The sequence below is a fragment of the Oncorhynchus mykiss genome, chromosome 12 (assembly GCF_013265735.2).
Source record: "Oncorhynchus mykiss isolate Arlee chromosome 12, USDA_OmykA_1.1, whole genome shotgun sequence".
Taxonomy (NCBI): domain Eukaryota; kingdom Metazoa; phylum Chordata; class Actinopteri; order Salmoniformes; family Salmonidae; genus Oncorhynchus; species Oncorhynchus mykiss.
The window spans coordinates 87,999,047-88,130,878 of NC_048576.1; the positions used below are offsets into that span (position 1 = coordinate 87,999,047).

At 41.6% G+C, this 131,832-nt stretch overlaps 2 protein-coding genes and 1 long non-coding RNA gene across 4 annotated transcripts; 1 reads left to right on the plus strand and 2 right to left on the minus strand.

The window, feature by feature from the left end:
• Nucleotides 1-3,892: 3,892 nt before the first annotated feature.
• On the minus strand, nucleotides 3,893-5,394 carry LOC110486960. Its single transcript, XR_005035188.1, has 3 exons — nucleotides 5,331-5,394; nucleotides 4,814-5,092; nucleotides 3,893-4,162 (listed from the first exon to the last, which is right to left on the minus strand). It is a non-coding gene; the product is annotated as an uncharacterized LOC110486960 (long non-coding RNA).
• A 17,267-nt stretch (nucleotides 5,395-22,661) lies between these two features.
• On the plus strand, nucleotides 22,662-59,254 carry LOC110513998 (nuclear GTPase SLIP-GC-like). The gene is made up of 23 exons (XM_036939064.1): nucleotides 22,662-22,804; nucleotides 27,468-27,505; nucleotides 27,689-27,796; nucleotides 28,043-28,148; nucleotides 28,789-29,011; nucleotides 29,545-29,766; nucleotides 29,966-30,181; nucleotides 37,382-37,560; nucleotides 37,712-37,742; nucleotides 37,872-37,973; nucleotides 38,544-38,628; nucleotides 39,209-39,342; nucleotides 39,439-39,618; nucleotides 41,065-41,222; nucleotides 41,311-41,416; nucleotides 44,965-45,073; nucleotides 45,538-45,671; nucleotides 51,031-51,109; nucleotides 51,376-51,460; nucleotides 56,774-56,816; nucleotides 57,883-57,964; nucleotides 58,089-58,337; nucleotides 58,449-59,254. Exons 2-23 carry the CDS (start codon nucleotides 27,493-27,495, stop codon nucleotides 58,469-58,471), a joined length of 2,667 nt encoding a protein of 888 aa, XP_036794959.1. The 5' UTR covers nucleotides 22,662-22,804; nucleotides 27,468-27,492; the 3' UTR covers nucleotides 58,472-59,254.
• Nucleotides 59,255-63,847: 4,593 nt separating this feature from the next.
• LOC110515917 (nuclear GTPase SLIP-GC) lies at nucleotides 63,848-101,128 on the minus strand. 2 transcript variants are annotated; one of them, XM_036939066.1, is made up of 24 exons: nucleotides 100,873-101,128; nucleotides 100,717-100,783; nucleotides 99,532-99,569; nucleotides 99,241-99,348; nucleotides 98,925-99,030; nucleotides 93,926-94,148; nucleotides 91,854-92,075; nucleotides 91,431-91,646; nucleotides 88,656-88,834; nucleotides 86,984-87,014; nucleotides 86,753-86,854; nucleotides 86,128-86,212; nucleotides 85,639-85,772; nucleotides 85,366-85,545; nucleotides 82,789-82,946; nucleotides 82,601-82,706; nucleotides 82,325-82,433; nucleotides 80,074-80,207; nucleotides 74,504-74,582; nucleotides 74,151-74,235; nucleotides 70,054-70,096; nucleotides 65,118-65,199; nucleotides 64,745-64,993; nucleotides 63,848-64,637 (listed from the first exon to the last, which is right to left on the minus strand). In XM_036939066.1, exons 3-24 carry the CDS (start codon nucleotides 99,542-99,544, stop codon nucleotides 64,627-64,629), a joined length of 2,655 nt encoding a protein of 884 aa, XP_036794961.1. In that variant the 5' UTR covers nucleotides 99,545-99,569; nucleotides 100,717-100,783; nucleotides 100,873-101,128; the 3' UTR covers nucleotides 63,848-64,626. The 2 variants fall into 2 exon arrangements, with proteins under 2 accessions (XP_036794961.1, XP_036794960.1); XM_036939065.1 differs by lacking the exon at nucleotides 100,717-100,783.
• Nucleotides 101,129-131,832: the final 30,704 nt, after the last annotated feature.

Genomic DNA, 131,832 nt, shown 5'->3' on the forward strand with positions numbered 1-131,832 from the left:
TCCATGATCATATGTAATTAGTGTATATATTCTAAATACATGGTTACTAAGACGTAATGACAGGCAGATGTGGACATTTGTGAAGAAACTTTATAAGCCACGTTCTCAAATGTAAGTTTATTTACTTTTTAGAAGGATAAAGTCCACAGATAAATAGAAAGTGTCAAACGTTGAAAATCAAGAGAAGATAGACCAGAAACAAAACACTGGACGTGAAGTTAGGAGGATGGAGAAGTGAAAGTAGTTTTTACACACACAATGTAAGAACAAACTTTTCATGACTCAACAATATCTTTTAAAGAGCACCTTTGGATCAAGAGTTTTAGTGCAGGGCTTGTTTCCATTCTTGTGAAATGGAAACAACAGTTGCAAACATACAGTACCTACTGTAAGAAATATAATAACAAAGAAACAAGGTGAAGGGTGAAAGTAAAGAGTCACATCCTAATGTATGTACTAATCAGTCACACCTCACCTTTAAACTCTGTCAAAGCAAAATACAGTAGACCAAAACACTGTTTTTACAATCATGTTGGAATAATGGAGCACCTACTGTGTGGGGAGCATCAGTTTAGGCTAGTTCTCTGTCACAACTGAATTCAACATTATTTGGTTGGGTTTATTTGTTTCAAATTGTTCTAGGCTACAGCGCATCTTAGTATCAACTTGTGATGGATAGATACTGTATCTTATGGATGAGTGAAGGTAGGACTACTTGTTATGAAATGGGTGGATGTACTTCCTATGAAAAGAACAGAACAGAAGAAACATGGATGTCGCTGAACAAGTCTAGACAGATTATAATGAGAAGATCTGCTGGCACGAAAGTAGGCCTACTTCATAAATCAAATCAAATCTTATTGGTCTATCTACTTCATAGCAATAGAACCTTGTGTGAAAGAAAAATTCAAGACTAAAGTTTAATTTGATACCACAGTGTAGAATGTGCTCTCACTATACCAATGTCACGGTTCCTTTCTCCTTCCCCTTCTCTCATTTCCTCTCTCTCCTTCCCTCTCTCCTTCCCTCTCTCCTTCCTGCTCTCTCCTTCCTGCTCTCTCCTGCCCTCTCTCTCATTCCCGCTCTCTCATTCCCTCTCTCTCCTTCCCTCTCTCTCTTTCCCTCTCTCCTTCCCTCTCTCCTTCCCTCTCTCTCCTTCCCTCTCTCCTATCCCCTCTCTATCTTTCCTTCTCTCCTTCCCTCTCTCCTTCCCGCTCTCTCATTCCCTCTCTCCTTCCCTCTCTCCTATCCCCTCTCTCTCTTTCCCTCTCTCCTTCCCTCTCTCCTTCCCTCTCTCTCCTTCACTCTCTTCTATCCCCTCTCTCTCTTTCCCTCTCTCCTTCCCTCTCTCTCCTTCCCTCTCTCCTTCCCTCTCTCTTCCCTCTCTCCTTCCCTCTCTCTTTCCCTCTCTCCTTCCCTCTCTCCTATCCCCCCTCTCTCCTTCCCTCTCTCTTTCCCTCTCTCCTATCCCCTCTCTCTCCTATCCCCTCTCTCTCTTTCCCTCTCTCCTTCCCTCTCTCCTTCCCTCTCTCTTTCCCTCTCTCCTATCCCCTCTCTCTCCTTCCCTCTCTCTCCTTCCCTCTCTCCTATCCCCTCTCTCTCTTTCCCTCTCTCACACTCAGACCTCTCATTCCAGTAAATATATTGCTCTTTATAGTTTTCCTGTAACCCCAACTGTTCTATTGGTTGATGTTTCCATGAAGTCAGAGTCCATCATACATTATTTTAACAGGGATTTGATTTGAAAAGGCTGTGTGTTGGGGTGGAATGTCACATCTCAATGTCTTTGAATTGCAAACATACAGGCTAAATGAGATACTATTGAATGTATGTATAATATTTGTTTGATAGAACACATGATAGACCTGCCCTGAACTGATCTGACTGACCAGACCTGGGGTAATCTCCTCATTCAAAAGACAGTTCAACATGATAGACCTGCCCTGAACTGATCTGACTGACCAGACCTGGGGTAATCTCCTCATTCAAAAGACAGTTCAACATGATAGACCTGCCCTGAACTGATCTGACTGACCAGACCTGGGGTAATCTCCTCATTCAAAAGACAGTTCAACATGATACACCTGCCCTGAACTGATCTGACTGACCAGACCAGGGGTAATCTCCTCATTCAAAGGAAAGATATTAAGTCACCGTACAAAGATCAAGTTCCATAAACCAGATCAGATTTACATTTCTATTTTAGTAATTTAACAGACAATCTTATCCAGAGTGACTTACAATTGTCAGATATGATAGATTTTAAGAACCTCAAGTTCACTTATGTCCTCTTCTGGCTGTGCCGGGTGGAGATCATAACAGTCATGGCCAAGATGGTCAAACGTTGATAGATGACCAGCAGGGTCAAATAATAATAATCACAGTCGTTGTAGAAGGTGCAACAGGTCAGCACCTCCGGAGTAAATATCAGGTCCGGGACAAGGTAGCATGTCCGGTGAACAGGTCAGGGTTCCATAGGTGCAGGCAGAACAGTTGAAACTGGAGCAGCAGCATGACCAGGTGGACTAGGGACAGCAAGGAGTCATTAGGCCAGGTAGTCCTGAGGCATGGTCCCAGGTCTTAATGTATAAATGTATTTTTCACTGGAGACGTGCTCCATGACAGAGACGTGCTCCATGACAGAGACGTGCTCCATGACAGAGGCGTGCTCCATGACAGAGGCGTGCTCCATGACAGAGGCGTGCTCCATGACAGAGGCGTGCTCCATGACAGAGACGTGCTCCATGACAGAGACGTGCTCCATGACAGAGACGTGCTCCATGACAGAGACGTGCTCCATGACAGAGACGTGCTCCTCAGAGACGTGCTCCTCAGAGACGTACACCTTATTAACAAACTGTAGTAGCTCAAATAATATGCCTCCATTCAAAAGCAGAAAAAACTTAGTAAACATCTGTGTAATAAAGGACTTTTGATAAGATATGAAAATTCAGACCAATTAATGAAACAGAAAATATATGACAACACTCAAAACTGCATTTATTGTTCTGACTACACCGTTTCCATAGAGGCTTGCTATTCCATATGTAGAGTAAGGCAACATTTCAGAGAAATAGAATGGAAACTGTGGTAAACAGCAACAACTGGACCATCACAAGGTTAAAGTTGGCCCTCTATGATAAGTATTTTCCTTCTATCTCTGTGGTGGCTGGACCTGTGTGGAATACAGTACCACCAGAGAACAGAGTAGCCCGTCAGAAACATACAATCTGACTATTAATAACATGACTCTGCACCCTTCTGGTTCAACACATTTGTACAAACTGAATGGTGTTAAATGTCAACATTTCAACATTAAAATAGTAATTTATAATCACTACATTAATAGAAGTAAATGAGAGAAATGAGGAAATGCACCACCCAATTACAGAGAAAGAATGTAATTACAAAGACAAAAGACATTTAAAAATTAACAGTTACAAATTACTGTAAACACTAGGACACACTACTAGCCTAAAGGAATCTGGTGTGTTTGTGGTCACATTCCACTCCTTGCCACTCCTTGGTGCATTTATCAAGAAGGCACGCCAGTGCCTGTTCTTCCTCAGGTGGCTGAAAAGACTTGCCACCAGTTTCTACAGATGTACCATTGAGCTGCATACTGACTGGCTGTATCACCGCCTGGTACGGCAGCTGAACCGCCCTCCACCACAAGACTGGGTGGTGGTGAAGTCTGCACCGTTCATCACTGGGGTTGAGCTCTGAAGCATTAAAACTGCTGAACAGCTTATCAATGACTGTCTACCTGCAATCACTGGCTGTCTACACACAGCACTCCACACATTCCCACCCACACAGACGCACGCACACCCACACTCATTAATTTACACACAGTGTATTCTGTGCGCGTGATGAATACATTTTGATTAGATTTTGATTGATTTTGTCATGCCAGACTGTTTGGCATGACAAGAAGTGTCAAGTAGTGGAATGTTAGCACAAACACAAGACCATAACATCTTTAACTTTAAATCATCATAGACTTGCTGTCAGTCTTATCTCCCAACACTCCGATGCAGATTGGGATTATAGTGACTGTAGTATTCTGACATCCTGCTCTGGAAGAGGGACCACTTGCTGCCCTTTGTCCAGCGGTCGAGGACCAACCCAGGTCATCACATTCATCAGTGGGAAGCTGCTGCTGCCATTGGTAGAAGAATGGGATTAGAAATGTTACTGTAAATGTACATACTTCCCATCAAAATACATAAGAATACACACTATGAGAATACACACTATGAGAATACACACTGAATACACACATATGAATACACGCTCTGTCCACAAAACTGCACTGGACTCTGCAAAAATACCTTACAATATTATAGCAGGAATTATCTGGAAACTGATCTTTAAATATACTGTATGATGTCTGTAAGAGGGCAGTGATTATTTATGCAACAAAATAATGGGGGGAATGCCATGCACACAATGCTGCAATATCGATAACACAATGAAATGAGTTGAATATCTGATGGACAGACGAATAGTTCATGTCTGTACAAGCCCTAAGTGAGGGCCGTCTATTTGAAATATGATGGTTGTTTTGGGAAACTTTGCAAGTTACAGGGGCCGTACTAATGTCCCTCCATGTTTCAGCTACTCATAGTGGGAGAGCAATAATAATAAATGATATGACATTCATCAGATGCTTTTATCCAAAGGGACTATATATATTTCTGCATAGATTTTTACATATGGGTGGTCATGGGAAGTGAACCCATTATCCTGGCATTGCAAGCACCATGTTCTACCAACTGAGCTACAGGGGATCAGAGGAGTTCGATCTTACCCAGGTCCTGGACAAGACGAGGTTCATGGTTAAGGAGAGCTTTGTAGAAGGCAGATTTCACTCTTGTTCCTCCTGCTTGTAAAGCATCCGACATTAGTCTCATTTGTTCCTGACTGGTCCCAGCCATAAGGAGTCTTGAGTAAAATTAATCTGGTATCATCTCCTCCACAAGCAGGTCATCTGCTACATGCAGCACCATCTTGACCCTCTGAATGAGATCAGCCATATGCTTATCCACAAACGCTTCCCCCGAGAGCTGCTTCAGTACAGCCTCAGCACCTGAGATTCATGTCAGAAAATGGTTATATTATTAGAGCCATAATTAACTAAAACCCATAAGAACAAATGTGTTCTACAAAACAAGCCACTAAATACAACAAAACATATTTAATGACCTGAATGTGTCTCTCTTAACAAGACTGATCACTTGATGATGTACATGATTTTGTGCAAGACAAGACTCAAACACATTCCACATCAGACATGTAGCCATAGACAATGAGAAACAAAACCCTACCAGGATGAGGGTTGATCGGATTGACTTGAGGTGGTTCAAAATCTGAAGTTGTGGAGAAGAAAATCAAATCACATTTATTTTAACCTGTGTGTTGAATACAGTTGAAATGTGTAGGGGGTGAGGGGTGTACAGTGTGCTGTATACAGTTTAAATAAGTAGGGGTTGAGGGTAGTACAGTGTGTTGTATACAGTTTAAATAAGTAGGGGGTGAGGGGTGTACAGTGTGTTGTATACAGTTTAAATAAGTAGGGGGTGAGGGGTGTACAGTGTGCTGTATACAGTTAAAATAAGTAGGGGGTGAGGGGTGTACAGTGTGTTGTATACAGTTTAAATAAGTAGGGGGTGAGGGGTGTACAGTGTGCTGTATACAGTTTAAATAAGTAGGGGGTGAGGGGTGTACAATGTGTTGAATACAGTTTAAATAAGTAGGGGGTGAGGGGTGTACAGTGTGTTGTATACAGTTTAAATAAGTAGTGGGTGAGGGGTGTACAGTATGTTGTATACAGTTTAAATAAGTAGGGGGTGAGGGGTGTACAGTGTGTTGTATACAGTTTAAATAAGAAGGGGGTGAGGGGTGTACAGTGTGTTGTATACAGTTTAAATAAGTAGGGGGTGAGGGGTGTACAGTGTGTTGAATACAGTTTAAATAAGTAGGGGGTGAGGGGTGTACAGTGTGTTTAATACAGTTTAAATAAGTAGGGGGTGAGGGGTGTACAGTGTGTTTAATACAGTTTAAATAAGTAGGGGGTGAGGGGTGTACAGTGTGTTTAATACAGTTTAAATAAGTAGGGGGTGAGGGGTGTACAGTGTGTTGTATACAGATTAAATAAGTAGGGGGTGAGGGGTGTACAGTGTGTTGTATACAGTTTAAATAAGTAGGGGGTGAGGGGTGTACAGTGTGTTTAATACAGTTTAAATACGTAGGGGGTGAGGGGTGTACAGTGTGTTGTATACAGTTTAAATAAGTAGGGGGTGAGGGGTGTACAGTGTGTTTAATACAGTTTAAATACGTAGGGGGTGAGGGGTGTACAGTGTGTTGTATACAGTTTAAATAAGTAGGGGGTGAGGGGTGTACAGTGTGTTTAATACAGTTTAAATACGTAGGGGGTGAGGGGTGTACAGTGTGTTGTATACAGTTTAAATACGTAGGGGGTGAGGGGTGTACAGTGTGTTGTATACAGTTTAAATAAGTAGGGGGTGAGGGGTGTACAGTGTGTTGTATACAGTTTAAATAAGTAGGGGGTGAGGGGTGTACAGTGTTTTGTATACAGTTTAAATAGGTAGGTGGTGAGGGGTGTACAGTGTGTTGTATACAGTTTAAATAAGTAGGGGGTGAGGGGTGTACAGTGTGTTGTATACAGTTTAAATAAGTAGGGGGTGAGGGGTGTACAGTGTGTTGTATACAGTTTAAATAAGTAGGGGGTGAGGGGTGTACAGTGTGTTGAATACAGTTTAAATAAGTAGGGGGTGAGGGGTGTACAGTGTGTTGTATACAGTTTAAATAAGTAGGGGGTGAGGGGTGTACAGTGTGTTAAATACAGTTTAAATAAGTAGGGGGTGAGGGGTGTACAGTGTGTTTAATACAGTTTAAATAAGTAGGGGGTGAGGGGTGTACAGTGTGTTGTATACAGTTTAAATAAGTAGGGGGTGAGGGGTGTACAGTGTTTTGTATACAGTTTAAATAGGTAGGTGGTGAGAGGTGTACAGGTTCATAACAAACTGGCATTTGATCTAACCTGTTGGAATTAGACACTCCCACACTCTTTGGTCGTTTCTTCCTCTGTCTAAAAGACTCAGTCTGATGTTCTCTACACCCGACAGGCAGTCTAAAAACACCTGAAATGTGGGGTGGAAGTTTGGGCTGTAGTCATAGTCTAACTGCCCACTCTGAAACACAAGATGAAAAATAATATTAGCCAAATGTAGACAGTAACAGAGAGATAGAATTACTGTAGCTGGACATGTAGCATGTAGAACGTTTTTTCCTGTGGGAACTTCCTGGTGTCAGGTACATGCACATAAAAACCACACATCAAACCCAACACCACAAACCAGTAGTAGCACATCACAAAGGAATACTTACACTGAGTGTACAAAACATTAAGGACACCTTCCTAATTTTGAGTCACAACCCCACTCCCCACAGTTTTGTAGTCATGGCTGGATGTATTTTGGGTGGTGGATCATTCTTGATACACACGGTAAACTGTTGAGCTTGAAAAACCCAGCAGTGTTGCAGTTCTTGACACAAGCCAACTACTGTACCATACCCTGTTCAAAGGCACATTCAATGGCCCATTCACCCTCTGAATGGCACACATACACAATCCATATCTGAATTGTCTCAAGGCTTAAAAATCCTTCTTTAACCTGTCTCCTCCCCTTCATCTATACTGATTAAAGTGGATTTAACAAGATTCATCTGCTCAGTCAATGTCATGAAAAGAGCAGGTGTCCTTAATGTTTTGTACACTCAGTGCATATAGGAATGTATGGTAGAATGTGATGACCATGCTTACTTTTGGCTGTATGCTTGAATTTGCCACCAGCTCACAGCAGAGGCCATATTTTCCTCTAGGAGTCAATGTGCAGTTGTGAGTTAACTTTTAACATTTTAACAGTCTTGATGACAATGATACATTGTGACATTTTCAGGTAACAATAATGTAAATGCCTGAGCCAAAGCCTGCCACCCTATCCTCCAACGACTACGTTTCTTTTTCAGTGACCAATTGTCCTTTAATCGACTGTGCTTTTTTCATGCATGAATGTGTACAGTTTGAGGATGTCCAATCATGTCCAATAAATTTAATTTACCATATTATTCTAACTATACTTTATAATGTGTCCAGGGCTTGTATCAGCTAACTTACTGCATTTTAACACATTTTGCCGTGGTGCAGAGAGAAAAATGTGTAGTTTTATAATGCTATTTTACACGTTGTCATGAGGCTAAGAGAAAATGTTGCCGTTTTAAAGCAAATTTCCTGCAATTCTACACATTTTGCCATGAGGCTGGGAGAAAATGTTGCAGTTTTAAAGCAAATTTCCTGATATACTACACATTTTGCTATCATATGCTATCTGACCCTGAATGTGTCAAGCCTTCAGGTTTATTAAACCACCCAGCATATCTTCCTTGGCCTTCTGGAAAATGTTGTTATTCTTCATGTGATGATATAGCAAATTTTTCATCCTTTTCAGAGAATCTTTTCCTGTATGCTCTGATGACCCTAAAACACAGTCATCATATTGTTTCTATAACCATTGTATGACTTCATCTGCCATTAATACTGCACATTCTACATATAATACATACAATGCATTTGTAAAGTATTTGTACCCCTGGACTTTTTCCACATTTTGTTACGTTACAGCCTTATTCTAAAATGGATGAAACTGTTTTTGATCCCTCATCAATCTACACACAATACCCCCTAATGACAAAGCAAAAACAGGCTTAAATAAATTAAATAATTAAATATCACATTTACATAAGTATTCAGACCCTTTACTCAGTACTTTGTTGAAGTACCTTGGCAGCGATTACAGCCTCGAGACTTCTTGGGTATGACGCTACAAGCTTGGCACACCTGTATTTGAGGAGTTTCTTCCATTATTCTCTGCAGATCCTCTCTGTCAGGTTGGATGGGGAGCGTAGCTGCACAGCTATTTTCAGGTCTCCCCAGAGATGTTCGATCGGGTTCAAATCCGGGCTTTGGCTGGGCCACTCAGGGACATTCAGCTACTTACCCCGAAACCAATCCTGCGTTGTCTTGGCTGTGTGCTTAGTGTCGTTGTCCTGTTGGAAGGTGAACCTTCACCCCCAGTCTGAGGTCCTGAGCGCACTGGAGAAGGTTTTCATCAAGGATCTCTCTGTACTTTGCTCCGTTAATCTTTCCCTCGATCCTGACTAGTCTCCCAGTCCCTGCTGCTGAAAAACATCCCCCCAGCATGATGCTGTCACCACCATGTTTCACCGTAGGGATGGTGCCAGGTTTCCTCCAGACATGATGCTGCCACCACCATGCTTCACCGTAGGGATGGTGCCAGGTTTCCTCCAGATGTGACGCTTGGCATTGAGACCAAAGAGTTCAACCTTGGTTTCATCAGACCAGAGAACCTTGTTTTTTATGGTCTGAGAGTCCTTTAGGTGCCTTTTGGCAAACTCGAAGCTGGCTGTCATGTGCCTTTTACTGAAGAGTGGCTTCAGTCTGGCCACTCTACCATAAAGGCCTGATCGGTGGAGTGCTGCAGAGATGGTTGCCCTTCTGGGAGTTTCTCCCATCTCCACAGATTAACTCTGGAGCTCTTATAGAGTGACCATCGGGTTCTCCCTGACCAAGGCTCTTCTCCCCCGATTGCTCATTTTGGCCGGGCGGCCAGCTCTAGAAAGCGTGTTGGTGGTTCCAAACTTTTTCCATTGAAGAATGATGGAGGCCACTGTGCTCTTGGGTACCATCAATGATGCAGTGGTCTCCCTGAGATCCCACGTTTGAGGGATCCCTCGTGCACGATTTCCCTATGTCGTCAGGAGCGGTCACCAAGTGAAGACTCACATCACATCCTCGTCGCCAAATGTGGTGGTTCATTTCTTTACTATGAAATGACCAGTATCTGGCCCTCCGACTTCAAACTGGAACCATCTCTCCCTGGTATGGTATAGAACAGAAACATTAACTCATGCTCTGGAATGTTCTTTAGGTTTTATCACCCAAAAGACATCGTAAATCTCCTGTCAGTGTTATCTCCCAGAGGCCCATCCTCAGTAGAACACACACACAATAGTTAACAAAATACTCTGTTATGTTGAATAAAACAACCATTTGATGTAATAAAAGTATTATAACATAATCTTGCCATTTTTCCTCTGACACTCTTCACTGTTGATGTTGAGACTGGTGTTTTGCGGGTACTATTTAATGACGCTGCCAGTTGAGGACTTGTGAGGTGTCTGTTTATCAAACTAGACACTCTAATGTACTTGTGGCAAAAGGGTTTTCTAATGATCAATTAGCATTTTAAAATGATAAACTTGGATTAGCTAACACAACGTGCCATTGGAACACAGGAGTGATGGTTGCTGATAATGGGCCTCAGTACGCCTATGCAGATATTCCAAGAAAATCAGCCGTTTCCAGCAACAATGGTCATTTACAACATTAACAATGTCTACACTGCATTTCTGATCAATTTGATGTTATTTTAATGAACAAAAACAAGGACATTTCTTAGTGACCCCAAACTGTTGAACGGTAGTGTGTGCATATATATATACAGTGCCTTGCGAAAGTATTCGGCCCCCTTGTACTTTGCGACCTTTTGCCACATTTCAGGCTTCAAACATAAAGATATAAAACTGTATTTTTTTGTGAAGAATCAACAACAAGTGGGACACAATCATGAAGTGGAACAACATTTATTGGATATTTCAAACTTTTTTAACAAATCAAAAACTGAAAAATTGGGCTTGCAAAATTATTCAGCCCCTTTACTTTCAGTGCAGCAAACTCTCTCCAGAAGTTCAGTGAGGATCTCTGAATGATCCAATGTTGACCTAAATGACTAATGAGGATAAATACAATCCACCTGTGTGTAATCAAGTCTCCGTATAAATGCACCTGCACTGTGATAGTCTCAGAGGTCCGTTAAAAGCGCAGAGAGCATCATGAAGAACAAGGAACACACCAGGCAGGTCCGAGATACTGTTGTGAAGAAGTTTAAACCCGGATTTCGATACAAAAAGGTTTCCCAAGCTTTAAACATCCCAAGGAGCACTGTGCAAGCGATAATATTGAAATGGAAGGAGTATCAGACCACTGCAAATCTACCAAGACCTGGCCGTCCCTCTAAACTTTCAGCTTATACAAGGAGAAGACTGATCAGAGATGCAGCCAAGAGGCCCATGATCACTCTGGATGAACTGCAGAGATCTACAGCTGAGGTGGGAGACTCTGTCCATAGGACAACAATCAGTCGTATATTGCACAAATCTGGCCTTTATGGAAGAGTGGCAAGAAGAAAGCCATTTCTTAAAGATATCCATAAAAAGTGTTGTTTAAAGTTTGCCACAAGCCACCTGGGAGACACACCAAACATGTGGAAAAAGGTGCTCTGGTCAGATGAAACCAAAATTGAACTTTTTGGCAACAATGCAAAACGTTATGTTTGGCGTAAAAGCAACACAGCTGAACACACCATCCCCACTGTCAAACATGGTGGTGGCAGCATCATGGTTTGGGCCTGCTTTTTTTCAGCAGGGACAGGGAAGATGGTTAAAATTGATGGGAAGATGGATGGAGCCAAATACAGGACCATTCTGGAAGAAAACCTGATGGAGTCTGCAAAAGACCTGAGACTGGGACGGAGATTTGTCTTCCAACAAGACAATGATCCAAAACATAAAGCAAAATCTACAATGGAATGGTTCAAAAATAAACATATCCAGGTGTTAGAATGGCCAAGTCAAAGTCCAGACCTGAATCCAATCGAGAATCTGTTGAAAGAACTGAAAACTGCTGTTCACAAATGCTCTCCATCCAACCTCACTGAGCTCGAGCTGTTTTGCAAGGAGGAATGGGAAAAAATGTCAGTCTCTCGATGTGCAAAACTGATAGAGACATACCCCAAGCGACTTACAGCTGTAATCGCAGCAAAAGGTGGCGCTACAAAGTATTAACTTAAGGGGGCTGAATAATTTTGCACGCCCAATTTTTCAGTTTTTGATTTGTTAAAAAAGTTTGAAATATCCAATAAATGTCGTTCCACTTCATGATTGTGTCCCACTTGTTGTTGATTCCTCACAAAAAAATACAGTTTTATATCTTTATGTTTTGAAGCCTGAAATGTGGCAAAAGGTCGCAAAGTTCAAGGGGGCCGAATACTTTCGCAAGGCACTGTATATATATATATACATATATATATATATATATATTTATTTTACACATAATTTGCCCCTTTTCTGGGCACAACAGTACCTTCATTCTTCCATTCATGATTTTAACCCGGTACCGGTTACCTATAGATGAGTCCTGTGACACTTGTGAGGGTCATGGAGCAAAACGTATTGTGAGAGTCTCCCCTTTCCATAGAGTTGTCATAATACTCTGTAGGCTAAAATGTTCTGACACTACAGAAGTTTTCAGGAAAACAGATTTTTGGGATGTCTCATGGTCTGACAAACATCTCTCTAGCTCTGACACCTTTCACCGCAGATGGGATGTCTCATGGTCTGACAAACATCTCTCTAGCTCTGACACCTTTCACCGCAGATGTGGAAGTGGTGGATTGAGACATATCTCCAGCTTAAACTGATGGATTTTGATGGGATTTAAAAAATGTTCATTAGGTTTACGCACCGGTGCGTCAATCGACCATAGACAGTTTAAGAATTCACTAACTTTCCGGTCCAACACACCTGAACAAGTTTTTCTGCCTGTATGATGATACCTATTCTGGTTAGAGCCAGAATAGGCTCTCTCTAAATGCAAAGTAAGTAAATGCAAATTTAGATAATGTCATTTTCTGAATATGTTTGCATGTAACCTTTGTGGAGAGAGCAGATTGAAATGTGAAACTACACTGACCCATTGAGAAACCAATATCCCCAAAACTTCCACCAATGCTCTTGAATGGGGAATCATTCAAAAACACCTGTGTTTCTGCATAAAGCCTTCAAAAGGGTTTAAGTCTGTGAAAAGACAAGTATTTAAATAGACAACTGTGCTTAGGTGTGGTCTCAGAATGAGGAGGTCGATTAATTCCAGTTAGATTCATTTTCTATCCACTGTGAATTTCACTTTTATGTTTTTTAATATGCTCTACGCCCAGTTAATAATGACATTTAATATTAAAACCCACCTCAGTGCCTGGACCTTAGATTCTTTAGATAAATTCACACTTTTTATGAACAAATAAACCCAACCAAATAATGTTGAATTCAGTTGTGACAGAGAACTAGCCTAAACTGGTGCTCCCCACACAGTAGGTGCTCCATTATTCCAACATGATTGTAAAAACAGTGTTTTGGTCTACTGTATTTTGCTTTGACAGAGTTTAAAGGTGAGGTGTGACTGATTAGTACATACATTAGGATGTGACTCTTTACTTGAAACCACTTGTTTCTTTGTTATTATATTTCTTACAGTAGGTACTGTATGTTTGCAACTGTTGTTAAGGGAAATGTTGTCCATGCTCAACATTTCACAAGACTGGAAATAAACACTGTATTGAAAATGTTGATCCCAAAGGTTCTCTTCTTCTTGTTAAGTTATGAAAAGTGTGTTATTATATTGTGTTTGTAAAAACGATGTTCACTTCTACATCCTCATAACTTCATGTCCAGTTCCATGTTTATCTTCTCCTGTATTTCAACATTTGTCTGTGGAATTTATCCCTCTGAATGTTAATACATAACTAACTGCATACTTAAACTTGAGAAAGTGGCCTCCAAAGTTTCTGCACTAATTTCCACATCTGCCCGTCAGAACTTCTTATTACCCGTGTATTTAGAATAGATACACTAATTACAGATACAGATTTACAGATACAGAAACATTACATTTTTTACATGATCATGTTACAGCCAAGAAATTATGTAGCTGAATAAAGCCAAAGTTATTATATGACAGGATTTTGTATTAGTTTAAATTAGTTTAAGCACAATTGTTCAATCACAGTAATATACTGAGCAAGGTCATTATATTTTATAGAGGGGAAATTAGGGTTAACTACCACACTGAGGTGTTTTTTTGTAGCTTGAATATGAAAACCAGTCAGAACAAGTCAAAGAACAGCAACACCCATCCTGCTGTACTCCTTTACCCAACACCACATACATTGTTCAGTGTGTTTGTTTGCTGTAGAGAGGTGAGTCAATAGCACAGAATACATTTGTAGAATTTTGCCTTTATGTGGTAAGTATCAGCATATTTTTGTTTACCAACATTTCACGGTAAACTCTTAGTTGATCAATGTGGGCTCATTTACAGGAAAGACAATTAATTGGTCATTTCAATTTCCTCATGAAATAGGTTTCTGAAACTGCTTAGAAATGCCTGAAATGGCTTTAAATAAGTAGCAGTATTAAAATAAATGATATTAATTGGGGGTAAATGGGTTTTATTCAGATCTTGTAAGGTGATAATTAAATGCTAACATTACTGCAAATGAGATAAGGAAAAGTAATGTAAGAGATTTGCAAGTTCGTTTTTACTTCAAATAAGTGGCAGCAGGAATTAAATTAGCTTGAATTAGTAGCAGGATGAGTAAGACAAACAAACCTTTTAAAATGGCCAAATCACCTTTAAGTAAGGTCAAACTGAATATTGAGTTGATTTCAGTGGATTTTAGTTGATTTGGCCATGAAGTATTTACATAGAATGGTGTCGCCAATCACTACCGATGATTATTAGTTAAATGACCAGTTTTCCAGTTCCATCAACTGTTTTCACGGTGAGGAATATACTAAATCAAATCAAACTTTATTTGTCATTTGTGCCGAATACAACAGGTGTTGTACAGTGAAATGTTTTATTTATTTATTTATTTATTTTATATAACCTTTATTTAACCAGGAAGGGCTCATTGAGATTTAAAATCTATTTTTCAAGAGCGTCTTGGCCAAGATAGGCAGCACCAAGTCATTACAAAAATGACAGACAAACAACATGAAAAACTACAAGTTATCTGTACATGTCGGTAGAGTTAAAGTGACTACGCATAGATAAACAGAGAGTAGCAGCAGTGTAAAATAGGGGGGGGGGGGGACAATGCAAATAGTCTAGGTAGCCATTTGATTAGCTGTTCAGGATTCTTATGGCTTGGGGGTAGAAGCTATTAAGAAGTCTTTTGGAACTAGACTTGACGCTCCGGTACCGCTTGCTGTGCGGTAACAGAGAGAACAGTCTATGACTAGTGTAGCTGGAGTCTTTGACCATTTTTAGGGCCTTCTTCTGACACTGCCTGGTATAGAGGTCCAGGAAGCTTGGACCCGGTGATGTACTGGGCTGTACGCACTACCCTCTGTAGTGCCTCTGTAGTGCCACTACCCTCTGTAGAGCCTTGCGGTTGGAGGCAGAGCAGTTGCCGTACCAAGCAGTGATGCAACCAGCTCTTGATGGTGCAGCTGTAGAACTTTTTGAGGATCTGAGGACCCATGCCAAATCTTTTAAGTCTCCTGAAGAGGAATAGGTTTTCTCGTGCCCTCTTCAAGACTGTCTTGGTGTGTTTGGACCATGATAGTTTGTTGTTGATGTGGACACCAAGGAACTTGAAGCTCTCAACCTGCTCCACTACAGCCCCATCGATGAGAATGGGGGTGTGCTCGGTCCTCAATTTTCCTGTAGTCCACAAGCATCTCCTTTGTCGTGATCATGTTGAGGGAGAAGTTGTTGTCCTGGCACCACACGGCCAGGTCTCTGACCTCGTCCCTATAGGCTGTCTCGTCTTTGTAGGTGATCAGGCCTACTGCTGTTGTGTCATCAGCAAACTTGATGCCTGGCCATGCAGTCATGAGTGAACAGGGAGTACAGGAGGGGACTGAGCAAGCACTCCTAAAGGGCCCCCGTGTTGAGGATCAGCGTGGCGGGAGTGTTGTTACCTACCCTTACCACCTGTGGTTGGCCCGTCAGGAAGTTTAGGATCCAGTTGCAGAGGGAGGTGTTTGACCACAGGACACTTCTTTGATTAGAGGTTAGTTTGTTTAATAAAGATTGCAACCTGGAGTATACACTTACAGTAATTTGCAAGCTAGACACTCAGTACAAAATATGATGTTTTCCCTTTTTATCCCCTACTGAGGATCACCCCGCCCAGGGTGATGTCCCTTAACTTGAATACCATATAAGCTCATAATTAGTAGTTGCTAATAGAAAGATGTCTCTGCTAGGCGGAGTTCAGCTTATTGTTATTTGCAGTTAGTTAGTTTCTTCCTCCTATATCTACCATGTGCTAGCAGAAGTAAGACTGAAACGTAGTATCAACAGGAACTGAAAGTATAGTTTCAACACACACACAGGGTTCAATTCTTGGGCCGACTCTCTTCTCTGTATACATCAATGTTGTCGCTCTTGCTGCTGGTGATTCTCTGATCCACCTTTACGCAGACGACACCATTCTGTATACTTCTGGCCCTTCTTTGGATACTGTGTTAACTAACCTCCCGACGAGCTTCAGTGCCATACAACTCTCATTCCGTGGCCTCCAACTGCTCTTAAATGCAAGTAAAACTAAATGCATGCTCTTCAACCGATCACTGCCAGCACCTGCCCGCCCGTCCAACATCACTACCCTGGACGGTTCTGACTTAGAATACGTGGACAACTACAAATACCTAGGTGTCTGGTTAGACTGTAAACTCTTCTTCCAGACTCACATTAAGCATCTCCAATCCAAAATTAAATCTAGAATCGGCTTCCTATTTCGCAACAAAGCATCCTTCACTCATGCTGCCAAACATACCCTCGTAAAACTGACATTCCTACCTATCCTCAACTTCGGCAATGTAATTTATAAAATAGCCTCCAACACTCTACTCAACAAATTGGATGCAGTCTATCACAGTGCCATCCATTTTGTCACCAAAGCCCCATATACTACCCACCACTGCAACCTGTACACTCTCGTTGGCTGGTCCTCGCTTCATACTCTTCGCCAAACCCACTGGCTCCAGGTCATCTACAAGTCTCTACTATGTAAAGCCCCACCTTATCTCAGCTCACTGGTCACCATAGCAGCACCCATCTGTAGCACGCGCTCCAGCAGGTATATCTCACTGATCACCCCCAAAGCCAATTCCTCCTATGGCCGCCTTTCCTTCAAGTTCTCTGCTGCCAATGACTGGAACGAACTGCAAAAATCACTGAAGCTGGAGACTCATATCTCCCTCACTAGCTTTAAGCACCAGCTGTCAGAGCAGCTCTCAGATCACTGCACCTGTACATAGCCCATCTGTAAACAGCCCATCCAACTACCTCATCCCCATACTGTATTTTTTTAAAAGCACCCCAGTATCTCTACTTGCACATTCGTCTTCTGCACATATACCATTCCAGTGTTTAATTGCTATATTGTAATTACTTTGCTACCATGGTCTATTTATTGCCTTACCTCTCTTATCCTACCTCATTTGCACATGCTGTATATAGATTTTTCTACTGTATTATTGATTGTATGTCTGTTTATTCCATGTGTAACTCTGTGTTGTTGTATGTGTCTAACTGCTTTGCTTTATCTTGGCCAGGTCGCAGTTGCAAAGGAGACTGAGACTTGTTCTCAACTGGCCTACCTGGTTAAATAAAGGTGAAATAAAATAAAAATAAAATGCTTCTTTGCAGATGTCTCTGAGGAATATGAAGAGATGAAGAAGTGCTACGAGAATTTGCCCAGCAGCACCAATGCAGCAACAACAACTGCCTGATCAAGATAAAGTATATCTAAGTGCACAGCCATTCGGTGATTTGCAGTCTAATTAGATAATCATAAAGAATGTTTTGGTTTTTTGTCTCAATGTATTTTCTCTTCTCTGTCACAGCCTATTTGATATGCACCTTTAACTAACCCAACAGTACAATGACTTCATGTTTAATATTAGTAATGTAAAGGTTATGGGTAGAAGTTACTGGATAATGATAAACACTAGGATAAATGTTTGGATCAGCATGTTATACTGTATACATACATACACTACATGACCAAAAGTATGTGGACACCTGCTCATCGAACATCTCATTCCAAAATAATAGGCATTAATATGGAGTTCGTCCCCCTTTGCTCCGATAACAGCCACCACTCTTCTGGGAAGGCTTTGTTGGAACATTGTTGGTGGGACTTGCTTCCATTCAGCCACAAGAGCATTAATGATGTCAGGGACTGATGTTGGGCGATTAGACCTGGCTCTCAGTCGGTGTTCCAATTCATCCCAAAGGTGTTCGATGGGGTTGAGGTCAGAGCTTTGTGCAGGCCAGTCAAGTTGGAAGCCACACCGATCTTGACAAACCATTTCTGAACCCCACTTGTGCACAGGGGCATTGTCATACTGAAACAGGAAAGGGCCTTCCCCAAACTTTTGCCACAAAGTTGGAAACACAGAATCATCTAGAATGTCATTGTATGCTGTAGCATTAAGATTTCCCTTCACTGGAACTAAGGGGCATGCCCGAACCATGAAAAACAGCCAGAGAGCGTTTCCACTGCTCCAGAGTCCAATGGTGTGAGCTTTACACCACCCCAGCCGACGCTTGGCATTGCGCAAAGGTGATCTTAGGCTTGTGTGCGGCTACTCTGCCATGGAAACCCATTTCATGAAGCTCCCAACGAACAGTTCTTGTGGTGACGTTGCTTCCAGCAGCAGATTGGAACTGTGTAGTGAGTGTTGCAACCGAGGACAGATTACTTTTACACGTTACGCACTTCAGCACTCGGCGGTCCAGTGCTGTGAGCTTGTGTGGCCTACCACTTCCCGGCTGAACCGTTGTTGCTCCTAGACGTTTCCACTATAACAGCACTTAAATTACGAACTGACTTGTTGGAACGGTGTCATCCTATAACAGTGCCACATTGAAAGTGACTGAGCTCTTCAGTAAGGCCATTCAACTGCCAATGTTTCTCAATGGAATTTGCATGGCTATGATTTTATGTTTTTTTCCTTTCATCTTATCTGTTTAACTACAGAATGAAGAAACGTTCTATTTAATATATACAGTGGTATAGTGCTGGATGATGGCGCCGGAGGGGAGGCAGTCTTATCGGCTCTTAAACCATGCTAATTTGTTCGTTTTTTTGCATTGTTCGTAACTTGTTTTGTACATAATGTTGCCGCTACCATCTCTTACGACAGAAAATAACTGTGATTACTCAACTCAAATTGGACGAGGAGTTCTTCTTCAATGAGTCGGACGCGAGGAATATACTACAGACACCTAACCATGCCCAGATCCCCGTGATACGCTTGAGAAGGAAAAATACATTTTGTGGAAAGAGATCTGGGTGCCTTGTGAGGATCAGGCGACGAGTGGCTAATCTGTCCTTGCCTTCCATCCTGCTAGCTGACGTTCAATCGCTGGAAAAGAAATGGGACAAACTGAAAGCACGTATATCCTACTAACGAGACATTAAAAACTGTAATATCTTATGTTCCACCAACTTGTGGCTGACCGACAACATTAAGAATATACAGCTGGCGGGTTATACACTCCATCAGCAGGACAGAACAGCGGCCTCTGGTAAGACACAGGGCGGGGGCCTATGCATACATGTAAACAGTAGCAAGATGTCTAAGGAAGTCTCAAGGTTTTGCTCCCCTGAGGTAGAGTATCTCATGATAAACTGTAGACCACACTACCTAGAGAGTTTCCATCTGTATTCTTCATAGCTATCTACATACCACCACAGACCGACGCTGGCACTAAAACCTCAATGAGCTGTATTCCGCAATAAACTAACAGGAATTACACTCATCCAGAGGCGGCGCTCCCAGTGGCCGTGAACTTAAATGCAGGGAAACTTAAATCAGTTTTACCTCATTTCTATCAGCATGTTAAACATGCAACCAGGGGGAAGCATTTTTTACACCACCTATACTCCACACACAGAGACAAGTACAAAGCTCTCCCTTGCCCTCCATTTGGCAAATCTGACCAGAACTCTATCCTCCTGATTCCTGCTTACAAGAAAAATATTAAGCAGGAAGCATTATTGACTCTGTCAATAAAAAAGTGATCAGATGAAGCAGATGCTAAGCTACAGGACTGTTTTGCTAGCACAGACTGGAATATATTCCGTGATTCCTCCGATGGCATTGAGGAGTACACTACATCAGTCATTGGCTTCATCAATAAGTGCATCGATTACGTCGTCCCCACAGTGACGAGACGTACATACCCCAACCAGAAGCCATGGATTACAGGCAACAGCCGCACTGAGCTAAAGGCTAGAAAGCTTATATGAAATCCCCCGGAAGCTTATATGAAATCCCACTATGCCCTCCGACAAACCATCAAACAGGCAAAGCATCAATAAAGGACTAAGATCGAATCGAACTACACTGGCTCCGACGCTTGTCGGATGTGGCAGGGCTTGAAAATCATTACAGACAACAAAGGGAAGCACAGCCAAGTGCTGCCCAGTGACACAAGCCTACCAGACAAGCTAAACTACTTCTATGCTCGCTAAGGCCTCGGTTGCCTGTAATCTGGGGCGGCAGGTAGCGGTTAGAGCAGGTAGTGGTTAGAGCATTGGGCCAGTAACCGAAACGTTGCTAGATCGAATCCCCAAGCAGACAATGTAAAAATCTGTAATTCTGCCCCTGAACAAGGCAGTTAACTCACTGTTCCTAGGCTGTCATTGTAAGTAAGAATATGTTCTTTACTGACTTGCCTAGTTAAATACAGGTTCAATAAAACATTAGAAGGCAAATAACACTGAAATATGCATGAGAGCACCAGGTTTTTTGGAAGACTGTGTGATCACGCTCTCCACAGCCGATGTGGGAAAGATATTTAAACAGATCAACATTCACAAGGCTGCAGAGATTACCAGATGGATTACCAGGATGTGTACTGCGAGCATGCGCTGACCAACTGGCAAGTGTCTTCACTGACATTTTCAACATCTTCATGTCCAAGTCTGTAATACCAACATGTTTTAAGCAGACCAGCATAGTCCCTGTGCCCAAGAACACTAAAATAACCTGCCTAAATGATTACTGACCAATAGCACTCACGTCTGTAGCCATGAAGTGCTTTGAAAAGCTGGTCATAGCTCACATCAACACCATTATCCCAGAAACCCTAAACCCACTCCAATTTGCATACTGCACTAACAGATCCACAGATGATGCAATCTCTATTGCACTCCACACTCCCCTTTCGCACCTGGACAAAAGGAACACCTATGTGAGAATGGTATTCATTGACTACAGCTCCGGGTTCAACACCATAGTGACCTCAAAGCTCATCAATAAGCTAAGGACACTGGGACTAAACACCTTCCGCTGCAACTGGATCCTGGACTTCCTGACGGGCCGCACCCAGATTGTAATTGTAGGTAACAACACATCTGTCTCGCTGATCCTCAACACGGGGGCCCTTCAAGGGTGCGTACTCAGTCCCCTCCTGTACTCCCCGTCCACTCATGACTGCACTATCAGGCACGACTTCAACACCATCATTAAGTTTGCCGATGACACAACAGTGGTAGGCCTGATCCCTGACAACGATGAGACAGCCTATAGGAAGGAGGTCATTATTACACCACTACATATCCACAATTCAAAATGTCTAATACCACTTTACAACAATATCACAATGTGTGCGTATGCATGTGTCTGTACGTTTGTTTGACTCTTCACAGTCCCTGCTGTTCCATGAGGTGAATTATTTACCTGTTTAGAAAAGTGACTAGGCAATCAGGATATAAAATAAAAAGAGTAGCAGCAATGTATGTGAAGAGTGTGTGTGTGTGTGTGTGTGTTTGTGTGTGTGTGTATGTGTGTGTGTGGAGTCAGTATGCATGTGTGTGTATTGTCATGATGCTGGCCTGGGGGTAGGTTTATGACAGTCATAAATACGCCCTCCCCCCTTTTCCTCTCTCTACCCTACTGACACAAACTAATACAAACTAATATAAACTGACACATGTCAAATTCGTGATGGTAAATGCCCATTGAAGCATTTTGCAAATGGACAGCCGTGCGCCTGGTGATTGAAACGGGTTACCAAGAGCACATTTTCAAAATGTTTTTTTTTTTAATGCCTATGGGGTTGCAAGGGGTCCACAGTTGGGTAGGGAGCACCCCATCCAAAAGGGGGCGCCCCTGGTCATTTTGGATGTTTTTAAAAAAATCGTCAAAAAACGACAGCGTCCCACTTATGTCTCATCATACATGACAAATAGACCTTCTAGGTTGATTCAGGGCTAAACATATGAATAACCCCTATGATGTAACTGGAATGATGAGATAGATGTTCTTCTTCTATGTTTTTGTTTTATTTTTATTATTTCACTGCCATACTGTGTTTGATCTTGTCTAGCCATCTTGTCTCAAGAGGACCACAATGGAAATAAGTCCCAGACTTCATTGTGTGTTGTCCTTGATGATTTTATTCATGTGCATGTACGGCTTTTTCAAGTTTAATGTGTGCTTGTTTTTTTTAAATGGTCAAATTAATAAACTAAACTAAAAATAATAATGCAAAAGGTAATGCAAAATACTGCAAAAAGTTGTTTCATTATCCCCCAGCCTTTGCTTCAGGGAAGGACACACTTGATTTTGCAGAATCGAGAGTGAAAGTAAAAAGTGGTCAACCCACATGTCTGTGCCTGTGTGTGAGAGTGAGTGAGAAAGTGACAGAGCGAGTGAGAGAGAGAAAAAGAGAAAGAGATAGAGAGTCTTAGTCAGTTTAGCAGGCAAAACAGCAGAACGCCATGAAGGATTGACGAAGATAGGCATCATTTCTTGAGCACCTTTTTTCAATGTAAGAATATAATCTATTTTTATTTCCATGTTCAATGTGTTATACTTTCATCTGTACTTTGACATACAAACCAACAAACCATCGGACGGTCAGACAGTACACCGCCACGCCTGAAACCACAGCTAAGATCTCTCTTGTTCTCTTTTTCTCTTTCTCTTCCCTCTATCGTTCCAGTGCTTTACCCTGCAACATACTTTCTATTTTTCAAATGCACTTCTCCTTGAAGTTCATTAGAGCTGGACTATTATTGCCCTGCCAGAAGTATTTGGGTGGACATTTGAGTTAAAAGGTTGTGTATTTTTATTTGAACTGTATTGAGGTGGGGTGAACTAATGACATGTGGCCAAGAAGATTGTGGACATTGTTAAGGCCCTTGTTGTGCTTATGAACACCCACCCACCTTGGGGCTGCGGGGTAGCCTAGTGGTTAGATCGTTGGACTAGTAACTGAAAAGGTGATATGGTGTGTATTCTCTTTTCTCTCCACTGGCTATATGGTAAACAGGCTACACTCTAGGCAGTCTCTTCTGCTGATGTGTGTGGGTCTGGTAGTGGTACCAGTGGTCTGGTAGTGGTACTCTCTATTCTACTCTTTTCCTTTCGGCATGGTTAATACCTGCCTGGCGCCCGAACAAAATCTGTATCTTTACCCCTCTCTAATAAATACCGCTACAAGCTGACATAACCTGCCATGATATGGTCATAGCACTGTCATGGCCCATATATTTACACCTGTAGGGAAATATATTGCATTATTTTATGGCTGGTTATGACACCTGCCTAAGAGTGTCAAAACCCACATTCACTCAAATTAAAAATGTTCCCTGCCAAGAAGTTTCCTTTTGTTTGAAAGTTTGTTTCTTAAATGCTTTGTTGATTGTTGTAATGAATTCTTTACAGTCATGTTTTTTTTCATCATATTTTAAAAAACTGGTAGAAAATACATTTTATGAAAAAACTGGTAGAAAATACACTATACTTTACTTGTTTGACATCAATGTGTGAGCAATTACAATTATGTTTTAATATGGTAAATAAAATAAAAAGTATAGAACATAAACATACTGTTGACACGTAGGCTATGGTGTAATGGAATGATTTGCCATGTGTGGTAGGTTTTGTGGGTTTTGACACTCTTATGTAGGAGTCATATCAAACCATAAAATAACAATATATGTCACAACAGGTCTAAATATATGTGGAATGACAGTGGTATGTCCATATTTTAACAGGTTTTGACAAGTTATGTCAGTTGTTATGACAAACTATGGCATGGTTATGACTGTGTCGTGACGTGTTATGACACTTGGTCTCAAGTACCGTAATTTCTGGACAATTAAGCGCACCTGAATATAAACCACACCCACTGAATTAAAAAAATATATGTATTTTGTACATAAATAAGCCGCACATGTCTATAACCCGCCGGTGCCTACTGGTACATTGAAACAAATGAACTTTACACAGCCTTTAAACGAAAGACGGCTTGTAACAAAAATAAATAGGCTTTTAAACAAAACACGGCTTGTTACAATGGACGCTCCGCTATCTTTACATCAGTGAATTTGCGGAAGTTTGATACTTTTTCCTCGTAGTCGGGAGGGAGCTGCTGACACAGACTCGTCCGTACCCTGATGGACAGGCCTTTACGTCTCATAAATCTTAGACACCACGATGGTCCACCTCTAAAATCCTCAAACTTCATTGCGGTGGCGATTGTTTTGTCTTTCAGTCGGATCTGCACAGTTGAAACACCTCGGCAGTCTGCTCTCTGTGTGTTGACCCAGTCTTCAAGCTCATTTTCTAGTTCGGGCCATCTGCTTTTCTTCCCTCTGAAAGCTTTTGTTGTCTTTTTGCACTGAGTCAGTTCCTCACGCTGCTGTTTCCAACGTCTTATCATCGACTCATTAAGGCCAAGCTCCAGTGCAGCAACTCTATTTCCTTTTCCAACAGCCAGATCGATCGCCTTCAACTTGAAAGCTGCATCATATGCATTTCTCTGTGTCTTTGCCATGATGAGGGTGACAAAATGACTACTGTAATCAGAATGATGGGAAGTTTGAGTGCGCTCGATTTACGTAACATTAGGTGACGGTGCTCAGTTTTTTGGCGGCATGAATCTTGTGAAAGCGGGAAAAATCCATAAATTAGCCGGGTCATTGTATAAACCGAGAGGTTCAAAGCGTGGGAAAAAAGTAGCGGCTTATAGTCCGGAAATTACGGTAAAGTGCTACCAAGCGTATTTTTTTATTACACCCCTGTTAGTGAGCGTTTCTCCTTTGCCAAGATAATCCATCCACCTGACATGTGTGGCATATCAAGAAGCTAATTAAACCCCTCAGAGTCTATTGATCCACTGGTGCATCAATCTAAGTAACATCTGTTGTGGAAAAACATTGAGTCAAATAATTGCACAGATACGGGAACTTGTAGATTCAATTAGACTTTATCACAATCATAGCAAGCCCTGCCTTTAAAGTATTATGTCTTTACTTTACATATGGAATCCCCTCCCTCTATACTAAAATAACTCCTCTTGACCTTTCTCCACCATTATCTTTACATCTCAGTTCTTGCTTGTTAACGCACATCTGACAGCTGTATAGGTTATAATGGTAGCAGGGCCTTGGTCCTATATGTTCCATTCCTTATATAGCCATTCTGTCTAGGCCGTCAAAATGGAATACATTTTAATTAACAGGTGTTCCTTGTTAAGTTAATTAGTGGAATTTCTTTCCTTAATGTATTTGAGCCAGTCGGTTGTGTTGTGACAAGGAAGGGGTGGTATACAAAATATAGCCCTATTTGGTAAAATACAAAGTCCATATTATGGCAAGAACATCTCAAATAAGCAAAGAGAAACGACAGTTCATCGTTATTTCAAGACATGAAGAGCAGTCAATATGGAACATTTCAAGAATTTTTCAAGTTTCCTCAAGTGCAGTCGCAAAAACCATCAAATGCTATGATGAAACTGGCTTTCATGAGTACCGCCACAGGAAAGGAAGCCCTAGTGTTACCTCTGCTGCAGAGTATAAGTTCAGATTGCAGCCCAAACAAATCCTTCACAGAGTTCAAGTAACCGACACATCTCAACATCAGCTGTTCAGAGGAGACTACGTGAATCAGGCCTGCATGGTCGAATTGCTTCAAAGAAACCACTACTAAAGGACACCAATAATAAGAAGAGATTTGCTTGGGCCAAGAAACACGAGCAGTGGAAATCTGTCCTTTGGTCTGATGAATGCAAATTTGAGATTTTTGGTTCCAACTGCCGTGTCTTTGTGAGACGCAGAGTAGATGAACGGATAATCTCTGCATGTTTGGTTCCCACTGTGAAGCATGGAGGAGGAGGTGTGATAGTGTCACCAGCAAAGCACTCCCACACCGTCTCTGATTTATTTTGAATTCAATGCACACTTAACCAGCATGTCTACCACAGCATTCTGCAGTGATATGCCATCCCATCTGGTTTGAGCTTTGTGGGACTATCATTTGTTTTTCAACAGGACAATGACCCAAAACACACTTCCAGGCTGTGTAAGGTCTATTTGACCAAGAAGGAGAGTGATGGAGTGCTGAATCAGATGACCTGGCCTCCACAATCACCCAACCTCAACCTAATTGAGATGGTTTGGGATGAGTTGGACCACAGAGTGAAGGAAAAGCAGCCAACAAGTGCTCAGCATATGTGGAAATTCCTTCAAGACTGTTGGAAAAGCATTCCTCACGAAGCTGGTTGAGAGAATGCCAAGAGTGTGTAAAGTTGTCATCAAAGCAAAGGGTGGCTACTTGAAGAATTTAAAATATAAAATATATTTTGATTTGTTTAACACTCCATATGTGTCATTTCATAATTTTGATTTTCTTCACTAGTATTCTACAATGTAGAAAATAGTACAAAATAAAGAAAAGCCCTTGACTGAGTCGGCATGTCCAAACTATTGACTGGTACTGTATATTCCCCGAGTTTTCTTATATCTCCTATATATAGGACAGACACTTAAAAAACCCAGATGATTGATGATTTATTTTTCGCCTGTTTTTTCCCCCGTTTATGAATGAGTTATTCAATACGTTTCTACGGGCTATAGTAGAGAAGGCCAAATTCAATATTTTATCAAAATATGTGGCAATACCCCAATACACCACACTAGGTTTGTTTTCTGATCCTAATCCTATGATTGGATGGACAACATGTCAGTTCATATTGCTAAAGCTTTGAATGGTTGGAGGACGTCCTCTGGAAGTGGTCATAATTACCTTGTGGTCTATGGAAGCGGGTAAGGCCTACGAGCATCCTAGGTTTTGTATTGAAGTTAATGTAGCCAGAGGAGGGTGGGGAATAGCTTTCCTCTGGCTACACTATTGTGCTATTCTAGAGTGTGTCATTGATACTACTGTAGACCTTCACTGCAAAACAGCGTGTTATAATCTGGTACTTGATGACGTGAATATATTTAGTATAGTTCTATCTAAAAAGGATAACTCTTTTAACATTACATTTTTTCTGAAAATCACTGAGTAGGATGGTCCTCCTCTAAGGACCCTCCACTGAAATCAGATAATGACTGTTTCCTGTGATAATACGTTTTCTGTGGGATTAGAATTTATTATCTCTGTTTTCATCACTATAATCAGTGAATTTATTTTTTATTTTTCAGTCTAAGCCCCGGACGGTGTCAAATCATGCCTACCCAAGGTACATGAAAGTCTAAGACGCACATTACTTCAGTTGAGGATTAATATGTCTATAATAACTTCTTGTTGTCCAATGTATATTATATTTACATAAATGGTATACAGCCTACCATGAAGGAAATACTGACTTCTTGGACAGATAATGGATCTGCTTGAACATTGAGTGATTGTGATTCTCTCTCAGGCCACAAAAGAGGGTCTGATGACCCCTCTACTTCAAATGATCAGGGCAGGGAAGGTAATAAACGCCTTTGTGCCATAGCAAAGGGAACTGCTGCAACACCTACCCTCGGTAAGATATATTCGTTATAATAGCTACTTTAAGAAATAAACAGTAAACCTGATGTTAAAAATTATACCACAGCGTAATACAATTATAACATTGTAAACTCATTGTTTGTCCACCTCGTGTGTGTGTGTGTGTGTGTGTGTGTGTGTGTGTGTGTGTGTGTGTGTGTGTGTGTGTGTGTGTGTGTGTGTGTGTGTGTGTGTGTGTGTGTGTGTGTGTGTGTGTGTGTGTGTGTGTGTGTGTGTGTAGAGATGGATGTCATCAAAGTGGCCAAAGAGGGCATTGGAAAAGTCCTTAGCGGGCTAGACAAGGTGTCACCTCCATATGCAAACACGGATTTCATTGGTTATTTAAGGTAAGTGTACTTGTATTCTTCAAAAGGTTGGTACATCAATTTTTGCCATTTAAATGAATTATATTGCCATTCATTCTTCAAGAAAATACATACAGTGCCTAGTGAAAGTCTACACACCTCAAAGTTTTCGCATTTTGCTACCTTAAAATGAAATCTAAAAGGTGATTGATTTGTTTTCCTACCGATCTACACAACCTACTCTTATGTTCAAAGTGAAAGGAAAAAATATAGAAAATTCCTCAAGCTCAGTAAATTCAGTTGGGAATCATTGATGGACAACAGTATTCAAATCATGTCTCTGATTTTCAAGCAAATTTAAGTCAGGACTGTTCCGGTGAAAAATTTAACTCTATCCTCAGAACCTTTATTTAGCATACATTGGAGTTAGCCTGCCCCAGAGCAGGTACTGTAAGAACTTTAGGATTCATTGTCATAGAAACATACCTGGCTAAAAGGTGAGCCACAGTGTCAACGGTTATCCCAATTTGAATTCAGAGTTGACCAAAGTTAGCTTGCTAACTCCTCTATTCCACTATGCAGTATACCTCTGCGCTTTCTACTGTTTATGTATAGATAGACCTCAAGTCAATGAATTGCATTTTTAGTGTGACATTGCTTTTCTGTGGTTCACTGTTAACAGGGAAAAAATCTCAGCTTTGGAGGCTGTTATTGACGACAAAGTTGTTGTTGGTGTATTTGGGAGGTCAGGAGCTGGTAAGAGCTCACTGATGAATGCCATTTTGGGGGTGAATACCTTGCTGCCCTCCGGGACTGTTGGTGCATGCACATCAGTCATCATCCAGGTGGAGGCCAATATGACTGACTCCAACTACGTGGCAGAGATTGACTTCATTTCTAAAGAGGTGATTTTAGCAATGTTGATAAACCTCAAGATATAATTTGTGAAATTTTGAAGACCAGTTGAAGTCACTTAGACACCATGTTTTGTCCTGACACCATGCTGATATGATCACATTAACATGTTTGTTATTTAGCTCAGAGCCCCCCCCCCCCCCCCCCCCCCCCCCGGCCTGGATGCACGTTTTGTTTGTTTCCATAGCACTACATAGCTGATTCAATTAATGATTGCTTGAGGATGTGCTGGTTATTTGATTCAGCTGTGTAGTGCTACGGCAAAAAACGAAACGTGCATGCAGGGTTGGACCCAGGACCGAGTTTGGGAAACCTGATTTAGCTGATTTTATTATACAGAGCGACTTACAATTAGTGCATTAATCTTAAGATAGTTAGGTGAGACAACAACATATCACAGTTGAATCAAGTACATTTCCCTCAACAAAGTATTTAGCATTTATTTATTATAATATGAAACATTTGATCCATCATATAAATATATAATATATTCAGTAAAATAATAATGTTTGACTTTTTTTAGGAATGGGAGAAGGAGCTGGAATCACTTTTGAAAATTAAAGAAATGGATGGTGAGGAGAAAGATAAAAGGATGGTGAATATGGCGAACAGTAAAATCCAGGCATTGTACGGAGAAGATGCAGTCGGGAAAAGCTTTGATGAACTGAAGTCACTGGAGTCAGAGACATTCAGCGACATCCCAGAGTTTCTCTCATCAACTAGGAAAATCCTGTCATTTGACACAGTAAGTCATTTTAAGCCTCTTTTATACAGTTTTTTTTTGCTGTCTGAGGTCCAATATGTTCCCATTTGAAAACCCTGAACTTCACAGACATCATGACAAACAACATGAAATGCATAATAGCCATCAATTATTTTAAATATACCAGAAAGTTGTAAAAGGGTCGAGTGTGACTTGAGAATAATATTAAATCATTTGACAGGCCACAAAGTTCTCTACAGAGATCGCCTGCTACATACGAAGCAAAAGAAAGATACATGGGAAACAATCTAAATCATCTCAGATACACTACTGGCCACTTGTGAAGTATGTGACCATCAAGATGCCAAACTCCAAGGATCTTCTGGAACACATTGTGCTGGTGGATCTTCCAGGAACTGGAGACTGCAACAAGGCCAGAGATGAGATGTGGGAATCGGTAATCTTTTACTTTTGTGATCATTTCTGAATGCATTTACAGTAGGTCTCAATTTAATTGAACCTGAAGGTACGCTGTAGTGTGTGGTATTTATTTGGTTTAATCAGAGGATGGTTTTGGTTAAGCCTTCCTTACCAAAAAGTCAATTCTATATTGTATATTGTCAGGGCATGTTTTTCAAAATAAAAGCAAAGAAATGTACCTTCAAAAAGTTTATTTAAAACTAATATTAATTTTCACCAAAAAAATGTTTTATTAACAATTTCATTGTGGATTTTGATTTGTGCTTGGGGTCATTGTCTTGCTGGGATCCACTTGCATCTAAGTTTTAACCTCCTGGCAGAGGCAAACAGGTTTTGGCTAAACTGTCCTGGTACCGGGTAAAGTTCCTGATGCCCTTGACCATAACAAGGGCCCCAGGAACAGTTGAAGTAAAATAGCACCTTAACATCAAAGATCCACCACCAGAGTTTACAGTAGGTATGGAGTTCTTTTTTGCTTATGCAGAACCCCAAAAAGCAAAAAGAAGAAACTATTTATTTTAAGAATACATTTTAGTACTTTTTGCATTCAAGCTAAATTATGCATTTAAGACATGTGTATTTTTTAACCTTAATTTAACTAGGTAAGTCAGTTATGACGGCCTACCAAAAGGCAAAAGACCTGCGGGGACGGGGCTGGGATTTTAAAAAAAAGATAACACAGAAATATAGGACAAAACACACATCTCGACAAGAGAGACAACACAACACTACATAAAGAGAGACTTAAGACGACAACACAGGATTGTAGCAACACAACATGAAAACAACATGGTAGCAACACAACATGGTAGCAGCACAAAACATGGTTCAAGCATTATTGGTCACAGACAACAGCACAAAGGGCAAGAAGGTAGAGACAACAATACATCACGCAAAGCAGCCACAACTGTCAGTAAGAGTGTCCATGATTGAGTCTTTGAATGAAGAGATTGAGATAAAACTGTCCAGTTTGAGTGTTTGTTGCAGCTCGTTCCAGTCGCTAGCTGCAGCGAACTGAAAATATGAGTGACCCAGGGATGTGTGTGCTTCAGGGACCTTTAACAGAATGTGAATGGCAGAACGGGTGTTGTATGTGGAGGATGAGGGCTGCAGTAGATATCTCAGATAGGGGGGAGTGAGGCCTAAGAGGGTTTTATAAATATGCATCAACCAGTGGGTCTTGCGATGGGTATATAGAGATGACCAGATGACAGAGGAGTATAGAGTGTAGTGATGTGTGCTACAGTGCCTTGCGAAAGTATTCGGCCCCCTTGAACTTTGCGACCTTTTGCCACATTTCAGGCTTCAAACATAAAGACATAAAACTGTATTTTTTTGTGAAGAATCAACAACAAGCGGGACACAATCATGAAGTGGAACGACATTTATTGGATATTTCAAACTTTTTTAACAAATCAAAAACTGAAAAATTGGGCGTGCAAAATTACCCTCAGTGAGGTTGGATGGAGAGCATTTGTGAACAGCAGTTTTCAGTTCTTTCCACAGATTCTCGATTGGATTCAGGTCTGGACTTTGACTTGGCCATTCTAACACCTGGATATGTTTATTTTTTAACCATTCCATTGTAGATTTTGCTTTATGTTTTGGATCATTGTCTTGTTGGAAGACAAATCTTCGTCCCAGTCTCAGGTCTTTTGCAGACTCCATCAGGTTTTCTTCCAGAATGGTCCTGTATTTGGCTCCATCCCCATCAATTTTAACCATCTTCCCTGTCCCTGCTGAAGAAAAGCAGGCCCAAACCATGATGCTGCCACCATCATGTTTGACAGTGGGGATGGTGTGTTCAGCTGTGTTGCTTTTACGCCAAACATAACGTTTTGCATTGTTGCCAAAAAGTTCAATTTTGGTTTCATCTGACCAGAGCACAATCTTCCACATGTTTGGTGTGTCTCCCAGGTGGCTTGTGGCAAACTTTAAACAACACTTTTTATGGATATCTTTAAGAAATGGCTCTCTTCTTGCCACTCTTCCATAAAGGCCAGATTTGTGCAATATACGACTGATTGTTGTCCTATGGACAGAGTCTCCCACCTCAGCTGTAGATCTCTGCAGTTCATCCAGAGTGATCATGGGCCTCTTGGCTGCATCTCTGATCAGTCTTCTCCTTGTATGAGCTGAAAGTTTAGAGGGACGGCCAGGTCTTGGTAGATTTGCAGTGGTCTGATACTCCTTCCATTTCAATATTATCGCTTGCACAGTGCTCCTTGGGATGTTTAAAGCTTGGGAAATCTTTTTGTATCCAAATCCGGCTTTAAACTTCTTCACAACAGTATCTCGGACCTGCCTGGTATGTTCCTTGTTCTTCATGATGCTCTCTGCGCTTTTAACGGACCTCTGAGACTATCACAGTGCAGGTGCATTTATACGGAGACTTGATTACACACAGGTGGATTGTATTTATCATCATTAGTCATTTAGGTCAACATTGGATCATTCAGAGATCCTCACTGAACTTCTGGAGAGAGTTTGCTGCACTGAAAGTAAAGGGGCTGAATAATTTTCACGCCCAATTTTTCAGTTTTTGATTTGTTAAAAAAGTTTGAAATATCCAATAAATGTCGTTCCACTTCATGATTGTGCTCCACTTGTTGTTGATTCTTCACAAAAAATACAGTTTTATATCTTTATGTTTGAAGCCTGAAATGTGGCAAAAGGTCGCAAAGTTCAAGGGGGCCGAATACTTTCGCAAGGCACTGTATAAGGAGCATTGGTGGCAAATCTGATGGCCGAATGGTAAAGAACATCTAGTCACTCGAGAGCACCCTTACCTGCAAATCTATAATCTAATTATGTCTCCATAATCTAGCATGGGTAGGATGGTCATCTGAATCAGGGTTAGTTTGGCAGCTGGGGTGAAAGAGGAGCGCTTACGATGTAGGAAACCGAGTCTAGATTTACCTTTAGCCTGCAGCTTTGATATGTGCTGAGAGAAGGACAGTGTACTGTCTAGCCATACCCCCAAGTACTTGTATGAGGTGATTACCTCAAACTCTAAACCCTCAGAGGTAGTAATCACACCTGTGGGGAGAAGGGCATTCTTCTTGCTGAACCACATTACCGTTGTTTTGGAGGTGTACAGAACAAGGTTAAGGGTAGAGAAAGTTTGTTGGACACTAAGAAAGCTTTGATGTAGAGCATTTAACACAAAATCCGGGGAGGGGCCAGCTGAGTATAACACTGTATAATCTGCATATAAATGGATGACAGAGGTTCCTACTGCCTGAGCTATGTTGTTGATGTAAATTGAGAAGAGCGTTGGACCTAGGATTGAGCCTTGGGGTACTCCCTTGGTGACAGGCTGTGGCTGAGACAACAGATTTTCTGACATTATACACTGCACTCTGAGAGAGTGGCCAAACCAGGCCAAAGACCCCTCAGAGACACCAATACTCCTTAGCCGGCCCACAAGAATGGAATTGTCCACTGTATCAAAAGCTTTGTCCAAGTCAATAAAAAGAGCAGCACAACATTGCTTAGAATCAAGGGCAATGGTGACATCATTGAGGACCTTTAAGGTTGCAGTGACACATGCATAACCTGAGCGGAAACCAGATTGCATACCAGAGAGAATACTATAGACATCAAGAAAGACAGTCAGTTGATTATTGACAAAATTTTCCAACACTTTTCATAAACAGGGTGAAATAGAAATAGGCCTATAACAGTTATAAATAAAGGACGAACCATGGCTGCCTTCCAAGCAATGGGAACTTACCCAGAAAGGTTAAAAACGTCAGAGATAGGCTTGGCAATGATAGGGGCAACAACCTTGAAGAAGAAAGGGTCTAAACCATCTGACCCAGATGTTTTTTTGGTGTCAAGTTTCAGGAGCTCCTCTAGCACCTCAGACTCAGTGACTGCCTGCAGGGAGAAACTTTGTAGCTTGGCAGGGTAAAAAGAGGGAGAAGCATCAGGGATAGTCGTATTAGAAGGGGTGGGAGATGAGGAAATGTTGGACGGCAAGGAGGCATGGCTGAGTCAAATAGGAATCCTGACTTAATTAATTTGTGATTAAAGAGCACAGCCATGTGCTTCTTGTCAGTAACAACCACATCATCAACATTAAGGGACATGGGCAGCTGTGAGGAGGAGGGTTTATTCTCCAGGTCTTTAACCGGTTTCCAGAACTTCTTGGGGTTAGACCCACAGAGAGAGAACTGCTTCTTAAAGTAACTAACCTTGGCCTTCCGGATAGCCCAAGTGCACTTATTTCTAATTTGCCTGAATGAGAGCCAGTCAGCGTGTGCGTGTGCTGAGCCTTTCGCCAAATGCAATTGTTGAGGTTTAGTAACTCTGCAAGATCACGGTCGAACCAGGGGCTGAACCTGTTTTTTATTCTAATTTTCTTTATGGGGGCGTGTTTGTTAACAATACCACTGAAAATATAAAAAAAGGATGTCCAAGCGTCTTCAACACAGGGGATCAACCTGATTCTATACCATTTTACAGAGGCCAGTTTATGAAGGAAGGCTTGCTCAAAGTTTTTTAGCGAGCGTCTATGACAAATCAGGACAGGTCGTTTCACTGAACAGCCATTACGAACACAGGCTGTAAAACAGTGATCACTAAGGTCATTACAGAAAACACCAGACTTATACCCATCAGGATTATTTGTGAGGATAACATCGAGGAGAGTAGCCTTGGAGCCATACCTTGTGGGATTGGTGATAATCTGAGAAAGATTTAGGGAGTCCCATTGTTTTAGGACTTGGTCAGGTGGTTTAAGCATGTCCCAGTTTAGGTCAACTAGCAGGACACATTCAGAATTGGTGTACGGGGCCAGGAGAGAGCTTTAGGGCAGGTAGGGTACAGGCCAGTGCTGATGGAGGATGATAGCACACAGCAACACTCAATAAAGAGCTATTTGAAAGTTCAATACCTAAAACCAGCAAATCAAATTGTTTGGGGACAGACTTGGTGGAGACAACCGAGCACTGAAGGTGATCCTTGGTAAAGATTGACACTCCCCCACCTTTGGAAGATCTGTCTTGCCGAAAGAGGTTATAACCAGAAAGGTTAACATCAGTATTCAAAACACTCTTCCTTAAAACCTGTTGAGGATATGGCAGACATACGCCCCCTTTGGAGAGATTGGGTACCCCTAGTAAACTGGAAAAAAAATCTTTCAAAAATTGTTAATATATGCAAATAAAAATTATTATTGGATAGAAAACACTCTAAAGATTCTAAAACCGTTGGAATTATGTCTGTAAGTATAGCAGAACTCACAGGGCAGGCATTCTTCCAAACTAGTTTCTGTGGCCATGAAAGTTGGAGCAACTTTGACGTCATGCCCCCACCCTTCCCAACCAGCTATGATTCTGGGGACACTTTCTATCTCTTCCGCTAGATGTCCTCTTTCATTAGAGCTTCAAACCGTTCAAATCGCGCGAGAATTGACCCTATGGGAGTGAAATTAGTGCGTGCCACGAGAGAATAGGCTGTGCGTATGGGCGCGAATTGGTCACAGTCATTCCTTTGTTTCCAGCACTGAAGAGAAGGGCAGACGATGGGCGATTGAATTGAAGTTTGTTTTGCACGTCTAAAACATCATAAAGCTTGCTTCTGCACTTAGTTTGACCTGTTTAGTCGACATATAATGTGTAATTTTGAAGTTTTGATGCGCAACTTATCCGGACCAGAGGACGTTTTGGGTGCATTTCAGCTGATGTTATTAGCAGTAGCTAATACAAAGACGCAAGACTTGAAACCAAACGATGTATTGGGTAAGTATGAAGCCTTCCAGAACATTCTGAACGAAGACCATCGAAGGTAAGGGAATATTTATGCTTAAATCTGTGTTTCTGTTGACTCCAACATTACGTGGAAATGTAGCTTGGAACTGAGCGCTGTCTCACAATATGGAATAGTGTGCGATTTCTGTAACGTTAAAAATAAATCTAACACAGCGGTTGCATAAAGAAGCAGTGTATCTTTCTAACTATATGTAGAACATGTATATTTAGTCAAAGTTTATGATGTCTATTTTACGTTATCTTGCCGCGCTACATAGATTTCCTGCGGGCGTTTTTGAGTAATTTCTGAAGGTGAACTCACTGTAAATGGACATTTATGGATATAAATGGCATATTATTGAAAAAAAAAAATATGTACTGTGTAATATGTCATATTACTGTCATCTGATGAAGATTTTCAAAAGGTTAGTGAGCGATTTATTTTTTAATCCTGCGTTTGTTGATTGCATGTTTTGGCTATTGAAATGAGCTGTGTCTGGTGGTGGTTTTACATATATATGTGCTATGTTTTCGCCGTAAAACATTTTAGAAATCTGACTTGCTGGCTAAATGAACAAGATGTTTATCTTTCATTTGAGCTATTGGACTTGTTAATGTGTGGAGGTTAAATATTTTTAAGAATATTTTTGCGTTCCATGCGCCACCGTTCCAGCTGCACGTGGGAGGGTTGATTCCCAATTGGGAACCAGTATCGTAGACAGGTTTTAACCACGTCTCAGTAATGACCAACACATCTGGATTGGAGCTGTGATCCCACACTTTAAATTGATCAATTTCAGGTAATAAGCTTCTAGTGTTAATGTGCAGAAACCCCAGGCTTTTACGGGAGCAGATATCAGTGAAGCAGATATCAGAGCACAAGGCAGAATTGGGGCTAGCAACAGTAGATGGGCCAGGATGTACATGCACATTTCCAGATATCATCAACATTAATACAATCAAGGCACGGCATAGGAGACGAAGAGCTCTGCAGTGTTAATTTATGACATTAATGTGCATTGTACAGCAATTTCATTGTCAAGCAATTTCATCAGATAACATGAATACAGTAGGTATTCAGTAGGTAAAATGTAGTTTATTAACTACATTTTCATTAGGGCAATAAAAACCTACTTCAAAGAAGTGTGTGTGTGTGTCTGTGAGTGCAGCCATTTTTTCTCTCCAAATAACGGCACTGTAAGCATTACTACAGCGGGTTAGATTGAATTCCAGCATTAGAACCACTGCCATTCAACTCATCATTTACAAAAAAAAAAATCAGCTTGAATGATGAGTGAAATGTTGATTATGGCTTCAAATATTTTACACTATGTCCAATGTTTTATTTTACCTCACCTGTTACAATTTTTGTTTTAACATTCTAAATAACATTTCTGAACACCATGTTTTTTTTTTTATAGTACATTACTAAGTGCTCCTCTGTGTGGGTCGTGGCTGACATTGACCGGGCCGCGGCTGACAGTGATGCATGGAATATACTGGACAACAGCATCAGTAATATGGGTCCTGGTGGACAGTGTCAGAACATCACCTTCATCTGTACTAAGACGGACGACATCAACCCAGACAATTATATGCTGTGAGACATTTTAAACTCAAATTCTGTTACTGCTTTAACAGTTTCATATATTGCGATTACTGAACAAATATTTGTTTACAATTACCTACCCAGATATATATATATTTTCACTGCTTATACATCACTAATAAAGAACAAATTCCAATTTCAGTGAAATGGACGATGAAGACCTTCACATAGAGGTACAGCTACACAAAATATAAGAAATACTTTGTTTACAGAACTATAAACAAATAGTTGGTTTATAGAGACTCAAATATGTCACTGCATGGTTATCAACCATGGTCTCCTCTTATTTCACATGCAATTAGGACTCTTCTAACTATTCAGAGGAGCAGAAACGTGCATGCATATTGCACCGAAATCAACAAGCCAAGATGGAAATTCAAGAGAATTACAGCAACCCGTATGAAGTAAGATGTTTTATTTTCTATTTTCTTAACCAAATAAGAAACTATAAAGAGTTTCTTTCCCTGCAGTGTATGGACGAGGTAAGACAGCAATCCATGCTTTTATTTTGTTTACCTAGCTACTGTCTCCACATGCAAACTTTTTAGCTTTTGTGTCCAAAAATCAATGCATTGTTTTGCGTTCTATGTCCAAAGCATCCCAAAGCGTCTCAAATTGCTTGTGTAGCTCAATAAAGTTACTTTAAGATGATTTAGACATGAAATGAGAAAAATGCTAATGAACTGATAGTTCATGGCAACATGGTCGTGTTAGAATGACATTATCTGTCAAGACAAAGCTGTTCCCTTGAATTAGAATAATATAACATCCATTAAAATGGCATTAGCGTTCTTAGACCGGAAGTTCATTGAATAGGGAAATGGAATTTTGTATTCTTCAAAAACTTGGAAATGTCCCTGAAGTAACTCCAAAACAACCAGTATAGCTACTTCAGCAATGATTGACTGATGATTGATTGATAATTCTATTGATGTATTGTTTTTCTTTTGTCATCTTTTGTCACATACATTCAGGCTATTGATGAAATGCAGGTGTTTACAGTTAGTTCTCAAGAATTCCAGAAGGATAACAACTGCATTCTGAGACAAGAAGAGACAGGTATGATCACTTGCGTTATTGTGCAACAAAACCTCCAATAGGAATAGGTGCAAACAGATTGTTAGGTACTGTATAATGAACGTGTATTAGGGTAAGTGTTAGGGTACCTCCAGTAGGAATACGTGCAAACAGATTGTTTGTTGCAAACAGCAAAAAAAAAACTGCAAATATATATATATTTTAAAACTTCACATACATTTTAGCAAAACATTGAAATACAACTTTAAAAAAAACATTTACATGCAATGTTTTTTTGGCAAACTGACTTCTAGGACACAAGAACCTTGAAAGGTTAGGTACTGTATAATGAATGTGTATTAGGGTAAGTGTCAGGGTATGGTAAAGGTAAAAAAAAGTTAAACAAGACCCGAAAGTAGAACAAGTGCCCGGCACAATTTGCAAATACCATCTCTTTGCACCTAATCTATTGGAGTTGGGGCTGTTATTATAAATTGTTCTAAAGTCATATACTAAACCTGAATATGAATCTAACAACAACTTTCTTTGCTCAAACAATGATTGTTGACCTAAAGATTACTGTACATTAACAGAAAAATGACAAAATGCATCTCATTTTCAGAGATACCTGAGCTGAGAGCTCTGCTGAAAAGCTTGAACGACCAACGGTCAGAAAAAGTGATGAGAGACTATGTGATTGGAGCCTATGGGATCCTCTCCCTGGTCCACGTGGTAAACCATGGGATCACCAAATCGGTATTGCCTTTAATGCATTAGCCTTTTTTTTAAATGATTGTACCCTTGATCCATCTCAATATGTTTACGGGTTGGTTGTTCTCTGTTGTGTTTAAGATGGAGACCGAAAAAGAAAAATTGCACAAGCTTCTAGAACAAATGCTGGAAGATGAGCTCCAAAAAATTGACCAGTTCATGTCAGACATTCACATGGAGTTTGACAAGTGCCTTTCAGCCGGAGTGCTAGAGTCAGAGAAGACATGTGTGACAAGAGCCAAAGAGGAAGTGATAGCACCAGTAAGTCAATTGTACCTTATGCTGGGCCATAAGGTTCTAGCAGGGTTCAATGGAGTTTTACTTCTTCAAACTTAATCTGAGCCAGTGGCAATTTTAGCATGTAAATCTTGGTGGGGCAAACAAAGAAAAAAAGTGGGATGCATGCCAGCAAAGCTACTACACATAAAATATATCTTACCGCCTGGTCAGGTCTCTGAGCTCCTCCCTATAGGCTGTCTCGTTGTTGTCGGTGATCTACCACTGTTATGTCGTCAGCAAACTTAATGATGGTGTTGGAGTCGTGCCTGGCCATGCAGTCGTGGGTGAACAGGGAGTACAGGAGGGGACTGAGCACGCACCCCTGGGGAGCTCCAGTGTTGAGGAACACATAGGTGTTCCTTTTGTCCAGGTGGGAAAGGGCAGTGTGGAGTGCAATAGAGATTGCATCATCTGTGGATCTGTTTGGGCGGTATGCAAATTGGAGTGGGTCTAGGGTTTCTGGGATAATGGTGTTGATGTGAGCCATTACCAGCCTTTCAAAGCACTTCATAGCTACGAACGTGAGTGCTACGGGTCTGTAGTCATTTAGGCAGAAGGCAAAAAGAGACCATGTTTGGATGCGGCTTTATTAACTCAATTTAATGTTTTTACATTGTTTGCAAACTGCGATGTGACACGTATTAATGCCAAAATAACAAACAAAAGAGGCAAGCCTCCAAAAACCTTTTTTACCTAAAAGTGTGGTGCTCAATGATGGAGTCTCCACTGATCTGAGCACTGTTTATTCAATCTTGTTCTGAGCCCAGTTGATTCAATCTTGTTCTGAGTGTAATTTTTTAAACCCTGTTATAAACACAGCTCTTTCTCAAGGTCAATAGTGTGCTAGACTGTTAGTCTGCTAAATAGTTAACCAATAGCTAGCCGGACTATCTGCACTGACCCTTTTTGCTCTAACTCTTTTGACTCATAACATACGCTGCTGTTACTGTTTATTATCTATCCTGTTGCCTAGTCACTTTATCCCAACCTATATGTACATATATACCTCAATTGCCTTGTACCCCTGCACATTGACTTTGTTCTGGTACCCTGCGTATATAGCAAAGTTATCATTAATTGTTGTGTATTTATTCCTTGTGTTATTATGTTTCTATTATTTATTTGATCTCTCTCTGTATTGAAAACATTTCACTTTTAGTCTACACCTGTTGTTTACGAAGCAAGTGCCAATTTTTTGGGGATTTGAACAAATGTGATTGGTTGGATGAAAGCTGACTTAAGGTCCCTGGTTCGTATCCAACCCCTAACTCTCTAAACTTATTTGGAATTACTTGGAATGCATTTCTTGCCAAACCTTAGCCAATCACATTTGTTTTTTCCATGGAGGAAAGAGCTGCTCTTAGAACAAGATGAAATAAGGAAAACTCCAATCTGACAAAATCATGATAATGTTTTATGTTTTTTCAGAAAGGAAAAGGAGGAGGGGGGTACCACCAGACCCTGAGAGCTGTATGCAACGGCCAGGGGTTCTGCAGGTCAACAAATGGAGTAAAAACGAACATGAACGCTTCACTGAGCAGCTCTCTGTGCGATGCCATTAAAAATATGTTTTCAAAAACATTCAAGTAAGTGATTTTCTACGTGCCTTCCAGACACATTTATTGGGACAAAGATCCACCACTTGAGTAACATGGTTATCATCATGTCTTCTAGGAAATCTCAGAAATCTATATCTGCAAAGATTGATAGTTTCAGCATCCTCTTAGAGAGCCATGATGAAGAAACCATGTTTCCTCGGCTGGCATTCCTCAAAACTGAGGTTTGTGGAAATACAACTGTATTATTTACATTTGGTTGGATGTTATCTGTGAAGCTGTATCATAGATGGTACTGTGCTATGCTCTACCTTCCGATTATGGCGGTCTAGTAAAGTGTAATGTTAAGTTGTCTAATATTCATTCACCAGGGGCGTTGACAGAATTTTGGGGCCAATTGAAGAAAAAAATAATATTGGGCCCCTAACATAGAAATCAGAATGTTTCAGATTAAAATAACATACTGAACAATATGTGATATTAAATGTACTAAATATAAGCTTCTGCTGCTCTATACTACAATTGTACAGATTCTAGTTTCCACCTTTATCCTTTAATTTCTTTCATCACATTCCCAGTGGGTCAGAAATGTACATACACTCAATTAGTATTTGGTAGCATTGCCTTTAAATTGTTTAACTTGGGTCAAACATTTCGGGTAGCCTTCCACAGGCTTCCCACAATAAGTTGGGTGAATTTTGGCCCATTCCTCCTGACAGAGCTGGTGTAACTGAGTCAGGTTTGTAGGGCTCCTTGCTCGCACACGCTTTTTCAGTTCTGCCCACACATTTTCTATAAGATTGAGGTCAGGTATTTGTGATGGCCACTCCAATACCTTGACTTTGTTCTTAAGCCATTTTGCCACAACTTTGGAAGAATGCTTGGGATCATTGTCAATTTGCAAGACCCATTTGCGACCAAGCTTTAACTTCTGACTGATGTCTAGAGATGTTGCTTCAAAATATCCAAATAATTATCATTCCTCATGGTGCTATCTATTTTGTGAAGTGCACCAGTCCCTCCTGCAGCAAAGCACCCCCACAACATGATGCTGCCACCCCCGTGCTTTACGGTTGGGATGGGGTTCTTCGGCTTGCAAGCCTCCCCCTTTTTCCTCCAAACATAACGATGGTCATCATGGCCAAACAGTTCTATTTTTGTTTCATCAGACCAGAGGACATTTCTCCAAAAAGTACAATATTTGTCCCCATGTGCAGTTGCAAACTGTAGTCTGGCTTTTTCAATGGCGGTTTTCGAGCAGTGGCTTATTCCTTTCTGAGTGGCCTTTCAGGTTATTTCGATATAGGACTCATTTTACTGTTCATTTGCTATGTCATCTTCAGTCTCATCTGGGAAACGTTTTATTTTTTTCTGGCGGCTCCTCTGTTCACTGTGAAACTGAGTAGTTACAACCATTTCATTTGCCACCATGGAGGCTTCTGCCAGAAGAGCGTCCCATTGTTTACACAGAGCCTGTATTTCTTCCTGTAGTGTCTTAATGTGAGCTGCTCCAGTGTCCAGAGAAATATTTCCTGACTGAAGAATTAGGCTTCTATTCTCAATACACTGCAAAGATTTTACCCAGAAAGTGAGCAGGAAGATTGCCTTGAAAGACATGAAGTAGCTTTTCAGACCTTTTGCCTCATATTTGGCTTTGTTTGTCAGGCTACCGGTAGCAAGAAGCATGTCTAGGGCCTTGATGATAGACGGTAAATGAGTTGCCACTGGTCGGACCACAGCATTACGCGCACTCCATGACTTGTCTGAAAGGCGGTTAAGACAGCAGCCAGTCTTCTCCTTGAGAATAGCCCATCGCTCTGGGCTGGCACTGAACAGATTGGAAAGACCATTTACTCAAAACAAGGTTGATATTTTTGGGTACAACTGAGCTGCATGTACACCCACAAGATTAAGAGTATAGGAGGAACAAGGTGAGTATGTGGCCCGTGGATTCTTTTCTTCTTTTCTTGAACTCCCTTTACTTTCCCTGTCCATTATGTACATCATCAAGATTGAGTGATTTCCCCCAGAATGGCAGATTCCTAGATGCGAAGTACAGTGTCACATCCACAATCCTTTCTAGAAGTCTCTGTTTTTATACATTTCTGACTGGATTTGTTTCTGCAGCTGACTGTCTATACCTGTATCTGTTGTAACGGTATGCTGCAGATTTTTCCATTTCCAGTAACAGTTCTTGTGAGACACACCATCCTCATGCTCTGGCAGTTTGTCATACTTTCTCTGCCATTTCACTGATGATATATTATAGCCATCCTTACTAATCAGAAAACTGGGTGAGAAAAAAGAACACATGGAATGCAATATAATGCCTTTACACTCTTACTATAAAGAAGCCAGTCTCTCTGCACCTTTTCTCTTCCGTTTGCTGACTTACTGTACTGTAAATAGTTGGGGAATGGCTTGCCTTCTGAGTCTGGGGGCATGATTTTATACAGTTCTGTCTCCTCACCACACCTGTTGGCTAGTCTGCGAACAATAGCTTCCCTTTCATGGTCTCGTACTTTCTCTGACCACAGTGCTGGATCTTCTAAAACCTCATCTTCCTCACTTTGAATCTGTCCATACTCTTCCTTTCCCTTATTACCTGCTTGTTCAATCTCTTCTGTCACTCCTTCACTGGCACTGCTGCTACTCCTTAACTCTTCTTCCTCCTCCCTGCTCTCCTCTGCATCAGAGTCTGTCTGACAGCTTTCTGCTGAGATTCTGCCTACCTGGGGCTCTCTAGGCACTAGGAAGTGAGTAAACAAAGGGAATTTTAGGTTTAATGTTCGCTCCTACAAAGGTTACCGTACAAAAAATCTACTACTGAAATATATATTTTTTAATAGTATACATATCAAATATAATACATATTTTAGTGTGTCAAAGTTATCATGTGCCTAACTGTACAATTAAAAAATGGTCTAGTTATGCTGCTGCTACAAAACAACTGCCTCACCTCCAAGGTCTGACGTTTCAATTTCATGTCGTAGACACGTTGGGATCTGTGTCTACAGCAGTAGTACTAGTAGCATCTACAGTATGGATAGGTAGGCTACAAGTTAGGTTTTAATTTTAGTCTAGCTAGCTAACAAATATCACGCTAATATTGGGGAATACAGTTATAATATCTAAATAATAGCTAATTAGCTAGCCATAGCTGGTAGTGGTAGCTCATCATCATCATGTTAATAATTACTGCTCTGACCAAGCCGACTGAGTCCACGGTAGGCAGCTACATGTAGCTAGCAAGCTATCTAGCTAGCTATATTGGCTAGCTCGGCTGCTCAGTTCGGCATGTGGTCTGCACTGACTTACCACTCAAATCCTTCTCATTTGTTTTCTGGGAAAAATCGTAGTGAGTAACTTTTCCCTGAATTTTTTCTACATGCCAGAGCAATTGTCAGATCAGCTGTATTTTTTTTCTCCTCCTAGAGAATGGACCAAACCATGTGCATTATGGGGGGCTTACAAATGGGATGGTTGGGTAGAAGAGATGCCTGATCTGATTATGGTTATACCTTTTAATTTTCAGCACAGATTTTTTTGTCTAACATTTTTAAAATGATAAGCAAATAATTCTCTAAACATTTAGGGGCCCCTACCAGGATAGGGCCCCATGAATCATTCATGTTTCCCCCCCCCCCCCCCCCCCCTGCTCTGCTTGCCACCAGTGTAATTATTTATGACCTTACAATAAATGCGGTCAAGTAAAGTGTAATGTTAAGAAGACTAATATTCATAATAGTATTTTTTTTCTGGTGTCAAAAAGGAACACAAATTGAAGGCAGATCTTAAACATGAGATCATCCAGAGGAAGAAGGAAATTTACTCTTCGCTCATCAAGTCAATCATGACCTCCATGCTCCCCTCCTATACAGGTCAGTCTAACTGTCAGTATCATTCTGTCACTATAATTACCCTTTAATATGCATGTCAATAGCAGTCATAAAACAATAGTTCCACAAATTGTAGATATTTTTTTCCTTAACCCTGAAAATAATCTGTGCACAAGGAGTGAATGCAATCCACACTTTAGTTCTTTTCAACTAGCCACTGCCAGCAAATTGTGATTTGATATTTTAAACATGCTAAATGGTTGACATTGGTTTTACGTCTAAAAAATGCTTAAATAGTTTGTTGGCCGTTGATAGTTTAACAAAACCAAAAGTGTGGATTGCAGATACAAGGTCCATAGACTGCTGTCAAAGGAAAAACCACTAAATACTGTGTGTCAATTGGCTGAACTATGCCTTTAACAATCATTGGATAGCAGTGACCCAGTGACCTCATAACCATAACTTTATATAACTTACTTTGTAAACTTTTTTTCTCTGATTTTTAGAGGCTTCAAATGTACATGGGAAAGGATCCCTAAAGAGAATGCAGGACATTCTCGAGAGTCACATTGAGTCATCAAAGAGCACCATGTTCCACGATGCTAAGGGGAAGATGCTGACGCTCCTAACCAAGCTCAGTGTAGGATACTTTATGTCACTGTTCCAATTCAATTATTGAAGTATTAATATGGGCACCATAGGTCTTATGCTTGACACACTCAGTTTACCACAAAACACCAGATAATTCCCAAAAAGAGTAGAACCAGCTCACCTGCATTTATAATTTGTTTTGACTTTTGAAAACAGGTAATGTAACAGAGTTCAGTTCACGTAAGAGTTTCATAGCGAATCATGTTACAGAACAAGCCGCGGGGGACACAAGGTGCTCGCGAATGGGTTTAGAATTGTAAAATATTGAAAAGTGGCAGTTGGTATGCAAGTGTGCATCGTTTCAATTCTAATTTTGTCCAAAACAGCGGCAGACTGGAGTGATCACTATCAAACACATCAGCAAGTGGCCTCTCCATAAAGGACTTAGGGGCCAAGAGTTCTTTCAACATAACATTGGCGATGTCTTGTCTTATGTTAACAAGTCCGAGGAGCTGCATAATGGGCAGGTCTCTCTCACGGTTTACTGCTATGATTGTATAGAGTGAATCAACGCAGCTGTTTCTTTGTAGAGATAATTATCCCTAGGCATTACAATCCTGTGTTAGAGTATCAGGTTGGCATTATTGTAATCCAAATCCAACCCTAATGTAAATTGTTGTCAAGGGGTAAAGTAATATAAACAGGCACACTTTTATTTTCGTTCTAAAAACACGAGAGCACTACATAAATCAAACACGCTCAAAACACGGAACATAACAAAAGTAAAGCGCGTAATAAAACACCACAATAACATGAAACAATTACACACAAATACATGATGGGAAACAGAGGGTTAAATACACGTAGATTGATTGGGGAAATGAAAACCAGGCGTGTAATGAACAAGACAAGACAAATGGGCATATGAAAAATGGAGCGGCAATGGCTAGAAAGCCGGTGACGTCGATCGCCGAACGCCGCCCGAACAAGGAGAGGAGCCAATTTCGGTGGAAGTCGTGACAGTACCCCCCCTTGACGCGCGGCTCCAGCTGCGCGCCGACACCGGCCTCGAGGACGAACCGGAGGATGAGGCACAGGGCGATCTGGTGATGGTGAAACTCACGCAGTAGTTCAGGATCCAGAACATCTGCAACCGAAACCCAGCACATCTCCTCCGGCCCGTACCCCTCCATGAGGTACTGAAGGCCCCCCACACGAAGCCTCGAATCCAGGATGGAACAAACGATGTACGCCGGGGCCCCCCTCGATGTCCAAAGGGGGAGGAGGGACCAGACACCACCGGCCTGAGGAGAGACACATGGAACGAGGAGTTAATACGATAATCAGAGGGAAGCTGTAATCTGTAACATACCTCGTTCACCCTCCTCAGGACTTCAAATGGCCCCACAAACCGCGGACCCAGCTTCCGGCAGGGCAGGCGGAGGGGCAGGTTATGGGTCGAGAGCCAGACCCGGTCCCCTGGTGCGAACACCGGGGTCTCACTGCTGTGACGGTCCTTGCTGGTTTTCTGGCGACCCACGGCGCGCTAGAGTTGGACACGGGCAGCCTCCCATGTCTCCTCCGTGCGCCTAAACCTGTCGTCCACCGCAGGAGTCTCGGTCTGACCCTGATGCCAGGGTGCCAGAACTGGCTGGTACCCCAATACGTACTGAAAGGGGGAGAGGTTAGTGGAGGAGTGGCGAAGCGAGTTCTGTTCCATCTCGGCCCAGGGCACGAACGCTGCCCACTCCCCTGGCCGGTCCTGGCAATAGGACCGCAGAAACCTGCCCACATCCTGGTTGACTCTCTCTACCCTCCCGTTACTCTCGGGGTGAAAACCTGAGATCGAGACCCCCAGACGTTCCATGAACGCCTTCCAAACTCTCGACATGAACTGGGGACCCCGATCTGACACTATATCCTCAGGCACCCCGTAGTGCCGGAAGACGTGAGTAAATAGGGCTTCCGCAGTCTGTAGGGCCGTAGGAAGACCAGGCAGAGGATGAGATGACAAGACTTAGAAGAACGATCCACAATGACAAGGATTGTAGTGTTTCCCTGTGAAAGAGGAAGATCTGTTAGGAAATCCACTGACAGATGTGACCACGGTCGTTGTGGAACGGGTAAGGGATGTAACTTACCTCTGGGCAGGTGTCTCGGAGCCTTACACTGGGCACACATCGAGCAGGATGAGACATAAACCCTCACGTCCATAGCCAAAGTGGGCCACCAGTACTTCCCAGTCAGACAGAGCACCGTCCGACTGATCCCCGGATGATCAGAGGAGGGAGAAGTGTGTGACCAGATCAACTGGTCATGGACAGCAGACGGAGCGTACATGTGCCCAACAGGACACTGGAGGGGAGCGGGCTCTGTACACAACGCCTGCTCAATGTCCGCATCCAGCTCCCACACGACCGGCGCTACCAGGCAGGAGGCCAGGAGTATGGGAGTCTGGTAACCTGGTCTGTAGGATAGGGTAAACAAAAAACGGGTAAGGAACATGGCCCACCTTGCCTGACGAGGATTCAGTCTTCTCGCTGCCCGGATGTACTCCAGGTTGCGGTGGTCAGTCCAGATGAGAAAAGGTTGTTTATCCCCCTCAAGCCAATGTCTCCACGCCTTCAATGCTTTAACCACAGCCAACACCTCCCGGTCCCCCACATCATAGTTGTGCTTCACTGGGCTGAGCTTCTTAGAGAAGAAAGCACAGTGGTGGAGTTTCAATGGCGTGTCCGAGCGCTGTGAGAGCACAGCCTCGGACGTGTCCACCTTCACTATAAATGCCAAAGAGGGATCCGGATGGGCCAGCACGGGAGCACAAAAGCCCTGTCCGCCTCAGCCAACCACTGCAACCTTACAGGACCCCCCTTCAGCAGTGAGGTAATGGGCGCAGCAACCTGGCCAAAACCCCAGATAAATCTCCAGTAGTAATTGGAAAACCCTAAAAATCGCTGCACATCCTTTACCGTGGTGGGAGTCGGCCAATTACGCATGGCTGCAATGTGGTCACTCTCCACCCCGATGTGGAAATGCGATACCCTAGGAGACGACCTGCTGAAAGAACAGGCATTTCTCAGCCTTGACATACAGGTCATGCTCCAATAGTCGTCCAAGTACCTTGCGCACCAAGGACACATGCTCGGTGCGTGTAGCGGAGTATATCAGAATGTCATCGATATACACCACTACACCCTGCCCATGCAGGTCCCAGAAAATCTTGTCTACAAAGGATTGGAAAACTGATGGAGCATTCATCAACCCGTACGGCATGACGAGGTACTCATAACGCCCTATGGTGGTACTGAACGCTGTCTTCCACTCGTCTCCCTCCCAGATATGCACCAGGTTATACGCATTCCTGAGATCCAGTTTTGTGAAGAAGCGCACCCCGTGCATTGACTCAATCTTCGTGGCGATAAGAGGTAGCGGGTAACTGTACCTCACCGTGATTTGATTGAGAACTCTACAGTCAATGCACGGGTGTAAACCTCCATCCTTCTTCTTCACAAAAAATGAACTCAAGGAGGCGGGTGAAGTAGAGGGCCGAATGTACCTGACGCAGGGATTCAGAGACATATGTATCCATAGCCACCGTCTCCGTGAGAGCCCTCTGTTGCCAGAAAATAGTGGGGTTATGCAGAGTCAACCAGGGAAGACCTAGTACCACAGGAAACTCAGGAGAGTCAATGAGGAAGAGACTGATTCTCTCCTCATGATCCCTCTGCATAACCATGGCCAAGGAGATGGTGGCCTCCCTGATTAGCCCGGACCCTAATGGTCGACTATCTAGAGCATGTCCCGGGAAGGGTCTAACAATAGGAAAAATGGGGATCCCTAACCTAATGGCTAATGCTCTGTCGATAAAATTCCCAGCTGCGCCTGAATCGACGGGCGCCTTATGCTGGTAATGTGGGAAAACCTCAAGGAAACAAACAGGCACAAACAGTTGATCAACAGAGGACTCTGGATGAGTGCGGTGCAAACTCACCTGGGGTGACGCCAGAGTCACCCTGTTGCCTTGACTCCCAGAGGAACCAATACGGCACCGACCGGCAGTGTGTCCTCTGCGGCCACAGATGGTGCACGTGATGGCTCCTCCTCCAGTCTCCCTATGAGCAGCCCCTCCTAACTCCATGGGCACCGGAGCAGGGGTGCTGGAAGATGGAACTGACAGAGCCCCCTCTGGACATCCACAGGTGACCAGCAGGTTATCCAACCGGATGGACAAATCCACCAGTTGGTCAAAGGAAATGGTGGCATCCCTGCCATCATCCCTGGTCTGGACAACGCGATCCATCATGGCACCAAGATGTTGTAACATGGCCGAATGTTCCTGGACGCGCTCCTCGACTCCTCTAACCGGGGTACATGCTCCTGCTGACTCCATAGAGTTGTGTAATTCTGTCAAGGGGTGTACTAGAGGAGAAGTCAGGTGCATGAGAGCAGGGTAATGTAAACAGGCACACTTTTATTTTAAGTAGATTGATTGGGGAAATGAAAACCAGGTGTGTATGGAACAAGACAAGACAAATGGACATATGAAAAATGGAGCGGCGATGGCTAGAAAGCCGGTGACGTCCATCGCCGCCCGAACAAAGAGAGGAGCCGACATCGGCAGAAGTCGTGAAAATTGTGATGACCTCAGTTACACAAATCTCACAAAACTCTGTATTGGAATGTACTGACTTTATATCCTACGTACACTTTTTAATCAATTTTGGCACTGTAATAAATGTTTCACATAGGCCGTTTTCTATAGTTTTTGCATCCAGTTTCCCTTTAAAACTGAGGGACGAATGTAAATTTGCACACTTGAAGTCTGAATCATCTATAAGTAACTTCATTAAGTTACACAATCAATTGTTAGTTACTTTAGGATGATTTGGACAGGAAGACCGAAAACGCTAATATTGGTACAATTGACTAACATCGTGCCACAAATGCAAAATACTTTAGCATTGAAACAGTGGCGAGTGGTAATTTAAACAAATGCATGGATTGCTGTCATACCTTGTCCATAGACTGCTTACAAGGTAAGGAGATCAATATGTCATTTTGTCATTTGGGTGAACCCTCCCTTAAAATCTTCCTAGATGTCAGACAAACATGACGTAGAACATGCCAAAATAGGGATTGTCTCAGAGAAAACACAATTATTTGAATGAAAACACACTACTAATGGAATTTGTTACATGGTTTGGTTTAGCAAGTGTGTAGGTGTATGTGATCAGCGGTTAAATTACATGTTTAATGAAAATGTACACACAATGTCATAAGAATATAAAAGATGTTTGTGGCAGGACCCCAGTACTGTCAAAATTATAAAATAAAAAAGGTCCTTGGAATTCTGATCTTCTTTAAAAAAACTGAAAATGTTCATTACATCTCCTTTTTACTTCCATTAGGAATACATTGTGCAGGAAATAAGGTCTAAACTAAAGGAAGCTATGAAGCAGTCACTCCACAATGAGCTACCTCTCCCAGGTAAATCAAATACACTTGTTTCCATCACATTTTGGATTGGATGCTGTCTGTATGGTTCAAATACATATATAATGTAACATTCCAGGTTATTCATGTACAATTTCCAGCTGCAAATGTAAATTACAATGCCAAATGTCAATGCCATACCAGTAGTAGTAAAGGAAGGGAAATCATGTTACTGAGTGGTTAAAGTAAGTGTTAGGGTAAGGTTAGAAAAACTAAAACAACACAAATCCCCCAAAAGTAATGTATTGTCTTTGTTGCAGATATATCTGAGCACTATGAGATAGTGAAGAGCGCCCATGAAAAAATGACGGGTAAACCTATCACAGATGTTGAAGATGAGAAATGGTAAAGACTCACTGCTCCACATAAAACCATACATTTGAAAGTTCGAAACAAAGTAGGTTCAATCCGTAGCACTGATGAGCCGCGCTTTAAAACTTCTCTAGGATGGGTGCGAAGGTAGCGTCCCACCTGACCAACATCCAGTGAAAGTGCAGGGAGCCAAATTCAAACTACAGAATTGTAAATATTTAACAATCTTGAAAATACACATGCAATATGTCAAAATAAAGCTTAACTTCTTGTTAATCCAGCCGTGGTGTCAGATTTCAAAAAGGCTTTACTGCGAAAGGAAACCATCCGATTATCTGAGGACAGCACCCAGCACACAAATTCATAGCAATCAATCAGGCAGGTGGCAACACAAAAGAAATAAAGATATAATACATGCCTTACCTTTGAAGAGCTTCTTCTGTTGGCACTCCAAATGGTCTCAGTTACATTACAAATGGTCCTTCTGTAAATGTATTCTTTATTTCCATTTAAAAAAAAGTCAATAATCCACTCGGTTCCCATCGGTCAAAATGTATACAAAATGAATCCCAAACGTTACCAATAAACTTATCCAAACAAGTCAATCAACGTTTATAATCAATCCTTAGGTACCCTAATAGCCAAATAAACAATTACATTTAAGATGGAGAATCGTTATTGTCTTTACTGGAGATAGAGCGTTCTTTTTGTTTATCTCGGCCATGCGCATGGAAACACTACAGCCAAAATGGGAGCCCTTAGAAAAACTTCTTCTCCCTCATTTTTTCAAAAACCAGCCTGAAACTCTTTCTAAAGACTGTTGACATCTAGTGGAAGCCCTAGGTACTCAATCGGGCATGATTTCGCCCTATTATAAAAGTGCCAGCCATTGAAATCAGTGGTAGGACAAACATTTTTTGGGGGGGGGTTTGTCCTCTGGGTTTTGCCTGCCATTTCAGTTCTGTTATACTCAGACATTATTTTAACAGTTTTAGAAACCTTACAGTGTTTTCTATCAAAATCTACCAATTATATGCATATCCTAGCTTCTGGGCCTGAGTAGCAGGCAGTTTACTTTGGGCACACTTTTCATCCGGACGTCAAAATACCGCCCCCTATCCCAAAGAAGTTAAAAACCCCTAAGATCTAAGGGTCCGGGGCTGGGTTTTTACTAAGCTAACATATGGAATAGTTTTAAGAAGGTCATACCAAGGATAATTTAGTTAATTGATTTGGAATGTTAGGATCCCTGTAAGTATGAAACCTTGAATTTGGACTTACATGTAATAACATATTCATACCAGTGGAGGCTGCTGGGAGGACGGCTCATGATGATGGCTGAAACGGAGAGAAAGGAATGGCATCAAATCATTCAGATAGTTTGTTTTGAAGTGTCTGTCCTATATCTGAGAGATAAGAAAGATAAAAAGAAAAAATGTTTGCCACCCCAATGAATTTGAAAAGAAACAATCAAGATGAGCTGAAAGTGCAGACTTTCAGCTTTGAGGGTATTTACATCCAAATCGGGTGAACGGTGTAGGAATTACATCACTTTTTATATGTGGTCACCACAATTTTAGGAGCTCAAAAGTAATTGGACAAACTAACATAATCATAAATTCAATTGTGAGTATTAATACTTGGTTGCAAATCCTTTGCAGTCAATGACTGCCTGAAGTCTGGAACCCATAGACATCACCAGATGCTGGGTTTCTTCCCTGGTGATGCTCTGCCAGGCCTTTACTGCAGCTGTCTTCAGTTCCTGCTTGTTCTTGGGGCATTTTGTCTTCAGCAAGTGAAATGTATGCTCAATTGGATTCCGGTCAGGTGATTGACTTGGCCATTGCAGAACACTGCATTACTTTGCCTTAAAAAGTATTGGGTTGCTTTCGCAGTATGCTTCGGGCCATTGTCCATCTGCATTGTGAAGCGCCCTCCAATGAGTTTAAGCATTTGACTAATTCTGAGCAGATAATATAGACCTAAACCCTTCAGAATTCATCCTGCTGCTTTTGTCAGCAGTCAGATCATCAATAAATACAAGGGAACCAGTTCCATTGGTAGCAATACATGCCCACGCCATAACACTACCTCCACCATGCTTCATAGATGAGGTGGTATGCTTCGGATTATGAGCAGTTCCTTCCCTTCTCCATGCTTTTCTCTTCCCATCATTCTGATACAAGTTGATCTTTGTCTCTTCTGTCCATAGGATGTTGTTCCATAACTGTACAGGCATTTTTAGATGTTTGGCAAACTCTAATCTGGTCTTCCTGTTTTTGAGGTTTACCAAAGGTTTACATCTTGTGATAACCCGTCTGTATTTACTAAGGTAAATTGTCTTGAATGTTGACTTTGACACAGATACGCCTACCTTCTGGAGGGTGTTCTTGAACTGGCCAATTGTTGTGAAGGGGTTTTTCTTCATCCACCATAGTTGTTTTCCGTGGTCTTCCGGGACTTTTGGTGTTCATGAGCTCACCAGTGCGTTCTTTCTTTTTAAGAATGTACAAAATACACTGCTCAAAAAAATAAAGGGAACACTAAAATAACACATCTCACTTGTGAAACAAGTTCACTAGTTCAAAGATCTGAATGAATGAAATATTCTTATTAAATACTTTTTTCTTTACATAGTTGAATGTGCTGACAACAAAATCACACAAAAATGATCAATGGAAATCAAATTTTTCAACCCATGGAGGTCTTGATTTGGAGTCACACTCAAAATTAAAGTGGAAAACCAAACTACAGGCTGATCCAACTTTGATGTAATATCCTTAAAACAAGTCAAAATGAGGCTCAGTAGTGTGTGTGGCCTCCACGTGCCTGTATGACCTCCCTACAACGCCTGGGCATGCTCCTGATGAGGTGGCGGATGGTCTCCTGAGGGATCTCCTCCCAGACCTGGACTAAAGCATCCGCCAACTCCTGGACAGTCTGTGGTGCAACGTGGCGTTGGTAGATGGAGCGAGACATGATGTCCAAGATGTGCTCAATTGGATACAGGTCTGTTGAACGGGCGAGCCAGTCCATAGCATCAATGCCTTCCTCTTGCAAGAACTGCTGACACACTCTAGACATGAGGTCTAGCGTTGTCTTGTATTAGGGCCAACCGCACCAGCATATGGTCTCACAAGGGGTCTGAGGATCTCATCTCGGTACCTAATGGCAGTCGGGCTACCTCTGGCGAGCACATGGAGGGCTGTGCGGCCTCCATGTTAGACACCATAAATGGCATTTCATTTTTACCTTTATTTAACCAGGCAAGTTAGTTAAGAACAAATTCTTATTTTCAATGACAGCCTAGGAACAGTGGGTTAACTGCCTGTTCAGGGGCAGAACGACAGATTTGTACCTCTTCAGCTCGGGGGTTTGAACTTGCAACCTTTCGGTTACTAGTCCAACACTGTAACCACTAGGCTACCCTGCCGCCCCAATTATCATCCAACAAGTGTTTAAAGGCTGTTGATTGTTTAAATTCCAACATTAAATTATTAAAATATGTAATACAAATCTCCAAACTTATTTTTGTTTGGTTTTGTAGCTCCAGGGCTAATTCTTTTTTCTAGATTGAGAACATAAAACAGCATTTATAAAGCAAACATTAACCCTTAGGTTTAGAACAGCAAATACTTAAATAGCTTAAATGTTGCTGAACAGTGATTACAATATGTTTTCAAAATCTACAAAAAGTCTGATCTGAAGGGGGTTAGCAATCACTGACAGAGTTCACAACATGTACCCAAAACATATTTTTTTCCTCTAAAAATAAAAGTTCAATACAAACAATTGTGAAATATGGAAAAGGATTCGTTTGAAATTTACCATTCTATCAGATCTTTCAGCACTCTGACGGTGTTAACGTTAGGCAAAAATCTGATGGAGATGATGTTTCACGGATTTGGAAAAAATTGCTTTTTTCTTTTTCATTCATGTGGTAAACATAGCAACAATTTACAGGTTGTTTTTCCTATGTTGCTTTATGACTATAAAATCGTAGTAAATGTAACATTTTCAAACCAAGATTAAAATAGAATATGAATTTATCAGGAATATGGAGTTGACAGTTTATGGATTTGACCGTGGTGATTCCAATATTGTTTGTTTAAATCTATCAAAAGTAGAGAACTTTACAGACCATGAATGGTCTTGTTGTACTACATGAAATGAGGACATGAATAAGGGGTCCTTATTGTATAGTTTACCCTGCTCATTCCAGATTAATTTAGGATTTTAGACAAATTTGACGGACACATCATTTAGGATTCAAAGTTTTGAGATAAATGTTATTTAGTCATAGAGTGCTATTGCACAAAATGCCAATCATTTTGAGCTAATATCCATTATTGACAGTTTTTTTTTTAAATAAAAAAACTTTTTTTGGAGAGTTTGAAATGGGAATACTTTGCTCTGGTAAAGGGAATTTGCAGGCATTGAGATGATACAGAAATGAATCATATTTAAAGTATTAAAAAAATTCCCAAAACAAATATTGTCTTTATAAAATGGCCCAAAACTAGATTTTTTTTAATTATTTTTTTTTGTAATTTGTAACCCCCAATTTTGATCTTGTCTCATCGCTGCAACTCCCCAAATGCTCAGAAGGCGAAGGTCGAGTCATGCGTCCTCTAAAACATGACCCGCGAATCCGCTTTACCTGGAAGCCAGCCACACCAATGTGTCGGAGGAAACACTGTTCAACTGACGACCGAGGTCAGCCTGCAGGCGCCCAGTCCACCACAAGAGTGAGATGAGCCAAGTAAAGTCCCCTAGCCAAACCCGGACTACGATGGGCCAATTGTGCGCTGCCCTATTGGACTCCCGATCACGGACGGTTGTGATACAGCCCGGGATTGAACCCGAGTCTGTAGTGACGCCACTCGGGAGGCCCCACCAAAACGTATTGTCCCGACTTTGAAGAATCCCTGAACTAATTCCCTGCTATTCTACAAAGTTTGCCCTGAGGATGAGAGAAAATGTTGCAGTTTTAAAGCTAGTTTTGTGAAATTGTCTTTACTTTTAAATCGCGCTATAACACGGATCTTCCGAAATACAGACTGCATTTTGCCCTAAGCTGTCAAAGGTCCAAGTAAACTATAATGTTTTGGTTTTTCAGTGATGATGTGAAGTGACTAGACAGTGGCATTTATACCATTCTGATTATGTCTTTTTTTGTTTGTCTGTTTTGTCCTCTATGTCCTCTATAAAGAGTCTGAATGATTTGCCTTCACAATTAGCTTCCAGACACATATCAACAAATGCTATTGTTTGTGCTGGTCTTATATTTTGTATTTATTCTGAGTGAAATGACTTATATAACTTTTTTTATTTTTATCATTGTAGTGTTCCAGAACACAGCTCGGGAAAGGAAACAACATCTGAGCAGGTAACTGCCAAAATAAAGTCAACACCAACATAAAGTGTTTTAATAGGGCGTTGGGCCACCACGAGCCAGAACAGCTTGGCATAGATTCTACAAGTGTCTGGAACTCTATTGGTGGAATCCAACACCATTTTCACACAAGTAATTCCATTTTGTTGATGGTGGTAGAAAACGGTGACTCAGGCGCTGCTCCAGAATTTCCCATAAGTGTTCAATTGTGTTGAGATCTGGTGACTGAAACGGCCGTGGCATTAGGTTAACATCGTTTTCATGCTCATCAAACCATTCAGTGACCACTAGCGCGCTATGTATGGGTGCATCGTCATCCTAGCTGTCATGCCTGCTCCCACTCTCCCTCTCTGGCGTTCGAGGGTGCCAGACTGCCTTCATTACGCACACCTGTCACCATCGTTACGCGCACATGCGCTTCATCACCAGTCACCATCACGCGCAGCAGCACATCATTGGACTCACCTAGACTCCTTTCATTTGTTGATTGACTTCCCTATTTCTGTCTGCTTCCTGGTGTGTTCCCTTTATCAGCATTGCTGTAGTTTCCCCTGTCCAGATGCCCTCCGTATTCTGTTCCTGTTCTGTTTCATGTCCGTTATTCATTAAATGTTCCCTCCCTGTACCTGCTTCTTGTCCCTGGCGTCTGTCCTTACACATAGCTATGGTAGCCAAAAATAATGGCCAAAATAATGGCCTGCCCAGAATTTTATACATGACCCTAAGCATGATGGGATGTTCATTGCTTCATTAACTCAGGAACCACGCCTGTGTGGAAGCTCCTGCTTTTAATATACTTTGTGTTTCCATTATTTTGGCAGTTACCTGTACATTAATTGAAGAAAAGTTTCAAATCAAATGACACTGTGAGATTAAAATGAGGTTGATGGTCATTTCTGCAATTTTCACAATTCTTTGGCATTTTCTCCAGAGTGTATATAAAAGGATGTTAGTGATATATCTTGTTTCTGTTTCACCTCCTAAATGGTTGTAGAATCCCCTAGCAGAACTACACAGGTCTCAATTTGTTGATGGAAGGCTGTGTGATTCCCACCAACAGGTTCCATTTCGAAACAACAGGAATGATGAGAAGATAAAGAAGAAGAAGAAACAAAAGAAAAGGGCGAAGGATGTTCTTGCAGGTAAAAGCCATCCTTGCTATAGGCTGTGTTTGTTCTAATGAATTTTTTTCTGCAACCATTACTATACGAGTTTTTGCTTTCTTCTGTACAATGTACTAAGTGTCTCTTTCACCTGAAATCCCAGAGGCTGAGTTTGTGGATAAGCACATGAGTGCACTAATCAAGAGGGTCACAATGGTGATGGCTATAGCAGATGACCTACTGGGAAAGAAAATGATCCAAGATGAAACGTATTTGAATATCTATGCAGCCAAGACCAGTGTGAAAAAAATGAGGAAGCTGTTTCAGGTTGTACGCTCAGGAGGGCTACTAATTAAATCAGCCTTCTACACAGCTCTCCAAACTAATGAACCTAGTCTTGTCAAGGACTTGGGTAAGAACAATAGATACTATTTTCACCATGTGATTACCCTAAAACATAGTGTGTCTTCTTGTGCATTTTGATATGATGTACAGTACATATATTTTCCCATTCCTCTCCCAGAGGCAACAGAACATTTCCCCTGATGACAGAACTGGCTTGGGCTTCAAGTGCTGGACAAAGGGCAGCAAGCAGTCTCACCGGCTGTGGAACTGCAGCGGAGTTACTATCCTCCTAATGCCCCTATGGGTGTTGGGGGATATAACCAACTAGCTCTATCATCCTCTTTTGTTGTTGTGGCTTTATGTTTGTGGCAAACTGAAATCTGTGCTCTTGCAATCTGCTATAGCTTAGTACTTTGTTTTCCTTAGAATGTTTTGTGTGTTTTTGTTTTTATCAAACCCATCTTCAGTGTTCTTACTGTATGTGTGAGGGGAAAGGGACAACACAATTTTTTTATTTATCTGATGCAAGTTAAAACATGTAAATGCATAATACCTGAGGACAACAGAGGGACAAACAGGTTGAGTGGTATGTATGCTTGTTAATTGATTTATGCATTATTTGAAATATTTGGTACATAATACAATCATGTTATGTGGAAATGTTTGTCACAATTTATTTGACCAGAGGACAATACCAGTGGAAACAGTGCCATGAAGTAATGTGCAACCCAAGATAAAATATTGGTCATGTATGTAACATTTTATTTTAGATGTGAACTTGATTATACCAATGAATTGTGTTTATCTCTGTTGTAGCTTAACTTCTGATTGTATTATGACGCCTGGTTTATTTCATCATTCATTCTGTTTGTTCAAAGTAATCTCTAAATCATCATTATATCTTCAACTAATTTTACATTTCATGTTTCTGAGTTGAATGTCATATTGCCTAAATCTTTCCTCAATAAAACATTTTTAAAAGTACCATAGAAATAATATATTCAAGACTGATTTCTCTCACTGATAGGTTCTAATTATCACAGTAAGAACTCAACGGACACTATGAAAGCTTAAACCAAGTTTATTCATCCCAGAGGGTCCAACAGCTGAACCGACCAAGACACATTCCAATAGAGGTGGTGATTGTACAACAATTTGGGGTGGAATCTCTTCCTTCTCTCCAAACACTACATCTCTGTTGCTAGGCAGGAAATTGAGTGGTGTGGGCAATAAACTGTTCCTTCTCCCTTAACGTGACCTGAGCTGAACTCGGCCCCCTTCCTCTCCACCCATATCAGTGCCTTCCAAGATGTGATCGTCTTTCCTTCACTCAGTACATTCAAAGTTTAATTGCCTCTACCATAAACATTCCTCATACAGATAACCATTAACTTCTGGTGTAGACCTTCTCTAGACCATACTACTCAATATGATACCTGATAATTAACCCTATTTCAAGTTTTAGGAGTTAGATCCCAGAATCCATCAGTCCCCCGTTTTGAACATTTAACTTAATACTGTTCAACATTACATACACTTGGAAATTACTTATTAATGGACAAACAATGATAATAAAACATGCGCAAAAAAAATAAAAAAATAAACATGACTAACATTCACTGAGGTTTACAAACTCAGAGACTTATGGCCTCTGTTCTACGATCACACCATACACAATCATATTTCCATTTCTCATAGATGATAATAACGTGTCCACTGGAGCTGTCGACTTCTTCCATTTCAACTTTCTCCTTCTGGTTCCTAAGCGAGTGATAGCACAAGACTTGAAAAGCAGCAAGAAACACGAAACATAACAGCATTAACAATGTGGTAAGCGATGCATAATTATATATGCATGAAAACCCAAAGTCTGATAACATGACAATTCCCTCTCTCTCTTCGCCTGCCTCTATGCCTCCAGGATACTTTTCTTCTGGATTCCAGTCTTCCCTTTTCCAGCCACAGGCACCTAGAGGTGTTCCCAAGCCATGTCATTTTCACTCTGTTCCCCATCTCCTTCTTCCTCCATTGCCACCTGATAGGCACGTCACCTGATAGGCAAGTGCATAGCCCTAATCAACGCTACATCCTCTTGAGGTAACTCAGCACTGTATATGCTTTCACACCAATGCCTTCAGAATGTTGTCCAGTGTACAATTACCCCAACATATATCATTTTATTCGATGCATTAACCAATAAAGCAACTAACCCAACCCAACAACAGAGGTTAAAGTAGCTCCCATACCCAACCCATCTGCATGTCTATAATGGAATATACTCTCTCTCTCTCTTTAGCTCCGCTTCCTCTGTCATGGCGTCTTCAAGCTCAACTATTATGCAGCTGGACCTCACTTCACGTGAGAACTATGAACCCACTGAGGAGAGACATGCCGATCTTTCCCGCTGCAGGTGCTGTGTGGACCAGACCAACGCTGTCCCACCACCGCCGCCTGGTGTATCTTGATGTACACTCAATCTCCAGAATTCAGCCCGTGTCCTCGGTTATCTTCTGCTCCTCATGTGCCGCTTCCACACGAGAATATACACACTGCAATGCATTGTTAATTTCCTGACGACAGGACAACAATTCCTAGGCCGTCATTCTAAATAAGAAATTGTTCTTAACTGACTTGCCTAGTAAAATAAAGGATAAATATATATATATGTTTAAATAGACTCTCCCCTTATGGCAAGATCACTAATTTATGACATGTGAATAACAGTCCCCGGTTTTCACATTGGTCTCCCAGTTACCAGCTACCAAGCCATGTGGCATGAATCCTCATAAAATTATATTCCAACAATACATCTAAAGTAACCCCTGCTACTATTGACACTGCCCATGACGCTTACCTCAAAATCCCACATTTGCGGCATAGTCCAGTTCCATGCTGTTACTATAGCCTCCTTCAATTACTCCTTCAGGGACCTACGGCGACTGTCGTGAGAACAACTACTGCATGGAATCTGTCAAGTGTTCGCTGGCTGTTAAAATGGGAAAGAGATTAACCTCTCTGGAATATTCGGGACGGTAGCGTCCCACCCCACCAACAGCCAGTGAAAGAGCAGGGCGCCAAATTCAAAACAACAAATATCTCATAATTAAAATTCCTCAAGCATACAAGTATTTTACATCATTTTAAAGATAAACTTCTCCTTAATCCAGCCACAGTGTTTGATTTCAAAAAGGCTTGACAGTGAAAGCACCACAAACGATTATGTTAGATCACCACCAAGTCACAGAAAAACAAAGCCATTTTTCCAGCCAAAGAGAGGAGTCACAAAAAGCAGAAATATAGATCAAATGAATCACTAACCTTTGATGATCTTCATCAGATGACACTCATAGGACTTCATGTTACACAATACATGTATGTTTTGTTCGATAAAGTGCATATTTATATCCAAAAATCAAATTTTACATTGCCGTGTTATGTTCAGTAGTTCCAAAACATGCAGTGATTTTGCAGAGAGCCACATCAATTTACAGAAATACTCATAATAAACATTGATAAGAGATACAACTATTATACATGGAACTTTAGATAAACTTCTCCTTAATGTCTATGATGAAATAAAATGGTGCCATGAGAATTCACTATGAGATTGCTTCATCAGCTTAGAGATATCTGATTGATTGATTAATTGATTGGCTTTATTAGATAATTAAAAGTAGGAGGCTGCGCCCGCCAGAGACAACATTATGTCACTAAACACTATCAAGCATAAAAACACACAAAAACAAAAACAAGCCCTAATGGCTTCTTTCCATTGTGGTCCTCTTAGAATGTGAGATGGCAAGTTGGCAAGATTGACCCATCATACTCAATGCAATTATCATCAATCACAAAGCTATACAACAAGTTACATCAATATCAAGAGTTTGTTATACAATGCAAAGAGGGATTATGTTTTAAAGTTCTGCCTCCATCCAGTGGTTGATGATTGATACAGGAGACAGGGTTCGTTCGAGCCAGGGTTGGGGTTGATTCTGAATTCCTGAATTTAATTAAATTCAACCCATGAATGAAAATTTGAATTAGACACACCCCACAGAAAGTAGAATTTAATTAAAAGCAATTCAAATGAATTCAACTGAGACAAGAACGATAAGTCTCATTCCTTTTCTTTTGTATGTGAATACACAGAATCCTACTTGATACTCCACATGCGGAGTAGGCAACCTCTCACTAACACACCCAAACCATTACCTCTGTAGATGTGATTGGGTTGAAGCATGGGGAAATGTTACTATTTTTTCTACTATTTGAAATAGGGAGGTGCTTTACAAAACCCTTAGGGTGTTTGTTTTTTACCTCTCCTCCACTTGTACATTTATTTTGTCTTTTAATTCTCATCTTCGTATTGTCTTTTTTATGTCCAAATTAATCAATAAAATACAGACCTAACTGTTGACACAATAAATTAATATACTACAACAATGGTTCCTCTGTATGTCTCAGAAATGTAAAGCCATCTTGGCAGGGTAAGTTGTTTATTGCTCATTTACCTGTTTCTGTGTGAATGTAATGTGTAAAAGGTCTCTCTCTCTCTCCAGGTTTCTCCTCTCCACTGAGCTCCAGTGCTCCATCTCCCTCCATGCAGCCTGTCTAAGGGCTTAGAGGACTCTCTCCCTCTGGCTCATGGTGCTGAACTTTTCAAGGCTTTGCTCAATCTCTGTTCTGTGTGAAGTCTGTAACATTTCAAAGTGGTTTGTGTGTGGTGTGTGCTGTTTTTAATACATCAATGTGTTTTGTTGAGAAACGTCAATGCCAAATGACAGAACATTTACTATTGAAAGCACTATTTTCATGTTTATTTTACACTGTACCAATAGAACCATGCTTTGGTTTCAGATGGTCTGTTAACCTGCATGTTGGAGCTGTCGCTGACAGACAAGCCTATGTCCTTTAGATTAGAATATGCCACACACAGAAATGTAGCTGCCTTTCACATATAAACATGACTGAGATATCTGAAAGCTGCCAGTGTATATGAGAGGATTTACAGAGAAAACATTAACAATGAAAACCAATGTAACTCTCCAGTGTGCAGTAACTATAACATCCTTGTCTCAAAGCAGTCTTCTTGTAGCCTGACTGACACACAGGCCCACGTGGTACACAGTGAGAGGAGAGCTTGTGGTAGGAGCGTGTTAGCCAGGCAAATCTTCTTGCAATTCTGGGGCTTTTCATGAACCAGTGCAGCCAAAACGAACATGTAATTAACGTGTCATTCTGGGAGAGACTTTGATACTGACCCAGAGTCATTTTCTAGGGGGATTTGTATATTAATAACTGACTCATTGATCTGCTTAAGCAGCACTACGTCACCATACATAGCCTTATGTAGCAGTGAAGGATTTCTGGTGTTGTTGTTGTTGTTGTATATAGATCGTCATTGCTGACTTTTTGTTGTAATTTGTTTGTTTAATACAATACATTTTGTAAATGTTTCCTGTTTATAGGCCTATGCATGATGTATTTATTGCAGAATCACCATATTAAATGTTGATATTTAAATTGCTGTTTAGTATTCATGTGAGATATATATTATTTCTATGGTACTTTTAACATTTATTTTTATTGAGGAAAAAAATGAAACAATGAGACATTCAACACAGAAACATAAAATGTAAAATTAGTTGAAGATATAATGATGATTTAGAGATTACTTTGAACAAACAGAATGAATGATGATATAAACCAGGTACCATAATACAATCAGAATATAAGCTACAACAGAAATAAACAGAATTCATCGGTATAATCAAGCACACATCTAAAATAAAATGTTACATACATGACCAATATTTTATCTTGGGTTGCACATTACTTCATGGCACTGTTTCCACTGGTATTGTCCTCTGGTCAAATAAATTGTGACAAACATTTCCACATAACATGATTGTATTATGTACCAAATAAAATAATGCATAAATCAATTAACAAGCATACATCCCACTCAACCTGTTTGTCCCTCTGTTGTCCTCAAGTATTTATGCATGCACAATTTTTTTAAACTAACATCATATTTAACCAGTTTTGTGTTGTCCCTTTCCCCTCACACATACAGTAAGAACACTAAAGATGGGTTTGATAAAAACAAAACACACAAAACATTCTGAGGAAAACAAAGTACCAGGCTATAGCAGATTGCAAGAGCACAGATTTCAGTTTGCCACAAACATAAAGCCACAACAACTACAAAAAGGATGATAGAGCTAGTTGGTTATATCCCCCAACACCTATCGGGGCATTAGGAGGATAGTAACTCCGCTGCTGTCCCACAGCCGGTGAGACTGCTTGCTGCCCTTTGTCCAGCACTTGAGGACCAACCCAAGCCAGGTCTGTCTTCAGGGGGAAGCTTAAAATGGAAGAGGAATGTGAAAATATATGATGTGTACTGTACATCACAATGCACACTATGTGTTAGGGTAATCACAGGGTGTAAATAGTATATATTGTTCTTACCCAAGTCGTTGACAAGATTAGGTTCATTAGTTTGGAGAGCTGTGTAGAAGGCTGATTTAATCAGTGGTCCTCCTGAGCGTAGAGCCTTGTACATAACTCTCATTTTTTTCTCACTGGTCTCGGCTACATCAATAATCGAATACGTTTCATCTTGGATCATTTTCTTTCCCAGTAGGTCATCTGCTATAGCCATCACCATTGTGACCCTCTTGATTAGTGCACTCATGTGCTTATCCACAAACGCAGCACCTGGGATTTCAGGTGAAAGAGCCCCTTAGTACAGTGTACAGAAGAAAGCAAAAACTCGTATAGTAATGGTTGCGTAAAAAAATGTATTTGAACAAACACAGCCTATAGCAAGGATGGCTTTTACCTGCAAGAACATCCTTCGCCCTTTTCTTTTGTTTCTTCTTCTTCTTTATCTTCTCATCATTCCTGTTGTTTCGAAGTGGAACCTGTTGGTGGGAATCACACAGCCTTCCATCAACAAATTGAGACCTGTGTAGTTCTGCTAGGGGATTCTACAACCATTTAGGAGGTGAAACAGAAACAAGATATATCACTAACATCCTTTTATATACACTCTGGAGAAAATGCCGAAGAATTGTGAAAAGTGCAGAAATGACCATCAACCTCATTTTAATCTCACGGTGTCATTTGATTTGAAACTTTTCTTCAACTAATGTACAGGTAACTGTCAAAATAATGGAAACAAATTATTTTGAAAGCAGGAGCTTCCACACAGGTGTGATTCCTGAGTTAATTAAGTAATGAATATCCCATCATGCTTAGGGGCATGTATAAAATGCTGGGCAGGCCATTATATTTTTCTTCGCACACATTTTTTTAGATTTTTCTTAACCTCAACCTCAACTTCAACATACAATCTGCAATCTGCCTCACTCAATGTGGAATGATTCTGCAATTTTCTTTACTTTTGAACCGGAACCCCCAACAGAAGCTAGCCAACTTACTAGCTAGTAGCTAGTAGACAGCTAGCCACTGCTAGCGGTCATCAGCTACCTTTAGCCCGGACAACTCTCGCCAGTCTGCACAGCGTAACTCAAACCAGAGCAAATTGGACTTAATTCTCTCCATATCTCCGGATTCCTACCGCAAGCTCTGAACCTTTTCATCTGGATCATCACAGCTAGCTAGCTGCTATCTGATTGGCTTCTCCTGGCTAACGCCTCTGTCCCGAAGCAACCACCAATTAGCCTGGAACTAGCCTATGCTAGGCCCATCTCCCGGCTAGCTGAAGAGGTCCATCAGCTACTCCTTGGGCTACAATACCTATTTTACCAATTGGCCTGGACCACTTTTATTGCCGATACGGAGCCCCGTCGATCCTTCACGAATGGACTACAGACATAATCCGCCTGAGAGGGATTTCAACTGGCTCCCCCATTGCGACGTCCCCATCTGCTAGCCTGTGAATGCCCATCTGCTAGCCGCGGCCCGCTATCTGTCTAGAGCTCACCGGACTGTTAGCTGAAGAATTCCATCAGCCAATTATTTTCCTTTTTTATATTTATTTATTTTTTATAAAAAAAATAATAATTGGGCCACAATACCTATTTTGCCAATTGGCCTGGACCCTTTTACTACACGGAGCCCTGCTGATCCATCAAGACTGATCTGCCGACGTAACCGCACGAAGGGGCTACAACTGAGTAATTCCATCGCAACGTCCCTCTAAGGCCCTTCTGTTTGCCTGCTAGCCCCGGTCTGCTAGCTGTCTGAATCGCAGTATCTCCAGCTCGCCCAGCTACTCACTGGACCCAATGATCACTCGGCCACGCATGCCTCTCCCTAATGTCAATATGCCTTGTCCATTGCTGTTTCGGTTTGTAATTATTGCCTTATTTCATTGTAGAGCCTCTACAAAAATGAAATAAATTCATAAAAAATCCTACAATGTGATTTTCTGGATTTTTTTTCTCATTTTGTCTTTCATAGTTGAAGTGTACCTATGATGAAAATTACAGGCCTCTCTCATCTTTTTAAGTTGTAGAACCTGCACAATTGGTGGCTGACTAAATACTTTTTTGCCCCACTGTATGTATATCTATCCTACCCTGCCTTTCTAAGGTCTTCAAATGCCAAGTTAACAAACAGATCACTGACCATTTCGAATCCCACCGTACCTTCTCCACTACGCAATCTGGTTTCTGAGCTGGTCATGGGTGCACCTCAGCCACTCTCAAGGTCCTAAACGGCATAATAACCTCCATCGATAAGAGGCAATACTGTGCAGCTGTTTTCCTCGACCTGGCCAAGGCTTTCGACTCTGTCAGTCACCACATTCTTATCGGCAGACTCAACAGCCTTGGTTTCTCAAATGACTGCCTTGCCTGGTTCACCAACTACTTCTCAGACACAGTTCAGTGTGTCAAATCGGAGGGCCTGTTGTCCGGACCTCTGGCAGTCTCTATGGGTGTGCCACAGGGTTCAATTCTCAGGCTGACTCTTTTCTCTGTATACATCAATGTTGTCGCTCTTGCTTCTGGGGATTCTCGGATCCACTTCTACGCAGACGACACTATTTTGTATACTTCTGGCCCTTCTTTGGACACTGTGTTAACTAACCTCCAGACAAGCTTCAATGCCATACAACACTCCTTCCGTGGCCTCCATCTGCTCTTAAATGCAAGTAAAACTAAATGCATGCTCTTCAACCGATCGCTGCCCACACCTGCCCGCCTGTCCAGCATCACTACTCTGGACGGTTCTGGTTTAGAATATGTGGACTACAAATACTGGTTAGACTGTAAACTCTCCTTCCAGACTCACGTTAAGCATCTCCAATCCAAAATTAAATCTAGATTCGGCATCCTATTTCACAAACAAAGCATCCTTCACTCATGCTGCCAAACATACCCTTGTAAAACTGACTATCTTACCGATCCATGACTTCAGCGATGCCATTTATAAAATAGCCTCCAACACTTCTCAGCAAATTGGATCTAGTCTATCACAGTGCCATCCATTTTGTCACCAAGCCCCATATACTACCCACCACTGCGACCTGTATGATCTTGTTGGCTAGCCCTCGCTTCATATTCGTCGCCAAAGCCACTGGCTCCAGGTCATCTATAAGTCTTTGATAGCTTTGTTAGCTCACAGCTCACTGGTTACCATAGCAGCACCCACCCGTAGCACGTGCTCCAGCTGTTATATCTCACTGGTCACCCCCAAAGCCAATTCCTCATTTGGCTGCCTTTCCTTCCAGTTCTCTGCTGCCAATGACTGGAACAAACTGCAAAAATCACTGAAGCTGGAGACTCATATCTCCCTCACTAACTTTAAGCCCCAGCTGTCAACGCAGCTCACAGATCACTGCACCTGTACATAGCCCATTTGTAAATAGCCCATCCAACTACCTTCTCCCCCATTCTGTTATTTATTTTGCTCATTTGCACCACAGTATCTCTACTTGCACCTCAGCTTCAATGCCATACAACACTCCTTCCGTGGCCTCCAACTGCTCTTAAACGCTAGTAAAACTGCCTGCACCCGCACGCCCGACTAGCATCACCACCCTGGATGGTTCCGACCTAGAATACGTGGACATCTATAAGTACCTAGGTGTCTGGCTAGACTGTAAACTCTCCTTCCAGACTCATATCAAACATCTCCAATCTAAAATCAAATCTAGAGTCAGCTTTCTATTTCGCAACCAAGCTTCCTTCACTCATGCCGCCACACTTACCCTGATAAAACTGACTATCCTACCGATCCTCGACTTCGGCGATGTCATCTACAAAATAGCTTCCAATACTCTACTCAGCAAACTGGATGCAGTTTATCACAGTGCCATCCGTTTTGTTACTAAAGCACCTTATACCACCCACCACTGCGACCTGTATGCTCTAGTCGGCTGGTCCTCGCTACATATTCGTCGCCAGACCCACTGGCTCCAGGTCATCTACAAGTCCATGCTAGGTAAAGCTCCGCCTTATCTCAGTTCACTGGTCACGATGGCGACACCCACCCGTAGCACGCGCTCCAGCAGGTGTATCTCACTGATCATCCCTAAAGTCAACACCTCATTTGGCCGCCTTTCCTTCCAGTTCTCTGCTGCCTGTGACTGGAACGAATTGCAAAAATCACTGAAGTTGGAGACTTTTATCTCCCTCACCAACTTTAAACATCTGCTATCTGAGCAGCTAACCGATCGCTGCAGCTGTACATAGTCCATCGGGAAATAGCCCATCCAATCTACCTACCTCATCCCCATACTGTTTTTATTTATTTACTTTTCTGATCTTTTGCACACCAGTATCTCTACCTGCACATGACCATCTGATCATTTATCACTCCAGTGTTAATCTGCTAAATTGTAATTATTTGCCTACCTCATGCCTTTTGCACACAATGTATATAGACTCTTTCTTTTTTCTACTGTGTTATTGACTTGTTTATTGTTTACTCCATGTGTAACTCTGTGTTGGTATCTGTTCACACTGCTATGCTTTATCTTGGCCAGGTCGCAGTTGTAAATGAGAACATGTTCTCAATTAGCCTACCTGGTTTAATAAAGGTGTTCTCAACTAGCCTACCTGGTTACATAAAGGTGTTCTCAATTAGCCTACCTGGTTTAATAAAGGTGAAAAAAACAACAAACAAAAAAAACATTCTGCACATCCATCACTCCAGTGTTTAATTGCTATATTGTAATTATTTTACAACTATGGCCTATTTATTGCCTTACCGCCCTTATCCTACCTCATTTGCACACACTGTCTATAGACGTTTCCTATTGTATTATTGACTGCATGACTGCGTGTTTGTTTATTCCATGTAACTCTGTGTTGTTTTTTGTGTCGCACTGCTTTTCTTTATCTTGGCCAGGTCGCAGTTGTAAATGAGAACTTGTTTTCAACTAGCCTACCTGGTTAAATAAAGGTGAAATAAAATAAAGATATTACAAATTATTTTCACCATTATTTTCGGCTACCTTAGCTATGCTAAGGATGACAATGCTCCCATCCATAGGACATGAGTGGTTACTGAATGGTTTGATGAGCATGAAAACAATGTGAGCCATAAGCCACGGCTGTTTCTGTCACCAGATCTCAACCCAATTGAACACTTCTGGGAGACTTTGGAGGCGTGCCTGAGTCTACGTTTTCTACCACCATCAACAAAACACAATTTTATGGAATTTTTTGTGTGAAAATGGTGTTGGATTCCACCAATAGAGTTCCAGACACTTGTAGAATCTATGCCAAGCTGTTCTGGCTCGTGGTGGCCCAACGCCCTATTAAAACACTTTATGTTGGTGTTGACTTTATTTTGGCAGTTACCTGCTCAGATGTCGTTTCCTTCCCCGAGCTGTGTTCTGGAACACTACAATGATAAAAACAAGAAGTTCTGTAAGTAATTGAATTCATATTAAATACTAAATAAAAGACCAGCACAAACAAAAGTATTTGTTGATATGTGTCTGTAAGCTAATTATAAAGTCAAATCATTCAGACTCTTTATAGAGGACATGGAGGACAACACAGACATACTTAAGAATACATAATCAGAATGGTAGAAATGCCACTGTCTAGTCACTTTCCATCAACTCTGAAAAACAACAACAACATCATAGTTTACTTGGTCCTTTGACAGCTTAGGGCAAAATTCAATCTGTATTTCCAAAGATCCGTGTTATAGCGTGATTGAAAATTAAAAACAATTTCAGAAAATTTGCTTTAAAACTGCAACATTTTCTCTCATCCTCATGGCAAACTTTGTAGAATAGCAGGGAATCAGTACAGGGATTCTTCAAAGTCGGGACAATACTTGTCCGGCAGGGAAGCTGTATTTTTATAGTAAAAAAAATAAATAAAAAAAATAATCCTTGCAGTATTTGAGTTATAAATTTACGTTTTGGTGGGGCCTACCAAATGGCGTCACTACAGACCCGGGTTCGATCCTGTATCACAAATGGCTGTGATCGGGAGTCCCATAGGGCGGCGCACAATCGGCCCAGCACCGTGGGGGCTTTACTTGGCTCATCTCGCTCGTGGCGGGCCTGGTGCCTGCAGGCTGACCTCGGTCGTCAGTTGAACGATGTTTCCTCCGACACGTTGGTGTGGCTGGCTTCCGGGTTAAGCGGGCCGGTGTTAAGAAGCGCGGTTTGGCGGGTCATGTTTCGGGGGACACATGACTTGACCTTCGCCTCCCGAGCCCTTTGGGGAGCTGCAGCGATGAGACAAGATCGAAATTGTGGGTCAAATAAAATACAATACAAAATAATTTTTTGTAATAAGTTTTGGGTCTTCGTTTATTTTAGAAAATATTTGCTTTTGAGCGAAGGACCAAAAGCAAAAAAGGGTTTCAAGTTTTAAAAACTGCCAATAGTGGGTATTAACTGAAAAATGATAGTATGTCATTTTGTGCAATAACCCTCTGACTTTTGAGAATATTTATCTCAACACTTTGATTCCTAAAAGATGTGTCCATCAGATTTGTCTAAAATCCTAAATGAATCAGGAATGAGCAGGGTCAGCTATACCATAAGGACCCCTTATTCTTGTCCTCATTACATGTACCACAACAAGACCACTCATGGTCTGTAAAGTTCTCTACTTTTGATAGATTTAAACAAACAATATTGAAATCACCATGGTCACAACCATAAACTGTCAACTCCATATTCCTGATAGATAAAATGAATTTTGGTTAAACATTTTACATTTAATTAGGTTTTACAGTCATAAAGCAACTGAGGAAAAACTACATGCAAATTGTTGCTGTGTTTACCACATGAGTGAAGAAGAACATTAGAATTTTTGCCAAGTCCGTGAAACATCAACTCCACCAGATTTTTGTCTAACGTTAACACCGTCAGAGTGCTGAAAGATCTGATAGAATGGTTGTGCTTTTATTGTGGATTTTCAAATGAATCCTTTTCCTTATATATATTTTTTTTGTATTGAACTTTTATTTTTAGAGGCAAAAATATCTGTTTTGGGTACATGTTGTGAACACCGTCAGTGATGGCTAACTCCCCTAAGATCACATTTTTTATAGATTCTGAAAAAAAGTGGGGGGAGGCATGTAATTAATAAATAGCGGCCTACTCTCAGCCTCATGGCAAAATGTGTATAATAGCCTGTAAAACTGGAAATTGTTATTTTTGCCCCATGGCAACCCCAAAAATATCCCCCCAAAATGTCATACATAATTGTTTTGGGGGGGTTGAGGAGGCTTGCTCTGACCTTGCTGGGGGCCCCGCGAAATTGTGCTACGCCACTGCCCCAGTGTCGATGTCCGCAACCACGCGTAAATCTAATTTTCATTTAAAAAATCCCCATAAAAATCTGTGTTAATGCTAAAGATATCTGTTTGATTTTGCATGGGCTGCATCTCAATCCATCGTGGCATTCTTCATCTGCAGTGGAAGGTGGCAGAGCGACAGTGGTGGATGTCAGACCAGGAGCTATACAGTAAATCAGTCTTCTCACAAACGTCTGTACTTTATGGTGTTCCATAAAGTAGTTGGCTGCTCAGCTGTTCCATGGTGTTCCATAAAGTAGTTGGCTGCTCAGCTGTTCCATGGTGTTCCATAAAGTAGTTGGCTGCTCAGCTGTTCCATGGTGTTCCATAAAGTAGTTGGCTGCTCAGCTGTTCTATGGTGTTCCATAAAGTAGTTGTAATTAGTTGGCTGCTCAGCTGTTCCATGGTGTTCCATAAAGTCGTTGGCTGCTCAGCTGTTCCATGGTGTTCCATAAAGTAGTTGGCTGCTCAGCTGTTCTATGGTGTTCCATAAAGTAGTTGTAATTAGTTGGCTGCTCAGCTGTTCCATGGTGTTCCATAAAGTAGTTGACTGCTCAGCTGTTCCATGGTGTTCCATAAAGTAGTTGGCTGCTCAGCTGTTCCATGGTGTTCCATAAAGTAGTTGGCTGCTCAGCTGTTCTATGGTGTTCCATAAAGTAGTTGTAATTAGTTGGCTGCTCAGCTGTTCCATGGTGTTCCATAAAGTCGTTGGCTGCTCAGCTGTTCCATGGTGTTCCATAAAGTAGTTGGCTGCTCAGCTGTTCTATGGTGTTCCATAAAGTAGTTGTAATTAGTTGGCTGCTCAGCTGTTCCATGGTGTTCCATAAAGTAGTTGACTGCTCAGCTGTTCCATGGTGTTCCATAAAGTAGTTGACTGCTCAGCTGTTCCATGGTGTTCCATAAAGTAGTTGACTGCTCAGCTGTTCCATGGTGTTCCATAAAGTAGTTGACTGCTCAGCTGTTCCATGGTGTTCCATAAAGTAGTTGGCTGCTCAGCTGTTCCATGGTGTTCCATGAAGTAGTTGACTGCTCAGCTGTTCCATGGTGTTCCATAAAGTAGTTGGCTGCTCAGCTGTTCCATGGTGTTCCATAAAGTAGTTGGCTGCTCAGCTGTTCAATGGTGTTCCATAAAGTAGTTGGCTGCTCAGCTGTTCCATGGTGTTCCATAAAGTAGTTGACTGCTCAGCTGTTCCATGGCCAGGTGTGTGTTATTCCCTCATTAGTTGATTTCAACTGCTTGGCCTCCGACCGCAAGGCACTACAGAGGTACGGCCCAGTACATCACTTGGGCCAAGCTTCCTGCCATCCAGGACCTCTATACCAGGCGGTGTCAGATGAAGGCCCTAAAAATTGTCAAAGACTCCAGCCACCATATTCATAGAGTGTTCTCTCTGCTACCACACAGCAAGCGGTACCGGAGACCCAAGTCTAGGTCCAAGAGGCTTCTAAACAGCTTCTACCCCCAAGCCGTAAGACTCCTGAACATCTAATCAAATGGCTACCCAGACTATTTGCATGCCCCCCCCCCCCTTTTACACTGCTGCTACTGTCTGCTATCATCTATGCATAGTCACTTTAATAATAACTCTACCTACATGTACATATTACCTCACCATTGTGGTGGCGTACATGGTTTCTTCTTATATCTCTCAGATATAGGACAGACATTTCAAAACAAACTATATTTTTTTACCATGAGTCACAGGAGGTTGGTGGAACCTTAATTGGGGAAGACAGGCTTGTTGTAATGGCTGGAGCGGAATCAGTGGAATGGTATCAAATACATCAACCATGGTTTGATGCCATTCCTTTCTCTTCGTTCCAGCCATCATCAAGAGCCGTCCTCCCAGCAGCCTCCACTGGTATGAATATGTTATTCAATGTAAGGCCAAATTCAAGGTTTCATAAAACATTGGATACTTACAGGGATCCTAACATTCCAAATCAATTAGCTAAATGATCCTTGGTAGGACCTTCTTAAAACTATTCCATGTGTTAGCTTAGTAGAAACCCAGCCCTGGGCCCTTAGATCTTAGGGGGTTTAAAGCGCGGCTCATCAGTGCTACGGATTGAACCTACTTTGTTTCAGACTTTCAAATGTATGGTTTTATGTGGAGCAGTGAGTCTTTACCATTTCTCATCTTCAACATCTGTCATAGGTTTACCCGTCATTTTTTCATGGACGCTCTTCACTATCTCATAGTGCTCAGATATATCTGCAACAAAGACAATACATTACTTTTGGGGGATTTGTGTTGTTTTAGTTTTTCTAACCTTACCCTAACACTTACTTTAACCACTCAGTAACATGATTTCCCTTCCTTTACTACTACTGGTATGGCATTGACATTTGGCATTGTAATTTACATTTGCAGCTGGAAATTGTACATGTATAACCTGGAATATTGCAGTACATATGTATTTGAACCATACATGTGAGATGGAAACATCAGCAACTATACTTTCATAGTTTCTTTGATTTACCTGGGAGAGGTAGCTCATTGTGGAGTGACTGCTTCACAGCTTCTTTTAGTTTAGACCTTAGCTCCTGCACAATGTGTTCCTAACGGAAGTAAAAAGGAGACATAATAAACATTTTATAAACATTTTCTAATTTTGTATTTGATCATTTTGACAGTACAGTGGTTGTGGCTGTCACGCCCTGACCATAGTTTACTTTGTATTTTCTATGTTTTGATTGGTCAGGGTGTGATCTGAGTGGGTATTCTATGTTTCATGTCTTGTTTGTCTATTTCTATGTTCAGCCTGATATGGTTCTCAGTCAGAGGCAGGTGTTTGTCATTGTCTCTGATTGGGAACCATATTTAGGTAGCCTGGGTTTCACTGTGTGTTTGTGGGTGATTGTTCCTGTCCTTAGTGTTAGTTTGCACCAGTTTAGGCTGTTTCGGTTTTCATTACGTTTATTATTTTGCACTGTTTGTATTTAGATTCGTGTTGCTATAGTCAATAAACATGGATCGTAATCTACACGCCGCATTTTGGTCCGACTCTCCTTCACATACAGAAAACCGTGACAGAATCACCCACCACAAAAGGACCAAGCAGCGTGTCAACAGGCAGGAGCAGCGCGAGGAGATGCGCAATAAGGATTTCTGGACATGGGAGGAAATCCTTGACGGGAGAGGACCCTGGGCTAAACCAGGGGAGTGTAGCCGCCCAAAGGTGCAGCGGGAGAAGAAACAACAGGAGCAGCCCAAAGAGGAGTGCAGTATGGAGTATACGACTTGGGAGGAGATCGACAGGTGGGCGGCCGACCCAGGGAGAGTGCCGGAGCCCGCCTGGGATTCGATGGAGCAGTGCGCGGAAGGATATAGGAGAATGGAGTTTGCGAAGCAAGCAAGGCGGCGCGGACGGAGGCCCCATAGTCAGCCCCAAAAATTTCTTGGGGGGGGGCTCAGGGAGAGTGTGGCAGAGTCAGGAGCCAGACCTGAGCCAACTCTCCCTGTTTATCGTGAGGAGCCAAGGAGGAGACCAGAGCCGGTGTTGGAGGTGAGTGAAACAGAGACTGTGAAGGAGTTAATGGGGAAATTGGAGGAGAGAGAAATGAGGGAGTTGCTGTGTTGGTGCATTTTGCATAGAATTCGCCTGACGGAACGTGTCAGGGATTTGATGGCACCTGGGTTAGCGCTCCATACTCGCCCTGAGGTCCGTTTTAGTCGGCTGGTGAAGTTGGTTCCAGTCTCACGCATCAGGCCTCCTGTGCCCATCCCTAGCCTTGCACGTCCTGTGCCAGCACTATGCATCAGGCCTACAGTGCGCCTCGCCTGTTCAGCGCAGCCAGAGCCTCTCTCATCTCATGCGCTATCGGAGTCTTCTGCCTGTTCAGCGCAGCCAGAGCTTTTCTCCTCTCCTGCGCTGCCGGAGTCTCCCGCCTGTTCAGCGCAGCCAGAGCCTCTCTTCTCTACTGCGCTATCGGAGTCTCCCGACTGTTCAGCGCAGCCAGAGCCTTTCTACTCTCCTGCGCTGCCGGAGTCTCCCGCCTGTTCAGCGCAGCCAGAGCCTTTCTGCTCTCCTGCGCTGCCGGAATCTCCCGCCTGTTCAGCGCAGCCGGAGCCTCTCTCCTCTCCTGCGCTGTCGGAGTCTCCCGCCTGTTCAGCGCAGCCAGAACTGTCAGTCTACATGAAGCAGCCAGAGCTGCCAGTCTGCAAGGAGCTGCCAGTCTGCAAGGAGCTGCCTGTCTGCAGGATGCCGCTAAAGCTGCCAGCCTGCAAGGAGCTGCCAGCCTGCAAGGAGCTGCCAGCCTGCAAGGAGCTGCCAGCCTGCAAGGAGCTGCCAGCCTGCAAGGAGCTGCCAGCCTGCAAGGAGCGGCCAGTCTGCAAGGAGCTGCCAGCCTGCAAGGAGCTGTCAGTCTGCATGGAGCAGCCTGAGCTGTCAGTCTGCATGGAGCAGCCTGAGCTGTCCGTCTGCATGAAGCAGCCCGAGCTGTCAGTTTGCAAGGAGCAGCCAGAGCTGTCAGTCTACATGAAGCAGCCAGAGCTGTCAGTCTACATGAAGCAGCCAGAGCTGCCAGTCTGCAAGGAGCTGCCAGTCTGCAAGGAGCTGCCAGTCTGCAAGGAGCTGCCAGTCTGCAAGGAGCTGCCAGTCTGCAAGGAGCTGCCAGCCTGCAAGGAGCTGCCAGCCTGCAAGGAGCTGCCAGCCTGCAAGGAGCTGCCAGCCTGCAAGGAGCTGTCAGTCTGCATGGAGCTGCCAGTCTGCAAGGAGCCGCCAGAGCTGCCTGTCGGCATGGAGCTGCCAGTCGGCATGGAGCTGCCAGTCAGTATGGAGCAGCCAGAGCCGCCAGTCAGCATGGAGCAGCCAGTCAGCATGGAGCAGCCAGAGCTGCCAGTCGGCATGGAGCTGCCAGTCAGCATGGAGCAGCCAGAGCTGCCAGTCTGCAAGGAGCTGCCAGTCTGCAAGGAGCTGCAAGTCTGCAAGGAGCTGCCAGTCTGCAAGGAGCTGCCAGTCTGCAAGGAGCTGCCAGTCTGCAAGGAGCTGCCAGTCTGCAAGGAGCTGCCAGCCTGCATGGAGCTGTCAGTCTGCAAGGAGCCGCCAGTGCTGCCTGTCTGCAAGGAGCCGCCAGAGCTGCCAGTCTGCAAGGAGCCGCCAGAGCTGCCAGTTAGCATGGAGCAGCCAGGGCCGCCAGTCAGCATGGAGCAGCCAGTCAGCATGGAGCAGCCAGAGCTGCCAGTCGGCATGGAGCTGCCAGTCGGCATGGAGCTGCCAGTCGGCATGGAGCTGCCAGTCAGTATGGAGCAGCCAGAGCCGCCAGTCAGCATGGAGCAGCCAGTCAGCATGGAGCAGCCAGATCTGCCGGTCGACCAGACTCTCCCAGATCTGCCAGTCGTCCAGACTCTTCCAGATCTGCCAGTCGACCAGACTCTTCCAGATCTGCCAGTCGTCCAGACTCTTCCAGATCTGCCAGTCGTCCAGACTCTTCCAGATCTGCCAGTCGTCCAGACTCTTCCAGATCTGCCAGTCGTCCAGACTCTTCCAGATCTGCCAGTCGTCCAGACTCTTCCAGATCTGCCAGTCGACCAGACTCTTTCAGATCTGCCAGTCGACCAGACTTTTCCAGATCTGCCAGTCGTCCAGACTCTCTCAGATCTGCCAGTCGTCCAGACTCTCCCAGATCCGCCAGTCGACCAGATTCTCCCAGATCCGCCAGTCGACCAGATTCTACCAGATCCGCCAGTCGACCAGATTCTCCCAGATCCGCCAGTCGACCAGATTCTCCCAGATCCGCCAGTCGACCAGATTCTCCCAGATCCGCCAGTCGACCAGATTCTCCCAGATCCGCCAGTCGACCAGACTCTTCCAGATCTGCCAGTCGTCCAGACTCTTCCAGATCTGCCAGTCGACCAGACTCTTCCAGATCTGCCCGTCGTCCAGACTCTCCCAGATCCGCCAGTCGACCAGATTCTCCCAGATCCGCCAGTCGACCAGATTCTAACAGATCCGCCAGTCGACCAGATTCTCCCAGATCCGCCAGTCGACCAGATTCTCCCAGATCCGCCAGTCGACCAGATTCTCCCAGATCCGCCAGTCGACCAGATTCTCCCAGATCCGCCAGTCGACCAGATTCTCCCAGATCTGCTAGTCGACCAGGATCTGCTGAAACCGCCAGCCAGCCAGGTTCTGGTAGTTTCTACTACCTGCCTGGGCTTCCTCTCAGTGCTGAGCTTCTTCTCAGTGCTGAGCTTCCTCTCAGTGCTGAGCTACCCATCTGTCCCGAGTTACCTCTGTCCCGAGCTGTCCCTCTGTCCCATGTTATCATTGTGGTGGGTAACCTATTTAGGGACGTTTAGGAGGGGGATTAAAACTGTCATTGAGTGGGGTCCACTTCCAGCGCCAGAGCCGCCACCGCGGACAGATGCCCACCCAGACCCTCCCCTATAGGTTCAGGTTTTGCGGCCGGAGTCCGCACCTTGGGGGGGGGGTACTGTCACGCCCTGACCATAGTTTACTTTGTATTTTCTATGTTTTGATTGGTCAGGGTGTGATCTGAGTGGGTATTCTATGTTTCATGTCTTGTTTGTCTATTTCTATGTTCAGCCTGATATGGTTCTCAGTCAGAGGCAGGTGTTTGTCATTGTCTCTGATTGGGAACCATATTTAGGTAGCCTGGGTTTCACTGTGTGTTTGTGGGTGATTGTTCCTGTCCTTAGTGTTAGTTTGCACCAGTTTAGGCTGTTTCGGTTTTCATTACGTTTATTATTTTGCACTGTTTGTATTTAGATTCGTGTTGCTATAGTCAATAAACATGGATCGTAATCTACACGCCGCATTTTGGTCCGACTCTCCTTCACATACAGAAAACCGTGACAGTGGCATGAATATATAACCTTTAATGTCCTTGTGTACTTTGTGTCACAAATGTTAAAAGGTTAACATTAGAAACTGTGGCCAGGTAAGCAAAACAAAAGCATGGATTGCTGTCGTACCTTGTCCATAGACTGCTTACAGGGTAACCAATATGTCATGTTGTAGTTTGGGTGAGATATCCGTTTTCACCATCATTGTAAAGCCCTATTTATTTGGTTGATTTGAGGAAGTAATTTCTGAAGAGAATAATTTCTTTCATGTGATTAGGGATTCATTTACATTTGTGCCTCATGTTTAAGGCACTGCATGTGCCTGTCACTGCAGTACCTGGTTCAAATCCAGGCTGTGTCACATGATTGGGAGTCCCATAGGGCAGTGCACAATTGGCCCAGAGTCATCTGTGGCAGGCTGTCATTGTAAATAAGAATTTGTTCTTAACTGACATGCCTAGTTAAATAAAAATTATGTTAAAGGGAAACTGCATGCAAGAACCAACTTTTCTGGTTGAAATTGGCCTATTTGGCATTGATATTAGTCATAAACATTTATTCCAGTGCCATCATTTATTAAAAAGTATGATTATTTTGGTAATAAAGTCAGTATATTCAAAAACTGAGTTTTGTGAGGTCCTCATTACATACATGAGGGTTGGGTTTGGATTACAATCACGCCCACTTGCCCAGTAACACAGGATTGTAAAGCCTACGAAGAATTGTCTGTACGAAGAAACAGCTGCGTTGATTCACTCTATCCAATCATAGCAGCAAACCGTAAGAGAGACCTGCCCATTATGCAGCACCTCAGACTTGTTAACATAAGAAAAGACATTGCCAAGGTTATGTTGAAAGAACACGCATCCCCTAAGTCCTTTATGGAGAGGCCACTCGCTGATGTGTTTGATACTGATCACTCCAGTCTGCTACTGTTTTGGGCAAAATGAGAATTGAGACGATGCACACTTGCATCCCTATTGCCACTTGTAACACGATTCGCTATGAAACTGTTACATGAACTGAAACCTTGTTTAATACTGTAAGAAATATATTTTTTTTTAAACATTGAAAATTTGATAGTCAAATAATATTCTAAAGGAAGGTGAGCTGGTTTCACTATTTTTGGCAATTTTCTGGTGTTTTGTGGTGGAAAACTGAGTGCGTCGCGCATAACACCAATTGTGATAATATTAACGCTTCAATAATTGAATTGAAACAGTGACATAAAAAGTATCCTACCCTGAGCTTGGCTAGGAGTGTCAGCATCTTCCCCTTAGCATCGTGGAACATGGTGCTCTTTGATGACTCAATGTGACTCTCGAGTATGTCCTGCATTCTCTTTAGGGATCCTTTCCCATGTACATCTGAAGCCTCTAAAAATCAGAGAGAAAAAGTTGACGAAGTAAGTTATTAAAAAGTCATTGTTAAGAGGTCACTTCTATCCAGTGATTGTTAAAGGGACAGTTCAGCGGATTGACATATTTAGATATTATATATTTTTTTTACTTACCTTGAAAACAGTCTATGAACCTTGTAACTGAAATCCACACTTTGGTTTTGTTAAACTTGTTTCTTTATTTCTTTATTTTAGTTTAGTTTTGTTAAGCATTTTTCAGACTAAAAACCAATCTCACCCGTTTAGCATGATTTAAATATTATGCCCAAATCATTATTTGCTGGCAATGGCTAACAAAACGAAAGTGTGGATTGTAGTCATTCCTTGTTTTCAGGGTTAAGGAAATGAATATCTAAATATCAAATTTTGCAGAACTATTATTTTACGATTGCTATTGACATGTATACTAAAGGGAATTACAGTGGCTTGCGAAAGTATTCAACCCCCTTGGCATTTTTCCTATTTTGCTGCCTTACAACCTGGAAATAAATTGGGTGTTTGTATCATCTGATTTACACAACATGCCTACCACTTTGAAGATGCAAAATACTTTTTATTGTGAAACAAACAAGAAATAAGACAAAAAAAAACAGGAAACTTGAGCGTGCATAACTATTCACTCCCCCAAAGTCAATACTTTGTAGCGCCACCTTTTGCAGCTACCAGTCTCTTGTATTGCCAGTCTCTTGGGGTATGTCTCTATAAGCTTGGCACATCCAGCCACTGGGAGTTTTACCCATTCTTCAAGGCAAAACTGCTCCAGCTCCTTCAAGTTGGATGGGTTCTGCTCGTGTACAGCAATCTTTAAGTCATACCACAGATTCTCAATTGGATTGAGGTCTGGGCTTTGACTAGGCAATTCCAAGACATTCCGTTTCCCCTTAAACCACTAGAGTGTTGCTTTAGCAGTATGCTTATGGTCATTGTCCTGCTGGAAGGTGAACCCCCATCCCAGTCTCAAATCTGTGGAAGACTGAAACAGGTTTCCCTCAGAATTTCCCTGTATTTAGCGCCATCCATCATTCTTTCAATTCTGACCAGTTTCCCAGTCCCTGCCGATGAAAAACATTCCCACAGCATGATGCTGCCACCACCATGCTTCACTGTGGGGATCGTATTCTCGGGGTGATGAGAGGAGTTGGGTTTGCGCCAGACATAGCATTTTCCTTGATGGCCAAAAAGCTACAATTTAGTCTCATCTGACAAGAGTACCTTTTCTTTCATATGTTTGGGGATTCTTCCACATGCCTTTTGGTGTACACCAAATGTGTTAGCTTTTTAAGAAATGGCTTTGTTCTTGCCACTCTTCCATAAAGCCCACCTCTGTGGAGTGTACGGCTTAAAGTGGTCCTATGGACAGATACTCACATCTCCGTTGTGGAGCTTTGCAGCTCTTTCAGGGTTATCTTTGGTCTCTTTGTTGTCTCTCGGATGAATGCCCTCCTTGCCTGGTCCGTGAGTTTTGTTGGGTGGCCGCCTCTTGGCAGGTTTGTTGTGGTGCCATGTTCTGTCCATTGTTTAATAATGGATTTAATGGTGCTCCGTGGGATGTTCAAAGTTTTTGATATTTTTTTATAACCCAACCCTGATCTGCACTTCTCCACAACGTTGTCCCTGACCTGTTTGGAGAGCTCCTTGGCCTTCATGGTGCCGCTTGCTTGGTGGTGCCCCTTGCTTAGTGGTGTTGTAGACTCTGGGGCCTTTCAGAACAGGTGTAGATATACTGAGATCATGTGACAGATCATGAGACACTTAAATAAAGTCTACCTGTATGCAATCTAATTATGTGACTTCTGAAAGTAATTGGTTGTACCAGATCTTATTTAGGGGCTTCATAGCGAAGGGGATAAATACATATGCACACAACACTTATCCGTTTTTAATTTTGTATAATTTTTTGAAATATATATATATTTTCATTTGACTTCACCATTTTGGCCTAATTTGTGAATGAATGTCCATTGCATGAAATCCAAATAAAATCCATTTAAATTACAGGTTGTAATACAACAAAATAGAGAAAAAATGCTAAGGGGATGAACACTTTTGCAAGGCACTGTATAGTGACAGATTAATGCTGACAGTTAGACTGACCTATATAGGAGGGGAGCATGGAGGTCATGATTGACTTGGTGAGTGAAGAGTAGATTGTCTTCTTCCTCTGGACGATCTCATTTTTAAGATCTGCTTTCAATTTGTGTTCCTTTTTGACACCAGACAAAATACTATTATGAATATTAGTCTTCTTAACATTACACTTTACTAGACCGCCATAATTGGAAGGTAGAGCATAGCACAGTACCATATATTAAACAGCTTCACAGATAACATCCAACCAAATGTACATAACACAGTTGTATTTCCACAAACCTCAGTTTTGAGGAATGCCAGCCGAGGAAACATGGTTTCTTCATCATAGCTCTCTAAGAGGATGCTGAAACTATCAATCTTTGCAGATATAGATTTCTGAGATTTCCTAGAAGACATGATGATAACCATGTTACTCAAGTGGTGTGTCCCAATAAATGTGTCTGGAAGGCACGTAGAACATAACTTACTTGAATGTTTTTGAAAATATATTTCTAATGGAATCGCACAGAGAGTTGCTCAGAGAAGCGTTCATGTTTGTTTTTACTCCATTTGTTGACCTGCAGAACCCCTGGCCATTGCATACAGCTCTCAGGGTCTGGTGGTACCCTCCTCCTCCTTTTCCTTTCTGAAAAAAACATAAAATATGATCATCCTATTGTCAGATTGGAGAAAAGATTAGAGTTTTCCTAATTGTATCTTGTTCTTAGAGCAGCTCTGCCTCCATTGAAGAAACAATTGTGATTGTTGAAGTTTTGGCAAGAAATGCTTTCCAAGTAATTCCAATTAAGTTTAGAGTTAGGGGTTTGGGGTGGCATATACGAACCAGGGACCATATGTGAGCTTTCATCCAACCAATCACATTTGTTCAAATCAAATTGAATTTGGCACATGCTTTGTAAACAACAGGTGTAAACTTACAGTGAAATGTTTACTTCTGGGCCAAACAATGCAGAGAGAGGAATAAATAGAAAAATAATAACACAAGGAATATATACACAATCAGTAATGATAACTTCACTATATACAGCTGAAGTCAGAAGTTTAAATACACTTAGGTTGGAGTCATTAAAACTCGTTTTTCAACCACTCCACTTCAACCACTCTTGTTAACAAACTATAGTTTTGGCAAGTCGGTTAGGACATCTACTTTGTGCATGACACAAGGAATTTTTCCAACAATTGTTTACAGACAGATTATTTCGCTTATAATTCACTGTACCACAATTCCAGTGGGTCAGCAGTTTACATGCACTAAGTTGACTGTGCCTTTAAAAAGCTTGGAAAATTCCTGAAAATGATGTCATGGCTTTAGAAGCTTCTGATAGACTAATTGACAACATTTGAGTCAATTGGAGGTGTACCTGTGGATGTATTTCAAGGCCTACCTTCAAACTCTGTGCCTCTTTGCTTGACATCATGGGAAAATCAAAAGAAATCAGCCAAGACCTCAGAAAAAAATGGTAGACCTCCACAAGTCTGGTTCATTGGGAGCAATTTCCTGAAGGTACCACATTCATCTGTACAAACAATAGTATGCAAGTATAAACACCATGGGACCACGCAGCCGTCAAACCGCTCAGTAAGGAAACGTGTTCTGTCTCCTAGAGATGATCGTACTTTGGTGCGAAAGTGCAAATCAATCCCAGAACAACAGCAAAGGACCTTGTGAAGATGCTGGAGGAAACAGGTACAAAAGTATCTATATCCACAGTAAAACGAGTCCTATATCGACATAACCTGAAAGGCTGCTCAGCAAGGAAGAAGCCACTGCTCCAAAACCGCAATAAAAAAGCCAGACTATGGTTTGCAACTGCACAAGGGGACAAAGATCGTACTTTTTGTAGAAATGTCCTCTGGTCTGATGAAACAAAAATAGAACTGTTTGGCCATAATGACCAAGCCGGAGAACACAATCCCAACTGTGAAGCACGGGGGTAGCAGAATCATGTTGTGGGGGTGCTTTGCTGCAGGAGGGACTGGTGCACTTCACAAAATAGATGGCATAATGAGGGAGGAAAATTATGTGAATATATTGAAGCAACATCTCAAGACATCAGTCAGGAAGTTAAAGCTTGGTCGCAAATGGGACAATGACCCCAAGCATACTTCCAAAGTTGTGGCAAAATGGCTTAAGGACAACAAAGTCAAGGTATTGGAGTTGCCATCACAAAGTCCTGACCTCAATTCTATAGAAAATCTGTTGGCAGAACTGAAAAAGCGTGTGTGAGCAAGGAGGCCTACAAACCTGACTCAGTTACACCAGCTCTGTCAGGAGGAATGGGCCAAAATTCACCCAACTTATTGTGGGAAGCTTGTGGAAGGCTACCCAAAACATTTGACCCAAGTTAAACAATTTAAAGGCAATGCTACCAAATGCTAATTGAGTGTATGTGAACTTCTGACCCACTGGGAATGTGATGAAAGAAATAAAAGCTGAAATAAATCATTCGCTCTACTATTATTCTGACATTTCACATTCTTAAAATAAAGTGGTCACCCTAACTGACCTAAGACAGGGAATTTTTACTTGGATTAAATGTCAGGAATTGTGAAAAACTGAGTTTAAATGTATTTGGCTAAGGTGTATGTAAACTTCCGACTTCAACTGTACATGGGGTACCAGTACCATGTCAATGTGCAGGGGTACGAGGTAATTGAGGTAGATATATACATATAGGTAAGGATAAAGTGACTAGGTAACATGATAGATAATAAACAGTAACAGCAGTGCATGCTATGAGTCAAAAGAGACAGTGCAAAAACGGTCAATGTAGATCGTTTGGGTAGGTATTGGTTAACTATTTAACTATTTAGCATACTAACAGATTAACAGACCATTGATCTTGAGAAAGAGCTGCATTTAGAACAAGGTTGAATAAATTACGCTCAGAACAAGATTGAATAATCTGGGCTCAGAACAAGATTGAATAATCTGGGCTCAGAACAAGATTTAATAAACTGCGCTCAGATCAAGTTTGAAGAAGTAAAACTCCATTGAACCCTGCTAGAACCTTATGGCCCAGCATAAGGTACCATTGACTTACTGGTGCTATCACTTCCTCCTTGGCTCTTGTCACACATGTCTTCTCTGACTCTAGCACTCCGGCTGAAAGGCACTTGTCAAACTCCATGTGAATGTCTGACATGAACTGGTCAATGTTCTGGAGCTCATCTTCCAGCCTTTGTTCTAGAAGTTTGTGCAATGTTTCTTTTTCGGTCTCCATCTTAAACACAACAGAGAAAAACCAATCCGTAAATTCAGTGAGTTGGTGCAAGGGTAAATTCATCACAAAAGGCTAATGTATTAAAGGCAATACCGATTTGGTGATCTCATGGTTTACCACGTGGACCAGGGAGAGAATCCCATACGCTCCATTCACATAGTCTCTCATCACTTTTTCTGACCTTTGGTCGTTCAGGCTTTTCAGCAGAGCTCTCAGCTCAGGTATCTCTGAAGACAAGATGTCTTTATTAATCTTTCTGTTTATGTAAAATGATCTTTAGGTAAACAATAATTGTATGAGCAGAGACAGTTGTTGTTAGATTCACATTCAGGGTGAGAATATGACTTTAGAATAATGGATATTATATAATAACAGCTCCAACTCCAATGTATTAGGTGCAAAGAGGTATTTGCAAAGGGTATTTGCAAATTGTGCCGGGCACTTGTATTACGTTTGGTTATGTTTAACCTCTGCCATACCCTAACACTTACCCTAATACACGTTCATTATACAGTACCTAACAATCTGTTTGCACCTATTCCTATTGGAGGTTTTGTTGCACAATAACGCAAGTGATCATACCTGTCTCTTCTTGTCTCAGAATGCAGTTGTTATCCTTCTGGAATTCTTGAGAACTAACTGTAAACACCTGCATTTCATCAATAGCCTGAATGTATTTCATAGATGAAGTGACAAAAAAAAAACAATACATCAATATAATTATCAATCACTCATCAGTCAATCATTGCTGAAGCAGCTAAACTGGTTCGTTTGGAGTTACTTCAGGGACATTTCCAAGTTTTTGAAGAATACCAAATCGCATTTCCCTATTCAATGAACTTCCGGTCTAAGAACGCTAATGCCATTTTAATGGATGTTATATTCTTCTAATTCAAGAGAACACCATTTTCTTCTGACAGATTGCATTTCATGTCCAAATTATCTTAAAGTAACTTTATTGAGCTACACAATCAATTTGAGACACTTTCGGAGGATTTGGACATAAACCACAAAAAACTGCATTGTTTTTTTGACACAAAGCTAAAACATTTGGATTGCTGTCTAACCTCATCCATACACTACAAGGCAAGGAAACTATCCATTTAAGTTAAAACTGGACCTTTTTCTAGTTTCAATCAATCTATATATCTGAAGTTCCTTTATAGTTTCTTATTCGGTAAAGAAAATAAAAAATAAAACATCTTACTTCATACGGGTTGCTGTAATTCTCTTGAATTTCCATCTTGGCTTGTTGATTTCGGTGCAATATGCATGCACGTTTCTGCTCCTCTGAATAGTTAGAAGAGTCCTAATTGCATGTGAAATAAGAGGAGACCATGGTTGATATCCATACAGTGACATATTCAATTATCTATAAACCAACTATTTGTTTATAGTTCTGTAAACAAAGTATTTGTTATATTTTGTGTAGCTGTACCTCTATGTGAAGGTCTTCATCGTCCAATTCACTGAAATTAGTTTTTTTCTTAATTAGTGATGTATAAGCAGTGAAAATATGTCTATATCTTTGTATTTACAGTGCCTTCAGAAAGTATTCAGACCCTTTGATCTTTTCCACATTTAGTTAATTTACAGCCTTTAATAAATAAAAATCAAAAGCAATCTACACACAATACCCCATAATGACAAAGCGAAAACAGGTTTTTAGACATTTTTGCAAATGTTTTAAAATACCTGTATAAAATAGAATACCTTATTTACATAAATATTCCAACCCTTAGCTATGAGACTCAAAATTGGGCTCAGCTGCATCCTGTTTCCATTGATCATCATTGAGATGTTTCAACAACTTGATTGGAGTCCACCTTTGGTAAATACATTAAAATGATTGGACATGATTTGGAAAGGCACTCACCTGTCTATATTAGGTCCCACAGTTGACAGTGCATGTCAGAGCAAAAACCAAGCCATGAAGTCGAAGGAAATGTCAGAAGAGCTCCGAAACAGGATTGTGCCGAGGCACAGATCTGGTGAAGTGTACGAAAAAATGTATGCAGCATTGAAGGCTCCCAAGAACACAGTGGCCTCCATCATTCTTAAATGGAAGAAGATTTGAACCACCAAGACTCTTCCTAGAGCTGGACACCCGGCCAAACTGAGCAAGGGAGGTGACCAAGAACCCGATGGTCACTCTGACAGAGCTCTATAGTTCCTCTGTGGAGATGGAAGAACCTTCCAGAAGGACAACCATCTCTGGAGCACTCCACCAATCAGGCCTTTATGGTAGGGTGGCCAGACGGAAGCCACTCCTTAGTAAAAGGCACATGACAGCCCACTTGGAGTTTACCAAAAGGCACCTAAAGACTCTCCGACCATGAGAAACAAGATTCTCTGGTCTGATGAAACAAAGATTTAACTCTTTGGCCTGAATGTCAAGCGTCACGTCTGGTGGAAACCTGGCACAATCCCTACGGTGAAGCATGGGGGTGGAAGCATCAGGACGAGGCAAAGATGAACGGAGCAAAGTACAGAGAGATCCTTAATGAAAACCTGATCCAGAGCGCTCCGGACCTCAGACTGGGGCGAAGGTTCAACTTCTGACAGTAAAATGACCCTAAGCACACAGCCAATACAATGCAGGAGAGGCTTCAGGACAAGTCTCTGAATGTCCTTGAGAGGCCAGCCAGAGCCCGGACTTGAACCCAATCGAACATCTCTGGAGAGACCTGAAAATAGCTGTGCAGCAATGCGAGGGGATCTTCAGAGAAGAATTGGGGATATTCCCTAAATACAGGTGTGCCAAGCCTGTAGCGTCAAACTCAAGAAGACTTGAGGCTGTAATCACTGTCAAAGGTGCTTCAACAAAGTACTGAGTAAAGGGTCTGAAAACATATATAAATGTGATATTTCAGTTCTATACATTTTTTGGGATAAAAAAAATGTCATTATGAGGTATTGAGTGTAGATTGATGAAGATATATTTTTTTATTAGACATTTTTGAATATGTCTGTAACCTAACACAATGTGGAAAAAGTCAAGGGGTCTGAATAATTTCCCAAAGGCATTGTTATTGTATACCATTTTTTTTCAATAATCGCAATATGAAACTGTTAAAGCAGTAGCAAAATATAGGATGAAAATGTCTCACCCCATATAATTGTCTGGGTTGATGATGTCTGTCTTAGTACAGATGAAGGTGATGTTCTGACACTGTCCACCAGGACCCATATTACTGATGCTGTTGTCCAGTATATTCCATGCATCACTGTCCGCCGCGGCCCGGTCAATGTCAGCCACGACCCACACAGAGGAGCACTTAGTAATGTACTATAAAAAAAAACATGGTGTTCAGAAATGTTGTTTAGAATGTTAAAACAAATGTAACAGTTGAAATAAAATAAAACATTGGATATAGTCATCATTCAAGCTGAAACGTTTTAGGTGTACATGATGAGTTCATTGCCAGTGGTTCTAATGCTGGAATTCAATCTAACACGCTGTAGTAATGTTTACAGTGACGTTATTTAAAAAGAAAAATCCTGCACACATACACACTACACTTCTTTGAAGTAGGTTTTTATAGCTCTTATGAAAACGTTGTTAATAAACAGTACACACGTTTTGTGTACTGTGGAAGGACCACCAGAGGGCAGGCTGGGCTCACGGATAGTAGCCCAACAAGGCATGGGAGACAAGGTAACCAGAGGCAATTAAGCACAGCTGACGGTACTAATGACATATTCTCCTTCCCCTATAAGAGAGAGAATGTAACCAGTAGAGAGGGGAGGAAAACTATCTCTGGAACATGGCCACCGAGACAGAGGAGCTATCCAGGAAGAACCACTAAAATGGTGACAATCCTGTGACTTTTGTTGTAGTTTACAGATAATCCTATTGTGTTCCTGTTTCATCTGGAGAAGAAGATGTATGTTTTTCCTTGGGAGATTTTCATTGATTATGTTGGAGTGTTTGTGTTGACCAAATGCCCTCAATAGAGAACTGTGTTCAATCAAGAAAACTTACTCCTGACTCGTTTATTCCACCTTCCCGCTTTAGAGTGACGCCCAATTACTTGGTCCGCTCTCAGTACGTTAAATGCATAATTTAGCTTGAATACAGGAAGTGCTAGAATGTATTCTTAAAATAAATAGTTTGTTCTTTTTGCTTTTTGAGGTTCAGATTTTTAGGGTTCTGCATAAGCAGAAAAGAATCCCATACCTACTGTAAAATGTTTTGTTGGACCTTTGATGTTATCCTCTATGGCAGTGGTTCCCAAACCTTTTATAGTCCCGTGCCCCTCAAACATTCAACCTCCAGCTGCATCCCCCCTCAAGCACCAGAGTCAGCATACCCTCAAATGTTGTTTTTTGCCATGATTGTAATCCTGCCCCCCCCACACACACACACACACACACACACTATAAGATACACTCATTCTTATGTTTAATAAATGTGAGTTGTGACAACTCACACTCATTCATATGTTTAATAAATGTATCTTATAGTGTGTGTGTGGCAGGGTTACAAAGTCTCAGTCTTAAATCATTTTCCAAACACAGTTTTTGCCTGTATTTAGTTTTTAGGACCGAGAATCCACTCTCACATAGATACGTGGTTGCAAAGGGCATCAGTATCTTAACGGCGAGATGCAAATTAATTACTTAAAAATCATACAATGTGATTTTCTGGATTTTTGTTTTAGATTCCGTCTCTCACAGTTGAAGTGCACCTATGATAAAAATTACAGACCACTACATGCTTTGTAAGTTGGAAAACCTGCAAAATCAGCAGTGTATCAAATACTTGTTCTCCCCACTGTATGTCTATGTCCTGGGAAATGTACTTGTTACTTACAACCTCATGCTAATCCCATTAGCGCACGTTAGCTCAACCGTCCCGTGTGGGGTCACCAATCCCATAGAGCAGGTATTCCCAAACTGCGGTAATCCAAATAAAATGTGAGTCACATTTAAGGTGCTATTTTGCTTTAACTGTTCCTGAGGCCCTTGTTAAGGTCAACGGCATCATGAACTTTAGCCAGTACCAGGACATTTTATACAAAAACCTGGTTGCCTCTGCCAGGAGGCTAAAACTTAGATGCAAGTGGATCCCAGCAAGACAATAACCCAAAGCAGAAATCAAAAACCACAAAGAAATGGTTCATTGATGACAAAATAAAAAAAAATGAAATGGCCATCTCAGTCTCCGGACTTTAACCTCATTGAAAACCTGTGGTTTGAAATGAAGAGGGCAGTCCATAAGCGCAGGTGAAGGATATCAAGGATCTGAAAATATTTTTTATGGAGAAATGGTCTGAGACCTATCGCAATGTGTTCTCCAATTTCAATTTTTTGGGGAAAAAGACTCAATTATCCTCGCATGGTGAGGTATTGAAAGGTATTGAAAACAGAGGCGCCAATACATTTTTGCCCTGACCTTTTTCTGCACATGAGAAGAAGCTTTGGGATCTGTAATCCGGAGATAAAAAGGTCTGAGAAAAGTCTGATCAATAGCCACCTGTAAACAACATCTCTTTCTCTGGGCAATTGTATTGAATAGTATAAAATAATAGAATTTGCAACTTTTTTTGAGCATACAATATAGCTCAGTATTTGTATTATTTATTTTAAACAATGTTTTTTACTCATCTTTATCAAGGCTGCCAATAATTTGAGTTTGGACCTCTATATAAACTGATGCATGTTTACTATTTGAAAGTGATATAATCATAAAATACAAGTACATTTCTTTGCTTTTAGTTTGAAAACCGTGAACTGACAATATAAAATGTACTTCATTTTGGTAAGGGAGGCCTAACCAAAAACATTCTCTGATTAAACCACAGATACCACATATGACATTGCACCTGAATTGAGACCTACTGTAAATGCATTCAGAAATGATCACAAAAGTAAATGATTACCGATTCCCACATCTCATCTCTGGCCTTGTTGCAGTCTCCAGTTCCTGGAAGATCCACCAGCACAATGTGTTCCAGAAGATCCTTGGAGTTTGGCATCTTGATGGTCACATACTTCACAAGTGGCCAGTAGTGTATCTGAGATGAGTTAAATTGATTCCCATATATCTTTCTTTTGCTTCGTATGTAGCAGGCGATCTCTGTAGAGAACTTTGTGGCCTGTCAAATAATGTAATATTATTCTTTAGTCACACTCTGCCCCTTTACAACTTTCTGGTATATTTAAACATTGATGGCTATTATGCATTTAATGTTGTATGTCATGATGTCCGTGAAGTTCAGGAGATAAAATGGGAATAATTTGGACTCAAATTGGATATCAGACAGCAAAAAAGACCCTTATAAAAGAGGCTTAAAATGACTTACTGTGTCAAATGACAGGATTTTCCTAGTTGATGAGAGAAACTCTGGGATGTCGCTGAATGTCTCTGACTCCAGTGACTTCAGTTCATCAAAGCTTTTCCCGACTGCATCTTCTCCGTACAATGCCTGGATTTTACTGTTCGCCATATTCACCATCCTTTTATCTTTCTCCTCACCATCCATTTCTTTGATTTTCAAAAGTGATTCCAGCTCCTTCTCCCATTCCTAAAAAAAGTCAAACATTATTATTTTACTGAATATATTATATATTTATATGATGGATCAAATGTTTCATTACCCACATATTATAATTCATAAATTATAACTACTTTGTTGAGGTAAATGTACTTGATACAACTGTGATGTGTTGTTGTCTCACCTACAGTGGGGCATAAAAGTATTTAGTCAGCCACCAAAAATCCAGAAAATCACATTGTAGGATTTTTTTAATGAATTTATTGCAAATCATGGTGGAAAATAAGCATTTGGTCAACTACAAACAAGCAAGATTTCTGTCTCTCACAGACCTTTAAGAGGCTCCTCTGTCCTCCACTCGTTACCTGTATTAATGGCACCTGTTTGAACTTGTTATCAGTGTAAAAGACACCTGTCCACAACCTCAAACAGTCACACTCCAAACTCCACTATGGCCAAGACCAAAGAGCTGTCAAAGGACACCAGAAACACAATTGTAGACCTGCACCAGGCAGGGAAGACTGAATCTGCAATAGGTAAGCAGCTTGGTTTGAAGAAATCAACTGTGGGAGCAATTATTAGGAAATGGAAGACATACAAGACCACTGATAATCTCCCTTGATCTGGGGCTCCACGCAAGATCTCACCCCGTGGGGTCAAAATGATCACAAGAACGGTGAGCAAAAATCCCAGAACCACACGGGGGGACCTAGTGAATGACCTGCAGAGAGCTGGGTCCAAAGTAACAAAGCCTACCATCAGTAACACACTACGCCGCCAGGGACTAAAATCCTGCAGTGCCAGACGTGTCCCCCTGCTTAAGTCAGTACATGTACAGGCCCGTCTGAAGTTTGCTAGAGAGCATTTGGATGATCCAGAAGAAGATTGGGAGAATGTCATATGGTCAGATGAAACCAAAATATAACTTTTGGGGAAAAACTCAACTTGTCGTGTTTGGAGGACAAAGAATGCTGAGTTGCATCCAAAGAACACCATACCTACTGTGAAGCATGGGGGTGGAAACATCATGCTTTGGGAATGTTTTTCTGCAAAGGGACCAGGACGATTGATCCGTGTAAAGGGAAGAATGAATGGGGCCATGTATCGTGTGATTTTGAGTGAAAACCTCCTTCCATCAGCAAGGGCATTGAAGATGAAACGTGGCTGGGTCTTTCAGCATGACAATGATCCCAAACACACCGCCCGGGCAACGAAGGAGTGGCTTCGTAAGAAGCATTTCAAGGTCCTGGAGTGGCCTAGCCAGTCTACTCCAGATCTCAACCCCATAGAAAATCTTTGGAGGAAATTGAAAGTCTGTGTTGCCCAGCAACAGCCCAAAACATCACTGCTCTAGAGGAGATCTGCATGGAGGAATGGGCCAAAATACCTTGTGAAGACTTACAGAAAATGTTTGACCTCTGTCATTGCCAACAAAGGGTATATAACAAAGTATTGAGATAAACTTTTGTTATTGACCAAATACTTATTTTCCAAATAAATTCATAAAAAATCCTACATTGTGATTTCTGGATTTTTTCTCTCTCATTTTGTCTGTCATAGTTGAAGTGTACCTATGATGAAGATTACAGGCCTCTCTCATCTTTTAAGTGGGAGAACTTGCACAATTGGTGGCTGACTAAATAATTTTTTGCCCCACTGTAGCTATTTTAAGATAAATGCATTAAATGTAAGTTTCTCTGTATAATATTGTTTGGGAAACCCTGTGCTAAAATACAAAAAAAGTCAATGTGATTATATTTGCATGGTGTCAGGCCAGAACGTGGTGCCTAGATGACTTACAGATTGCACCCTTAAAATGAAAAAAAATCTATATTCTAATGAAATTCACACTTGGGGTTTATCAACATTGCTAAAATCACCTCATTAGAAATGAAGTCAATCTCTGCCACGTAGTTGGAGTCAGTCATATTGGCCTCCACCTGGATGATGACTGATGTGCATGCGCCAACAGTCCCTGAGGGCAGCAAGGTCTTCACCCCCAAAATGGCATTCATCAGTGAGCTCTTACCAGCTCCTGACCTCCCAAATACACCAACAACAACTTTGTCGTCAATGATAGCCTCCAAAGCTGAGATTTTGTTCCTGTAAAGAGTGAAGCACAGAAAAGCAATGTCACACTAAAAATGCAATTAATTGACTTGAGGTCTATCTATACATAAACAGTAGAAAGCAGAGGGGTGTACTACGAAGTGAGATAGAGGAGTTAGCAAGCTAACTTTTGTCAACTCTGAATTCAAATTGGGATAACCGTTGATACTGTGGCTCACCTTTTAGCCAGGTACATTTCTATGACAATGAATCCTAAAGTTCTTACTCTACCTGCTTCAGGGCAGGCTAATTCCAATTTACGCTAAATAAAGTTTCTGAGAATAGAGTTACATTTTTCAGCGGAACAATTGCACAAAATGTGACGGGATTCAAGAAGGTGGGCGTTTGATGCTAGTTCCCACTTCACAGGAGGGGTGCTTCAAAATACATTTTTAAAATACTTGCAAGTGATCTGTAAATTTGATTAAAGGTGTTAAATTACGAGCCTAGGTTACCAAAAGAAACAACTAAGCTTCAGCTGAAGTCGGAAGTTTACGTACACTTAGGTTGGAGTCATTGGGGCGGCAGGTACCCTAGTGGTTAGAGCTTTGGACTAGTAACCGAAAGGCTGCAAGATCAACTCCCCGAGTTGACAAGGTAAAAAGCTGTCGTTCTGCCCCTGAACAAGGCATTTAACCCACTGTTTCTAGGTCATCATTGAAAACAAAAATTGGTTCTTAACTGACTAGTTAAGTGAAGGACTTTTTTTAAAACTGGTTTTTCAACCACTCCACAAATTTCTTGTTAACAAACTATAGTTTTGGCAAGTCGGGTTAGGACATCTACTTTGTGCATGACACAAGGAATTTTTTCAACAATTGTTTACAGATTTCACTTATAAATCACTGTATCTCAATTCCAGTGGGTCAGAAGTTTACATACACTAAGTTGACTGTGCCTTTAAACAGCTTAGAAAATTCCAGAAAATTATGTCATGACTTTAGAAGCTTCTGATAGGCTAATTGACATCATTTGAGTCAATTGGAGGTGTACCTGTGGATGTATTTCAAGGCCTACCTTCAAACTCAGTGCCTCTATGCTTGACATCATGGGAAAATCAAAAGAAATCAGCCAAGACCTCAGAAAAAAATGGAGATTTCCACAAGTCTGGTTCATCCAAATTTCCAAACACCTGAAGGTACCACTTTCATCTGTACAAACAATATTATGCAAGTATAAACACCATGGGACCATGCAGCCGTCATACCGCTCAGGAAGGAGACGCATTCTGTCTCCTAGAGATGATCGTACTTTGGTGCGAAAAGTGCAAATCATTCCCAGAACAACAGCAAAGGACATTATGAAGATGCTGGAGGAAACAGGTACAAAAGTATCTATATCCACAGTAAAACGAGTCCTATATCGACATAACCTGAAAGGCCACTTGGCAAGGAAGAAGCCACTGCTCCAAAACCGCCATAACAAAGCCAAACTACGTTTCGCAACTGCACATGGGGACAAAGATTGTACTTTTTGGAGAAATGTCCTCTGGTCTGATGAAACAAAAATAGAACGGTTTGGCCATAATGACCATCGTTATGTTTGGAGGGAAAAGGGGGAGGCTTGCAAGCCGAAGAACACCATCCCAACCGTGAAGCACGGGGGTGGCAGCATCATGTTGTGGGGGTGCTTTGCTGCAGGACGGACTGGTGCACTTCACAAAATAAATGGCATCGTGAGGGAGGGAAATTATGCATCAGTCAGATGTCAGGAACTTAAAGCTTGGTTACACATGGTCTTCCAAATGGACAATGACCAAGCATACTTCCAAAGTTGTGGCAAAAAGGCTTAAGGACAACAAACTCAAGGTATTGGAGTGGTCATCACAAAGCCCTGACCTCAATCCCATAGAAAATGTGTGGGCAGAACTGAAAAAGCGTGTGCGAGCAAGGAGGCCTACAAACCTGACTCAGTCACACCAGGTCTGTCAGGAGGCATGGGCCAAAATTCACCTACAGTTGGGCAAAAAAGTACTTTGTCAGCCACCAATTGTGCAAGTTCTCCCACTTAAAAAGATGAGAGAGGCCTGTAATTTTCATCATAGGTACACTTCAACTATGACAGACAAAATGAGAAAAAAAATCCAGAAATCACAATGTAGAATTTTTTATTAATTTATTTGCAAATTATGGTGGAAAATAAGTATTTGGTCAATAACAAAAGTTTATCTCAATACTTTGTTATATACCCTTTGTTGGCAATGACAGAGGTCAAACGTTTTCTGTAAGTCTTCACAAGGTTTTCACACACTGTTGCTGGTATTTTGGCCCATTCCTCCATGCAGATCTCCTCTAGAGCAGTGATGTTTTGGGGCTGTTGCTGGGCAACACAGACTTTCAACTCCCTCCAAAGATTTCCTATGGGGTTGAGATCTGGAGACTGGCTAGGCCACTCCAGGACCTTGAAATGCTTCTTACGAAGCCACTCCTTCGTTGCCCGGGCGGTGTGTTTGGGATCATTGTCATGCTGAAAGACCCAGCCACGTTTCATCTTCAATGCCCTTGTTGATGGAAGGAGGTTTTCACTCAAAATCTCACGATACATGGCCCCATTCATTCTTCCCTTTACACGGATCAGTCGTCCTGGTCCCTTTACAGAAAAACATTCCCAAAGCATGATGTTTCCACCCCCATGCTCCACAGTAGGTATGGTCTTCTTTGGATGCAACTCAGCATTCTTTGTCCTCTAAACACGACGAGTTGGGTTTTTACCAAAAAGTTATATTTTGGTTTCATCTGACCATATGACATTCTCCAAATCTTCTGGATCATCCAAATGCTCTCTAGCAAACTTCAGACGGGCCTGGACATGTACTGGCTTAAGCAGGGGGACACATCTGGCACTGCAGGATTTGTGTCCCTGGCGGTGTAGTGTGTTACTGATGGTAGGCTTTGTTACTTTGGTCCCAGCTCTCTGCAGGTCATTCACTAGGTCCCCCCGTGTGGTTCTGGGATTTTTGCTCACCGTTCTTGTGATCATTTTGAGATCTTGTGTGGAGCCCCAGATCAAGGGACATTATCAGTGGTCTTGTATGTCTGCCATTTCCTAATAATTGCTCCCACAGTTGATTTCTTCAAACCAAGCTGCTTACCTATTGCAGATTCAGTCTTCCCAGCCTGGTGCAGGTCTACAATTTTGTTTTCTGGTGTCCTTTGACAGCTCTTTGGTCTTGGCCATAGTGGAGTTTGGAGTGTGACTGTTTGAGGTTGTGGACAGGTGTCTTTTATACTGATAACAAGATCAAACAGGTGCCATTAATACAGGTAACGAGTGGAGGACAGAGGAGCCTCTTAAAGAAGGTCTGTGAGAGCCAGAAATCTTGCTTGTTTGTAGGTGACCAAATACTTATTTTCCACCATAATTTGCAAATAAATTCATTAAAAATCCTACAATGTGATTTTCAGGATTTTTTTTCTAATTTTGACTGTCATAGTTGAAGTGTACCTATGGTGAAAATTACAGGCTTTTTAAGAACTTGCACAATTGGTGGCTGACTAAATACTTTTTTGCCCCACTGTAACTTATTGTGGAAAGCTTGTGGAAGACTACCTGAAACATTTGACCCAAGTTAAACAATTTAAAGGCAATGCTACCAAATGCTAATTGAGTGTATGTGAACTTCTGACCCACTGGGAATGTGATGAAAGAAATAAAAGCTGAAATAAAGCATTCTCTCTACTACTATTCTGACATTTCACATTCTTAAAATAAAGTGGTGATCCTAACTGACGTAAGACAGGGAATTTTTACTTGGATTAAATGTCAGGAATTGTGAAGAAATGTACTTGGCTAAGGTGTATGTAAACTTCTGACTTCAACTGTAAAAAGGGAGAAAGACAGGATTCTTCCTGGGTTGCCATGATTGGCTGAGATAATGGTGCACCTAGACATGCCAAGAGATGAGTTCTATATGGTCTGACATGTCACAGGCTTCTGTCTTTAACAGAATAGGGGCTTCCCAGGTCAGTGAATAGATCAGATTTGCTACCATATTTTTTAAAAGCTATAGCTATTGACAACGGCAAAAGTGTTGCTTTAGCTCTCAACAACATTACTGCCCTAAATTTAACTGGTACTATCGACAACGTTCAGTTGGAGAAAGTTGTGAGCCACTACTTTCTGGAGAACAATGCCAGACTGACTCTCTTTGACTCTGAAAATACTGTAAATGAGATGATGAGGAAATGCCTGACTTGGGCTAACATTAGACCTAGTTCGTTAGCTTTACCTGCAGATTCACACTGCATCATTTCATGCATGGTGGCTTGCTTAGTGTATGACAATCAGTTTGCATTGCTATACGCAGGGATTCAAACTCGTCACTTTTGGGAGATATTCGCCGTTGTGATCTCAATGGGAACACTTTGCCTACCCGGTACGGAGGGCAGCTGAATCAGGTGCAGGTACTGCCAACAGCACAAGACTAATTTAAAGAAAAAGGAAAGCAAGGCTTTAAAGTTGGCTTTTCTACAGACTAGGAATGCCTTGAAGATCGCAATCGACCAGTTGGTGACCACTGCTGTAAACCATAGGTTGTGATTATGGTTCGGGAACTTGTTTGGTTAGCTAGCTAAACAAAGGTGACAAAAGAGAGCCATTCACAAAGAGACCTGTTCACATGTGAATTCTTAAAGAGATGGGTGTGGCTAAGGCTAAAGAGAATGTGAACAATGCTGAATGGCTTTCCAATAGGTGTTCAGTGTTCCTGAGTAGTCCAGTGTCAGTCCTGACTTGATGTACCAACTTTTTGAAGAATATAAGTACACTTACCTTAAATAACCAATGAAATCCATGTTTGCATATGGAGGTGACACCTTGTCTAGTCTGCTAAGGACTTTTCCAAGGCCCTCTTTGGCCACTTTGATGACATCCATCTCTACACACACACACACACACACACACACACACACACACACACACACACACACACACACACACACACACACACACACACACACACACACACACACGAGGTGGACAAACAATGAGTTTACAATGTAATAATTGTATTACGCTGTGGTATACTTTTTAACATCGGGTTTAGTGCTTGTTTCTTAAAGTAGCTATTATAACGAATATATCTTACCGAGGGTAGGTGTTGCAGCAGTTCCCTTTGCTATGGCACAAAGGCGTTTATTACCTTCCCTGCCCTGATCATTTGAAGTAGAGGGGTCATCAGACCCTCTTTTGTGGCCTGAGAGAGAATCACAATCACTCAATGTTCAAGCAGATCCATTATCTGTCCAAGAAGTCAGTATTTCCTTCATGGTAGGCTGTATACCATTTATGTAAATATAATATACATTGGACAACAAGAAGTTATTATAGACATATGAATCCTCAACTGAAGTAATGTGCGTCTTAGACTTTCATGTACCTTGGGTAGGCATGATTTGACACCGTCCGGGGCTTAGACTGAAAAAGAAAAAAGAAATTCACTGATTATGGTGATGAAAACAGAGATAAGAAATTCACTGATTATGGTGATGAAAACAGAGATAATAAATTCACTGATTATGGTGATGAAAACAGAGATAATAAATTCACTGATTATGGTGATGAAAACAGAGATAATAAATTCACTGATTATGGTGATGAAAACAGAGATAAGAAATTCACTGATTATGGTGATGAAAACAGAGATAATAAATTCACTGATTATGGTGATGAAAACAGAGATAAGAAATTCACTGATTATGGTGATGAAAACAGAGATAATAAATTCACTGATTATGGTGATGAAAACAGAGATAATAAATTCACTGATTATGGTGATGAAAACAGAGATAATAAATTCACTGATTATGGTGATGAAAACAGAGATAATAAATTCACTGATTATGGTGATGAAAACAGAGATAAGAAATTCACTGATTATGGTGATGAAAACAGAGATAAGAAATTCACTGATTATGGTGATGAAAACAGAGATAAGGGTCCTTAGAGGAGGACCATGCTACTCAGTGAATTTTTTTAAATTGAAGAATTTACGAACGCCCTACACTTGGTTGTTATGACAGGTGTTGGTAAACATCTACTATAAAATTGAATTAAATTGTTGCCAGTAACACAGTTACAGTCACAAGCCCTTTTCATAACATGAAAACACCCTAGCAGCTCTACAAGGGCGAGTAAAATGTTCAGAGTGCAGTGTTCTCCTATTTGTGTCTATAAGCAACTAGCAAGTTAGCCAACTTTAGACAGTTAGCTTGTGTGCTTGACTGCTGTTGTGAGGTCAGAACGCTCGGATCAACTCAGAGAGCATAATGCTCTGAATTTACAAACAGACAATCAGACAATGCTCTAAATTTACAAACACCCAGAGCACACTCCGAGCGCAATCTGACAATATAGAGTGAATTTACGAATGCAACCAAAGTTGCAATTCTTTTACATTACTCACTTTTGCTTATCTAATTTGCAGGAATTTTAGCATTTAATTATCACCTTATAAGATATGAATCCAAATCTGAATCGATTTAGCCCAAGCTTAACCCTAATCAAAAATAATTAAATTAATGTTGCTACTTACATATAAAACAAAAATATATTTTATACTCACACAACATGAAGTTGCAAATCTCTTAAAAATGACTGATTTGTTTCCTTACTCTTATAGCAGTCCTAACCTATCACATGAGGAAATTGAAGTTATTACATGTCTTTCCTTTAAATGAGTCCACACTGAAACGTTTAAACAAAATATGCTGATACTTACCACATAAAGGCAATGTTCAGCAAATATATATTCTGTGCTACTGACACGGCCCTCTAGCAAGAAAACACACTGAAAAACAAGACTATGTGGTGTTGAAAGAAGTACAGCAGTATGGGTATACTGTAGGTGTGGCTGTTCTTTGTCATGTTGTGATGCAGGTTTACATTCATTGGCATGAGTTTTGCCATGGAGGCATGACTGAGCGGTTTCTGCTAGAAGGACCAACTGCAAAGTCAAGATTGATGATAATTGTAAAAATTTATGAAAATGAAAATTAGCTTTTTGGTCTTATTTTAAGGTTAAGGTTAAGCACTAGGGTTAGCAGTGTGGTTAAGGGTAGGGTTACGGTTAGGTTTCAAATCAGATTTTATGACTTTGTGGCTGTGTCAGATAGTGACCACTCTGCAGAGCTGCCTTCAGTACATGAGTCATCTCAATAAATGCCAAGCTGCTGTTGTGACTGGTTTTCATATTCATTTGCATGCAAAATTATGCGAGGTACGAAAACACCTCAGTGTGGTAGCCATTCTTAACCCTAATTTCCCCTCTATAAAATATAATGACCTTGCTCAGTATATTACTGTGATTGCGCAATAGTGCTTGAAACAAATGAAACTCAGAAAAGATCCTGTCATACAATAACTTCAACAAAATAATGCTTATGTAGCATGTTCATGTAAGAATGTTTAATGTTTCAAGCTAATGGTTTTAGCTCCATAATACATTTTTCTTCCACCAATAATTTAAATAAATAGCTTTCTGTCTGGCATCTTTTATTGCATGTTTTTCAATCTAAGAATAACAAGTGTTGCCAAATTTGCAAGTTATTTTGCAGTTTTCTACTTGCATAGCAAAAAAAGGCAGTAGACAAAAAGTAGGAACAAATATATATTTTCTATTCTATATCCATGACCATGTATGTAATTAGTGTATATATTCTATATCCATGATATGATCATATGTCATTAGTGTATATATTCTATATATATGATCATGTATGTAATTAGTGTATATATTCTAAATACATGGTTACTAAGATGTTATGACAGGCAGATGTGGACATTTGTGAAGAAACTTTATAAGCCACGTTCTCAAATGTAAGTTTATTTACTTTTTAGAAGGATAAAGTCCACAGATAAATAGAAAGTGTCAAATGTTGAAATACAAGAGAAGATAGACCAGAAGCAAGCAAAATAATCATTTAAAGAGCACATTTGTATCAAGTTTCCATTCCTGTGAAATGTTGAGCAGGGACAACATTTGCACACTGTAAAACATATTGTGCCCCTTTTACTTTCAAAAATGTAGGAAACTATTTGCATCAACTTTTTAAAGAACCCACTATGTGTTCTTTCAGACAAGTAACTCTTAATCCACATTATAGCAGGGGGTGTAGAGCCATAACACATACACTACCGGTTAAACGTTTTAGAACACCTACTCCTTCAATGTTTTTTCTTCAATTTTACAATTTTCTACATTGTATAATAATAGTAAAAACATCACAACTATGAAATAGTAACCAAAAAAGTTATATATTTTATATTTGAGATTCTTCAAATAGCCACCCTTTGCCTTGATGATCGCTTTGCACACTCTTGAAATTCTCACAACCAGCTTCATGAGGTAGTCACCTGGAATGCATTTCTATTAACATGTGTGCCTTCTTAAAAGTACATTTGTGGGATATCGTTCCTTCTTGTGTTGTGACAAGTTAGAGGGGTATACAGAAGATAGCCCTATTTGGTAAAAGACAAAGTCCATATTATGGCAAGAACAGCTCAAATAAGAAAGAGAAACGACAGTCCATCATTACTTTAAGACATGAAGGTCAGTCAATCTGGAAAATATCAAGAACTTTGAAAGATGTTTCAAGTGCAGTTACAAAAACCATCAAGCGCTATGCTAAAACTGGCTCTCATGAGGACCGCCAAAGAAATGGAAGACCAAGAGTTACCTCTGCTTTAGGGGATAAGGTCATTATAGTTACCAGCCTCAGAAATTGCAGCCCAAATAAATGCTTCACATATTTCAAGTAACAGACACTTCTCAACATCAACTGTTCAGAGGAGACTTTGTGAATCAGGCCTTCATGGTTGAATTGCTGCAAAGAAACAACTACTAAAAGACACAATAAGAAGAAGAGACTTGCTTGGGCCAAGAAACACAAGCATTGGACATTAGAGCAGTGGAAATTTGTCTTTTGTGAATACCAAGGAACTTGAAACTCTTGACCCGCCTTTTCCTGTAGTCCACAATCAGGTCGTTTGTCTTGCTCACATTGAGGAAGAGGTTGTTGTCCTGGCAACACATTGCCACTTTTACCACTACCTACATGTAAACCCAGCAAGAAAAGAAACATCTCTTTTTGAGGACCCTGTCTTTCAAAGATAATTTGTAAAAATCCAAATAACTTCACAGATCTTCATTGTAAAGGGTTTAATAACAGCTTTTAATATTAAAATCCCCCTGAGTGCCTGGACCTTAGATTATTTAGACCATGTCATACTTTTTATTAAAAATAAACCCAACAAAATAATGTTGAATTCAGTTGTGACAGAGAACTAGCCTAAACTGGTGCTCCCCACACAGTAGGTGCTCCATTATTCCAACATGAAAAAAAACGGTGTTTTGGTCTACTGTATTTTGCTTTGACACAGTTTAAAGGTGAGGTGTGACTGATTAGTACATACATTAGGATGTGACTCTTTACTTGAAACCACTTGTTTCTTTGTTATTATATTTCTTACAGTAGGTACTGTATGTTTGTGAAGGGAAATGTTGTTCATGCTCAACATTTCACAAGACTGGAAATAAACACTGTATTGAAAATGTTGATCCCAAAGGTTCTCTTCTTCTTGTTAAGTTATGAAAAGTTATTACATTGTGTTTGTAAAAACTATGTTCACTTCTACATCCTCATAACTTCATGTCCAGTTCCATGTTTATCTTCTCCTGTATTTCAACATTTGTCTGTGGACTTTATCCCTCTGAATGTTAATACATAACTAACTGCATACTTAAACTTGAGAAAGTGGCCTCCAAAGTTTCTGCACTAATTTCCACATCTGCCCGTCAGAACTTCTTATTACCCGTGTATTTAGAATAGATACACTAATTACAGATACAGTATGACAACGGAAATTGAATAAAATATACTTAACTATTTTAATATACTATCTCTAATGGTGCCGGTGTGGTACAATTGTTTTGTATCATGTCATTTTTTCCCTACCGAAGTAGAAAACTGCAAAATAACTTCCAGTTTTGGCAACACATTATTATGATGTTTAAAAACACTCAATAAAAGATGCAAGAAAGCTATTTTCTTAAATGATCAGAAAAATACAGTTTTGCCGCTAAAGCCAATCGCTGGAAACATGACATTTTTTACATGATCATGTTACAGCCAAGAAATTATGTAGCTGAATAAAGCCAAAGTTATTATATGACAGGATTTTGAATTAGTTTAAATTAGTTTAAGCACTATTGTTCAATCACAGTAATATACTGAGCAAGGTCATTCTATTTTATAGAGGGGAAATTAGGGTTAACCACCACACTGAGGTGTTTTATTGTAGCTTGAATATGAAAACCAGTCAGAACAAGTCAAAGAACAGCAACACCCATCCTGCTGTACTCCTTTACCCAACACCACATACATTGTTCAGTGTGTTTGCTTGCTGTAGAGAGGTGTGTCAATAGCACAGAATACATTTGTAGAAGATTGCCTTTAAAGTATCAACATATTTTTGTTTGAACTTTCCAAACATTTCACGGTAAACTCTTAGTTGATCAATGTGGGCTCATTTACAAGAAAGACAATTAATTGGTCATTTAAATTTCCTTGTGAAATAGGTTTCTGAAACTGCTTAGAAATGCCTGAAATGGCTTTAAATAAGTAGCATCATTAAAATAAATGATATTAAATGAGGGTTTACCAAGGGTTTTGATTCAGATCTTGTAAGGTGATAATTGAATGCTAACATTACTGCAAATGAGATAAGGAAAAGTAATGTAAGAGATTTGCAACTTCTTTTTTCTTTCAAATCAGTGGCAGCATGAATTAAGTTAGCTTGAATTAGTAGCAGAATGAGTAAGTGATGTTTTACAGATATTACAAATCTGTTCTAAATATAAACAACCTTTTTAAAATGGCCAAATCACCTTTAAGTAAGGTCAAACTGAATATTGAGTTGATTTCAGTGGATTTTAGTTGATTTGGCCATGAAGTATTTAAGTAGAATTGTTTCGCCAATCACTACCAATGATTATTAGCTAAATGACCAGTTTTCCAGTTCCATCAACTGTTTTCACGGTGAGGAATATACTAAATCAAATCAAACTTTATTTGTCATTTGCACCAAATACAACAGGTAGACCTTACAATTAAAGGTTTTATTTATTTATTTATTTTATATGACCTTTATTTAACCAGGAAGGGCTCATTGAGATTTAAAATCTCTTTTTCAAGAGCGTCCTGGCCAAGATAGGCAGCACCAAGTCATTACAAAAATGACAGACAAACAACATGAAAAACTACAAGTAATCTGTACATGTCGGTAGAGTTAAAGTGACTACGCATAGATAAACAGAGAGTAGCAGCAGTGTAAAAAAGGGGGGGATGCAAATAGTCCGGGTAGCCATTTGATTAGCTGTTCAGGAGTCTTATGGCTTGGGGGTAGAAGCTATTAAGAAGTCTTTTGGAACTAGACTTGACGCTCCGGTACCGCTTGCTGTGCGGTAACAGAGAGAACAGTCTATGACTAGGGTAGATGGAGTCTTTGACAATTTTTAGGGCCTTCCTCTGACACCAACTGGTATAGAGGTCCTGGATGGCAGGAAGCTTGGCCCCAGTGATGTACTGGGCTGTACGCACTACCCTCTCTAGTGCCTTGCGGTTGGAGGCAGAGCAATTGCCGTACCAGGCAGTGATGCAACCAGTCAGGATGCTCTCGATGATGACGCTGTAGAACTTTTTGAGAACCTGAGGGCCCATGCCAAATATTTTCAGTCTCCTGAGGGGGAATAATCTTTGTCGTGCCCTGTTCAAGACTGTCTTGGTGTGTTTGGACCATGATAATTTGTTGGTGATGTGGACACCAAGGAACTTGAAGCTCTCAGACTGCTCCACTTCAGCCCCATCGATGAGAATGGGGGCGTGCTCGGTCCTCCTTTTCCTGTAGTCCATAATCATCTCCTTTGTCTTGAAGTTGTTGTCCTGGCACCACACGGCCAGGTCTCTGACCTCTTCCCTATTGGCTGTCTCGTCTTTGTAGGTGATCAGGCCTACCACTGTTGTGTCATCAGCAAACTTAATGATCGTGTTGGAGTCATGCCTGGCCATGCAGTCATGAGTGAACAGGGAGTACAGGAGGGGAGTGAGCAAGCACTCCTGTTGAGGATCAGTGTGGCGGATGTGTTGTTACCTACCCTTACCACCTGTGGTTGGCCCGTCAGGAAGTTTAGGATCCAGTTGCAGAGGGAGGTGTTTAGTCCCAGGGCCCTTAGCTTAGTGATGAGCTTTGAGGGCACTATGGTGTTGAACGCTGAGCTGTAGTCAATGATTAGCATTCTCACATAGGTGTTCCTTCTGTCCAGGTGGGAAAGGGCAGTGTGGAGTGCAATGGAGATTGCATCATCTGTGGATCTGTTGGGGCTGTATGCAAATTGGAGTGTATCTAGGGTTTCTGGGATAATTGGTGTTAATGTGAGCCATGGCCAGCCTTTCAAAGAACTTCATGGCTACAGAAGTGAGTGCTACAGGTCTGTAGTCATTTAGGCAGAGAATTGTAATGGAATTCTGCCCTATGTGCACACAGGTGACCACAGGACACTTCTTTGATCAGAGGTTAGTTTGTTTAATAAGGATTGCAACCTGGAGTTTACACTTACAGTAATTTGCAAGCTAGACACTCAGCACAAAATATGGTGTTTTCCCTTGTTATCCCCTACTGAGGATCACCCCGCCCAGGGTGATGTCCCTTAACTTTAATACCATATAAGCTCATAATTAATAGTTGCTATTACAAAGATGTCTCTGCTAGGTCGAGTTCAGCTTCTTGTTATTTGCAGTTAGTTTCCCAATCCTTCTTCCTCCTATTGCTACAATGTGCTAGCAGAAGTAAGACTGGAACAGTATCAACAGGAACTGAAAGTATAGTTTCAACACACACACACACACACAGGGTTCAATTCTCAGGCCGACTCTCTTCTCTGTATACATCAATGATGTCGCTTGTAAAACTGACACTCCTACCGATCCTCGACTTCGGCGATGTCATTTACAAAATAGCCACCAACACTCTATTCAACAAATTGGATGCAGTCTATCACAGTACCATCCATTTTGTCACCAAAGCCCCATATATTACCCACCACTGCGACCTGTACACTCTCGTTGGCTGGCCAAACCCACTGGCTCCAGGTCATCTACAAGTCTCTGCTAGGTAAAGCCCCGCCTTATCTCAGCTCACTGGTTACCATAGCAGCACCCATCTGTAGCACGTACTCCAGCAGGTATATCTCACTGGTCACCCCCAAAGCCAATTCCTCCTTTGGCCACCTTTCCTTCCAGTTCTCTGCTGTCAATGACTGTAATGAACTGCAAAAAATACTGAAGCTGGAGACTCATATCTCCCTCACTAGCTTTAAGCACCAGCTGTCAGAGCAGCTCACATATCACTGCACCTGTACATAGTCCATCTGTAAACAGCCCATCCAACTACCTCATCCCCATACTGTATTTATTTATTTATTTATCTTGCTCCTTTGCACCCCAGTATCTCTACTTGCACATTCATCTTCTGCACATATACCATTCCAGTGTTTAATTGCTATATTGTAATTACTTTGCCACAATTGTCTATTTATTGCCGTATCTCTCTTATCCTACCTCATTTGCACATGCTGTATATAGATTTTTCTACTGTATTATTGATTGTATGTTTGTTTATTCCATGTGTAAATCTGTGTTGTATGTGTCGAACTGGGTAGAAGTTACTGGATAATGATAAACACTAGGATAAATGTTTGGATCAGCATGTTATAAATCTAGTATATTTGCTATACTCTATGTTAAGAGATGTTATTTTGTAATTTTGTCAATTTAAACTGTAGCGTAACTGGCTGCAGGGAAGTCAGGCACAGGAGAGCAGAACTGTAGGAAACGGAGCCCTTTATTACCGCGAACAAACACACAGCACTAAGAAAACGAAACAAATACGGGTTGATATAACCCGGCGCAAACCAGCCTGACGTGCACATACACGTAACAACAAACACTTCCACACACAGACATGGGGGGAACAGAGGGTAATATACATTCAGTCAGATGAGGGAATGTGAACCAGGTGTGTGGGAAAACAAGACAAAACAAATGGAAAATGAAAGGTTGAGCGGCGATGGCTAGAAGACCGGTGACGTCGAACGCCGAACGCCACCCGAACAAGGAAGTCGTGACATAAACTTTGTTACACAGCAGTATTTATCAAACCCATCGTTCTCATGCCTGAGGGACCGCTTACCAGTCACCTGTCCACAACAACAGTCCCTGTGCTGGTCCATCAACTGGATTTGACAAATGTTTAATACAGTTCTACTGTTTTTTTTTCTTCCTTTTCATATAGTCATTGTACATTACTATGAATAGGTACTGTATCTTTGTGTGATTTGTAACAATGTATGACGTTTTATATTGTAGATGTTAACTTAATAATACATATCTTTAGTCTGTAATATATTACTGGACTCTACAACAGCATGGTGTGTTTTCTATTGATCATTCATTTCTGCTCACTCAATGTCATCTCTATCTCAGTTTGAAATGTAAATGTTTGCATGTCATGATTTTTCCAGCAATAACAATGACTGCTTACAGAATATATTCACTCATATGAATACACACAGCCATTTAAATATCAATACTTAATATCATTGGTAAATCTGAAGTACTACATCCAGCACAGGCCTGTGAACAGGAAAACAGTACAACATGTTTTGTATTCAACACACACATTACAAAGTTAACTCATCATAACCAGTGAACAACAACACCAGAAATCCGTCACTGCTACAAAAGGACATGTATGGTGGTGCAGTGCTGTTTAAGCAGATACATGAGCCAGTTATTAATATACAAATCCCCCTAGCAACTGACTCAGGGTCAGTATCCAACTCTTTCACAGAATGACATCTTAGTGTATGCTGTATCCCACCCAGGATTGCCCTAGGTCGGATACATCAGCCCCTTGGTGGGGAAAAAAGACTTGCCTGGCTAATGCGCTTGTAGGTACCACAAGCTCTCCTCTCACTGTGTACCACGTGGGCCTGCGTGTCAGTCAGGCTACAAGAAGACTGCTTTGAGATAAGGATGTTATAGTTACTGCACACTGGAGAGTTACATTGGTTTTCATTGTTAATGTTTTTTCTGTAAATCCTCTCATATACACTGGCAGCTTTCAGATATCTCAGTCATGTTTATATGTGAAAGGCAGCTACATTTCTGTGTGTGAGATATTCTAATCTAAAGGACATAGGCTTGTCTGTCAGCGACAGCTCCAACATGCAGGTTAACAGACCATCTGAAACCAAGGCATGGTTCTATTTATACAGTGTAAAATAAATATGAAAATAGTACATTCAATATTACATTATCATTAATTTGGCATTGACGTTTCTCAGCAAAACACATTCATGTATTAAAACGGCACACACCACACACAAACCTCTTTGAAATGTTACAGACTTCACACAGAGCAGAGATTGATAAAAGCCTTGTTCAGCACCATGAACCAGACGGAGAGAGCCCATCAACTGAAAAATTATATTAGAAATAAATATACCTTTTTTTACATGACAACTATCTATGTGACTACCAGCAGGGTCATTTGACATTGTAAAGGCTACAATAGCAAAGAATCCTTCACAGAAGGATTATGTAAAGAGGGAAGAATACGTTTGTGTGCATGTGTGTATGCCTGTGTGCATCCATGTGTTCATACGTCCTTGCAGTAGCGTGTGTGTGAGCGTGTGAGCATGTGGGTGTGTGTGAGCATGTGTGTGTGTGTGTGTGTGTGTGTGAGCAAGAAAGAGAAAAGGGCATGTCCATTTCTCAGGACCAGTAGAAGACTGTTCACTTCTCTTCCTTCATGGGAAACAATGACCTCTATCTCTAGATTGTCTGTATCTGGATGTCTGTATCTGGAAAAAAACACAAGTGTGTTTTGCTGCACACAAACCTCATTGTCTTACGTCAGATGGAGCGTTGACTATGTTGAGGTTATGAGTGAAGGAGTGGCACCACCTGTCAGAAGACAATCCATTCCCCTGATTAACGGTCTCAGAAGACAATCCATTCCCCTGATAAACGGTCTCAGAAGACAATCCATTCCCATGACTAACGGTCTCAGAAGACAATCCATTCCCCTGATAAACGGTCTCAGAAGACAATCCACAGCCCTGACTGACAGTGTCAGAAGACAATCCACAGCCCTGATTAACGGTCTCAGAAGACAATCCACACCCCTGAAAAAACGGTGTCAGACGACAATCCACAGCCCTGACTGACAGTGTCAGAAGACAATCCACACCCCTGTCTAACAGTGTCAGAAGACAATCCACACCCCTGACTAAATGTCTCAGAAGACAATCCACACCCCTGTCTAACAGTGTCAGAAGACAATCCACACCCCTGACTAACAGTGTCAGAAGACAATCCACACCCCTGACTAACAGTGTCAGAAGTCAATCCTCACCCCTGACTAACAGTGTCAGAAGACAATCCACACCCCTGACTTTCAATGTCAGAAGACAATCCACAGCCCTGAATGACAGTGTCAGAAGACAATCCACACCCCTGACTAAGTGTCAGAACACAATCCACACCCCTGACTAATCTTGTAAGAAGACAATCCACACCCCTGACTAACAGTGTCAGAAGACAATCCACACCCCTGTTTAAATGTCTCAGAAGACAATCCACACCCCTGACTAACAGTGTCAGAAGACTATCCACACCCCTGACTAAATGTGTCAGAACACAATCCACACCCTTGACTACACCCCTGACTAAATGTCTCAGAAGACAATCCACACCTCTGACTAAATGTCTCAGAAGACAATCTACACCCCTGACTAAATGTCTCAGAAGACAATCTACACCCCTGACTAAAAGTCTCAGAAGACAATCTACACCCCTGACTAAATGTGTCAGAAGACAATCCATGTTTCTTTAAAAGTTTTCACATTGGGTCTCTGAGTGGCACAGCTGTCTAAGGCATTGCAGTGCAGTGCTTGAGGGGTCACAGAGAAAGTGAGGGAGGAACCTGTAATCCCAGAGAGTTCTGCTTCTTAAGGCTGTCTGAGCGCCTCACTCACTCTTTCTGTCACCGATCCCGTAGAGGTTAATAAAGATTGCAACCCAGAGTATAGACTTAGAGTAATTTGCAAGTAACACACTCAGTTCTCAGTTTTCCCTTTATATCCCCTACTATGGTTCACCCCGCCCAGTGTGATGTCCCGTAACTTAATACCATATAAACTCATAATTATGAGTTGTTAATACATAGTTGTCTCTGCTGGGCAGAGTTCGGCTTATTGGCAGTTAGTTACCCAATCCTTCTTCCTCTTATTGCTATCATGTGCTAGCAGAAGTAAGACTGGAACATAGCATCAACAGGAACTGGCTTGTATCCTCAAAACTCCTAATTTTATATAGTTTTGCTTGATTTTACAAGGCAAGTCAGTGAAGAACATCGTATTTTCAATGACGGCCTAGGGACAGTGGGTTAACTGCCAAGATCAGGATCGGAATGACAGGTTTGTACCTTGTCAGCTCAGGGATTCATCTTGTAACTTTTCGGTTACTAGTCCAACGCTCTAACCACTAGGCTACCTGCCACCCTAACAAAGAAAGATAGCTCTTTACATTTGTTATTAATTACTATGTAGCAATATGTGTAAACAAAACATCACGCGATAGGGCTTTAGTAATCATCAGTACATTTAAACAGCAGTTCTGTTTCAGGTCTCTTTCTCACACTTCATAGATTGGAACTGCGCTTTATCACACAGATAGAGTAATTGTATTGACTTAACCATGGATAAACATACAGGAGTACCTATGTACTAAGAATAACATTTCCTTACAGAACCCAAAAGGGTTATCCAAAAGGGGTATCCTTTTTTCTAAGAGGGTAGTTGTATCAGTGGAGGCTGCTGAGGGGAGGATGGCTAATAATAATGGTTGGAATGGAGCAAATGGAATGGCATCAACCACATGGAAACCATGTGTTTAATGTATTTGCACAAATTGCACTCCAGCCATTTCCACTAGCCCATCCTTGTCAATTAAGGTGCCACCAACCTCCTGTGAGTTGTATCATTACATTTTTTATGAGTTAAGGAATTAAAGAAGTAGGGAAGAGAAATAAAGAGAGAGGGAGAAGTCGAGAGGTTGGCGACTGTACTCACCCCTGTTGGTTTAGCTGACCTGAGATTGAGGTGTTCTGACCCTGACTTGGCTTCGGGATCCCGAGGGGGAGAGAAAAGACAGAAAGGGGAGATAGATAGTATACCACTGTCCTGTACTGATACCTAGAACACTCTCCCCTCAACAGCCTCCACTGATCTAGAGGAGAACTGTTTCATATGTACAGCTTTATTTGAAAGTATAGGAGACGGTAAGAGATGTGAAGTATAGGAGACAGTCAGAGATGTGAAGTATAGGAGACAGTCAGAGATGTGAAGTGTAGGAGGAAGTCAGAGATGTGTAGTATAAGAGACAGTCAGAGATGTGAAGTATAGGAGACAGTCAGAGATGTGAAGTATAGGAGGCAGTCAGAGATGTAAAATACATGAGACAGTCAGAGATATGAAGTATAGGAGACAGTAAGAGATGTGAAGTATAGGAGACAGTAAAGAGATGAGAAGTATAGGAGACAGTAAAGAGATGAGAAGTATAGGAGACAGTAAAGAGATGTGAAGTAAAGGAGACAGTAAAGAGATGAGAAGTAAAGGAGACAGTAAAGAGATGTGAAGTATAGGACACAGTAAGATATTAAAGTATAGGAGACAGTCAGAGATATGAAGTATAGGAGACAGTAAGAGATGTGAAGTATAGGAGACAGTAAAGAGATGAGAAGTATAGGAGACAGTAAAGAGATGAGAAGTATAGGAGACAGTAAAGAGATGTGAAGTATAGGAGACAGTAAAGAGATGAGAAGTATAGGAGACAGTAAAGAGATGTGAAGTAAAGGAGACAGTAAAGAGATGAGAAGTAAAGGAGACAGTAAAGAGATGTGAAGTATAGGAGACAGTAAGAGATGTGCAGTATAGGAGACAGTAAGAGATGTGCAGTATAGGAGACAGTAAAGAGATGAGAAGTAAAGGAGTAGGTAAAGAGATGTGAAGTATAGGACACAGTAAGATATTAAAGTATAGGAGACAGTAAGAGATGTGAAGTATAGGAGACAGTAAGAGATGTGCAGTATAGGAGACAGTAAGAGATGTGCAGTATAGGAGACAGTAAAGAGATGTGCAGTATAGGAGACAGTAAAGAGATGAGAAGTATAGGAGACAGTAAAGAGATGCGAAGTAAAGGAGTAGGTAAAGAGATGTGAAGTATAGGACACAGTAAGATATTAAAGTATAGGAGACAGTAAGAGATGTGAAGTATAGGAGACAGTAAGAGATGTGCAGTATAGGAGACAGTAAAGAGATGCGAAGTAAAGGAGTAGGTAAAGAGATGTGAAGTATAGGACACAGTAAGATATTAAAGTATAGGAGACAGTAAGAGATGTGAAGTATAGGAGACAGTAAGAGATGTGCAGTATAGGAGACAGTAAAGAGATGTGCAGTATAGGAGACAGTAAAGAGATGCGAAGTAAAGGAGTAGGTAAAGAGATGTGAAGTATAGGACACAGTAAGATATTAAAGTATAGGAGACAGTAAGAGATGTGAAGTATAGGAGACAGTAAGAGATGTGCAGTATAGGAGACAGTAAAGAGATGTGCAGTATAGGAGACAGTAAAGAGATGAGAAGTATAGGAGACAGTAAAGAGATGCGAAGTAAAGGAGTAGGTAAAGAGATGTGAAGTATAGGACACAGTAAGATATTAAAGTATAGGAGACAGTAAAGATATGTGAAGTATAGGAGACAGTAAGAGATGTGACATATAGGAGACAGTAAGAGATGTGACATATAGGAGACAGTAAAGAGACGTGACATATAGGAGACAGTAAAGAGATGTGAAGTATAGGAGACAGTCAGAGATGTGAAGTATAGGAGACAGTAAGATATGTGAAGTATAGGAGACAGTAAAGAGATGTGAAGTAAAGGAGACAGTAAAGAGATGTGAAGTAAAGGACACACTAAGATATTAAAGTATAGGACACAGTAAGATATTAAAGTATAGGAGACAGTAAGAGATGTGAAGTATAGGAGACAGTAAGAGATGTGCAGTATAGGAGACAGTAAGAGATGTGCAGTATAGGAGACAGTAAAGAGATGTGCAGTATAGGAGACAGTAAAGAGATGAGAAGTATAGGAGACAGTAAAGAGATGCGAAGTAAAGGAGTAGGTAAAGAGATGTGAAGTATAGGACACAGTAAGATATTAAAGTATAGGAGACAGTAAGAGATGTGAAGTATAGGAGACAGTAAGAGATGTGCAGTATAGGAGACAGTAAAGAGATGCGAAGTAAAGGAGTAGGTAAAGAGATGTGAAGTATAGGACACAGTAAGATATTAAAGTATAGGAGACAGTAAGAGATGTGAAGTATAGGAGACAGTAAGAGATGTGCAGTATAGGAGACAGTAAAGAGATGTGCAGTATAGGAGACAGTAAAGAGATGCGAAGTAAAGGAGTAGGTAAAGAGATGTGAAGTATAGGACACAGTAAGATATTAAAGTATAGGAGACAGTAAGAGATGTGAAGTATAGGAGACAGTAAGAGATGTGCAGTATAGGAGACAGTAAAGAGATGTGCAGTATAGGAGACAGTAAAGAGATGAGAAGTATAGGAGACAGTAAAGAGATGCGAAGTAAAGGAGTAGGTAAAGAGATGTGAAGTATAGGACACAGTAAGATATTAAAGTATAGGAGACAGTAAAGATATGTGAAGTATAGGAGACAGTAAGAGATGTGACATATAGGAGACAGTAAGAGATGTGACATATAGGAGACAGTAAAGAGACGTGACATATAGGAGACAGTAAAGAGATGTGAAGTATAGGAGACAGTCAGAGATGTGAAGTATAGGAGACAGTAAGATATGTGAAGTATAGGAGACAGTAAAGAGATGTGAAGTAAAGGAGACAGTAAAGAGATGTGAAGTAAAGGACACACTAAGATATTAAAGTATAGGAGACAGAAAGAGATGTGAAGTGTAGGAGGAAGTCAGAGATGTGTAGTATAGGAGACAGTAAGATATGTGAAGTATAGGAGACAGTAAGAGATGTGAAGTATAGGAGACAGTAAGAGATGTGCAGTATAGGAGACAGTAAAGAGATGAGAAGTATAGGAGACAGTAAAGAGATGTGAAGTAAAGGAGACAGTAAGAGATGTGAAGTAAAGTATTTTCCTTTTGATCCTGACAAACTCTGCAGTCCCTGGCTGTGACAAGCATACCCATAACATGATGCTGCCACCACAATTCTTGAAATACAGACGGTTTCACTCTGTGTTGAGTTGTACTGGATTCAACTCAAATCTGTAATTTTTTTTTATGTAGGCCAAAAAGTGAATTTGTTTGCCATGTTGTCTTGCAGAGTTTATATCTAAATGTGTCATTTGAATCATTTAGCAGAAGCTCTTATCCAGAGCAACTTACAGTTAGTGCATTCATCTTAAAATGGCTAGGTGAGACAATAAAGTAGATATCCGCAAAGTCAGTGCTAGTAGGAACAAGTCAAGTGTGAGTGTTAGTTTAAGAAAGGAAATGTTGTTAATTATTATCATTAGGATTATTATTATTATCATAATTTACACACGTCATTAAATATGAGATTTTGTTTTTCTTCTAGGATGCATTAAATCAAACACTTCTGAATGGAAGGGAACAACCTAACATCTAATGACAAAACAATTGTCTTTGAGTTTAAATAAAGCATTTTTTAATGTATCTGGATTCTTTGCAGGAATAAGTGGCAGATGGTTTTGGTAAATGTTTTGTCAAAGGAATGAGACTTTCGTGTTTCTTGTCTCAGTTGAATTTATTTAAATTGCCTTTAATTAAATGATTCTTCCTGTGGGGTAAGTCTAATTCAAATTCAACTTTAATTAATGGGTATAATTGAATTAAATTCAGGAATTCAGAATCAACCCCAACCCTGGCTCGAACGAACCCTGTCTCCTGTCTCCTTCGTCAATCATCAACCCCTGTATGGAGGCAGAACTTTTACAGCGAATCCCCTTTGCGTTGTATAACAAACTGAGAAAGTCTGTTGGCTGCTGATCAGACTTAAGGGAGCACCTCTGTACTGTTTATGTTGTTGTAACTTGTTGTATATATTTGTAATTGATAATACTGTTGTTGTTTTTAATTGAATTGAGTATGATGGGTCTATCTTGCCCACCTGCCATCTCACTGTCTAAGAGGATTTATTGTGTTTTTATCCTTGATAATGTTTATTCATGTTTAATGTATGTAATGTTGTCTCTGGCTGGAGCAGCCTGCTACTTTTAAATATGTAATACATTAAATCAATGAATCAATGAATCAATCAGATATCTCTAAACAGATTAATCGATCATATGTAGTTTACATTACATTTAAGTATTTTAGCATTCCCAGCCATTTACAATAAATCCATTAAATTAAATAAGTATCCGTAAGATTGAGCAACCTCTGTGAGAGGGATTTTAAGTTAAAAAATATTTGTGTTTTGTCATGTTTTTTTTGTGTGTGTAAATGACAATCAAAGTGCTAGAATGAAAGAATATGAGTGAAACAGTCTGTAAAAATATAATAATAAAGTGTAGTAGGGCTATCAGTGCTAAAGTATTAGACATGTCACTTATCGTCTGTAAAAAGCAGAACAATAAAAATAAGCTCAGACTGTGTAAATAATGATGATCCTGAAGAATCAGATGGAGATAACTTTAGCTCTGTGACGTTAAACCGCAACAGCACATGGGCCCCCAGTGCTTCCTCAAGAGCAAGGTGGTCATGGGTATCGCTTGTCGTTGCGTTAACCCAGCTTCCTGTAGCCATCTGTCAGAGTTCGAAACTGCTAGCACTTCCTCTTGAGGAGGCACTGGGGGCCCATGTGCAGTTGCGGTTTAACATCTCACAGCTAAAGTTATCTCCATCTAAGTCTTCAGGATCATCATAATTTATATAATATGAGCCTCTTTCCCAGTGAGGGGGCCTCCCTATCTTCCTACTCTGAGATGAGCAAAAAAATCTAGATTTCGCTTCATTGTCCAAATAAACACTTAGGGGAGTGTTTGTGTTTACAATTGAGGTGATAATCTCTTTACTTTAATGTATAATAATGCAATGTACAATAATACATACATCATTGTAATAAAATCAATCAATAATTGTATTTTTATTACACAATGTATTATACATCACAAATATGAAATCACATTGTATTTATCACATGCACCAAATACAACAGGTGTAGACTTTACAGTGAAATGCTTACTTACTTGCTAAATAAAAAAGGAATAAAAAAGGAAATATTAACACAATAAAAACAGTAACGAGGCTATATATACCAGGAGTACCAGCACCGAGTCATTGTGCAGGGGTACAAGGGGTACAGCATGTAAACTCAGCAAAAAAAGAAAAGTCCTCTCACTGTCAACTGCATCTATTTTTAGCAAACTTAACATGTGGAAATATTTGTATGAACATAACAAGATTCAACAACTGAGACATAAACTGAACAAGTTCCACAGACATGTGACTAACAGAAATTGAATAATGTGTCCCTGAACAAAGGGGGGGGGGGGGATCAAAAGTAACAGTCAGTATCTGGTGTGGCCACCAGCTGCATTAAGTACTGCAGTGCATTTCCTCCTCATGGACTGCACCATATTTGCCAGTTCTTGCTGTGAGATGTTACCCCACTCTTCCAACAAGGCACCTGCAAGTTCCCAGACATTTCTGGGGGGAATGGCCCTCACCCTCCGATCCAACAGGTCCCAGACATGCTCAATGGGATTGAGATCCAGGCTCTTTGCTGGCCATGGCAAAACATTGACATTCCTGTCTTGCAGGAAATCACGCACAGAACGAGCAGTATGGCTGGTGGCATTGTCATGCTGGAGGGATATGTCAGGATGAGCCTGCAGGAAGGGTACCACATGAGGGAGGAGGATGTCTTCCCTGTAGTGCACAGCGTTGAGATTGCCTGCAATGACAACAAGCTCAGTCCGATGATGATGTGATACACCGCCCCAGACTATGACGGACCCTCCACCTCCAAATTGATTCCAGAGTACAAGCTTTGGTGTAATGCTCATTCCTTCAACAATAAACGCGAATCCGATCATCACCCCTGGTGAGACAAAACCGCGACTCGTCAGTGAAGAGCACTTTTTGCCAGTCCTGTCTGGTCCAGCGACAGTGGGTTTGTGCCCATAGGCCTACAAGCCCTCAGTCCAGCCTCTCTCAGCCTATTGCGGACAGTCTGAGCACTGATGGAGGGATTGTGAGTTCCTGGTGTAACTCGGGCAGTTGTTGTTGCCATCTTGTACCTGTTCCGCTGGTGTGATGTTCGAGTGTATCGATCCTGTGCAGGTGTTGTTACACGTGGTCTGCTACTGCGAGGATGATCAGCTGTCCATCCTGTCTCCCTGTAGTTCTGTCTTTGGAGTCTCACAGTATGAACATTGCAATTTATTTCCCTTTCCACATCTGCAGTCCTCATGCATCCTTGCAGCATGCCTAAGGCACGTTTACGCAGATGAGCAGGGACCCTGGTCATCTTTATTTTGGTGTTTTTCAGAGTCAGTAGAAAGGTCTCTTTAGTGTCCTACGTTTTCATAATTGTGACCTTAATTGCCTACCGTCTGTAAGCTGTTAGTGTCTTAACGATCGTTCCACAGATGCATGTTCATTAATTGTTTATGGTTCATTGAACAAGCATGGGAAACAGTGTTTAATTAGGGATAGGGGGCAGCATTTTCACTTTGGATGAATTGCGTGCCCATAGTGAACTGCATCCTACTCTGTCCTAGATGCTAATATATGCATATTAGATGTCAGCATTCAGTAGAATGTGGAATGAAACTCCTAGTGTTATATGAGACTGAATGGGAGGGGAATGAGTCACTGGCCTGGCAGAATGACATTTCCTGGTTGCGCAATTATCTGTTGATATCGTCTGCGTTCCATGACTCTTTAGACAAAAATGAATGCTCCGGTTGGAACGTTATTGGATATGTATGAAAATAACTTCCTGAAGATTGATTCTCTACTTAGTTTCGTCCGAGTTCGCCTTGACCAGCGCCAGCTTTTGGGCATGTGAGCTAAACCTGGTAGCAAATGCAGCTAATTGGACACTAGTAATGGACATTATGAAACAAAACAACGATTTATTGCGGAACTAGGATTGCTTGCACTGCATTCTGATGAAAGATCATCAATATATCATCAATGGGAATATTTATGATGTAATTTCATTTCTCCGACACCAACATGTCGGAGAAATGTTACTTCTGAGCGACATCTCAGATTATTGCATGGTAGGCTTTTTTTGTAACGTTTAAAAACAATCTGACACAGCGGTTGCATTAAGAACCAGTGTATCTTTAATTATATGTAAAACATGTATCTTTCGTCAAAGTTTATGATGAATATTTCTGTTATCTGACGCAGCTCTCTGTAATTACTCCTGATATTTTGGAGGCATTTCTGAACATGGCGTCAATGTAAACCGAGATTTGTGGATATAAATATGCATATTATCGAACAAAACATAAATGTATTGAGTAACATGATGTCCTATGAGTGTCATCTGATGGAGATTATCGAGGGTTAGTGATTAATTTTATCTCTAATTCTGTGTTTGTGACTATCTTTGGCTGGGAACAATGGCTGTGTGTCTTTTTGGATTTGGTGGTGATTTAACATAAACATATGTTGTGTTTTCGCTGTAAAACATTTTAAAAATCGGACGGGTGGGTAGATTAACAAGATGTTTATCTTTCATTTGCTGTATTGGACTTGATAATGTGTTAAAGTTACATATTTCAAAAAAATATTTTTTAATTTCGCACGCTGCCTTTTCAGGGGAATGTTGTGGGTGTTCCGCTAGCGGAACCCCTGGGCTAGAAAGGTTAACCTCTTAGAGCTCTAGGGGCGCTATTTCATTTTTGGATAAAAAACGTTCCCGTTTTAAGCGCGATATTTTGTCACGAAAAGATGCTCGACTATGCATATTCTTGACAGTTTTGGAAAGAAAACACTCTGAAGTTTCAGAATCTGCAAAGATTTTGTCTGTAAGTGCCCCAGAACTCATTCTACAGGCGAAACCAAGATGATGCATCACCCAGGAATTAGCAGAATTTCTGAAGCTCTGTTTTCCATTCTCTCCTTATATGGCTGTGATTGCGCAAGGAATGAGCCTACACTTTCTGTCGTTCGCCCAAGGTCTTAGCAGCATTGTGACGTATTTGTAGGCATATCATTGGAAGATTGGCCATAAGAGACTACATTTTCCAGAGGTCCGCCCGGTGTCCTTTGGACTAAATTTGTGCGTAATCTTCAGGTGCGGGCATTTTCTCCTGGGATTCAGGAGAGAAAGCATGTGTCCAAGAACGATGTATCAATGAAGAGATATGTGAAAAACACCTTGAGGATTGATTCTAAACAACGTTTGCCATGTTTTCAGTCGATATTATGGAGTTAATTTGGAAAAAAGTTTGCGTTTTGAGGACTGAATTTATGGATTTTTTTTGGTAGCCAAATGTGATATATAAAACGGAGCTATTTCTAATACACAAGGAATCTTTTTGGAAAAACTGAGCATCTGCTATCTAACTGAGAGTATCCTCATTGAAAACATCAGAAGTTCTTCAAAGGTAAATGATTTTATTTGAAGGCTTTTATGTTTTTGTTAATGTTGCGTGCTGGATGCTAACGCTAATGCTAACGCTAAATGCTAACGCGAAATGCTAACTCTAGCTAGCTACTTTTACACAAATGATTGTTTTCCTATGGTTGAGAAGCATATTTTGAAAATCTGAGATGACAGTGTTGTTTACAAAAGGCTAAGCTTGAGAGATGGCATATTTATTTCATTTCATTTGCGATTTTCATAAATAGTTAACGTTGTGTTATGCTAATGAGCTTGCTGATAGATTTACACAATCCTGGATACAGGGGTTTTTTCATAGCTAAACGTGACGCAGAAAACGGAGCGATTTGTCCTAAACAAATAATCTTTCAGGAAAAACTGAACATTTGCTATCTGAGAGTCTCCTCATTGAAAACATCTGAAGTTCTTCAAAGGTAAATGATTTTTTTGAATGCTTTTCTGTTTTTTTGTGTAAATGTTGCCAGCTGAATGCTAATGCTAAATGCTACGTTAGCCATCAATACTGTTACACAAATGCTTGTTTTGCAATGGTTGAGAAGCATATTTTGAAAATCTGAGATGACAGTGTTGTTAACAAAAGGCTAAGCTTGAGAGCTAGCATATTTATTTCATTTCATTTGCGATTTTCATGAATAGTTAACGTTGCGTTATGGTAATGAGCTTGAGTCTGTATTCACGAACCCGGATCCGGGATGGGGAGATCAGAAAGGTTAACTGGACATAGAGCATATTACAAACATGTACGTGTTTCATCAGAGTGAATGTCATGGTGGATAGACAGTGAATCGACCTGGAATAACCTCCTCATTCTAAAACTTCTCATTTGGAGACTAAGGACCATGCCTTAGGTGTCAGGGGTGCGTACTGGCAGCAGAGAAATCAGGCGCAGCAAAAACTGTGTTACAATGGCACAGTTTAATGATAAAAGCACAGTAAACAGAACAATCAATACAATGGGTACAAAACCAGTCGCACACCAGAAATAACGTGCACAAGCACTTACAATAAACAATTCCGGACAAGGACATGGCGTGAACAGAGGGTTAAATACACAACATGTAATGATGGAATTGAAAACAGGTGTGTGGGAAGACAAGACAAAACAAATGGAAAATGAAAAATGGATCAATAATGGCTAGAAGACCGGCGATGACAACCGCCGAACGCCGCCCGAACAAGGAGAGGAACCAACTTCCGCGGAAGACATGACAGTACCCCCCCCCCTTGACGCGCGGCTCCAGCAGCTCGCCGACACCGACCTCGGGGACGACCCGGAGGGCGAGGCGCAGGGAAATCCGGACGAAGACAGTGGAACTCCTGCAGCATTGAAGGGTCCAACATGTCCTCGACCGGAACCCAGCACCTTTCCTCCAGACCGTACCCCTCCCACTCCACGAGATACTGAAGGCCCCTCGCCCGATGCCTCGAATCCAGTATGGAACGAACGGAGTACGCCGGGGCCCCCTCGATGTCCAGAGGGGGCGGAGGAACTCGCGCACCTCAGACTCTTGGAGCGGGCCAGCCACCACTGGCCTGAGGAGAGACACATGGAACGAGGGGTTAATACGGTAATCGGGGGGAAGCTGTAACCTATAACAAACCTTGTTCACTCTCCTCAGGACTTTAAATGGCCCCACAAACCATGGACCCAGCTTCCGGCAGGGCAGGCGGAGGGGCAGGTTTCTGGTCGAGAGCCAGACCCAGTCCCCCGGTGCGAACACCGGGGCCTCACTGCGGTGACGTCTGCGTTCTCTTTCTGGCGCAGCACGGCCCGCTGAAGGTGAACATGGGCAGCTTCCCATGTGTCCTCCTCTCGCATGAACCAGTCGTTCACTGCAGGAGCCTCGATCTGACTCTGATGCCAAGGCGCCAGAACCGGCTAGTACCCCAGTACGCAGTGGAAGGGCGAGAGGTTAGTGGAGGAGTTCTGTGCCATCTCGGCCCAGGGCACGAACGTCGCCCACTCCCCTGGCTGGTCCTGGCAATAAGACCGCAGAAACCTGCCCACATCCTGGTTTACTCTCTCCACCTGCCCATTACTCTCGGGGTGAAACCCTGAAGTAAGGCTGATCGAGACCCACAGACATTCCATGAACGCCTTCCAGACCCTAGACGTGAACTGGGGACCTCGGTCAGACACTATATCTTCAGGCACCCTTTAGTGCCGGAAGACGTGCGTAAACAAGGCCTCCGCAGTCTGTAGGGCCGTAGGGAGACCGCGCAGAGGGAGGAGACGACAGGACTTAGAGAACCGATCCACAATGACCAGGATCACGGTGTTACCCTGTGAGGGGGGAGATCGGTAAGAAAATCCAGGAAAATCCAGGTGCGACCAAGGCCGTTGTGGAACGGTTAAGGTGTGTAGCCCCCATCTGGGCAGGTGCCTAGGAGCCTTGCACTGGGCGCACACCGAGCAGGAGGAAACATAAACCCTCACGTCCTTAGCCAAGGTAGGCCACCAGTACCTCCCGCTCAAACAGCGCACTGTTCGACCAATCCCAGGATGACCAGAGGAGGGTGAAGTGTGGGCCCAATAGATTAACCGGTCACGAACAGCAGACGAGATTTACAGATGCCCAGTGGGACACTGAACGGGAGAGGGCTCTGCACAATGTCCGCGTCCAGCTCCCACACTACCGGCGCCACCAGGCAGGAGGCTGGGAGTATGGGAGTGGGATCCATGGGCCGCTCCTCTGTGTCATACAGCCGGGACAATGCGTCTGCCTTCACGTTCTGGGAGCCTGGTCTGTAGGAAAGGGTGAACACAAAATGGGTGAAAAACATGGCCCACCTTGCCTGCCGAGGGTTCAGTCTTCTCGTTGCCCGGATGTACTCCAGATTGCGGTGGTCAGTACAGATGAGAAAAGGGTGTCTAGCCTCCTCTAGCCAATGTCTCCACGCCTTCAAGGCCTTGATGACAGCCAACAGCTCCCGGTCCCCCAATGTCATAGTTTCTTAATCTTAATGTTTTTCTTCGTAATCCTGGACTATCGGACCACCATTTTATCACGTTTGCAATTGCAACAAATAATCTGCTCAGACCCCAACCAAGGAGCATCAAAAGTCGTGCTATAAATTCACAGACAACACAAAGATTCCTTGATGCCCTTCCAGACTCCCTCTGCCTACCCAAGGACGTCAGAGGACAAAAACCAGTTAACCACCTAACTGAGGAACTCAATTTAACCTTGCGCAATACCCTAGATGCAGTTGCACCCCTAAAAACTAAAAACATTTCTCATAAGAAACTAGCTCCCTGGTATACAGAAAATACCCAAGCTCTGAAGCAAGCTTCCAGAAAATTGGAACGGAAATGGCACCACACCAAACTGGAAGTCTTACGACTAGCTTGGAAAGACAGTACCGTGCAGTATCGAAGAGCCCTTACTGCTGCTCGATCATCCTATTTTTCCAACTTAATTGAGGAAAATAAGAACAATATGAAATTTATTTTTGATACTGTCGCAAAGCTAACTAAAAAGCAACATTCCCCAAGTGAGGATGGCTTTCACTTCAGCAATAATAAATTCATGAACATCTTTGAGGAAAAAAATCATGATTATTAGAAAGCAAATTACGGACTCCTCTTTAAATCTGCGTATTCCTTCAAAGCTCAGTTGTCCTGAGTCTGCATAACTCTGCCAGGACCTAGGATCAAGAGAGACACTCAAGTGTTTTAGTACTATATCTCTTGACACAATGATGAAAATAATCATTGCCTCTAAACCTTCAAGCTGCATTCTGGACCCTAGTCCAACTAAACTACTGAAAGAGCTGCTTCCTGTACTTGGCCCTCCTATGTTGAACATAATAAACGGCTCTCTATCCACCGGATGTGTACCAAACTCACTAAAAGTGGCAGTAATAAAGCCTCTCTTGAAAAAGCCAAACCTTAACCCAGAAAATATAAAAAACTATCGGCCTAAATCGAATCTTCCATTCCTCTCAAAATGTTTAGAAAAGGCTGTTGCGCAGCAACTCACTGCCTTCCTGAAGACAAACAATGTATACGAAATGCTTCAGTCTGGTTTTAGACCCCATCATAGCACTGAGACTGCACTTGTGAAGGTGGTAAATAACCTTTTAATGGCATCAGACCGAGGCTCTGCATCTGTACTCGTGCTCCTAGACCTTAGTGCTGCTTTTGATACCATCGATCACCACATTCTTTTTGAGAGATTGGAAACCCAAATTGGTCTACACGGACAAGTTCTGGCATGGTTTAGATCTTATCTGTCGGAAAGATATCAGTTTGTCTCTGTGAATGGTTTGTCCTCTGACAAATCAACTGTACATTTCGGTGTTCCTCAAGGTTCCGTTTTAGGACCACTATTGTTTTCACAATATATTTTACCTCTTGGGGATGTAATTCGAAAACATAATGTTAACTTTCACTGCTATGCGGATGACACACAGCTTTACATTTCAATGAAACATGGCGAAGCCCCAAAATTGCCCTCGCTAGAAGCCTGTGTTTCAGACATAAGGAAGTGGATGGCTGCAAACTTTCTACTTTTAAACTCGGACAAAACAGAGATGCTTGTTCTAGGTCCCAAGAAACAAAGAGATCTTCTGTTGAATCTGACAATTCATCTTAATGGTTGTACAGTCGTCTCAAATGAAACTGTGAAGGACCTCGGCGTTACTCTGGACCCTGATCTCTCTTTTGACGAACATATCTTTGCTTTGGCAAAGTGGGTGGGGTTATATCCTTCCTGTTTGGCCCTGTCCGGGGGTGTCCTCGGATGGGGCCACAGTGTCTCCTGACCCCTCCTGTCTCAGCCTCCAGTATTTATGCTGCAGTAGTTTGTGTCGGGGGGGTAGGGTCAGTTTGTTATATCTGGAGTACTTCTCCTGTCCTATTTGGTGTCCTGTGTGAATCTAAGTGTGCATTCTCTAATTCTCTCCTTCTCTCTTTCTTTCTCTCTCTCGGAGGACCTGAGCCCTAGGACCATGCCCCAGGACAACCTGACATGATGACTCCTTGCTGTCCCCAGTCCACCTGGCCATGCTGCTGCTCCAGTTTCAACTGACCTGAGCCCTAGGACCATGCCCCAGGACTACCTGACATGATGACTCCTTGCTGTCCCCAGTCCACCTGACCGTGCTGCTGCTCCAGTTTCAACTGTTCTGCCTTATAATTATTCGACCATGCTGGTCATTTATGAACATTTGAACATCTTGGCCATGTTCTGTTATAATCTCCACCCGGCACAGCCAGAAGAGGACTGGCCACCCCACATAGCCTGGTTCCTCTCTAGGTTTCTTCCTAGGTTTTGGCCTTTCTAGGGAGTTTTTCCTAGCCACCGTGCTTCTACACCTGCATTGCTTGCTGTTTGGGGTTTTAGGCTGGGTTTCTGTACAGCACTTTGAGATATCAGCTGATGTACGAAGGGCTATATAAATAAATGTGATTTGATTTGATTTTGATTTGATTTGATATCAAGACTGTTTCAAGGACAGCTTTTTTCCATCTACGTAACATTGCAAAAATCAGAAACTTTCTGTCCAAAAATGATGCATAAAAATTAATCCATGCTTTTGTCACTTCTAGGTTAGACTACTGTAATGCTCTACTTTCCTGCTACCCGGATAAAGCACTAAATGAACTTCAGTTAGTGCTAAATACGGCTGCTAGAATCCTGACTAGAACCCAAAAATTTGATCATATTACTCCAGTGCTAGCCTCCCTACACTGGCTTCCTGTCAAGGCAAGGGTTGATTTCAAGGTTTTACTGCTAACTAACAAAGTATTACATGGGCTTTCTCCTACCGATCTCTCTGATTTGGTCCTGCCGTACATACCTACACGTACGCTACGGTCACAAGACGCAGGCCTCCTAATTGTCCCTAGAATTTCTAAGCAAACAGCTCGAGGCAGGGCTTTCACCTATAGAGCTCAATTTTTATGGTATGGTCTTCCTACCCATGTGAGAGATGCAAACTCGGTCTCAACCCATAAGTCTACTGAAGACTCCTCTCTTCAGTGGGTCATATGATTGAGTGTAGTCTGGCCCAGGAGTGTGAAGGTGAACGGAAAGGCTCTGGAGCAACGAACCGCCCTTGCAGTCTCTGCCTGGCCGGTTCCCCTCTTTCCACTGGGATTCTCTGCCTCTAACCCTATTACAGGGGCTGAGTAACTGGCTTACTGGTGCTCTTTCATGCCGTCCCTAGGAGGGGTGCGTCACTTGAGTGGGTTGAGTCACTGATGTGATCTAGTGGTGTGGGGGCTGTGCCTTGGCAAAGTGGGTGGGGTTATATCCTTCCTGTTTGGCCCTGTCCGGGGGTATCATCGGATGGGGCCACAGTGTCTCCTGACCCCTCCTGTCTCAGCCTCCAGTATTTATGCTGCAGTAGTTTATGTGTCGGGGGGCTAGAGTCAGTTTGTTATATCTGGAGTACTTCTCCTGTCTTATCCGGTGTCCTGTGTGAATTTAAGCATGCTCTCTCTAATTCTCTCTTTCTTTCTCTCTCTCGGAGGACCTGAACCCTAGGACCATGCCTCAGGACTACCTGGCATGATGACTCCTTGCTGTCCCTAGTCCGCCTGGCCGTGCTGCTGCTCCAGTTTCAACTGATCTGCCTGTGATTAATATTATTTGACCATGCTGGTCATTTATGAACATTTGAACATCTTGGCCATGTTCTGTTATAATCTCCACCCGTCACAGCCAGAAGAGGACTGGCCACCCCTCATAGCCTGGTTCCTCTCTAGGTTTCTTCCTAGGTTTTGGCCTTTCTAGGGAGTTTTTCCTAGCCACCGTGCTTCTACACCTGCATTGCTTGCTGTTTGGGGTTTTAGGCTAGGTTTCTGTACAGCACTTTGAGATATCAGCTGATGTACAAAGGGCTATATAAATATATTGGATTTGATTTGATGTACCCCTGATGCAGGGATTCGGAAACATATGTTTCCATAGCCGCCGTCTCCGCCTGTGAGAGGGGCTACACGTTACTCCTAGGAAGTGCAGCTTCTACCAGGAGATCTATGGCACAATTGCCGCGTCGGGGTGGTAATTGAGTCGCCTTCTTTTTGGAGACAAATCGGCATATTCAGGGGGAATGCGCACGGTGGAGACCTGATCTGGACTTTCCAACGTAGTAGCACAAACGGAAACCCCTAAACATCTCACCCAGCACTCTCGCGACCACCCTGTGAGTGTCACACCCTGACCATAGTTTGCGTTGTATGTTTCTATGTTTTGTTTGGTCAGGGTGTGATCTGAGTGGGCATTCTATGTTGTGTGTCTAGTTTGTCTGTTTCTGTGTTTGGCCTGATATGGTTCTCAATCAGAGGCAGGTGTTAGTCATTGTCTCTGATTGGGAACCATATTTAGGTAGCCTGTTTGGTGTTGGGGTTTGTGGGTGATTGTCTCCTATGTCAGTGTTTGTGCCACATGGGACTGTTTCGGGTTTACACGTTTGTTGTTTTTGTAGTTTATTCATGTGTAGTTTTCTTATTAAAAACAAACATGAATTTCAACCACGCTGCATTTTCGTCCTCCTCTCCTTCGACGGAAGAATCCCGTTACAGTGAGAGCCCTCTGTGGCCAAGAAACAGTGGGTGTCATGACATGCTAACCAGGGTACGCCTAGCACCACGGGAAACGCAGGAGAGTCAATAAGGAAGAGACTAATTCTCTCCTTGTGACCTCCCTGCGTCACGATGCCCAGAGGAGAGGTGGCCTCCCTAATCAACCCTGACCCTAATGGTAAACTATTTAAGGTGTGAAAGGGGAGAGGCACAACCACGGGAACAATGTGGATCACTAAACTATGGGTGAACGATGTATCTATAAAAGTCCCAGCTGCGCCTGAATCGACGAGCGCCTTATGCTGGGAATACGGGGAAAACTCAGGAAAAGTTACATACAAAAACATTTGTGCAACAGAGGGCTCTGGGTGAGAATGGTGCCGACTCACCTGGGGTGACGCCAGAGCTCCCTGCCTGCTGCCTCGATACTCAGAGGAACCAACCCGGCACCGACCGGCAGTGTGACCTCTGCGGCCACAGATGGTGCCCTAGCTGGAACCCCCTCCGGTCTCCCTGCGCACCGCCCCTCCCAGCTCTTAGGGTATTGGAGAGGGGGTGCGGGGGGAGGGAACCAACAGATCCCGATCTGAATGTCCGCAGGTAGCCAGCAGGTTATCCAGCCGGATGGACAGGTCCACCAGCTGGTTGAATGTGAGGGTGGTGTCTCTGCAGGCCAACTCCCGTCCTCGCACTCGCTCTACCCTCGAGGCGGGTGGTCAAAGACTGCCCGGAAACGGCGGGTGAACTCCACAAACTGGTCCAACGCCACATCTCGCTCTCTCCACTCTGCGTTGGCCCACTCCAGGGCTTTCCCGGTGAAGCACGAGACGAGGGCAGACACCCTCTCACGGCCCGGAGGAGCCGGGTGGACGGTTGCCAGGTATAAGTCTAGCTGCAACAGGAACCCCTGGCAGTTCAGAGTCATTCCATCGTATTCCTGGGGAAGGGAAAGATGAATCCCACTTGGACCAGGAGAAGGGGCGTGTAGTGGAGACCCCGGTTGTGCTGGTGGAGTCGCTGGTAGAACTCCCTGTCTCTCCCAGCGGTCCATTGTCTGGACAACCCGGTCCAGGGCGGTGCCAAGATAGTGGAGCATTGCTGCGTGCTCCGCGCTCCTCCACCCCTATACCCGGAGGACCTGCTCCTGCTGACTCCATAAGTTTGGTCCAGAAGGACATGGCGGGAACAGAGGGTTAAATACACAACATGTAATGATGGTTATTCATCCTATGTCATGTGAATTTGGTGATGCGTTTTTTTCCAATATCTAGAGAAATTAGTAATTAATTTTGTCAGGTTTATGTCCCATCCTGATATTATGCAACAATGTAATATGAGTATGAACATAATGTTTTGTTTCAAAGTGGAGGCATGAATTAAATTAGCTTGAATTAGGGTTTAGCTTAGGTAAAATTTGATTCAGACTTTGATTACTATCTTGAAAGATGATAATTCAATGCTAAAGTTATTGCAAATGAGATAAGAAAGTCATACATGTTTTACAGACATTACAAAACTGTTGTACGATAGAAGCAACCACCACTCTACATGTGAATTGATGAAACATGCTCTTTTTCTATGGCCAAATCATCTTTAAGTTACGTCAAACTGAATATCGAGTTGATTTCAGTTGGTTTTATAACTACCAATGATTTTTTGCTAAATTACAATTGTTTTCCAGAACCATAGACTACTTTCAGTGTGAGGAAACACCTCAACTTAAGTTTTAAAATACTGAACTTCCCCTTTAAAAACTAATAGAAGATGTATCTAGTCCCCCCATTTGAAGAAGTCATAAGTATTTGGACATAAAAATTCAGTGTTACAAAGTCAATTAACTAGCTAATATTATTGCGCTTGCTAACTCTAGGGGTCTTGAGCCAACCTGCAAAGGGCACACTACATCACATATCTCTAACCAGGTCTCAGCTAGAGATACACAAGAATCATCTCCCTCACTAGGGAGAACCATTTCCTGGGAACCACTGTTTATGTATTCTCAGAAAATGTTGTGATGTTTTTTTCCCCCTGTTCAGAGAAGTTAGTCAGGTTTATGTCTTATCATACATCCTGATATTATCAGGTTCTGACCACTAGATGACACTGTTACCTGATGGTGCTGTTCCCTCAATGTTAAAAATGTAGTTCACCTAAATTACATATTGGTTTCCTTACCGTGTAAGCAGTTTATTATGGATATGGTCTCCCCATGATTTTTTTTACTAACTTTATTTAACTAGGCAAGTCAGTTAAGAACAAATTCTCCTTTTCAATGACGGCCTAGGAACAGCAGGTTAACTGCCTGTTCAGGGGCAGAATGACAGTTTTGTACCTTGTCAGCTCAGGGATTTGAACTTGCAACATTCCAGTTACTAGTCCAACACTCTAACCACTTTTTAAAGTGGAACAGAGCGTTTTAGCAAAATGAAACCTTGTTAAAATATGTTCATATACACCCCAAGAAGAACATCACACTTTTTCTCTTTTTTTCTGACAAGCAAGCACTTAGATATTGTCCTTTTCACGTTTTCATACTTTCATAGAATGTTTGGGAATGACGTGGAGTAAGACATTTGTAAAAATTCTACAGCAAAATAGTGGGAAAGCAGCTGTGCATTTTGGCAATTTATAGACACTGAACTTTGAACTGGACTCTGTGTTTACATGCAATAGCAACAGTGCAACTGTAGATAATTAGAAAGCATTGTCCACAAGCCACAAAATACACCTGAATGGATTTCTGCAAATATGCAAATATTATGGGAGTCCTATTACATTTGGGAACTTTACAGTCCTATTGATCAAACAACCATGAAAGGTTAGGCTCTCTCTCCCTCAGTTGACTATTCACATCAGCAACAATAACAAGATCAACAACTAATGCTAGCCAGAGTGAGATATGCAAATATCTAACAAGGGAACAGTAGATAAACCCTCAAACTCTTTCAGCTTGTAGTTGGCCATCAAAATTGCCTGCTCGCCCTTCTGCCGCTTGCTAGCCAATGAGTGATTGTTCCAACCCATATGTTGACCTCTGAATGGGAACTTGCCTGCCTGCTCGCCAATTTGATCGATCCTAAATACATTTGATTGACAACTAAGATATATGCTAACTGTGGATAACAGTCATTCAAGTTCACCATAGCTAGCAAGCAAAGTGATTCACATTTTCCCCTAGCTAACCAAATGACACATGCAACTATAGCTGTAGCCACTGAAAAGGGGGGTAAAAGTTTCCCACACCCAATGACATGACATCCTCCCAGCAGCTAGAAAGTTAGCTACTGTAGCTAACACATTACCAGCCTTAGTTACATTTGTCTGTTTTTGTCCAAAGTATTGAGTCATTGAGACTGAAACAGTGATCATTCC

Excerpts from the sequence above, each read along its gene's own strand:
- LOC110513998 (XM_036939064.1), top strand. Across the intron at positions 39,343-39,438 it reads ACCATGGGATCACCAAATCG|ATGGAGACCGAAAAAGAAAA; the intron begins GTATTGCCTTTA and ends GTTGTGTTTAAG. Across the intron at positions 39,619-41,064 it reads AAGAGGAAGTGATAGCACCA|AAAGGAAAAGGAGGAGGGGG; the intron begins GTAAGTCAATTG and ends ATGTTTTTTCAG.
- LOC110515917 (XM_036939065.1), bottom strand. Across the intron at positions 99,349-99,531 it reads TCAAATCATGCCTACCCAAG|GCCACAAAAGAGGGTCTGAT; the intron begins GTACATGAAAGT and ends ATTCTCTCTCAG. Across the intron at positions 74,236-74,503 it reads CAATGAGCTACCTCTCCCAG|ATATATCTGAGCACTATGAG; the intron begins GTAAATCAAAGA and ends TCTTTGTTGCAG.